At 42.2% G+C, this 144,179-nt stretch overlaps 2 protein-coding genes across 2 annotated transcripts; one reads left to right on the plus strand and one right to left on the minus strand.

The window, feature by feature from the left end:
* Positions 1–67,635: 67,635 nt before the first annotated feature.
* Rad21 (RAD21 cohesin complex component) lies at positions 67,636–94,991 on the minus strand. The gene is made up of 14 exons (XM_052160418.1): positions 94,777–94,991; positions 86,174–86,349; positions 82,016–82,145; positions 80,380–80,479; positions 78,260–78,366; positions 77,458–77,664; positions 76,860–76,985; positions 76,425–76,547; positions 74,539–74,762; positions 72,957–73,134; positions 72,376–72,524; positions 71,644–71,793; positions 70,104–70,187; positions 67,636–69,444 (listed from the first exon to the last, which is right to left on the minus strand). Exons 2-14 carry the CDS (start codon positions 86,315–86,317, stop codon positions 69,253–69,255), a joined length of 1,914 nt encoding a protein of 637 aa, XP_052016378.1. The 5' UTR covers positions 86,318–86,349; positions 94,777–94,991; the 3' UTR covers positions 67,636–69,252.
* A 39,525-nt stretch (positions 94,992–134,516) lies between these two features.
* LOC127668110 (heme transporter HRG1-like) lies at positions 134,517–134,933 on the plus strand (the record flags this gene model as incomplete). Its single annotated transcript, XM_052161536.1, has 1 exon — positions 134,517–134,933. A coding segment is annotated over one exon (417 nt), but the record flags the coding sequence as incomplete, so codon positions are not given.
* Between the last annotated feature and the right edge of the window lie 9,246 nt (positions 134,934–144,179).

Below are 144,179 nucleotides of genomic sequence, written 5' to 3' on the forward strand. Positions count from 1 at the left end.
GGAAAAACTCAGTGTGAATACTTGTTCTGTTCTTATAGATTAACAGCCTGTCTCATGGACTGCAGACAGAATCTTTTGCTTTTGTTATCATCCAAGCTTATCACTTACAAGAGAACCCGTGATTTTCCTGCAAGAGGACTCGGGTACTGTGGTCCCGAGAACACAGACGTCCCTGTGGTCCCGAGAACACAGACGTCCCTGTGCAGAGGAGCACGGCCCAGGATAGATTGATGGGGTAAAGCATACAGGAAGACAGTGGCTGGGCTGAGACCTCTTCCACGTTTTAACCAGCAGGAAACCATTGTGGAAAATACACTGAACTTATATGAATGTCGGATTACATTATATTTACAACTCTGAGGTGTGGTGGTGGTAGTGGTGGTGGCGCACGCCTGTAATCCCAGCACTCTAGGAGGCAGAGGCAGGTGGATTTCTGAGTTCAAGGCCAGCCTGGTCTACAGAGTGAGTTCCAGGAGAGCCAGGGCTACACAGAGAAACCCTGTCTCAGGGAAAAACAAAACAAAACAAAAAAACAAATAAACCCCCCCCCCAAAAATTATTTATATATATAAAAAAAGGGCCAGGCGTGGTGGCTCAGGCCTGTAATCCCAGTACTCTGGGAGGCAGAGGCAGGTGGATTTCTGAGTTCGAGGCCAGCCTGCTCTACAGAGTGAGTTCCAGTGAGTTCCAGGACAACCAGGGCTATACAAAGAAACCCTGTGGGGGGAGGAGGGAGAAGGGGGGAACCAAATCAAACAACTCTGAGGAATCTGGGTAGGAGATGGGCGTGGAAATGCAAATGTTCAATCTAGCTAGGACAGGTGTGAGATGACCAATCACATCATGAAATAAGAAGCAGTCACTATGGAAGCTGGGAGGATGGCTCAGCGGTTAAGAGCACCGACTGCTCTTCCAGAGGTCCTGAGTTCAATTCCTGGCAACCACATGGTGGCTCACAGCCATCTGTAATGAGATCTAATGCCCTCTTATGGTGTGTCTGAAGACAGCTGTAGTGTACTCATATACATAAAATAAATAAACAATTTTTTTTAAAAAAAACGAAGCAGTCACTGTGGGGTGGAAAGGGACCCTTTGACTTGGATATGGTACTGTGCCTTCTTTAGGAAAAGGTCTGAGGAAGACAATAGAATATTGGTGAAGATTCAAGTTTTTAAAATATTACGTATGGGCTCTATCAGTAGCTGGATCCAGACTCTTTATGTGATTTTTATCCACCTCGGTGTCTTTTAGTCCACACCCCAACATCTTGTTAGTTTGGGTCTCAGGAAGGGTTGCTGAATAAGCCAGAAAAATAGCCTGGCATTTCCAGGCCCAAGAGGCAAAAGTTTCGTGATGGTACACGCTGGCCAGGCCTTAGGGCCGATATACCACTGAGGCTGGGACCGTCGTAGCGCGGTGTGTGAATGCATCTTTATAAAGAAGCACGGTGGTGGGGCTGGGATGGTGATTCAGTTGGCCACACAAGCATGAGCACCCGAGTTTAATCGTCGCTACCTGTGAAAAAGTTGGGTGCCGCTGTGTTTGACCAGTGCTGCAAGGGCATTGGAGACAGGGAGACCCGGGAGCTTGTCGGCTACCCTGCCTAGCTTAATCAGTAAGCTCCGGTTCAGCAAGAGACCCTGTCTCTAAAAACAATGTGGAAATTGACTGAGAAAGACATCGATTACTGACCTCTCTCCTTCGTATGCATGTATACACACCTGTGTGCATTCCCTTACATATATTCCCCTCCCCCAAAACGCCTAAGAAGGGAGGCATTACCCTAAGGATGAAAGTAATTAGGCATGAAAAAAAATATACAACTTATTATGTTCAAACTTCTGGGAAAAGGTAGGGTTTGGGATCGGTATGATGATAGAGAATATGAGAATAAAGGAACAGTTTAGAATCCCAAAGTACTCTTGCATTTGGCGCCACCTGCTGGCCGATGTCTGTTGAGTCTGACTTGGAATTGGCATCTTTTCTTTTTCCTCAAAGCAAATACTAAACTAGACCAGGATAGTGAAAGGTGCAAAATGGTACGGTCTCAAGACAACTGGCACACACAGTGGTCCTTGTTCTGAGTCCTCTGTCTGATGGGGCTTGCGGGAATCTCCTGATTAGTTAGAGCTCACACTTTCTTGGCTGTCATTGGAGCGAGGTGCCAAGGTCATGACGATCTATCCTCTGCCTCGTCGCTGTTTGACATAGAAAAAAGGTCCTGTTTCTTATATTTTAGCTGATCCTCTCTTCCTCATCATCCCCAGGAGATATGGCATAAACCTTGCCCTCTTTTAAAGCGGGCACAAGACAGGATCCAAGGATCATAAGCATTGGATTGAAGGTGTCATGTATAGCTTATTGTTCTCTATATTACTTCTATAATTACAAAAAAATAGCAAAAATGGCAAAAATAAATATTCTCTGTCATTTATTCCTCTCTGTCTTGAAGAATCCCCTACACACCTTAAGTAATGCTCCCTGCGTCGCTCTGTGTAACTAGCCTGCGGCCATGTTGAGGGTAACGGCAGACCTGTTCTCTCAGCATTCCTTATTACAGGTGGTTCTTCTCAACTATTCATTCTATTTGAGCTAAAGGATCATTTCAATGACAGAGCCACAGCTTTAGCAAGGACGTTCCATTGAAGAGTTAGCCCACAGTTATTTGCAGATGCAGTCATTGATCACGATGCTTCGCTGGATAGTAACAACATTCATCTCTTTTCTTCCTGACAGCAATAAGCCTGAGAAACACCACCACATCAACGTGGATGTGAAGATGGAATGTATTTTCAGTAGTACTTTTAGCTTCTTAAAGCAAAAATTATTATTATTATTTTTTGGATTTTTTTTTTTTTTTTTTTTTTGGTTTTTTTGAGACAGGGTTTCTCTGTGTAGCCCTGGCTGTCCTGGAACTCACTCTGTAGACCAGGCTGACCTTGAATTCAGAAATCCACCTGCCTCTGCCTCCCAAGTGCTGGGATTACAGGTGTGCGCAAAAATAATTTTTTTAAAAAAATAGTAAGATAAATAAAAAATTCTGACATATATTTGGCATCAGAGCTAAAATTTAGTTTTGTAGCATTTTCCCAACAGTAGCTATGAGTTCTCAACTCGTGGGTCATGACTCCTACAGGGTCACACATTAGATATCCTGCATATCAGATACTTACATTACCACTCATAAGAGTAGCAAAGTTATAGTCATGAAGGAGCAACAGAATAAATTTTTTGTTTGGGGGGCTCACCACAGCATGAGGAAGTGTATTAAGGGGTCGCAGTGTTAAGAAGTTTGAGCACCACTGTGCAGAAGACCAGAACTGATAGGATATGTATACATTGCAAAGGGACTTATTAAACTGCCTTAAACTGGGCTTGGTCTGGTACTGTGTACATATGTGTAAATTATGAACCCCAAGATCTAGTTGTCCCCAGATAAACTAATTTCCACGTAGATCAGCCTTTGTTGTGTAAACCTTGCTCCTCAATTTAAAGTTATTGGTTAAATATCTATCTGTGCCTGCAGCCAGTTCCTGGGAGAATAGAGGGAGGTGGAGTTTTGGGCTGCAGGTAGCAGGTAGGTGGAGTAAAAATTATTTAAAATCCTGGCCCGGGGCTCCTTTCCCACCTTAGACCATTTATGTTCCCAAATGAAACACACACACGGCCTTTATATTCTTAAATTATGCCCTAGGCAGCATAGACGCTGGGCAGCTGCCCACCCTGCATGCTGTTAGAATCCACTTTCCTACTGATAACCCTGAGTTATGTTTCATTATTTACTGTGTTCCATCTGGGCTGCACCGACACGTCAGTTGCGCAGCCCTCTGGGCCACACTCTCTGGGTCCTTAATCCACAGAGGCTCTCCTTCTTCCTTTATCACATGGTGGCTTCCTCCTGCCTCTCCTCCTTCCTCCTCTCCCTCCTCTTCTTCCTCTTCCTCCTCTTCCTCCTCCTCTTCCTTGTGGTCCTATCCCTCTACACACAAAACCTCAACTCCACCTATGTCTCTTCTTCCCAGCTATTGTCTGTTGGCTTCTTTAATCACCAACCAGAATTAACTTGGGGGCAGGGTCCCAGGGACTACTACAGACTCCAGGTATTGGGGGCCAGCACTTAGCATTACAATAGACAGTCAAAGACAAAACCTCAACAGGTAGGGACTCTGGGGAGAGAGAGAAGGAGAAAGAAAAGGAGAATAGGAGGTCTCTATTAAGTGTGGTGAACCAGGGACATGTGACTGAGTGAAATGCCCTCTAAGGACAGACTGATGGAACTCACCCGACATCTGCAGTTTAGCAACAGTGCAGTGTAAGCTATGAGCCATTCATCCTCATGGCTAAGGTCTAGGAAGGAGCTACAACCCACTGCTGCTACCCAACAACTGAAAGTGTGGTGTGCTATGTATGACTAGCCTGAGGGAATACCAAAGATTCAAAGTCTAGCATTATGAAGATTTAAAAAAAAGATTTATTTATTATTATATCTAAATACACTGTGGCTGTCTTCAGACACACCAGAAAAGGGCATCAGATCTCCTTACAGGTGGTTGTGAGCCACCATGTGACTGCTGGGATTTGAACACAAGACCTTTGGAAGAGCAGTCAGAGCTCTTACCTGCTGAGCCATCTATCTCTCCAGCCCCGAAGATTTTTGTAAAAGAATAAGTCAAACCACTATAAATGAGGGTCAGGCTACATTTGGACCCTAACACTTCTCAGAGAAGCCCACACTGGATACACTGTAATGACTAATGTTATAATAGCTCTCACTCTCTCAAGTACCTTTTTCTTCATCTGTCCTATTTCTGTTCCTACACATCATTTCTTTCCACTGTGTTCTTTAATTATGTTCATATTAATCTTCTCTCCCCTTGTCCCACAAGAGTTGGGTGTCTTTGTACTTTGGCGTTCCCTGTATAGTAACTGCTCAATAAAAATACCGGTTGACTGACTGAAGACCAAACATCAGCCATCAGCCTGGGTTACCATGTGCTGACCTACTCTGAGCTGTGTAGAATATGCTCTCAGGAGCTGGGGAAAGATATTTGCATCTCTTTTCTGTTCCTGTTCAGTAACATCACATAGCAACGTGGAAAAAGCCAGCATGAGAGTATTTACACCACAGTAACAGTAAAACCCTACAAATCAGTTTGTTTTCAGGCAAGCGAATTACTATACATACAGATGTTAGCATATCACCATTACTCCTCAACCTTCCTAAAGCTGCGTCCCTCTAACATAGTTCCTCAAGGTATGCTGACCCCCCAACCATAAAATTATTTTATTTGCTGTTTTGTAACTGTAATTTGGCTAGTATTATAACTTGTAAAGACCTGTGTTTTCTGATGGTGAGGGTCTTAGAGAACCCTGTAAACGGTCATTTGAACACCGTCCCCCAAGGGGTCATGACCACAGGCCGAGAACCACGGCTACAGACTGTAACTGCTTGTGTTCTCACGTTAGTTATGTTACCCAAAAACTTGTTTGTAATGTCCCGCACATAAGACTGAAGGAAGCCTGTCCCCAGTTGGTTTTGACCAACAAATAAATTTACCATTGGCCAATACCTGGGCAGGGTGACAGAGACAAGACTTTTTAGGATTCTCAGGAAGGGATCGATGGAGGAAGGAGAAACGGGATTCCGCCTTGACAAGGGCGTAAGAGACAGACCACACCATAAAGATACAGAAGGGAGAGATAGGTAGGTACAGGGGGGAAGAGGCCCCCAAGAAGACTGCTGAAGGAAGACCCCAGACTCAAATAATATGCAAAAGCAAAGAACATTTTATTTTGCAGAAATTACTAGCATGCAAGGGTCTCCATCCACCAAAATGGAAACGCCAAGTGAACTTGCAGACTTAACTTTTAAAGCATGTTAGGGGAATTCCAGGGAGGAATGGGTGACCTGACTTATCGTGATTGGTTGGCACTATTTCCAGGGGTATGGGCGTCTTTGGGATTGTTCAATGCTTTGGGGGGATTTTGGGGGCTTACCGTTCCTGATTAACTATTCTTGGCTCCGGGTTGGCTCCGGCTATGTGGTGGGGCAGTTCTTGCTCCTGATTGCCCACCCTCGAGGTGTGGTTTTTTCCTGGAACTTGATTGGTTTTGGATCTGTCCCAGTATTAGGAAACAGAAACTTAGGACTAGTCTTTTTTTTTTTTAATTGATATATTTTTATATACATTTCAAATGATTTCCCCTTTTCTGGGTCCCCACTCCTGGCAAGTCCCATAAGCCCTCTTCCCTCCCCCTGTTCCTCCATCTACCCATTCCTGCTTCCCTGTTCTGGAATTCCCCTATACTCTTGCACTGAGTCTTTCCAGAACCAGGGGCCACTCCTCCATTTTTTTTTGGACATCATTTAATATGTGGATTATGTCTTGGGTATTCAAAGTTTCTAGGCTAATATCCACTTATCAGTGAGTGCATACCATGATTGATCTTTTGAGACTGGGTTACCTCACTTAGTATGATGTTCTCCAGCTCCATCCATTTGTCTAAGAATTTCATGAATTCATTTTTTCTAATGGCTGAATAGTACTCCATTGTGTAAATATACCACATTTTTTGTATCCATTCCTCCGTTGAAGGACACCTGGATTCTTTCCAGCTTCTGGCTACTACAAATAGGGCTGCTATGAACATAGTGGAGCATGTGTCCTTATTGCATGCTGAAGAATCCTCTGGGTATATGCCCAGGAGTGGTATAACCGGGTCCTCATGAAGTGTCATACCCAGTTTTCTGAGGAACCACCAGACTGATTTCTAAAGTGGTTACACCATCTTGCAATCCCACCAGCAGTGGAGGAGTGTTCCTCTTTCTCCACATCCTTGCGAATACCTGCTGTCTCCAGAGTTTTTGACCTTAGCCATTCTGACTGGTGTGAGGTGAAATCTCAGGGTTGTTTTGATTTGCATTTCCCTAATGATTAATGATGTTGAACATTTCTTAAGGTGTTTCTCAGCTCTCCGAAGTTCTTCATGTGAAAATTCTTTGTTTAGCTCCGTACCCCATTTTTAATGGGGTTATTTGGTTCTCTGGGTTCTACCTTCTTGAGTTCTTTGTATATATTAGATATTAGCGCAGAGCCAGGATATTCTACTTAGAGGGAACAGCCAAACAGCTAGTACAGAGGCTCTGAGTTAGGAGACAACAAAGTTTGTTTAATGGACTGCAGTGGTCAGAGGAGAGAAGTGGGAGGGAGGGGTGCAGGCTTTGGGTACAAGGGAGAGTAGTCTATGGGGGTGGGGTGGGGGTGGAGTAGGGACTCTGGGAAAAGGAAGAGGACATCATGAAATGGTACAAGGACAGTTTCACTCAGAATGAACTGAGTCACTGCAGGCAGAAACGTCAAGAGACATAGTCTAACTTAACTTTTAAAAGCATCACTTGCTATTTTATGCCCAGGACAGACTATAGCTGGCATAAAAGTGGATGACTCGAGGCTGGGTAGAAAGCTATGGCTGGCTGGTGGCCGTGGACAGTGTCTAGAGGCACCCTTATCCTAGGTGTACCCTCATGGCAGCACCAGCTTGGACCTGCTCACCAGTTAGCTGGAGAGTTTGTTATTTTTGTCATGTGTCCGTAAGAATGTTATAGAGCGGGTGGCTTGGAATTGAGGAAGTCTGGTGTGTTGCAGTTCTGGAGTCTAGAGGTCTAAAATCAGGATGTGGATGGGGTCATCCTTTGTGGGGTCATGCTGCCCTTTCCCAGCTTTGTGGTTAATCCCTGGGGTTCCTTTACTTACTGCAGCCACACTGCCATCTGGGTCTCTGCTGATCTCCGCTGGGGAGTTTTGTACTTTCCTCTTCTTGTGAGGACACTCTCCATCTTAGAGCAAACAGCACAGCTTGTTCCAATAGGCCCTCATCTCAACTGGCTGTACACGAAATGATCTTATTTCCAAATGTAGCCTGACCCTCATTTATAATGGCTTGACTTAGCCTTTTCATTTTATCTTCACAATGGCATGAGACCATTAAGCACCCAGCAGAAGCTGGACTTTGAATCTCGAGTCGTATATAGCACACCACACCCTCGGTTGTTGGGTGGCAGCAGTGGGTTGGAGCTCCTTCCTAGACCCTAGCAGTGAGGATGGATGGCTCATAGCCCACACTATACTGTGCTGCTAAACTGAAAATGTCTATGACTTAGGTATATTAAATGCATTTTCTTTGCTGCTTTTCCCCCTTCCTTTTATTTTTCTTTTCTCCTCCTCCTCTTCTTCTCCCTTTCCCTCTTCTCTTTCATCTCCCCCTCCTCCTCTTCTTCCTTTCTCCTCCTTTCCTTCATCTCTTCCTCCTTCTCCTCCCCTTTCTCCTCTTCTTCCTCCGCCTCCTGCTTCTTAGTTTTTCCAGACATGGTTTTTCTATATAACAGACCTTGGCTGTCCTGGAATTAGTTCTGTAGACCAGGCTGCCCTGGAACTCACGGAGCTCCCCCTGCCTTTGCCTCAGAAATTCCGGGACTAAAGGCGCTGTCCACCGTGTCCAACTTGTACATTTTTGATTAAGTGCATTTTTAATTTGTATTTATAGGACAAAAATCATGTCACACATCAAAGAATATCTATAATATCAGACTCTGAGGCTCTCGGGGAGAGGACTTTTACCATTTTAAGAGACACAATCCCTGGCCAGGCGTGGTGGCGTGAGCCTTTACTGCCAGCACATAGGAGGCACGTGTTAGGCAGATATCGGAGTTTGAGGCCAACCTGGTGTACAGAGTGAATATCAAGTGAGCTAGGACTACCTAAAGAAACCCCATCTTGAAAAACAAAAGAGAGAGAGATGTGGAGGAGGGGATCCAATCTGTAACAAGGTAGGAAATAAAGAGTGAAAATCTCAGTTACACAATCAGAGATGATTTAAGGAGGCCTCAGATGTAGTGAGTTCTTTTGGTATGGGGTGGAGTAGGAAAGGTCACGCTTTGCAAAGGACATAAAATCAGAGCCACATAGACAACTGGCTCATTGTTTTATAGCCAAAAGGGGAGCAGAACCTAAATTATTATAAATTTATGTCCTGGGTTCGGTCCTTAGCTCTGTCTAAAAAAAAAAAATTTATGTAAGTTACATCACAATAAGTCCAAGAGAAACCCTTATTAGAAAATCTAATCTACTCGGAACACAGAATTCTGCTTCCTGAGTGAGAACTTGAATAATTTACATCAATAGGAAGCTCTAAATATTCCTCTTCACACTTGTCAGAGACATTTATGTTTTCAAAATTCACCTTTGTACCAGATAGTTTAACACTGGTAGCTAGGGAGCTGGAGAGATGGCTCAGTGGTTAAGAGCACAGACTGCTCTTCCAGAGGTCCTGAGTTCAATTCCCAGCAACTATATGGTGGTTCTCAACCATCTGTAATGGGATCCGATGTCCTCTTCTGGTCTGTCTAAAGATAGTAGCAGTGTACTCATATAAAATAAATAAATAAAGACCAGTGTACTTGTATAAAATAAATAAATAAAACTGGTGGCTGGGGGCTTGGGGGTAATGGCTTTTTGGAAGTCCGTGAAAGCCTTCTGAACTGTAGAGAGGTAGAGCTGTCTCCATGGGCAGAGGTCTGATTAGATGCTTGCTCATTATGTAAATTAGTGCCTCACTATGACAATAATCCAAAAAGCTACTTAATGTTCTTTACTTTGAGTCATATTCAAGAAGTTCTGTCTTAGAGATTACTGAATGGTACAGACAGAAACCCTGTGAAGCGTTACAAATGAAGGGACAGTTCTGAAAGACACTGGGTGCTCTGATGACACGCAACAAAAAAGGCAGCACAGTCACAGCTTCCCTCGGAAGTTCAAGGGCTCCCGTGTTGACGTCACTCACCCACCGCGAGCTGTGCTGATGTCACTCACCCACTGCGAGCTGGCCGGTTGCTTTAGCTTTGCCTGCCCATGCAGAGCACCATGGTGTCTTTAGCCTCTGAGTTTACATCAGTGTGCAAAAACAAAAGTCCCTGCTTCTGTATTCATCATCTCTAGAAGCTGGGTTCGAGTCCTTGGAAGAGGCGCTCAGCTGCTCATCCTTGGTCTAACCAGATGCATCGTGGGGAAATGGTAATAGTTCTTCCAGGACAAACCCGATTGAGATCCTAGCTTCTATCACTTGCTCTTATGAGACATTGGATGACCACAGGGAGCAAAGACCTCGCTTTCAGTGGAGTCTAAAATGCAATGATGATAAGCAAAAGTGTGTGTGCATGTGTATGTGTGAGTGCATGTGTGAGTGTGTGTGTGTACATGTTTGTGCATATATGTGTGTGCATGTGTGTGCGTGTGTGCGCATGTGTGCGAATGTGTCTGTTCATGTGTATGCATGAATGTGCATGCATGTGCGTGCGTGTGGGTATGTGCATGTGTGTGTGTGCATGTGTGCATGTGTGTGCATGTGTGTGCATGTATGTGTGGGTTTCTCTGTAAATCTGCATGTGGTTTAAGCCTAGCTAGTCGCTAGGCTGGAAGGAGGGTGGCCAGACATCCTAAAACAGTGTCCTACCTTGGAGTCACTCTGAGCTATTCAAAAGGCCGTACATAAATCCTTTCAGCTTTAGTGATGCTAAAGGACCTCATCCCCCTTCAGACCTCAGCAGAAGCCAGGCTGTCTGCTGTTTTCACCTTTTGCCAGTAAGTAAGACTCTTCAGATATTTACCAGTGCTACCCAGGGCTGAGCAAGAGCTCTTGGTAGTGGGCTGAGTATAAGGGGCTGGGCTCCTGTCTCCAATCAAACTTTGGCCAATAAATTGATTGATACTCTATTAGATAACAGCAACAACTGGGATTAACCTTTTGAGAAGTATTTAAAATTTTATTTTAGACAGCGTCTCACTATAGATGGACTGAAGTCTCTATGTAGACCAGGCTAGCCTGGAACTCTAGTTCTGTACCCCAAATTCTGGGATTAAAGGTATGGCCCACTCTGCCCAGAAAACTTTTTTTGTGTGTGTATGTGTGTGTGAGTTAAATGTCACTCCACGACATGTGTATTATCTTATTTAATCCTCCAAGGAAAAGATCCTTGTTTTTTAGATGAGAAAACTTAACAAAAATCTCAAATAATCCTTTAATTATTTGATTATTTAAATAACCAAAGATTTAATTCTTCCTTTAATCTCATGATTCCTCAGCTAGTAAGTGATAATTCAAATCTGGACCTGGCGCCCATGGGACAGTTCCTAACATGCATATTCTTAAAGACCCTTCAGTATTCTCACTGTCCAAGGCTTCTCACTGCTCTTAGCATTTTTTTTTTTGCTGGGATGCAAATGGAAAGGTCCATAGAGATGCCCACTTTCCATTTTCATAGAATTGATTCATAGAAATCTATACTTGAAGTGAATAAGCAGGAGGGACTTTTACCCCAACAGGTCTGAACGGAGGATCTGTGAGAGTCACAGGCTCTTTGTCATCAGCAAACACCGCTCATCTTTTAGAAAATGACACAGCAGCTGGGGGTGGGGAGGGGGGGTGGCACACACCTGTAATCCCAGCACTCTGGGAGGCAGAGGCAGGCAGATTTCTGAGTTTGAGGCTAGCCTGGTCTACAGAGTGAGTTCTAGGACAGCCAAGGTTATACAGAGAAACCCTGTCTCGAAAAAACCAAATCCAAAAAACCACCACCACCACCACCACCACCACCACCAACAACAACAACAACAACAACAACAAAAGAAAATGACACAGCAAGCTTTTGAGTGCCCTGCTCAGTGTCCTACACATTTGTTTAGCTAAGAAGTGATGCTGAACGCTAAGCCAGCTATGCCAACGGCCTTTGTGATGGCCGGGGAGTCAGAACAGAAAGTGTTTGTGGTCTGTGAAAACCAGCTGCTCATTGGTAAAAGTAAACAGAAAGGACATCAGTGAGGGGTGTGGAGAAGGTGGGCTTAGGAGAAATTGTATAGATGTGCATAAAGGTCTCAGCTACAATCTCCTAAGTACAGCCTTTGAAAACACCTCCAGCTTCTATTTCATTAAGCAGCATTGACTGTGTCATCCAATGCCCTTGAATGCCGTAGAGGTATGTTCATTAAATTATACTAAGCTGGGCACAGTGGCATATGCCTTTAATCCCAGCACTTGGGAGGCAAAGGTGGGTAAATTTCTGTGAGTTTGAAGCTAGACTAGTCTGCACAGTGAGTTCCAGGACAGCTAGGGCTGTTACATAGAGAAACCCTGTCTCGACACCTGCCTCCCAACAGTAAATTATGCTATTGTCCCACAGCCATGATCTTATTCTGTGAATTCATGGTTTGTTAGAGATAAAAGGGTTTCTACGTTCTGTGCACTGCTGAAACCCTATTGCCCAAGCACTGATATTTGTAAAAGGCCAGATTAAAGGAAGAGTGTCCTTACTAGCAGCCTGAGAGAGAATCATCATGCCTGACTGTTCTGGAGAGCTTTCAGTGACCAGTGAGTGTCCTTGTTTTCTAGAATGAAGTTCCTGTAACATGTCTAAACTTCTTGTCATTAGAAGAGGAATCTGTGTCTCTGTGCCATGATTTTATGACTTGGTACTGACTCCAAGGTCAATTATTCTTGGTCAGTTTGCGAATTCACAAACTAAGCCTTTGGCTTTCTGTCTCTCTTTCTTTCTCACACATATCCATGGCAACCGATCTTACCAGTTTCTGTATCTAATGTCTTATCTACCATACAGTCAAATTGAATTTCATTTAAGAGGAGTTCGTCATTTCCCCCATAAAATGTTATCAGAAGTGAAATTTCTTCGGCTCACCATCAATTTACTAATAGATTTTAGTCTCGAAGATAGTAATCTTATTGTACACAGACCTGCGTGCTTTAGAAGCATATTATCATCCAAGTTATGATTTGAATTGATGTTGTCAGTAGAGAAGGTGACATTTCTGGTGACACTAACAGAATCAATTTCCAGACTTAGAGCTGGTGCAGATGTAAATCCCAGATGTTGGGATGATTATGGTTACAAGGGACAGAAAACTGGAGAAATTAAGCTTTATTGGGTCACAAAATGCAAAGTTCACACAGAGAGACTGCTTTGATCTCAGACAGATCCAGGTGTTTCGTTTCTTGGAAAGCATCCGTTACTATTGCTTCTAATTTCCCTGGTTTTCCATGTTCTTCATCTGTGACTTTATTGAGGCTTTAGTGTCAAGACCAAGGAAAGAGATTGACCCCGTGTTCTTCTGTCTCCCTTGCCCTAAAAGTCCTTAGAATATACAGTTCCTGCTCCTCAGGCATGGACTGATCCTCTGATTCTATAGCTGTGTCAAACACTCAATTATAACTGTGATAAAGAAGCGGATCCATCCAAGCCGCAGGGCACAGGACGGGTGAACGTGTTTCACCAGGGAAAACACTCTTTCCCTACTGTCCAAGGGATATGGAATAAGAGAAATGTGCCAGAAACAGATGGCCTCTGCATATTTCTGTGTATTCTAGTCAAATTAAAATTTTATCTGGATTATTTTATGTGTTCGTAATTAGCAGTGTTTCTATAAACTATGGAATAACTTGACACAAGCTCTTGGTATAATCAAGTAACCTTTCAGCAACACTGGAACCATTAGATCAGTGGTGGTTCTCCACCTGTGGGCCACGACCTCTCTGACAAACCTCTTTTCTCCAAAGATATCTGATTTATGGTTCATAACAATAACAAAATTAGTTATGAAGCAACAACAAAAACAATTTTGTGATTGAAGTCTCACCACAACGTGAGGAACTGCATCAAAGGGCCGCAGCAGTAAGAAGGTTGAAGGCCACTACATTAGACCATGCCTGCTATGGTCTGAATATTTAGGTCACCTTTGCTCCTAATTCATTTGCTGGAATCTATCACTAAGGTGCTGGTGATCATGGGGCTGCTAGGCGGTGATCAGATCATGAAGACAGAACATTAAATAAACAAGCAAACAAAACATCTTCCAGAGGGTGCTACCCACTTCTGTAAAGTGAGGATATAGCCAGAGGCACACAGATCAGCCAGCAGAGTCCTGAGCAGACATCAGGTTCGGTGGCTTCTTCAATTTGGACTTCTCAGCCCCCATAACTGTGAGAGATAACTTACTGTTGTTTATAAGTTTATAAGCTACCCAGTTTATGATGTTTTTTTATGGCAACACAAATGGACTAAAAGAATCTCCATCACCTAGATGAAGACTTTCACAGTTCATCTCCATCTACTGCTTACCACCCCAGTTTCCTTCATTTTCCTGGTTCTGCCCTCCAGGCATAATTAATAAGAAAGGAATATACTTTAGAGAAATGTCACGGTAAGTGTGTTTGCTTCTCCCGCTGGATCACAGCGCAGAGAACACTTAGTAACTCACTTTCTCTCGGGAAGGGGGTCATGAACTCCTACTCCTCACTGAGGAGCTCTGGATTGTTGATGGCTTCTGGAGAAGGGAGAGTCAGTTTTCTTTACTGGTTTCTTAGTGCCAGCCTAGGTCTGCTTTTCCCCTTGAATAGCCAGCCCGTGGCTGGACCAGAAGGAAGGAATGAAGCTTAGCCAGGCTGGAAGGTTAGATAGGAGCCCCATTTGGGGTGAGTCGGTGAGAAGCAGCCTTCTGAGATGGTTTTCAGAGAAACACTTCTCTTTATTGGGGGTGAACAAGGGCTGTGTAAACCTTGGGGAGTGGGAAGGGGTTTTTGAGGTGAGTATATATTATTGGCTGGTGCTGAAGTGCTGAGAATGTTTCATTTGCATGAACGGGAAAGAAGAAGTATAGTCCGCAATCTGGCCACCGGGTTACGTGATTATCCCAGGAGTAGTGGAGGTGGGGTTTGTAAGGCTACAGCGCAGGGACATGCAGGCTGAGAGCAAAGAGGAAGCAGTCCTACTCCTGCTGGTCTCAGAATGAGATTGTGGGGGGTTTGGACACACATTGACCTCACTCTTGCTTTGGATTGGCACCCCTGCTTGCACAGCTTTTCAGATTCACATCTTAGTTTGGATTTTATTGCTGTGAAGAGTCACCGTGACTATGCAACTCTTATCAAGGAAAACATTTCATTGGGGCTAGCTTACAGGTTCAGAGGATTAGTTAGTCCATCATGGTGAAACATCACAGCTTGCAGACAGACATGGTGTTGGAGAAGGAGCTGAGAGTTCTACATCTTGATCTACAGGCAACAGAAGGAGATTGTGCTTAAGAGATCTCAAAGTCTGTTCCCACGATGACACCCCTCCCCCAACAAGGCCATACTTCCTAATAGTGTCACTCCCTATGGACCAAGCACTTAAACACGAGTCTAAGAGGGCCATTTCTATTTAAACCACCACAAATGGTGCTCCTGGTAGGTCGACCATGCTCCAGTGGCTAGCCTCACACCAAGAGTATGAATTAAATATGTAGGTACCTGAGGCCTGAGGCCTGCAAAGCTTGTGACGCCATGCAAAGCAATGTATAGGTCTGTTGCCTAGGCAACGGCTGCCATTTACCCAGAATTCCATAGCCCACCTTTACCTGTAATTACGTCACCGCCAGTATATAACTGGGCAGCGCTCCTTTCCTCGCTCTCTTTTCTTTCTCTTCCCCCCTTCCTTCCCGCCGGCTACCCCTTCCCCTTCTTAAATAAAGCCCACGTGGAGCTATCTGGTCTAGCGTGTCTCATTGCGGTTCACGGTTCCACCACAGCCCAAGGCCCGGCGCCCGGGGTGCGCACGTGTGGGCCCGGTCAGCAGCGGCAGCCACAGAAATCAACGCAGAAACCAACAAAATAGACAGGCTATTTTTTTTTTAAAGGAAAACAAAATGTTGAGGGGATTGGGGAGGTAGAAGTGGATCTAGGAGGAGTTAAGGGTAGGAGTTGGGGTGAATATGATCAAAATACATTGTGTAAAATTCTCAAAGAATCAATAAAAATGCTTTAATACAAATTGCAAAAAAAACCCTCACCCCATAAACATGTATGCAAAAAATATTAAACAATAAAACCAAAAGTCTGTCCCTGCTCTTGACTATTGGAACTATTTACACAGCATAGAAAGTTTGGGTGGCAGGACTAGATATCGTTTGAAGTTCAACAGAATTATAATATCTCATAAAATGTAATACTATTAAATTATTATATAATATTATTATTAAATTATATAATATTAAAGTAACTCCAATTACACAGTGTATACCAAAGACTTGTTTTTTAGAAACATAATTTTGTGGTGTGATGGTAAAGGGGCTTGCTACCAAGTCCGATAATTTGTGTTCAGTTCCCAGTATTCTCTTGGTGGAAGAAGGAACTTACTCTTACAAGCTGTTTACCATTCTCAATACCCACACCTCTCTTGCATTCCCATGTTCTCTCCAAGACCCCACAAAAAATAGATACATGTGAAAAAAATTAATAAATTTCTAGCCGGCTGGTGGTGGCACATGCCTTTAATCCCAGCACTTAAGAAGCAGAGCCAGACTGATCTCTGAGTTTGAGGCCATCCTGGTCTACAGAGTGAGTTCCAGGACAGATAGCCAAGGCTACACAGAAAAACATTGTCTCAAACAAAACGAAACAAAAATAATAAATTTCAGCTTTAATATTCAAATACCTTGTATCTTACATCTTGCTACTTAAAAGACAGATTTTTGGATGGATTTTTATCCACAGATTTATCATTAAATCCTTCATTTTGTGAGGTTGTTTCAACAATGCTGCCACATAATGTTAAGTTTTATTTCCTTCAAAAATAAGAAATTTCCTATCTGAGCCAGCACGACATTTTTAGAGATGCCATATTTCCGCCCCTAGGGGGAGCTCCAGCCTCCTCTACGAATCGCCCTGTTGACTATTCTCTTGTAACTAACTATATGTTCAAGAGGAATTGAGAAGAATCTGCTAAGGGCAGATTTCTGAGTCTATTTCTCGATGTATGGATCTTCTTACCCATCAACCATCGCAAGATTTGTCCAAGGTTTCTGCTGTTTGGTATTATACCCACTAAAACAGTCTCTGGTTGGATTTCGCCGTCCATATTAAATGGATTTACGGTGTTACTTAAGTCCTTAGCAGGTGCCAGGTGTAGTAATGGAAGCTTGGAATAGAGCAGCAAGCAAGTGATAGAAGTTGCCTATTTCTTGACGTATACACGCTCGTGTGTTGTAGTAGCTCCGTACACTCTTGTGTGTTGTACTAGCTCCTCTTGGTCCATAGAAAGAAATCTTAAATACAAGTCCAACGTTAGTTAGCTTCCAGTTTCCTAGCGGTGGAAGGTGTTCTAAGTCTTTACCATTTTGGCAAGGATGGGTACTTAAATATTCATTGCCATTGTGGTTAGTTGGCATCCCCTATCTCCTGACTCTCATGCGCCCTGAACAAAGCTAATTGGCTAAAGGGGAGGGGGGGCATTTGTTCAGAAGAGCGCATCCTATGGGTTGGTGATATTGTGGTTTGATCTAAGCTTCATTTAGCAGAAGCCTTAATCGTCAACCTGGACCTACCAGATTCACTCCCCTTAGAGTCTTAACAGTGAAGTATTGCATCGGTTTGCCACAGCTGGTACACACCAGAGACTATGTGACTTAAATAATGAATGAAATTTTCTCACAGCTCCAAGGGTTGAAAGTTTGGCATCAGGATGTTAACAATGTTGGTTACTTCTGAAGCCTCTTCCCTTGGCTTGCAAAAGGCCATTATCTCCCCAGGTCTTCACTGTGTCTTCCCTCAGTATGTCTGTGCCCCAATTTTCTTTCATATGGACACCAGATTTGCACTCTTTATTTTTTATAAGGACTGTGTGTCGATTGAATCAACCCTTTAGAAACCCTATCTCCAAATACAACTACACTCGGAGGCACTGGGCTTAGGGCCTCAGCATATGAACTTGCAGAAGGCACAGTTCAGCTCATAGTAGATACAAGGAGAATGAGCCACTTGGTGATGGCAAGAAAAGTAGACACTACCCTATATGAGAGGGTGCCAAAAGAACTTTTAGGAGTTGAAAGTGATCAGGAATGAATGTATAAGCTATGCGTTAAACCCATATCAAACAGCATTCATTGAGTTAATACACATAAACTACTTGGTTTCCTGGCTTGGGCAAACATATTGGATATAACCACAAAACAACGATAGGAAGTGTAGACAAGAGGGAGATCAAACAGAGACACTGCTACAGACCAAAGAGTCAAATCATCATCTGACATAGTTAAAAAAACTCAACAGTAAGGAAACAAATCATTCAATTAAAAATGCAGAAAGTAGGCAGGAGAGATGGCTCAGCAATTAAGAGCACTGAGTGCTCTTCTAGAGGATCTAATTTCTCTTCCCAGCTCCCGCATGGTGACTCTCAACCTTGATTAATTCCAATTACAGAGGATCTGAAGCTCTCTTTGGGCAGCCTTAGGTACAAGGTACATCCACAGTGCATAAATACATGCAGACACAACATTTCCTAAACATAAGATAAGAAACCGGGGCAGTGGTGGCACACTCCTGTAATCCCAGCACTCTGGGAGGCAGAGGCAGGCAGATTTCTGAGTTCGAGGCCAGCCTGGTCTATAGAGTGAATTCCAGAACAGCCAGGGCTCTACAGAGAAACCCTGTATGGAAAAAACCAAAAAATCCAAAAAACAAAACACAAAAAACATAAGATAAGAAACAAAAATTTATGAACGGATAAAGGTTGTGAAATGACATTTATTCAGATGGCCAATTGGTAAATCACTAATCATTAGGTAAACGGAAATGAAGACAACCATAAGCTATCACCCCATAACGGTTAGAGTGCCTTTTATTTAAATGGTGAATGCTGGACCCACCAGCTGCTAGCAGAGGTGACTGCCTCTTACCTTGAGGACCTGAGCTCACCCTCCAGGCTTCACATGATGGAAGGAAATGTATGCTTGCTGTGTAACAGTTTTCTCCTAGATTGAAACATTTCATCTTGTAGGGAAGTTCCTTAAACCTTAAAATAACTTCAGGAAGTCCCTGAAATTGACCAAAGTTTGTTAGGCCCTCTCCATCTTGGAGGAATCAATATAGTCAGGCTGCAAAGAAGACTATGAGACAAGGTAGACTGCAAAGAAGACTCTGAAACCAGCTAAGCTGCCTGGAAGAGTTAGACAGACTGACTCCCTTGGAAAAGGGACTTTCCAACCTGTTGAGCTGCCTGCAGGCTGTGAAGTGTGCTCTGGCTTTTGTGAGCTGTCACCCATGCCGGTAGGATGAGGCTGCCTCTGAGTCATTTCTGTTGACGTAAGTCACCTTTCACCTATATTCCTGTAAGTAACCCAAAGAAACTCATTGCCTTGTCCAATTGGACTTTGGTGATGAAGGGACCCTAGTTAACCTGAGCGTGGAAAACATGGCTCCGGCAGGCCTTAACCTTCTCCCCCATTCCTTCTACCTTGTTAAATTGTTTGATTACATTCCAAAAGCTAGCCCCCATGGTCCATTCCCTTATTTGGCTACTTTCTCTCCTTGAGGCTGACTACCAAGGTGGAGCTATTAAAGTGTTGGAGACTGGCAATCAAAAGCCCCCTTTGACCTACGTAATTAACACGCCCAGTTAAAATTAAACACCTCATCTGCGCATGGGCCTTCTCCTTTTACCTTTATAAACTGCCATTTTTCTATGCACCATGCCTGTCTTTCTCTATCTGTAGGCAGTCCTTTGTCCTCCTCCAGGACAGATAACCCTGACCCCCTCCCTCATTCCCTTCCTCTTCTCCCTTGTCCTCTACCTCCTGTCTCTTATTCCCTGCTCTTTGTCCCCCTGGGGAAAATAAATCTCCTGTGTGCTGAGAACTTAGTCTTGGTGGTCCAATCACTTTAGGTAGCATCCGTACTTTGGCCTGTTGTGGACTCTGTGTCTGGGATGAGTAGACATGCTTATTGTATTTCTTCAGGAAAAAAAAAATCTTCTTACTACATCTCCTACAGATTAATTAATTAATTAATAATTAATTAATTAATGATAGATGGATGATAGATATATGATAGATACATGACTGATAGATGGATAGATGATAGATAGATAGATAGGATGTAAAAACCATGAATTCTAGCTGGGTGGTGGTAATCCTGTGTACTCTGGAAGGCAGACGCAGGCGGATTTCTGAGTTCGAGGCCAGCCTGGTCTACAGAGTGAGTTCCAGGACAGTCTGGGCTATACAGAGAAACCCTGTCTCAGAAAAAACAAAAAACTGAAATCCAAAAAACCAAAAACCAAAAACCAAAACCAAAACATGAATTCTAAGTGTTGACAAAAATGTAAAGAAAAGGGAAGGCAGCTATTTTGCAGTTGTATGGAAGGCTCTTTAAAAGCCACAGATAAGCCAGGCTGTGGTGGCCCACGCCTGTAATCCCAGCACTCTGGGAGGCAGAGGCAGGCAGATTTCTGAGTTCAAGGCCAGCCTGGTCTACAGAATTAGTTCCAGGACAGCCAGGGCTATACAGAAAAACCCTGTCTCAAAAAAATCAAATCCAACAAACAAACAAACAAACAAACAAAAAACCACAGATAGGGGACTGGAGAGATGTCTCAGCAGTTAAGAGTACTGATTACTTTCCTGGAGGTCCTGAGTTCAAATCCCAGCAACCACACGATGGATCACAACCATCTGTAATGAGATCAAATGCCCTCTTCTGGTCTGTCTGAAGATAGCTACAGGGTACTTACATATAATAAGTAAATAAATCTTAACAACAACAACAACAAAAATTGACAAACAGGAATAATACATGATATACTGTCCTCAGTTCTGGGTATAGCTAAAGAATCTAAAATCAGTATGTTTCCCTTATGGTGGTATCTGCAATCCCCTGTTTATTTTAATGTTAAACACAAAACAACAAGCTGTGGTGCACGCCTTTAATCCCAGCACTTGGGAGGCAGAGGCAGAAGGATCTCCATGAGTTCAAGATCAGCCTAGTTACACAGTGAGTTCAAGGCCAATCTGTTTTACAGAGCTAATTCAGGAAAGTGAGGGCAACCTTGTCTCAGAAAACCGAAGACAAAAAAAGAACAAGAAATAAAAAGAAAAGAAAAAAACAAACAAGCCAAAAACCTCAACAACAAAAAAACAAAAACCAAGATGCAGAACCAATTTAAATGCGCAACCATGACTGAACAGATGTGTTATATATACAAAGATGATATATAATATATGTGTGTATGTTTACGTGTGGAGTAATATATTTTATATTAGGAATATATAAAGTATATGTTATATCTGTATATATTATCTATACACACATATATGTACATATATGCTATATATATATGTGTGTGTGTGTGTGTGTGTGTGTGTGTGTGTGTGTGTGTGTATGTTCCAGCCCAGGAGTGTGTGCATGCCTTAGATGGTGGTCCTGCTATTTGTGTGACAACATGGATAGGCCTGGATGACATCATGCTAACTGAAATCAACCAGGCATTGGATGGTAACCATCATAATCTTATACATGGAGCCTCGACAAGGTAAGCATATAATTCAACAGTTTCCAGAGGCTAGAGGGGTGTGCTGTGGGTGGTGGTGTTGATCAAAGGAAACAGAATTTCAGCCAACAACAAGAATAGATTTTAAGGTTTATCACACAGTAGAGTGACTACCATCAATAAAAGTATATTATAATTTTAAAAAAATGACAGTGAATTTCAAGTGTCAAGTGTAAAATCATATATATTAATTAATTTGGTTCGGTTATTCTGTAAAGTAAACATTTACAAAAATATCGCCTTGTATCCTAGAAATGTCTAAAATTATGATTTCCCAATCAAAAAAATAATAGTAATATAAATGTTGTCACCTAAAATGAATTTTAAAAATAGCATAGAAGGCCATGGTGATCCACAATTTTTTTTTTTTTTTTTTGGTTTTTTGGATTTGTTTTTTTCGATACAGGGTTTCTCTGTATAGCCCTGGCTGTCCTGGAACTCACTCTGTAGACCAGGCTGGCCTCAAACTCAGAAATCCACCTGCCTCTGCCTCCCAGAGTGCTGGGATTACAGGTGTGCGCCACCACCATCTGACTATGATCCACACTTTTAATCCCAGCTTTTGGGAGACAGATACAAGCAGACTGCTGAGTTCCAGGCCAGCCTTATCTATATAGTGAGTTCCAGAATGGCCAGGTCTACACTGGTAATTCCTGTGTCAGAAAAACAAAAGACAACAACAACAATGACAACAACAACAAATCCAAAAAAAAAAAAAAAACCCTCAGTGTAGAAATTGAAAATACAATTGCAGCTGGGCAGTGGTGGCACACGCCTTTAATTCCAACCCTTGGGAGGCAGAGGCAGGCGGATTTCTAAATTCAAGGCCAGCCTGGTCTACAGAGTTGAGTTCCAGGACAGCCAGGGCTATACAGAGAAGCCCTGTCTCAGGGAAAAAAACCCAAAAACAAAGTAAAGAAAATACAATTGCTTTTATTTTTCCCTGAATCAGTGTGAAAATGGAGGGCCAGATGAGGTGTCTTTGCCCATGCTGAAGAATGTAGAGACAGAACTGTGGTTTGAATTCAGATCCCAGAATCAAAGCGGCTTTCAACACAAGAGGCCTGAGTGACAGCAGGAGTCAGTGTGGCTGCCGAGGATTAAAATATGAGGCTGCGGAGACAGCGTTTGTACCTTCAGGGTGGAGACTTACCATTCTTGGGTAGAATATCATTTTTGCATGTAGCCATAAGAAACTTATAATTACTTTTGGAAAATAGACCGAAGGGGAAAGGGAAGAGAGGGACATACACTCATATTTCTTGTGCTCTTGTGTGCTTTGGAAACTTGTCCTGAAGATATTTTTAAATTTGGGAATCTTAGCGTCAGCAGCACAGCACACATCCTCTTTCCCAGGGCATTATGTGACTGCTGATGCCCTCTTGGAGTCTGCTCAGATATGTGTGTCTGTATTAGTTTTCTGAACACCTACATGTATTGGGAGTCATTAATGAGTGAGAGACAGCCTCCCCTCGTGGTTTCTGTGATGCATTTGAATTGAGTGAATTTTATTACACTGAGATTAGTGCTCTGATAAAACTCCTACCGCCCATGAAGCCCTTTGTAGAATCTGCAGCATTTCCCTCCCTTGGTTTGGCAAGATTCTATAGATAGGTAAGTAAATGTATTTCCTCACAAATATTGTTTAAAAACCATTCTTCTCGGAAGCTTAGAGAAAACTGGATGGGGAGTAGACATTTGAAGCAGGTCTAAAGATAGTTTAATAATCACACACACACACACACACACACACCCCAAAGATGCACTCAGTCATATTTCTTACAAGGAAAATGGAGGAAATCTTTATTGGTTACTTTTTTGTTTTGTTTTGTTTCATTTTTTGAGACTGGGTTTCTCTGTGTAGCTCTGGCTGTCCTGGAACTCACTCTGTAGACCAGGCTGGCCTCGAACTCAGAAATCTGCCTGTCTCTGCCTCCCAAGTGCTGGGATTAAAGGCGTGCGCCGCCGCCGCCACCGCTGCCACCACCACCTGGCTTATACTGCTGCGATAAAGCATCATGATCAAGGTAAGGTATACAAGAAACACTTATTTGGAATTATGGTTTCAGAGGGTTAAGAGGTCATCATTGTGGGGGTGTGTGGGGGGAGAGACAGCAGCAGGAACAGCAAGGTGAGAGCTCCCGTCTTAACCCACAAGCCTGAAGCTGAGAGAGTGAACTGGCAATGGTGTGAGCCTTTTGAAATCAAGCCCAGGCCCCTGCCCCCTCCGCCCCTACCCTGCCCCTACCCTGCCCCCACCCCCAGTGACATACTACCTTCTGCAAGGCCACAGCTTCTAAACCTACCCTTCAACAGCACCACCTCTGTGAAACAAGTATTCACACATCTGAAGCAATGAGGGACATCTTCATCCAAAGCACCACACGAGAATTCATCTTTTTCTTTATTTCCCTTGAGACCAAGTCTGCATATTTATTTATTTATTTATTTAGCCCGGGTTGGCCTCAAGCTCGTGCTCTGCCTGTCTCCACAGAAGGCTGGAATTATGGGCCTGTATCATCAGGTTCCCTAGGAAGTGTCAGGGTTGGATTTCATACCCTATATCTTCAGTGTTTGTTTTTGTTTGTTTGTTTGTTTTTCTGAGACAGGGTTTCTCTGTGTAGCCCTGGCTGTCCTCGAACTCAGAAATCCGCCCGCCTCTGCATCCCAAGTGCTGGGATTACAGCGTGCACCACCACCGCCTCCCGGCTATCTTCAGTGGTTTGCTTTTCTAGGAGCCACCCGGCCTGCTTAATTTATGTCAGTGCTGGTGGAAAAGGCCTTGTGACATCTCGGAGGAGGTTCACAGAGTGAATGAATGACAATAGCACAATCTAAGGAGCACAAGTTAAATACAGGCTTGTTCCTCAAAGGAAAACTTGACGGGAGAGATCAGAGCCCAGGGCCCTGATTTCACCCCTCAGCAGTTAATTCAGCCATCCTTGGTACCTGGTTGCATTTCACCACCCACCAGGGAAGGGGATTAACACTTTCCCAGGTTACAGACTCTGTGTTTTCTCAGGATTGACTGTCCCTTCATGTTATTTTTCCAGGCCCTTACTTACAAAGGCACAAACCCAGAAAGAAACAAGAGCTGGATTTCTCACATTCTCACCCTTCCAGGCACAGACATCACACTAACAGGGAAGACTCTTCTGACACTGGCCAGGGTTTCTCCAATGTGGAGTCGTGGTGCTGCGTCAGCATCCCGGGAAGGCTTCGCCTGTTCGGCGAGCACTTTTCTGGGCCCCTCAAGACCTACTCAGCGCACACTTTTGTAGGGAAGCCTAGAGTGTGTATTTAATGTTTAGTTTTAAAGCTAGCCTGCAAAGCAATGGGTTCCACTGTAGTGTCATACGCCATTGTTATTTGTGTTCATTTGCTTCCTACCATTAACCTTTCCTGCTGTCACTCGCCCCTTGCTGGTCCCCGTTTTAACATCCAAATAATCTCCTCTTCTAATTGCATGTGACACATATCCCATTGCTCTATGTCATCTGTCCTTTCTCTTTATAGGGCACCTCCCTGTCGCCTGTTTCCATGGTGTGTGTGTGTGTGTGTGTGTTCGTGTTCGCGTGCGCGCGCGCTCGCACAAGCATGTATGTGATGAGTCTCACGCACTTTGGAATTTTCAAGCCTTTAAGAAAGACACAGGAAGTGAGACTCTTACCTCTCCCTTCTGTGGTTTCCAGTTATCTCAGGAGATGGCCTGCAGCATGCTAACCCCTCGCCTGGGGCTGCCCCTTACTTCAGACTCCTTACCTGACAACTCAATTGCGTAATTGTTGCTAAAGCTGTTGCAAATGATGTGACTGATTTCAGAGGCCTTGTGATCTAAAATTGATAGGTAGTCCTTGGCCTTTATAACTGGAAAGACTGAATTAAGGGGTTTGGGGTACTTCCTCTCGTCGACATGTATGTAGACTAGGGGAACGAGGAGAGGCCCCACAGAATCGACGAACTGCAGTCACTGCAACACCCCAGGACTTTAGAAAGACAAGATTAGGAACTCATTTTACTTTATTATCTTCAGTGCTGGGATGAATCTGGGGCCTTGGAATTCTAGACAAGACCTTACCACTGAGCTATAGCCACCAGCCCAGCCTGCCAGCTCTTCAGAGACAATATTTTTCTTCTTTAACTTTCTTGCCTTTTTTTGTTTTTTGGTTTATTTTTTATTTTTTATTTTTATTTATTTATTTATTTATTTATTTATTTATTTATTTATTTATTTATTGAGACAGGATTTCTCTGTGTAGTCCTGGCTGTCCTGGAACTCACTCTGTAGACCAGGCTGGCCTCGAACTCAGAAATCTGCCTGCCTCTGCCTCCCAAGTGCTAGGATTAAAGGCGTGCACCACCACCACCCGGCCTTTTTTTTTTTTTTCTTAATTTTTTTTCTATATTCTTTGTTTACATTCCAAATGATTCTCCCTTTCCCGGTTCCCCCCTCCCCATAAGTCCCATAAGCCCTCTTCCCTCCACCCATTCTCCAATCAACCCCCTCCTACTTCTCTGTCCTGGTAATGCCCTACAATGCTACATCACACATTTATGGCTAAATGAAACACAGTAAATAGTAAGCAGGGACTGGAGAAATAAAACACAACTCAGTTCCCCTCTGCAGAATTCTCAACATCACAAGCCAGGGTGAGGCTATCTTGATCTATGCGGCCAATAATCTACATTCCCGTACAGTCAGGGCTTTACCCTAAAGTCAGCTCACAACTAAGACTGAAAAACAGCAACGAAAGCCACAGAGGAGACCCGAGGCCAAGGTACACGGGCAGTGACTGGGTGCGCTTCAAGATGCGCAGTGAAAATGAATGTCAGAATATTATTCTAGTATGAACCCAAATACATGTACGGCTGTGCCTCTCACCCTTCCTAGTGCTCCCAATCCCAAGTACAGTTCCTCCTGTTACAGTGATCCCCTATCCATAACATTATTTTTGTTGCTACTTTGTAACAGCAGTTTTGCTACTGTTAGGAGCCATGAAATATCTGATATTCAAGATGCTCTTGGGTGATCCCTGTGAAAAGGTCATTCAATCCCAAAGGGGTCACAGCCCACAGACTGAGACGCACTGGTGGTATACAGGAACACAAGAGATGTGCTCATGCGTGTGTATTCCCGTACATACGGTCTGTAAATGCAGAAAGAGACGCTCACAAACTTGTTGACAATGGAGTATTTAAGAGAGGTGTACTTTGATTTTGATTTCTGTTTTGTTTTTGCTTTCTTGGTTTTTTTTTTTTACTTCATTTATTCCCTTCCTGAAATGTATTTTCCCCCAGACTGTATTAAAATGTGCATGTATGCAACTTATAAAAAGCACTTCAACATTTTAGAAGTGAAAGTCCAGAAAAGCCTAGCTGGTCTGAAAAGGAAGAGCTTGGTCTGTGTATATTTATGCAGTTATCCACAAATATTTCTCTCCCGGATGATGAATGAGGCACTGAAAATCAGGAGATACTGCCCCCTAGACCTTCAAAGAGACAGGTGACTAAAACCAGTCGAGAGCTGGGGGCAGCTCAGTTGTACAGCGCCCATCTGGCATGAATAAGAGCATGAGGTCAATAGCCTGCACAGAAAAGTAAACCATTAAATACAAACAAGCAAAACAAAGCAATTAAACCACACTTTGCTATGTACCATGACTGGGATATATATGCATATTGGGACTTGCATTTAAAACAGTGGTTCTCAACCTTCCTAATGCTGTGACCCTTTAATACAGTTCCTCATGTTGTGGTGACCCTCAAAACATAAAAGTATTTTCATCACTATTCATAACTGTAATTTTCATACTTTTAAGAATTATAATGTAAGCAGGGCAATGGTGGCACATTCCTTTAATCCCAGCATTCTGGAAGCAGAGGTGACAAATCTTTTTGAGTCCAAGGCCAACCTGGTCTACATAGTGAGTTCCAGGACAGCCAGGGCTATACAGAGAAACCCTGTCTCCAAACAACAACAACAAAAAGTCATCATGTAAATATTTAATATGTAGGATATCTGATATATATTTCCCAAATCGGTTTTGACCTACAGGTTGATAACCATTGATTTAGAGACACAGGCAATTTTTCTTAAGAAAAGTCATGTAATAAGTCCTGAAAAAAAATTCACAGGCCTTAGGAAGAGACTAGGAAGCCAGTTCTTAAGTAGACAGTAAGGTGATGACTCAGAGCCAAGTGAACTGATTTTCTTTCACCCTGATGGGAACACTAGACTAGGTTCCCTGGGGCCAAGCAGAAGTCATCAGTTGTCTGGTAGTTCTAGGGTAGAAGCCAGAGATGGGGAAACCAGCAACAGATTCTGTTTGCTCCCTTTCTGGGCCTCTTTCAAGCATGGGACAAGGTTGGTGGCTTGGGACACGCCTAAAGTCTTTTGATTTTGAGTGGCCCTTAAAACTCGCTGAGTTGACTGTCAATATAGAAACAATGGAAGGTGTACATATAAATTTGAAATAATTTGCCAGTTTTTGGAAAATACTTATGATCAGGCTCAATAATTGTCCAGTTCACACCGTCCGTGTTTGTTTCAGTAATTTATGCCATTTGTCCTGGTCCCTGTAGACACTTGAGTTCTGATCTCTGTTACAGTGGTTGTATCTTTTCTTGACTTTTTGTAGAGACCAGTGGGAAGACTAACAACTCTGTACTTGGGAGAGGAGTCAAGGAACTTCCACGGTTCTCCACTGATGCTTGATACCTGACCAGTAGGAATGGCCAAAGCCATCTTACTGCTCCAAACCAAGACAAACTCATTGAGTTTGACAGGACGGTTTTGGTTTTTTTTTTTTTTTTTTTTTTTTTTTGGTTTTTTTGGAGACAGGGTTTCTCTGTATAGCCTTGGCTGTCCTGGAACTCACTCTGTAGACCAGGCTGGCCTTGAACTCAGAAATCTGCCTGCCTCTGCCTCCCAGAGTGGCATTACAGGCGTGTGCCACCACCGCCATGCCTTGGCAGGACTTTTAAGCAATTCATGGCAATTAAAAAAAAAATCACCTCAGTGCCTATTCTTTCTCTACAAGTTTCCTTTGTATGTGAACTGCAAATTGGAAAGTGATGTGTTAGTCAATTTCTGGGCTGTATTGTAGTTTATCAATGTGTTTATCTACCTGAATACCAATGCCATATTTCTTGATAACTATATCTTTATAATAAGGTTTTGGAAAACAGATAGTGTGGGTTTTCAATTTTCCCCTCTTTCAAAGTTGATTTTACTGCTCTAAGTCTTTTTCTTTGCCTACAGTTTACAGAATCTACTCATAGGTTTCTTTTTTTTTCCTCTGTGACAGACTTTTTAAAAAGATTTATTTATTTATTTATTTATTTATTTATTTATTTATTTATTTATTATATTTAAGTAAGTACACTGTAGCTGTCTTCAGACACTCCAGAAGAGGGCATCAAATCTCATTACTGATGGTTGTGAGCCACCATGTGGTTTCTGGGAGTTGAACTCAGGACCTCTGGAAGAGCAGTTAGTGCCCTTAACCACTGAGCCATCTCTCCAGCCCTGCTCATAGGTTTTGACAAAAGTTCTGCTAAGGTCTTCAATGAAATCGTGTTGAAATGACAGGTGAAAGTGCAAATTTGACACCCAAGCAAGTTTGACCTGTACGTATCCCCTTTAGGAACTTAGCTTCAGAAATGGCAGGAAAACATCATTAATAGTGTCTAGTGGGTTTAATAAGTTTACCTTTGGGTCCCTGTTTGTAGCACCGGTAGTCCTTTGCGACACCAGTCAGGTCTGGCAGTGGCCAACAGCAAGAGTCTATCCTCCAGGGTTAAAGGGCTCATGTTCTCTGGTCATTCTGTGTTGCAATGGCCCTTGTCCAAAACTGGTATCTCACCGTAGTCAAGGGACTTTTATACATAACAGGTAAAAAGGTTTTTTCCCCATTAGGCAGAAGAAAGAAAATACCCATTAAAATCCAGCCAATCTGGGTTTCAAAAGACTCAAGTTTCCTCCTTCTGTCCCATCTTTTCGGGCTCTCGAGGATTTTTCTTTTTTCTTTCAGTTCAGAAAGAAATATATACCTTTATCATGGGTTGTATAAAACAAGATGAAAATGGCTATAAAAGAATGGTCCAGGAGCAACTGTCTTATTCTTTTACCTCCCATGGTTTATGCACTTCATCAAAACACAGTAAAAGTAATAAATAAATAAATAAATAAATAAATAAATAAATAAATAAGTAAGTAAAAATAAAAAAATAAATCCATTTCCCAAAGGTGCTGGATGCAAGAAGGAGAGGTAGGTGTGGTGGCTTGAATTAGATATGTTCCTCCAAGGCTCAGACTTTTAAACACTTGGTCCCGAGACTTGGTGCTGTGTTGGGAGACGCTTCAGTCTTGCTGGAGGAGGAACACAACTGAGGTGGATTTTAAGAATCCGTAGCCTAGCCGCTTTTGGTTTCCAGTTTTCTCCGTCTGCAGTGTGCGTCTGATCGAACACGTGACCTCTCAGCTCCTTGCCCTGTCTGCCTGCTGTCACGCTATCATTGCCCTTACCAAATTTTTCTCTGGAACCTTAAACCCAAATAAATGCTCCCTCCTAAAAGTTTCCTTGTTCCTAGTATTTTGTTATAGCAGTAGAAATATAACTAACACAGAGGGTAGACTGCAAAGGGAGAAACCCAAGTATTCAACTCCTTCCAGGCATAGGAGTTGCCGAGAACCCCGTGGTCCCCACAGACTCAGTGTAGTGGTGGAAATCTGCACCAGCTGTCAGAAAGATTCAGCCCTCCATGACAGTTCCAGCTCTCACAGAGAAGGAAGAATTCAGAGGGACCCATTGGCATCAGATCGACCGCCCCTGGTGAGGAAAGAGAGACAGGAGATGCTTCAGCCTTTGCCCTAACCTGCCCATCCTCCACCGCCCGCAGGCATCTTCAGTTAGAGATAGATAGATATACGGAAGTCTCTGTAGAGATGGAGTAGGTCACAGCTGACTGCAGAGACTGTCTTGAGGAAGAGGCTGTTCATGTCCTCTTCATGGTGTTGACAGAAAGCTGTTCATGAAAATGGTAATAGAGGGGTGCGATTCCCAGCATGCACGTGGCAGCTCACATCTGTATGTAATTCTAGCTCGAGGGGATCTGACATCTTCACACCAATGTACATAAAATAAAATTAAATAAATTATTGGGATGGGGGGACAGTAATAGACGAAACCAGGGAGAGGTGCGAGAAACAGCCCATTTTCTTTCTTTTTTTTTTTTAAAAATATTTTTATTTTCTATATTCTTTGTTTACATTCCAAATGATTTCCCCTTTCCCGGATCCCCCCTCCCCATATGTCCCATAAACCTTCTTCTCTCCATCCATTCTCCAATGACCTCCCTCCTTTTTTTCTCTGTCTTTATATTCCCCTCCAATGCTAGATCAATCCTTTCCAGGATCAGGACCCTCTCCATACTTCTTCATGGGAGTCATTTGTTATGTAATTTGTGCCTTGGGTATTCAGGGCTTCTGGGCTAATTAATATCCACTTATCAGAGATTGCATTCCATGTGTATTCTTTTGTGACTGGGTTACCTCACTTAGGATGATATTTTCCAGATCAAACCATTTGCCTAAAAATTTTGTGAATTCATTGTTTCTAATTGCTGAGTAGTATTCCATTGTGTAAATATACCACATTTTCTGTATCCATTCCTCCTTTGAGGGGCATCTGGGTTCTTTCCAGCTTCTGGCTATTATAAACAAGAACAGCCCATTTTCTAAGGTGTTGGCGATGAGAAAAGGGAAGGAGATAGAGATGGGACAGACACTGAGAGTGTAGGGCCGCCAGTGCTTCAAGGAGAACCAAGCTGGCTGCCCAAAGCCGACGCACTTAGCTTCTGATTTATCCACTAGGGAAACCTAGAGATTCTAAGTTTAAAAAGTCAGTGACCTTAAGTAAGGATGCAAGAGAATAAGCACTGGTAGGTTTTTAAGGAGGGAAATAACATGTTTTTTTTTTTTAATTTTTTTTTATTTGATATAATTTATTTACATTTCAAATGATTTTCCCTTTTCTAGCCCCCCACTCCCCGAAAGTCCCGTAAGCCCCCTTCTCTTCCCCTGTCCTCCCACCCACCCCTTCCCACTTCCCCGTTCTGGTTTTGCCGAATACTGCTTCACTGAGTCTTTCCAGAACAAGGGGCCACTCCTCCTTTCTTCTTGTATCTCATTTGATGTGTGGATTATGTTTTGGGTATTCCAGTTTTCTAGGTTAATATCCACTTATTAGTGAGTGCATACTATGATTCACCTTTTGAGTCTGGGTAGGTTTTTAAGGAGGGAAATAACATGGGTTTTTTTTAAGAGGGGAGGTTCTATGTAAGGTTTGGTTATCTGGAATTACTTTTTTCTGCTTTATAATGGAAGTTTCAAGGGACAAAAATGAAACAATTTGTTCTACTGGCCTTCTTCTAGATATGGCTATTGTGGAGCAAAACTACCTGAAGAGATATATCTTCAAAATCTGGGATAGCTAGCTATCTGGAGGGGTAGTATTAGGCTGTACAATTTATAGAGCCACTGGTGTGGAATAATATTAATAATGATGACTCTAATATTTATTTTTATATTTAAAAATACAAATTTACTATTATTATTATTATTCAGAGTAGCAGCAACTATTACATTTAGGATACTTGATGCATATAGGAAACCTCGCTCTGTTTTACAGCGTATATAAGTATTATAATAATCCCAATGTAGAGATACTTTATCTTCACTTTCTAAGTTACAGAACTGTCCAGATAAACATAATAACAAATTCCCAGTGCTTCTCAGCTTCTCAGATGAGGTTTAAAACCAGATCAATAAAACCTTAAATCCCAAATCCCAAATGCTTGCACAATGTGGCATGCTACAGGTGCCCCAGCCAGCCACACTAGCTGGGAAGACCTTAAAGGACCAGAGTTTAAGGTGTGTGGATATATCTACAGTGTGGACATAGGCCATGTAGATTCACCTAGAAACACAGGAAGTTTGCCTAGCATGTGCAGGACCCTGGATTTTATTCCCAACATTTTGGTTTCAATCCCAAACACTGAGAACAGAACAAAAAGTCAAGGAATGAGTTTTACCATCACCCACACTCAGCAGAGCGAGGGATTAGAGCTGGCGTCACAAGTGGGGCGACCTGACTTGACTCACTCCAGGGCAAGGGAAATGAGGGGCCTGGGATAGCCCTCTCATCATGAATTCATTTGAAGGTTCGGGCACTGCTGAGTTCTGCCCTTTGAAATCTTAAACTCAACTTAAACAGAGATTGACAAGTTGCCCTTAGATGAAATATCATGTTTGCACAAAGCCTGGGGGGAGAGCTGGCCAAGATGTCATATTGTTCTGCTTTAGCAAGTCCTTTGAAAATAGAATCAGGAGAGTTGAATTTTCATGATCTTGGGTAGGAGCTCTAAGGTTCTTTCAGCTGTTGAGGACAGGATCCAATTTAATCTAATTCAACAAACATTTATTAAATAGCTTGTGTAGGCCAGGTGCTGTTTTAGGCTAGGAAATCAAAGAAGATGAGACACAGTTCCTACCCTGCAGGAAATCGGCGTAACCATGGAGATGGATACAGTCATTACAGTGGGATGGAATAAATACAACCCAACCAATAGAGAAGATGTAGAAGCTGATGGGGAGCAGAGCCCCGGCATGGGGAGCAGAGCCCCGGCATGGGGCTGGCAACATCAGGCCTGGACTCATCAGGTTGTCCTCTGTGCAGGCTTTAGTCTGAAGACTTTTACTATGAGCCTGTACTGTTCCAGGCACGTGGCAATCACACTTCCTTTGTTATTGTTGTTTCTGGTGATTGATAGTATAATTCTAGGCCTCTGCTCTCAGATTAAATGGAGAGGAAAAGGGGAATTTCAGGTGGAGTTGTGGTTTGCTGACCCTCTGATGTGCTCTGGGACTTAGAGCTGTCACTCAGCCTTGGGTTGCCATACGGAACTGATCCTGTAAGGAGTCTTTCTTCAGTTATTTGCCAGACTTTAATAGGAGCAAACAAGAGGATTTTTCTGCAGAAAGATATGGCAGATAGAATCTACCCTTGAAGGACGTCACTTTTGTTGAAATTTGTGTTGAAATTATACAATACTATCATTATGTTCTACAGCCCCCCAAAACAATGTGTGAAGATATTGTTAATAACACACTGTATAGAAACCCATACTTCTTTACATTATTTTTTTCTTTAAAAACCTGTACTCCACAAAATTGGAAAATTTAAAAGAAATCGACAATTTTCTTGATACATACCACTTAACAAAGTTAAATCAAGATAAGGTGAGTTATTTGAATAGTCTAACAACCCCTAGTGAGACAGTGACGACTGATTAATAAAGTAGTAATTCAAAGTTTCTCAGCCAGCTGTCAGGATGACCAGTCGAGTGACCACCTCCGCTTGGATCCAGGGTCATGAGTTGGATCACCCCAACATCTACCCCATCTAAGAACTGCTGGTGCATATGAAGGGGCCAGACCTGCAGATCCAAAGCTGCAGGATCTCCGTGACACAGGGCAACAACGGGATATCTGAATGGTGTCTCAGTGAGGATGAAGTATTGATAATGTCACAGAAGCCAGAGGCCTTGAGCCAGACCAATGACTCACTCCAATGAACATTTGCAAGAAAAGCAGTTTGGGCAAAAGGGCAGACTGTGTAACACACAGTCACACCGAACTTTCCACAGTGAGGTTTTGTTTGTCTGCTTGTTTTCTGTTGGTAGGGAGGTAACAAGGGTTGGGAGTAGATATGAAGAGACAGGGAGATGGATAGGATTGGGGTCCACGATGTGAAATTCATAAAGAATCAATAAAAAGTTCAAAAAATGCCTCCCCTCAAACAACCCCTCCCCCTCCAAAAAAGGGCAAGATGGATTTAGCACAGAATTCTACCAGACTTTCAAAGAAGTATTAATGCTAATACTGCTCAAATTATCCCACAAACTAGAAACAGAAACATTTCCCAATTTGTCTTTCAAGGCCACAGTCATCCTGATAACTACACAAAGATTCAACAACAAAAAGGAACTAGAGACCAAGTTCCCTTATGAACACAGATACAAAAATTCTCAAACCAAATCAAAGAACACATCAAAAAGACTATCCACCAGGATCAAGTAGGCTTTATCTCAGAGAGGCAGGGACGGTTCAACATATCTGAGTCAATCTGCCATATAAACAACCTGAAGAGAAAGTGGGGGCACACGCCTTTAATCCCAGCACTTGGAAGGCAGGGGGCAGGCAGATTTCTGAGTTTGAGGCCAGTCTGGGTCTAGAGAGTGAGTTCCAGGACAGCCAGGGCTACACAGAGAAACCCTGTCTTGAAAAAAACCAAAAATAATAAATAAATAAAAATAATAAATAAATAAATAAATAAAAATTGAACAGAGGAAACTCAAATGGATAAGAAAGAAATTCTCAGCATCCTTAGTCATCAGGGACTTTCAAGGTATCCACGGCCTGGTTGTCTTCGTAAGCTCCAGGGGAAAGACCCGTGCATGTCCTTTTTACCTTCCAACAATCACCCTCACCCCTCGGATTGCAAGCAACTCCCATTTTTGAAGAATATCATTCTGATTTTGCTTCTGTCATTATACACCCTCCTCTGCCTCCTCCTGTCCCCTCTTTTATAAGAAGCAATGTGACTAATTGAGTCATCCCAGAAAATTCAAGATACTGTGTTTCAAGGCCCTCAATTATATATGTATAAAATCCCCACTGCTATACAATGTAACATTCACTGATTCTACAGTTAGAACATGTAAAATAATTGGAGGCTCATTATTGGTTTACAATGACTTCTATTGCTTTGGTATGTTGAGTTAATATGCTTCAAAATGGTCATATAATTGTGACCATTCATTGGTATTATGCATTTTCAATTTAACCTGTGCTATTTGCCCATCCCAATATGATCTTTGAAATGTTTTTTGCTGTACTACTCTAGGGCTATATCCTAATTTATGCAGTCATTGTATTATGTCTTGTTTGTGTCAGGAATCTTGATTGTAATTATAATTAATACAAATCCAATACTTGTCAGGGAAGCAAAGTGAGTTATTTGTGCCAGCAATTCAGTAAAGTGTTGAACATGCTTCATGGGTTCTGTGGGGGCTTTGAAAGCCATTAAAGCCAGGGATTTTAGAAGAATGCTTATACATACACACCTTTTTCATGTTTCCTGTATGAAGTGCTGCCACCTTACCCCCAATGTTGTGGGAGTAACATGACCACACACAAATTCTCTTTTTAACCAGACACATTTATACCATTAACAAGAAACAAAACCCAATACCTCAAAGGCCTGGATATTTTGATTTTAACATTTTTTTAAAATTAATTCTTCAAAAATTTCACACATTGTATTTTGATCATATTTACTCCCTTAAAGTAGAAATTTCTGGCTTCTTTGGAGACCTAGTTAGGTTATAATAAAGTTTTGCTGAAGCAGACATTGAAAGAATGTTTTTGCTGAAGCAGACACAGGTGAAAGATGTTTTGCTATAGCAAACACATGAAAGGATGCATGGTGTTTAGAAAGACTATAAATATGACCCCATAGACAGTGGGAGCTAGAGCCCTGGTTCTCTTTGCTCCACCTTGCTAGTCTTCGCTAACCACATACATGTGCTGGTTTGCCTTACTTTGTAGTACTGAGCTTCACCTCTGGTGACTTCATAGAGAGAAACTCACCGAAGAACTTCTCATGAGGTTCCTGAGGCTTCTTCCTGCTTCCTCTGACTCATTTTTTTTCTGGATTGAACTGCCATGGCTGACTCATGTGTGGTGTCTGCTGACTGGAGTAGACTACAGTTGCTGATTCATGTTTGGTGTTTGCTAGTGAACAGGACTGAGAATCACCTCAAGGTCCACTTTCCCAGTATCCTAGTAACTTTTCTTTTCCATTACTTCTGATGGGTGGTGGGCTAGAGGTTGAACCCTTAAAGTGTGGTGAAAAACATATGCCTTTACACCCCCTTTAACTCCCACCACATCTATTTCAGTTTTCTTACCCATCCAACTCTCTGCTTGTTTTGTTTTTAAAACGATATCATATAACATATAGAAGGGCCAGCGACAGGCCCAAAGTGGGATCCAGCTCAAGGAAAGGCCTCATGACCTGACACTATTACTAAAGGTATGGATCACCCACAGAAAGGGACCTATCTTGACTGTCCTCTGAAAGACCCAACAAACAGCGGAAAGAGTCCGATGCAGATATTTGTACTCAATCAATGGGCTGAGGAGCTAACCCCTGTGGTTGAATTAGGGAAAGGCTGGAAGAAGCTGATTGAGGAGGGTGACCCTGTAGGAAGACCAGCAGTTTCAAATAATCTGAATCCCAGATATCTCTCAAACACATGACCACCAACCAGGCAGCATACACCATTTGATATGAGGCCCCCAGCACATATCAGTTCTCCTTCTCTCAATATGTATCAGTTGCCAATATCTCGTTGGCTAGGAGTGGGAACTACATGATTTTAATTTCAGGGAATTCAATCACTGATATTAGTGATTAAGATCTTTAATACTCAGAGTTCAAACATGTGTGGACTGACAGTGTCATAAATACCACGAGGCATTGCTGAGATGTAATGAATCCCATTCACAGTAACTCTATCCAAGTGTGAGTTACGCACACCCTCAGAAGTGCTATTGGTTGTGGTCTTATTGGCCTCCTTTGATTCTTGTTGAGGTTGAAAGTGCCTGTGTTGACTGACTAGCAATCAAGGTTGATACAGTAAGGAGGACGGAGTCACAACAGTCCACTGAGAATGAACACACATAACTCCACAGGACTGAGAGCCACAATCCTCCTGACTATCAGCATCTCCATAGGATAGCCCCTCCCACTGTGGGTACCCAATACCTGAAACAGTGCTTTCCATAAGTTGTCTGAAGCACCTTGAAAACCTATGGCTTTGCCAAGGAAATGGGTTGGGCTCTATCCTGCTTGGCTGTTTCAGATAATTAGCTAATCTGTCCTCTCACATGTTTGTATGGAAATGCAGTGGGCCAACAAGGGTGAAGCCATCATGATGTGATGTCATTTTGTTGATGTCTGTGAAACTTTTTGCCTTCATACATAAGTCACCTGTGGGGACTTGCGGCTGGGGCTGGTCTGAGGTTCAACCTATTAAGAAGCATGTGGCTTTAGTACTGTTGCTAGCCAAGCGAATGTCCAACTCTGAGTAATATGCAGGAGGAAGAGCCAAGAGGATGTGCAGAGGGTAAGAATGACTTAAAAAAACCATCTTCCAAAATTGTGGATGGGTGGGCAGCAGAGCTTACAATGTAATAGACAGGAAAGAGAAGTATGGATTGTCTGTGCTTAGATCCAAATCTTAGATAGTATGTTGATCAGAAAAATGACTAGCTTCAAGCAATTCCAGAGAAAGAATAATGAGGCCATGGGCTTTCTAAACTCCTGTCTGAGAGAAGCATCGAATGACTGGAATTCACCCCCATCCCCTTAATTACCTTTCTTTCTTTTCTCTTTTTATATTTGGTGGTCTTGCTACATAGCCAAGACTGGCCTTGAACTCTTGACAATCCTCCTGTCTCAGCGTCCCTAGTGCTGGCATTACTGGCATGAGCTACCATACCTAGCTTCCCTGAAAGTCTGTGCTTTGTCTGTTAGCATTATATTTAGATTTACAGAATGGACACAGGTAGCCTACATCTTATTTCATATGTTTTTGTGGCTTATGCTATATACACATGCTCACACCTGCAGTAGAAGTAATAGCAAACCCAGAATGGGTAAGACATATACAAATGTATTCTCTGTACTTGATGATGGAGCTAGTCTTCCTAGAAAAAAATCAATTCTCAGAGAAAGAGGAATAAAACCAACAATAGTGTTGTGTGAAGAAAGAGAAAGGGCAGAGTGTAGACAGATGTGAACTGAGGACTCACAGCGTCAGCCAGAAGGCAGAGCAGCATCTCCGGCTAGCGAATGCAACGGAATCTGTTCTGTGGCTTACAAGAAGGATTTAGGAAGGAACAGCCACGGCCGGAGTGACTGGTTAAGAGCCTGTAATGCTCCTGCAGTACAGCTGAGTTTGGTTCCTAGCTTCTACGTTAAGCTGGTCATAGCAGCCTGTAACTCCACTCCCTGGGACCCAATGCCTCTTCTGGCCTTCATAGATGCCTGTACTCATGTACATCTCTCTCTCTCTCTCTCTCTCTCTCTCTCTCTCTCTCTCTCTCACACACACACACACACACACACATTTTAAAACATAAGATAAATCTTCTAAAAGGAGCTTCCCCGCATTAACAGGAAGGTCTTCAGAGGCTTTTCATGCAGAACAAGAATACATATTACCAGAGTTGGAAATAGGATCAGATTCAACCAGATTTTCAGAGAATAAATCCTGCCTCATTTTCTTTCTGATTCTACAGGGTTGGGGAAGAACTGCTAGGTGTCTTTCTGACCACAAGTGGGATGGGATGGTGAATGTAGAGGGGCTATTTGGAGGTAGTCATGAAATACACAGCCCATCTTTGCAGGCTTGTATCCTGTGGATGAATGTCAACAGCCTTGCTGTGGTGTTGGAATATAAATATAGTTTTATAAAGAAGAAGAAACTGACTGGGTGGTGGTGGCACACGCCTGTAATCCCAGCACTTGGGAGGCAGAGGCAGGCAGATTTCTGAGTTCAAGGCCAGCCTGGTCTACAGAGTGAGTTCCAGGACAGCCAGGACTACACAGAGAAACCCTGTCTTGGAAAAAAAAACAAACAAATAAAAACAAACAAACAAAAAGAAGAAGAAGAAGAAACTGAGGAAATGGCAGCTAGGTTATTATTTCTTACAATTCCAAGTAAATCTAGAAGTATTTTAATATAAGACATTTAAGTAAAATATTACACAATATAGCATTTTTCTTCATAACTGTTTTTGCATGCATTAATCTTTTCCATGACAAGCATCTTTATTGCCTGCCTCTCCATTCCACACTTAGATTATATTTGTTTACTTAATTATCTTTAATAAATAAGGTATCATTTACTGTGCTTTAGCTTCTTCATCTGCAAAATGGGAATAACAGCACATCTTTTTATGGGTGTGTTTGTATGTATGTATGACACACACATACACACACACACACATACACACACACACACACACACAATTAAACACAGTATTTAATTCTGTTTCCAAGTAACAGAGCCAGTGTGGGTCCTAAAAATGTTCCCATCCTTCCAAGCTGAGTTTCATAACTGTGTGGTTTCAGCAGTCTCACAGAATCTTATGCTTGGTTTAATGTGTTGTGGTTACCACCTTACAATTTGGATTGATTTTTCAACAGGAGGCTTTATATAAGGGTATTTGTGTATCCATGTATATGTGTAAGTACATACAGCATTATACTCATGTCTGTATATGTATACCTATTTTTACATTGACACAAAAATTACATAGCTGGCCCTACTCCCCAACCAAACCATCAAGCTAGAACCTGCCCCGAGTGAGCAAGAGTCGCCAGCCATTGTTTCCATTCTGTGGTGGAGGCTGGAGTCCCTTGTTCCTCTGCAGCAGAGGCTCCCTAGCCGCTCTTCCCTGAGCATTCAAGACGCTTTCCAAACCCACCAAAAGCACACTTATCCACAGATGGATACCTCTTCGGCTGTGTAAATACAGAAGGCTAGGGGTAGCCTGGAAAGGATACCCTCCAAGCCTGTGGGTTTGGTACTTTCGCCTTGCCATTGTTCATTAGGTAGAATGATTTTATGGACAAGATCAGCACTCTTCACAGCCACAGTAAAAATAATAAATCATGGGTCTTAAAGAAACAAAGGAGGTTCAAGAAGAAAAACAAGGGGAAAAAAAATCAACAAACGATTGCTTTAGTTGTATTTCCAAGTTGCCCAAACCACTAGGAAGGCTGAAGTGTGAGGAGAAACATTCCTGGGGTTTTACAGACAGCATGCGGAGGGCATTTCTCTGCCGGATGGCTGAGGATGCAGACGGGGAAATGATCCAGCAAAGAAATATTGTCCTTGGAGCCAAGAAGTGTGAGTCCTGTTTGTCCAGGTGCAGTGCTTAGGAGCAAATGTGTGCACTCAGCGGCTGTGCCAAGACAGCCAGGTGTGCCCCGCGTCACCTACTTAGCCTCTGGGAGGCTGGACCACTCATGGAGCTGAAAGGACCCAAGGAAGAGAGGTCTGCGCTGTGCCTGGCATGACAATAGGCATAAATCAAAGCTGAAGTCCCACAGGGCACAGGCATTCCACGAAGGCTTAGCAATGACGAAAGTAGAGCAAAAACTTACCTGGGTTTCAGCCTTGCAAGGCCTGTGACAGTTCGTACGTCAATCAACAAAAGGCTGTCCTAACCGTAACACTAAGAAGTGGCAATTCATGTTAATGTTGAATGAATTGTTAATGTATTGTTAAATGATTATTATCTTTATTATTATGAATACTCCGGACTCTTCTCTCCAGACACCTTTTCTTCATTCATACTGAACCTTGCTTGTTTCCACCAGGAGACAGTAGGACATATTGGCACCCAAAATGTGTCCTGCCACCCCTGGCTATGAGAACAAAGGTGTTATTTAAGATCTCTGGATCTCAGCACATTCCTGTAGAAATGGATTTGATAGTAGCTGTTTATTCTGATTGTTCTTCAAATATTTTTTTTAGCAATTTGGAGTGAGAAAGACAATTTAATAACATCATGCGATAAACTATATCCATACACTCGCATGGCACTGAAACAAACGATTTTATGAACCAGTATTTCCAATGACCACATTTGATACACTCATAAATCTCTTCTTCTTTCAATTCATTTTTATATAAGAAATACTGGTTGTGACCAACAAAAGTTGTTTCATAGCTGAATTTTTCAAAAACATTAAAAATTATAATATATTTAAGTGTTTAGCTCATAGTGCTCAGTAAATACGAATGCCCACCTTTCTTTCCTCTTGGACAGTTACAGTACCATTCACTACAGTTTGTGCTTTGGAACTCAATGACATTTACATGTGATGCTTATGTAAGTTTTACAATTCCATACTCTGAAAACATCTGACATGTTTATAGATTATTTGGTATGAACAGACAAGATTAGATACTTCTAAGCATTCATGATAGAATTCATATGATCCAAGATCATATTTAGTTTACAACAAATCAATAATCCAAGAAGTAAACATTTGTGCTTGTTTGGTATTTGTTTGTTTGTTGAGAAAGTTTTTTTTCTAAATAGCTTTGGCTGTCCTGGAACTCCCTATGTAATTGAGGGTGACTTTGAACTTCCAGATATCCATCTATGTCTGCCTCCTGAGTACTGGGATTAAAAGTGTGTGCTGCCACACCTGGCTAGATGTAAATATTTCAAAAAGTTTTTAAGGGCCATGCTGTGGTGGCACATGCTTTTAATCTCAGCACTCTGGAGACAAACAAGTGGATCACTGTGAGTTCAAGGCCAGCCTGGTCTTCAGAGTTCCAGGTCAGCACTAGCGCTATTACAGAAAAAGCCTGTCTCAAAAAAAAGAAAAACAAAAAACAAAAAACAAAAATATTTAAGGATCATATTTATATCCTCAACCCAGTCTATCAGTTGCAATAATGTTGGGGGAACTTTCAAAAGTAGCCAACGACATTCTGACCCTGGGTTAACCTATTGTGTCTCCAAGTGACATAAAGCTGAGAAGATGACACAAGTGGATAGATATAAAAACATGGTGAGTACTGTCTACCATTACCCCAGCTGCCTAATCCTGCCAACAGTACACATATAAAATCTCTGCTGTAAAAAAGAGTTTGACAATTTGTTTGAATTATTATATGTGAAATGCTTTAGAAAGCATTCTCAATGCAGACTTTATAATTACTGTTGGCTGTTTGGCAGGGTTTAGTGTGAACTGTAAGGTCTAAATGCTTTTTTCTTTTTTAACCTTAAACGGGCAACCTCAGGAAAGTGGACTGTTGGTCCATGCCTGTTCATTCCTGTTATCACCACAGCAGCTCCCTAATTTCTGTGCCTATCACATCGGGTTCTCTCTGCTAGCATTCTCTGCGGACTCTACCGAGATTCATCTCTTTCCAAACTTGTTTCTCTAAAAACTTGGAGTCTTTAGAACATGCTCCATAGTTTAATTGACTGTAGATTCCCCCCACTAGCACAGGGCCCAAGGGGTAGCTGTAGCAGTAGGCTCAAGTCCTCCCCCCATGGTGATGGTGGCAGCACAAGTTCCTTGCCACCTGCGTCAATGTTCTGGATTTCTGAATGAAAACCACATACACAGCCTTATATTTATATATTTATTATATTTAATATGCCCCAAGCAGCTCAATGGCAGGGCCTCTCCCAAACCTCCACATGGCTAACAGCTCCTCTCCAGGACTCTCTAGTTGATACTTACTAAAAGTGACATTCCATCTTGGTTGCCCTAGACACTTTGGGGGAGTTGGGGTGCCTGGGGCCACTCCTCCCCTGCTCTTGTATGATTGGGATGCTCTCTCTTCTGCAGCTCTCAAACCTGGACCTTATTCCTTTCCCAGCATGGGAATTCTAAATCCTCCTTCCTCTCCTGGATCCCTTGCCCTTGAATCCTAAAGTCCCACCTCTGTCTCCCTGCCCAGCCACTAGCCACTGGCAACTTTATTCACCGATCAAAGCCAACTGGAGGCAGGGACCATCATCATCTTATATGCAGAATCTGGAGCAATTTGGGGAACCTAATTAACATAATATAAATGTTAAACCCACCAAACCTACCACAAGATTCCCCTACAGGGCCCAATGGGGTAGAAACTCAGCCAACTTTGTTGAATGAAGAAATGAACACTGTTGACCGTGTTTGTCTGGGTTTGTGAGGCAGAGCTGGGTGTTAACTTAGCTTCTGAGTCCCTTCGCTGCTGTGTAAATGTTGCTTTTATTTCCTCGAGGAAGTGATGAGATGAGAACTGTTCCCAAGTTGTACCCAGGTGAAAACACGGCTTAGGCTGAGCCCAGCTTTTTTCCTTCTCTGTTCTAACGATCAGGCCTAGGCCTGGAAGCTGCTAGCCTCCAGACCATCTAATCTTCTGTAAGCTGGGACCCAGAAGGCTTCAGTTCCCAGCCTCTGTCTGCTAACCTAGGCCAAAAATGTCTCAGCCTATGTCTACTGCTGAAGAAGCTCGATGTTTCTGGCTCTTTCTGAACTCTGGCTGGCTGGTTCAACTCAGCTGTTCTGGCTCAAATTTCTCTCAGAGCTGACTGATTCAAATTGGCGTCTCAGCTTCCAATTGAACTGTTCTGTTTGGAAAGACTGTGTCTCAACTCCACAAACGGAACTGCTCTGCTCTGAATTGAGCTTAACTGCACCGAACTGCTCCAAACTGAACTCAACTTCTCTGAACAGAACTGAACTCAACTCAACTGAATTCCTCTGCACTGGACGGAGATGCCTCCCTCTCTGCTTCTCTTTCCTGTCTGTTCTTGTGAGCGTTGGGCATATTTCTGTCTCTGATTCATTCTGTCAAATCTTTCTCTGATTTGTCACTTTGTCTGCCCCTTGGTTATTGTTTGGTATTAAAGGTGTACTAAAGGCCGATATGTGTTTCAGCAGATGGATTAAAGGTGTATATTCCAGCCAGATCATATGTTTGGGCAGAGCAGCCTTGCTGCTGGATTAAAATTCCTCTACACCCGCTGCATTCCTTTTGCAAGGAAGATGGATTACTTTATTACAAAGGCAAAATAAAATGTCTTCTGCTCACCATTAAACCACAATAGGGTGTGGTAGTACACCAGGGGTCTGTTATCCCAGCCCTCTGGAGACAAGGTGAGGAGTATCACTTCAAGTTTGAGGCTAGCCTGGTCTTTATAGCAGGACCTTGTCTAAACACACAAAACAAAAACCCTTAAGAAGACAAAGTCTATAATCTGATATGCAATCTCAGATTCTTTGATGGGTTTCTGTAGTTTGGCCTCTGTTTGTCTTTTGAAACAAAACTTTTAAATGTGGTGTAAAGACATGAACCTGCAGTCCATCCCCTGAGAGGTGGAGCAGGCTTATTAGAAGTTCATGATTCTGCCACACAGCAAGTCTAAGGCCAGCCTGACTTGTATGAGATTCTGTCTAAAGCAAATAAAAAACCACAGCAGCCAAACAACTTTTTATAACTTCTAATCTGATCATAAAGGCTAAACACTAAAAAAAAAAAAAAATCTATGGAAGGCAGTAAAAGCAATCATAGTCTTACTCCATAGGGAAACATTGAAGGTATTTTTATGTACACATTTGCAGTATTATAATTATGTGTGTGTGTGAAAATATTACACACAGTTTTGTAGCTAGAATATTCACTTCAAAATATGTACCCGGGTCCTGGGAATTTATACACAGTTAATGAGATAGACATTTTCCCCCTGATGGTGTAGCCCTAGCAAGGTGCCAATGCCTGTACCCACACTCCTGTAACAAGGTCAGTGAAACTGACTGGGTTTACTCAAATGCACAATGACACACACACACACACACACAGAAAGAGAGACAGACAGAAAGAGAGACAGACAGAGACAGAGAAACAAAGACAGAGGAAAAAGGGAGTGAGGTAGAGGAGGGATAAAGGAAAAATGGAGAAAAACAGTAAATATAATCCAAGTACATGTGTATGTTTATAAAAATGTCATAATGAAAAAAATAAACAATAGTATTCAGTAAGCTGGGGAAGTACTTTATTGATAGAGTACTTTGCCTAGCATGTGTTGGCTTTTGTTTGCGGCAAGGGGAAAAGCCACAAAAATCTCTAAGTATCTCAAGATAAAATTGTTCTTATCAGGGCTGGAGAGATGGCTAGCAGTCAGTGGCTACTCTTCCAGAGGACCTAGGTTCAGTTCCCAGCACCTACATGATATCTCATAACCTTCTGTAACTCCAGCCCCAGGGATTCTGATGCCCTCTTTTGGCTAACGCAAGCTGTGCATGAATGTGATACAGACACGCAGGCTAAACAACTATACATAAATTAAAAAAAAAAAAAGAAAGAAAAAATGCTCTTAATCTTAAATACCCTTCAAAATCATCTTTATCTAGCCCAGGAATCTGCTACCAGGAAGTTCTCAAGAAAGCCACCCATCTTTTTCCAGGTTAATAATGCTCTTACCTAATTCAGAAGCACAGTGACTGTTGGACACACAAGGTCTTGAGCCACACCACTGGTGCTCCTTGGTACGGGTGGGACTGGAGGACATAGCTGTCTCCACAGCCAGTTTCTCCATGTTTAGTACTTATACAAAGGGCTGTTCCAGGAGGTGAAATTGCAGACACGCTTCCTAAAAGCCAGCCCTTCAATCTGGACACACTGCCTCATACTGAACTACCTGGTCTGCTGTGAAATCTGTATATAGTTCAGTGTACTCCCTTTCCTCAGCAGAGGTGTCCCAATGCCCACCTCCCAGGAAGGTGATAGGACAAACCTGAATGTTCCTCTGAGTGACCGTGGAAACATGTTCTTTAGAGACTCTCAAGTGTGGGGAAGTTTTTCTCTTTTCAGACCACACATTACGTTAGTGTTTCAAATTCCCTCTGATAAAGAGGACAGAATCAGTACCTTGCAGAAGCTTAACTCGCCAGAGTTTAGATTGGGATTCCGTATCAAAGTGCTTTTATTTACAATTGCAGCTCATGTGATTTGGAGACTTTTGGGTCCCTGGCAGTCTGGTTTGTTTTCTAATGTCATCTTTCAGCTACCCTTGATTTGCTTTTGATGAGCACATGCCTTCCAAACACCGCGGAAGCCGCAGGGTTGGGTTGTGTACCAGGATAGAAAATCCTGGAGACTTTCGTGGCTTATTCACTTATTTGTCTACACATTAATTCATTCAACACTGAACATTTATTTATGCCTGGCATTGGGATAGGTGTTGCACTACAGAGGTAAAGGCTACTGTCTTTGCCCCCAAGGAGCTCACATTCCTGTGGAGCTGGCAGACACCCAAGAAGCAATTATGTTACAGCATGGTAACACTCTTAACAGTCCTCCCAATATTCGCTAACTGTGTGCCAGGCTGTCTGGAGCTGAAGGTTGAATAGCATATTCACAGAACTAGACACTAAAAAAGTTTACATCCTAGTGTTAAGAGAATGTTACAGTTGGCTGCTATGGGAAGAGCTATGAAGGCATTTGAAGAGATATGCCTTTTCCAGGAGGAATCATAGAATTGAGGTAGGTCCTTTCAACGGAGGAAGAGTTTGCTGAATGAAGGCTACCAGTAGTAGAAGCTATAGAGAGAATGCTCCAAAAACCAATTACAATGCCAGGCATAAATAAATGTTTAGTCCGAGGAACTGTCTCCCAGTGCAAGTGAATGAAGACGAAAAGGTAAGTCCATAAAGCAGAATACTGGATTTCGTAAAGAGTGGAGACATCAACGTGCAGAAGCTAGGACTGTGCACGAGTTGAACTTGAAGAGAGTGGAGTGGAGGGGGAAACATGGATCTCCCTGGGAGAGGGAAATAGAATAGATTTTCTGCTGGACTTGGGGCAGGTAGAGATGAGAATGGAAGGGTCAGGTGGGGAGAGGAAAGAATGAGGGGAAAGAACTGAAATTGAGGAGCATATGGAAACCTAGTGCAGTGGAAACTCCCTAAATATATGAAGGTGTTCCTAATGAGGCCTTTAATCCCAGCACTTGGGAGGCAGAGACAAGCAGATTTCTGAGTTTGAGGCCAGGTTGGTCTACAGAGTGAGTTCCAGGACAGCCAGGGGTACACAGAGAAACCCTGTCTCGAAAAACAAACAAACAAAAACAATCAATTGAGCTATTAGCCAAGGCTGTCCCATGAAAATCCCCTAACAATCCAGGCTGGTGCTGAGACAATGGGTTTCTCTGCACAAGCTGACAGTTGGACCCCACTGCCGAGGACAACGCCAACTGTGTTCCTTAAAAAGGGAGAAATTGAGCTGGTACCCAAATGGAGCCTTTACCTTTACATTCTAGTGTCTTTGGTATGAATGTACTCTGAAAAGTACAGAAAGAGAAACATAAACACCAACCTACCCAGATAGCCACAAAATATCTACAATCTGTCCTGCCTGCATAAAGTGTTAGGGCAATGGTGATACAAACTCATGGAAGTAGCTCACTGTCTTAGTTATGGTTTCCATTGCTGTGAACAGACACCATGACCAAGGCAACTCTTAAAAGGACAATATGTAACTGGGGCTGGCTGACAGTTTCAGATGTTCAGTCCATTATTATCACCAAGGTGGAAGCATAGCAGTGTCCAGGTAGGCATGGTGGGGAAGGAGCTGAGAGTTCTACATCTTCATCTGAAGGCCACTAGGAGAAGATTGACTTCCAGACAGCTAGAAAGAAAGTCTCTCAAAGCCCACCCCTAGAGCAGCATACTTCCTCCAACAAGGTCACTCCTCCTAATAGTGCCCCTCCCTGGGCCAAGCGTATTCAAACCACCACACCCACCAATGTCTGATTTGACTTAAAGCCCACTCCCTGAGTCAGGACCGGTATGGGTCACTGCTTGGGTGAACAAGAACCAGAGACTGAACAGCCCAGAGAGCTATAGTAAAACGAATCGCTACTTGTACTGGCTAATTTTGTGTGTCAACTTGACACAGGCTGGAGTTATCACAAAGAAAGGAGCTTCAGTTGGGGAAGTGCCTCCGTGAGATCCAGCTGTGGGGCATTTTCTCAATTAGTGATCAAGTGGGGGAGGGCCCCTTGTGGGTGGTACCACCTTTGGGCTGGTGCTCTTGGGTTCTATGAGAGAGCAGGCTGAGCAAGCCAGGGGAAGCAAGCCAGTAAGAACCATCCCTCCATGGCCTCTGCATCAGCTCCTGCTTCCTGACCTGCTTGAGTTCCAGTCCTGACTTCCTTTAGTGATGAACTGCAACATGGAAGTGTAAGCTGAACAAACCCTTTTCTCCCCAACTTGCTTCTTGGTCATGATGTTTGTGCAGGAATGGAAACCCTGACTAAGACACTACTGGTTTGGAAAAAGAAAAAGGTTTGATATTCTGCTATATTTATAGATCAGCGCCTTATTTAGTCATCATCAGAAAAGCTTCCTCCTCTGTCAGATGTGAACAGATACAGGGGCCTACACCCAGACATGACATGGAGAGAGTGTTCTTAGAACACACAGCTCTAAATGGGATGCCCCATCAAATCCATTCCCTCGGAGCTCAGGGAAGTCCATGGAAGGGGAGGTGGAAAGAGTGAAAGAACCAGAGGGAAATGGAGAGCACCAGTACAAGGTCCTCTGAACCAACTGAACAAGGCTCATTCGGACTCACAGAGAAGATGGGAATCGGAAGGAAGCCTTTGAATGGATGAAATTCAGACTGGATTTACTTCCTGTGGTTGGCATCTTACCATGGGACTGTGTGTTGTTTGGTGTTTTGTGACTGTGACAAAATGCTGAAGAAAAAAACTAAAAGCAATATGGGTTTATTTTACCTTGTGGCTCTGAAAGTCGTATTCATGATCAGCAAGTGACCCTGGCCTGGGCTGGAGGTGAGGCGGCAGCACACGTGCATTACTTATTTCATTGCTGTGACCAAATACACTGAGAGTTCAAGGACGCAGTCTATCGCGGTGAAGCCCTGGTATCAGCAGCTTAGGCAGTTGGCCACATCGCATGTGCAGCAAGGAAGCAGAGGACAGTGAGTGCTGATACGCAGCTTGCGTTCTCTGTTATATTGGTCCAACAGTTAAAGTGAATCTTCCCATCCCAATGAACCCAACCTACATAGTTCCTCACAAACTCTGTAGTAACCAGACACTGGTCTCCAAGGTGATTCTAGATCCTGTAAACTTGACAATCAATTGAAAGTGTCACAGTGAGTGAGGGGTCGAGGAAGTCTCTATCCTCATGACAGCCAAGTAGCAGAGAGCAGACAGAAAGGAGCCAGGCCAAGGCATACTCTTCAAAGACAGACTCCCTTGTAACGCTCTTTTCCAATGTGTCCCCACCTTCTGTAGCCCTACCACTTCCCAATAGTCTATCCCAGTGTGGAACCCATCCGATGGACTAGATGATTACTTAGGCCAGACTCCCCATTATCTAACCCTCAAGGACACACCCTTAATATACTCACAAACTTCTAGGTTACACTATAAAGAAGTCATCACTGCCATGGGGCAGACAACAAGTTTGATGACTTACTCAAGTCCTCTTACGTAAAAAATACAGTGGTGATGTGGGACTGTGAAAGGCAGCCTGGTTCTGGTTGAGCTAAGGTTTAAAACCCCGGTGACCCCGTAGGGATATAATCTTGCAAGGATTTGGTGTAGTCATCTACAGCTGCTTAGTTTATGGTTGTAATTGTTATGATTACCTACACTGTATCTTCAGAAGATGGGGATCCTGGGGACGGGGATGGGTCAAGGAGACCAAAAAACAAACAAACAAAATAACACCCAGCCCCACAGAATGAACTAAGCAGGGCTGTAGTGGTGGGAATGGCACTATTTGGAGGCATGGCCTTGGAGCAGGTGTGTCACTGTGGGTGTGGGCTTTAAGAACCTCTTTCTAGCTGCCTGGAAGTCGGTATTTTCTTAGCAGCATCCAGATGAAGATGTAGAACTCTCAGCTCCTTGTGTACCATGCCTGTCAGGATGCTGCCATGCTCCCCACCTTGGTAATGGATTGAACCTCTGATTCTGTAAGCCAACCACAATTAAATGTTGTCTTTATAAGAGTTGCCTTGGTCATAGTGGCTGTTCACTGCTGTGTAAAACCCTAACTAAGAGAAGGGCCCGTAGAGGTTCACAGAGACTTCGGCAACAGTGATGGAGCCTGCCTGGATCTGAGCTAGGTCCTCTGCATACATGCTGTGGTTGTTTAGCAGTGGTGTGGGGAGGGTGCGGCGCTGAAGGACTTATAAGAGTGGGAATAAGGGTGTCTCTGAGCCTTTTGCCTGCTCATGAGACCCTTTTCCTTTTACTGGGTTGTTGTGGGTGATGGTGGTGGTGGTGGTTGCTCTTTTCTGAAGGAAAACAGAGGAGCAGTGGATCTAGGGGAAAGGGGAGGTGGGCAGCATTTGAAGGAGTAGGGGGGGGGAGGAGGCTGTGGTCAGGATGTGTTTTATGAGAGAACAATAAGGAAGGATGGGATTTGTGATGGTTTGTCAATGCTCAGCCCAGGGAGGGGCACTATTAGAAGGCATGGCCCTGTTGGAGTAGGTGTGTCACTGTGGGCGTGGACTTTAAGACCCTCATCCTAGCTGCCTGGAAGTCAGTATTCTGCTAGCCTTCAGATGAAGATGTAGAACTCTCAGCTCCTGTGCACCATACCTGCCTGTATGCTACCATGTTCCCACCTTGATGATAATGGACTGAACCTCTGAAGCTGTAAGCCAGCCCCACTTAAATGTTGTTCTTATAAGAGTTGCCTTGGGGCTGGAGAGATGGCTCAGTGGTTAAGAACACTGACTGTTCTTCCAAAGGTCCTGAATTCAAATCCCAGCAATCACATAAAGAAATCTGATGGCCTCTTCTGACATGTCTGAAGACAGCTACAGTGTACTTACATATAATAAATAAATAAATCTTAAAAAAAAAAAAGGGCTGGAGAGATGGCTCAGTGGTTAAGAGCACTAACTGCTCTTCCAGAGGTCCTGAGTTCAGTTCCCAGCAATCACATGGTGGTTCACAACTACCCATAATGAGATATGATGCCCTCTTCTGGTGCATCTGAAGACAGCTACAGTGTACCCATATACATTAAATAAATTAATTAATTTAAAATGAAATAGGAGTTGCCTTGGTCATGGTATCTGTTCACAGCAGTAAAACCCTAAGACAGGGCTCCTTGAATTCCATCATGACTTACTTAAGGCTTTTAAGAACCCATTTCTCCCCTAAGAGCTATTAGGGATTAATAGTTACTAAGAGAAAGGAATCCTTTCACTTCAGTGATGCAGCCCTTTACCTGTGTTCTGTAACTGCCCGCCGCAGTTACAGCAAATGGGTTACCGGGTTACCTGGAAGGGAAGCTGGGAATAGAACAGGGTTGCGAGAGAAATATGAAGCCAAGACAGAAGGTTTTCTGATCAAGGCTTAAAGTTTAATGGGGGTCTCCAAATATATAGGTGGGGAGACTCTTCCCCCAAAGGCTGGAAACTGTCAGCAGAGCCAGTTCAGGTTGCTCAGCAGGTGGCTAGTTCCTCTTGGAAACTGCAGGTCCTTGAAGAACAATGGGCTTCACCTTGGTCTGAGCGCTCCACCCTAGGTGGAGGGGATTATGGCCAACACAGGAGTTCCGGCTCGAAGGCTGGGAGAGGAACTTCACCATGGTCAATGTTCCTGCCAGGCGGCAAAGCACCCCAATAAGACTCTCTACAAAGTTCATGTAAGGAACCATAATTATCAATCACATTGAGTCAGGACACAAACAGAAGACATGAAAGTAAGACAGGGAATTGTTTGACGAAGGGTTCAGCAGAAGGAGACGTGGGATGGAGAGAGTAATGGGAGATTGAAGTGATGAAAATATATTCTGTATATATGAAATTGTCAATGAGTAATCAATGAACAAGTACATAAAATAATGGAGTATATTGGCATGAATTTTGTTGAGAATTTGTGCATGTGTGGTTAAAGGCATTTTTGGCAAGTGGGTTCTAGTTTTGTTAACATTTTTTCTCTATGAGTTTTTAATTTCTGTTTTTATCTTAACTGCCTCCTTTCCTACACTTATCAAGGTCCTGATACTAGGGTATTAAATAAAATTTAATACACTAAAGACATTGATAGACTTCTGCTCTTCAGTGCAATGAACATCTATGTGCGTGTTTAGATGAATTTCGTATGGTTTTGGACCCCTAATTTTTTTTTTTTTTTGAGGCAGGGTTTCTCTGTATAGCCCTGGCTGTCCTGGAACTCGCTCTGTAGACCAGGCTGGCCTCGAACTCAGAAATTCACCTGCCTCTGACTCCCAGAGTGCTTGAATTACAGGTGTGCGCCACCATCGTCCGGCTGGACCCCTAATTTTTTATTATGCATCCGAACTGAATGTGATATAGGACTTCATTATTACGTTTTCATACATGTATATAGTATAGTTTGGTTATATTCATCCCCTAGTATAATTTTGTTCCTTTCTTCTCCCATCTGTCCCTTTTGTCTTTCTGTCTTCTCTATTTTCAGGTCTTTGTGTGTGTTTCTTAGAAAACATGGGTAAGGACTTATTTAGATTAGCATGGTCTACTTCTCTGGTGGCTAGCTAAAGAAAATGTCCCCTTTCCCCAGCAACCATGAACTACTTCTTGATCCTCGGGGAAGGGTGTGGCCTAATGAGGTCCCCCTGTTATAAACCCTCAGGCAGGCATAGGACTTAAGGAGTCCTTTCCCTCTAAATTCCTATATTGCAATGGTTTGTATTTTCATTTTCACCCACTGAAATTGATCTGTAATTTCCCTTTTGACTTATTTGTTAAGCCATAGCTTATTTAAAATCTGTTATTTTGGATCTGAAGTTTTCTAGTTGATTTCTAGTTTAGTTCCTTGGTGATCACAGATTGTGGAGTTGATTGACTTCTAATCTTTAATTTTTTTTTTTTTGACTCTTGCCTTTTGGTACAGGATATGGTAAGTTTTGGTAAGAGTTCTATACATGTTTATAGAGAAGTGCAAGTGCATTTTGCTTTTGTTGCTGGTAGAGTTCTATAAATGTCATGTAGGTCAATTTGATTGACAGTTTTGTTTAAGTTGGACATATCCTTAGTGATTTTCTGTCTCCATTTTCCTCACAGTTTTTATAAAAGAGATGAGGAAACTACACAACCTAATTATGGGTTTGCCAGTTTTACTTTGTGATCTATTGAGTTTATTTCATGAATAACAAAATTCTGGCATTAGGGATATAAATATTTAAGCTCTTATATTGTTGTCATAAATTGACCCTTTTGTGATCATGAGAAGCAATTTCCCTTGTAATAGTTTTTTGTTTTCAAGTCTCTGTGTGATATGAATATAGTCACTCCAGTTTTCTTTGGGTTATTATTTGCATAGTCTACCCATTTCTATTTCTTTACGGTTAATCTTTTGCATTATTATAGTGAAAAATGGACTTGCAAGATATTTGACTTGCTGTGTTTCTGATGAAAATAAAGCAACTGTTTTCATCTTGGTTCTCTTCTGCATAACAGATCTTTGTTCTTTGGTTCCTCTTTACTGGTGTCTTTAAACAATAGACTGTACTGTATAATTCATCATGTTTATTGTATTGGGAGCCTTTTGTTGTTCTTTGTGGCTTTCAGCATATTTGAGAAAGTTTTTTCCATCAATTTCACATTTTTTTTCTGTCCCCCTTTTGTTCAGGGACAAACAGTCCCTCGGTGTTCAGTTTTATTTATTAAGCTGCCTGAATTTTTCCAGAGAGCTGATTGTCTGTCCAACTTATGTGAGTGGCTTTCTCACATGTTTCTTTTGGACAGTTCTAATGGCACATCTATAGCTTACATTTACTTTTACAACAGTGTCTCAGAGTCTATTGATATTACTCATTTTTTTCATTTCAACCATTGTATTTTCTACTTTTTTTTGTTTTTTGTTTTTTTTTTTGTTTGTTTTTTTTTTTTTTGTTTTGTTTTTTGGATTTGGTTTTTGTCAAGACAGGGTTTCTCTGTGTAGCCCTGACTGTCCTGGAACTTACTCTGTAGACCAGGCTGGCCATGAACTCATAAATCCACCTGCCTCTGCCTCCCGAGTGCTGGGATTAAAGGCATGCGCCACCACTGCCGGCTCTGTTTGTCCATAATTCTGCTATGAGTATCATCCTGACTCATTGTGTCTTATATTTTCCTTCTTTTAAACAACCGTGGAAGCTTTGGATCTGCTTCTGTGAATTGAACTATGTTGGATGCTAAATAATTCCATATTTCTGTGTTCTCAAGCTTGACCGCCTGTTTTCCTTTCTTCCTTCCTCCCTCCCGTCTTTCCTCCTCTTCCCCTCTCCTCTCTGCTCCCTCAGTGCTAGGATGGTAGGTGTGTAGCACCTGTTTCTTGGAGTTGTGATTTGAATAAAAAATAGCCCCCATAGGCTTATAGTGACACAATTTGGAGGTATGGCTTTATTGGACTAGATGTGTCCTTGTTGGAGGAAGTATGTCACTGTGGGGGAGGGAGGGGGAGAGTGGCAGCAGTGGGAGGTGGTGGGGGGGGGAGGTTTTCAGAACTCAAGCCAGGCTGAGTCACTCTCTCTTCTTGCTGTCTGCCCATCTAGATATATAAAGTTCTCAGGTACCTCTCCAGTACCATGACTGCCTCTGTACCGCCACACTTCTCGCCATGACGGTAATGAACTAAACCTCCTTAATCTAAACCTGCTGCAATTACATTTTGTTTTAAAATAAGAGTTGCATGCTCAGCCGGGCAGTGGTAGCGCACGCCTTTAATCCCAGCACTTGGGAGGCAGAGGCAGGCAGATTTCTGAGTTCGAGGCCAGCCTGGTTTACAGAGTAAGTTCCAGGACAGCCAGGGCTACACAGAGAAACCCTGTCCCGAAAAAACAACAACAAAAAAGGCCAAAAAAAATCTTTTTCTTGTCCTCACTACTGAGGCAATAATCTCTTGGTCTTTATTTAACCCCCATTCATTATTAGACTTGGCACTGTGAAAGATGGACACAAACTCTTTCCATCTCTGCGCAGCCTCTTGGTGCAGAGCCACAGCTTCCTCTGTGTGGTTCTTTCCCAGGCTATCATACTTCCCATGCGTATGACACTCAGCATTCAGGGGCAGAGTCAAGGTAGTCTGGCCATTGTTCAAATGCCACAGTTCTTTCTCTACAGTGTCCCGTTATTGAAGATGACGCTAAATTTTAGTCACTTTGACTCTGTAGACGTCCCGGTTCCACCTAACCTAATCTGTCAAGCTGTCAGAAGCCACGAAGGCTTCCCAGCTCTGTGCTGCTACCTGGGGACTTTCTCCAGTCGGTGAGCTGAGTTTGGATCTAGCTTGCTGCCTCAGGGGAACGACCCCCAGGAAAGGCCACACAGAGATGCTTCAACTATCAGCACCCGAAACCACTGCACCACGTATTTCCTCTTCTTTTGGTTTGATGTCGAGTAAATCTGCACCACGTCCTGTACTTTGTTTTAGAAGGGACCACCTCAGCCGGGCAGTGGGAGCACATGCCTTTAATACCAGCACTTGGGAGGCAGAGGATTTCTGAGTTCCAGGCCAGCCTGGTCTACATAGTGAGTTCCAGGACAGCTAGGGCTGTACAAAAAAAGGGGGGGGGGGCATCTCTTAGAGATGTTTTAATTTGTTTTTAAAAACTATTTGAGTGTAACTGGCAATATATTTAAATGGTGTTTTCATGTATTAGACTTTCCTGTATTCTTTATCAGATAGTTAGACCTTTTCTTTTCCACCTCTAAATATTCTTTATTTGCTATAAAAAAATGGCTCCCCCCCCCCTTTTTTTTTTTTTGGTTTTTTGGATTTGTTTTTTTTTCCAGACAGGGTTTCTCTGTATAGCCCTGGCTGTCCTGGAACTCACTCTGTAGACCAGGCTGGTCTTGAACTCAGAAATCTGCCTGCCTCTGACTCCCAGAGTGCTGGGATTACAGGTGTGTGTCACCACTGCCCCACTGGCTTCCTTTTTTTTTTTTTTTTTTTTTTTTTTTTTAAATAAATCCTTTCTTGTCTCTAATGTCTTCACTTTGCTTAGAATTGCCACTAATCCCAGAGCTGTTGGGGGAAAACAGTAAGAATGCCCAGCGTGAAGTTTCTTAATAGTTTGTTAAATGCTGTATTGTGTGTTTAGACAGGGGCCATTTGTTTACAAATGTTTTGACCACATTTTAAGCTTCCCAGGTTGAGGGATGAGAGGAGCCACATTATTTAAGACCTTTACCGATGGATTATTTGGGGTGGGTCAGGGAGACAAATGAATTAGTTTCTATCCAATTTAGGACAGAGTTCCATTTGAAGTCAGACTCTCAGGGGGATCTCCACACGCGAAAGCAAAGGAATGTCACCATTATTAACCATTATCATTGGAAAGCAGCACTCCCCGTCAGTACCCACACAGGCGGCCAACCATCAGAGTGTCAGTGGGAGAGCCAGTGGCCTCGACACCTAGAAGAAAGCACACACAACTCTCCCTCTAGGTACTGAAAGGAAGCCGGTGTACAGATTCTGCTGTTCGGTATTCATAATCGCATTAAAAATTATGGCTGAGATTAACGTTGTGCCAGATCTTGCTATTTAAATTCATTAATAAGAAGAATTAGTCTTTAGAATAAATGTGTTTAAAATAGTCGATTAGCTATACTTCAACAGCATTAATCATCTTTGTCGTGTACCTTTTAACTTTGAACAAGCATGGTTTTGGGACTCAGTCTTTTCAACGGCTAAAGTGATAAAATAGACTTGCGGTTGGAGGCATCTTAAGAGACTCGGTAGCCGTAAAACACTTCCTGGTTTTTTCACTTCTAGCTCCACCGCAGCTGGATGACCCGGGGCGTAACCTGACTCCGAGAATCTGACCTTCTGTACACATTTCAGCCCCACTGAACGGCAGGAATCTTGCAGTTCTGAGTTCATAGCTCCCATCAGGAGCGGCGCTCAGTAGATTTGAGGGCAGATAGGTCTCCGCAAGGCTTCACTGCCTGCAGGCCAAAATAGCTTTCCTTTCCTGAGGAGACCAGGCCAAGATGACTTCCCACACAGGGGAGATGGCTTCCCATCTGATGTTCCAGGTTGGGGCTACTTTCATTTAGTCAGCACCACCCAACCTCTGGGTTGGAACTCACTACATTCAGGGCCCCAGGGCTGTATCATCTCCCTGGCTCCTGCCTCTGCCCTCCCAGTCCCCTTCTTATCCACACTCCCTCCAAGGTGATGAAGCCAGCGGACAGCTAGGCTCCAGCGTCCTGGCCTTGCCAACCCCTGCTGGGACAAGCTATCAGTTTTCCCTCTTGACAAAACAGAAGGATACAAAATCAAATCCAAAGCAAAGGTCACTTGGAGTTGAAGTCTCTGATCTTGTCATTCTTTGATTCCAATACTCTCTGACCCAGAACTCTTTCTTTAAGATAAATCCAATGATAAACCTTTTTTTTTTCTGTTTGTGTCAGCTGAGAAATTTTTTGCTGCACATGTTGCTATTCTTTGGTTTAACCTAGCAAGAAGAACCAGCATTTTATGGTTTCCAAAGTGCTTTCTTGTAATTACTTAATTGTGAACATGATAGTGGAACACCAGGTTTTCTTGTTCCTATCTGACATATAAGAATATCTGATGGCCAGGAAGACAGCTCAGTGCGTGAAGGGGCACAATGACAGTTAGGTTTCATTCTCAACTTGGTGTGACTTAAGAGTTGATGGGGAAGAGAGGCTCAGTGAGGAGGTGACTGGATTGGATTGGCATGCGGGCTTGTCTATGGGGACTGCCTTAATGAAATCAATTGATGTGAGAAGATCCTGCCCACTGTGGGTGGCACATTCCTTAGGTAGGGTTGTTCTGGAATTAGATAAAAGTATATAAAAGTCCTGCTGTGCAGCAAGCAAACAAACAAACAAGAATTTATACATTTGTTTCTCTCTGCTCTTGATTATAGATGTGATATGACGAGCTGTTTGAAGTTCCTATCCTGACTTTCCTCCAGTGACTGACTGTAATCGGGAATTTTAAGCCAAATCAACCATTCATTTCCTAAGTTTTACACACTCACACTAAATGAATAGATTTTTTTTCAAAAGCTTCTTAGCTCCAGATAGTTTTGAGACATAAATTGAGAGTCTGGTATGCCTACTTCCAGAGGCAATGTTAGTTCTACTGCCTTCAGCTACAGGATGAGGTGAATGTATTAATTCCCTGAAGACACCTCAAACTAGTACTCACTTAATTTTTGTGTGTTCTGCTTATAAGGTTCATCCCCTTCAGATAAAAATCACATGATTTCAGTATATTTGAAAATTTCAGGCTGTGGTGATAACTCAGTCAGTAAAATACTTACAGTACTAGGGAGGAAGAGATAGGGGAAACCCTGGGGCTCACTGGCCAGCCAGTCTGGCTTGCTGGACAAATTCCAAGACAATGACAGGCACTGTCTCAAAGAAAATAAGGTGGACATTACTTAAGGAATGACACATAAAGTGTGCTCACGTGTGTATACACACACACACACACACACTATGATATATAAACAGATATTTAGAAGGATATTTGGTACTGAGTCAGTTTAGTAAAGTAATAAGTTGCTACCTTGTACATTATGACCTCTCTAGGCATAGGCTCTTGATGAAGCTCACAGTACCAATATGGGTCCTGAGTCCACTTAGAGGATGGCAGGTTACCCTTATAACCATTGTGCTACAGTTACATAGACGGGGACCTCTTTGCTGGACCAGTTGGTTTTATAATTTGTAGCATTCACAGACGGGTAAGACGACCGATACCCTTTCTCTCCCAGTTGTCTTCTTCGCAGCTTCCAGCACTTTGAAAGCTAACCACCAGGGAAGAATTTTCCAGCTCAGTTCCAGCTTGCCTTCTGTCTAGCAACCGAGGTGTGGGATATCTTCAGCAATGGGGTCTTATCCTTCAGAACTGACAGACCTTGTGTTTGCTTCTAGCTTGATTTTCTTGGAACTGTAAAAATCTGAGTTTGTAATTCCTCATAATATCACTTATTCCCAAACCTCCATAATAATCATTTTGGACGGTTTGGGAATGCGTAGGTTTCTAATCTCTGCTGTAACTCTAGTCACTGAGACTTCTTAGAAGTGCTCATTTGTCACTGGTCATTTGAAAACATCCCTCACTTATTCAGATTACTAAGCCCCTGGTTGGGTGATTGTGGATCATCGTTTAGGATATCCTCTTAGGGGATCAACCTCTGCTTCCCAGTGAGCCTCCTTCAACAACCCTTTGTGAGGAAACCAAAGCATGCCAGAAGTTGCCTGTTGCTGAGAACCAGTCAGGTGGAAAGAACCCTTTTAGAATTTATGTGTGGCATCTCATGAATTCACCGCGTTGGCCCTTTGAAGTAAGGAAGGGTGGCTCCTGGAGATGATAACGGTGCTGATTCATATTCCCTAACAAATTCATAAAAGTGTATCTTGCTTCATACTGAAAAGAGTCAGTGCAATGCTTTGAATGTGTGCTCCAGAATCCATGAGTGGGAAAGGCCCAGGGGTGAAATCTAAAAGAAGTGATGGTTAATGTCATTGTCATCTTGGCTACATTTAGAATCGTTGGGAGATGCAACTCTTGATTGATGTTTGAGGACATCTCCAAAGAGATTGAAGTGAGGGAAAACAAAATAAAACAAAACAAAACAACAACAAACCTACCCTGAAGGTGGGTGGGAGCCATCTCATGGATTGGGGCTTTCAAACGTGAAAGGTACAAAGAAGTCAGAGGGAGTATCAACTCTGACCACTCTGCTTGCTGACTGTGGATGCAGTGCAACCAGCAGCCTGGCGCTCCTGTTAGCATGCTTTTCTGCCATGATAGACTGTTTCTCAAACCACAAACTGAAACAATCCATCCCTTCCCTAGTGGCATTTCCCACAACAAGAGGAAAGGTAGCCAGTGCAGGAAGTACTGCTGCTAATGAGAAGTGGACCCATGGATGGATCTGTCTGCTCTGAAAGAGCTTACCTTTCGGAGTTTGCCCCCTGTGTCTTTGCCATCTAAGGACACAGACGTCTTCTCTTCTAGAGGACGCAGCAACAAGGTGCCATCTTGGAACCAGAGGCGGAACTTGCCCGTGTCTCCATCTTGGATTTCGCAGCAACCAGAAATATGGGAAATAAAAATCAGCCCTTTGTAAATTCCCCAGCTTCTGGTATTCTGACAGCAGCCCAAAGTGGAGGAAGACGGGGCCCTGACAATCGTTTGCATGGGAACTGCTACTCACACCCGAGTTTCTCCTCCTGAAGAAAGCGCAGGGAGAGATGGGCGGCGAAAGCCAGGGCTTGAAAGAGGCTTAGAACATCGAAGATTTTGTTTTCCCAAGTCAGATTTAATGTCAGAGAACCTTCTCGTTTCCTCTGAAAACTGCATTTTCAAAAACAAGATCTTGAGGACCAGATCCATATCTTACAGTGTCAGATTTTTGTGGGACCATGAGAGGCAGTCTGCGGTCTGGTTGAGCCAGGCTTACTCCAGAGACCCAGTAGGATATTCTACAAGGGACAGAACCAGTGAGCCACACTCCCAGAAACTCAGGCTCCTGACACCAACTCCATACTCCTGACTCCTCAACTCCATAATCCTGTAGCCATCAGTCACAAGGTGGGCCAGGCCCCTAGTGTTCTGTCTGGACTCCACCCCCACAGTTACCTGGCAACAGCCAGGTAACCCAGCCCACTATAAAAGGGAATGCCAGGTCCCTCTTAACTCTTTTTCTTTTTCTCTCTTGCTTAGGCTCTTTTTCTCGTTCCCACCCCCCCACCCCCCGCCCCGTTCCCTCTCTCCATTCTTTCCCCCTCTTTCCATGTGGTCATGGCCAGCTCTCACCTCTATCTTTTCTTTCTTTCTTTCCTTCTCTATCTCTTTTTCTTTTCCTACTTCTCTATAATAAAGCTTTGAAACCATGGGCTGTCTCTTCTTATCAAAATCCTCTGTGTGGGTGCAATGGAACAGGTCCCAGCATCTCCAGCCGCCAGAAAGGACCCAGGATTTCCCCATCTGGCAAGCCTTCCTCTACAGGTACACAGGGGCTGTGCCTGAACAGCCCTGCATTCTGGGCAAGGACCTGCCTCCCCCCACCCCCGCCCCAACAGCAGGGCAGCCTCCCATCCATAGGTACTCGGGAGCCCACCGTCCCTTTACGGGTACGCAGGCCCCACTCGTTTTCCCTACAGATTTTAGTTCTTGAGGATGGCCTAGGCAGGGTGATTGTATCATGAGTCGGCGGACCACAGACAATACTTCCACATACCACAGGGACATGCTAGGCTAAGAGGACCAGAAAATAGGCAAGAGGAACCTACAGGCAATATCATTACATTTTTTTGAGCATTAATCTTGGACTATATTTGTGTGTGTGTGTGTGTGTGTGTGTGTGTGTGTGTGTGTGTGTGTAAGGTAACTGTCAGAGGATGACTTGCAGAAGTCAGTTCTCTCCTTCTTTCATGCAGGTTCTAGGGGAAGAACTCAGACTCCTCAGGCTTGTTCAGCACATGTCCTTTACACACTGAACTATCTCACCAGCCCCAAGTTACTACGGACTGCAAGATCTTGCTGTACTTCCTTGGTTGACCTTAAATTTCTGTCCTCCGACTTTAGCCTCCCAAGTTTTGGGTCTACAGAGAGGCACTTACATTGGAGCTGCATTTCAAAGAATTTTCACAGGCATCAAGGGCTATACGTGAAATACATAGTATCTGAATGCTGGCTCAAAGAAGTCCAGAAGCATGACCAGAGAGTCTCAACTTATATCTGGTCAGGGATTGTTGTCAACCAGCAAAGTCTTGCTTGTCCGCGATCCCTTTATTTCTCAATCGTATGCTCTATGGATGTGGGCGAAGTTCCTGAAAATGGTTGCGTACAGTGCATGCATTTTATTTGTTCTTCGGAGTTTAAAACAGTTTCAAGTAGAAAGAAAAGTGCTGTTTGAAAACAAAAACCTGGGTGGTCCTAGCTAGTAATAAAGGTTAGATGACCGAGATACTGCAAGACACACACACACACACATATATATATATATATATATATATATATATATATATATATATATATATTGCAGAGAAAAACATTGCTTGAAGGTGACGTTAGAACACAAGACAGGTAGCTGAAAAGGAATTCAGTTGACAAGACACAGGGGCCAGAATGCCGCAGTATAATTATTCTAGATTTCACTTTACAAGATGATCCTCTGAGCAAACTTCATAAAAGACAGCTTGGATGTGTGGATAAGCCTATATTAGCTTAATGGATTTTTGATGGAATACCAAAATTTGGGAGCAACCGGGCTGTGCTTTAATCAAGAAGTAATTCTCCCTACAACCCATTTTTCATTTTAATGTGCAGTGCAGTGGCTTGCTCATCACACTTTACTTTTTCCTTCTTCGTGATCATCTTGAATGTATTTTTTTTTTTTTCCAAAGAGCATCTGCTGACAGCTCCCGGAGGCCTGGCGCTGAGCTCTTATTCCTGTGAGCAAGCGGTTCAGGTGATCTTGTTCTCAGAGTTCTGCCATCTTTCTCACGATTTCATCTACTTTCTCAGCTGCCAACAGGCCCCCATTTATCTGTCTGCTTCCTCTCATGCCAAGTCGTTCTGAGAGGTCATTTTTCATCTTGTCAGCTTTCTTATCCCAATGGCCCATTCATTTTCCTCAGCCTTGTCCCTTTCTTCTTTGCTTTCCTCTCATGACAGTATGGGTTGAGGGAAGTTTTAAAGTGTTCAAGTTGACAGCAGAAGATCATGATTGGACTAGAATGCAAAGATGAGTTGATTTAACAGCGATGGTAGGCTTTCAAATCAATCATGGCTCTTGATTGTGAACGGTAGAAACTCAAGTTACCTTAAGGAAGGGGGAATTTATTGAAAGGCTTGTTGGAAAATAATTGTAGGGTGTCTTGGAGTTTCTATGGCTGGATTGAAACAAGGTGGCCAAAAGCAGCTTGGAGAGGAAAGGGTTTATTTGACTTATACTTCCATATTACAGTTTATTACCAAAGAAAATCAGAGCAGGAACTCAAACTGGGCGGGAATATGGAGGCAGACACTGATGTAGCGGCTATGGAGGGACGCTGCTTGCTGGCTTGCTGCTTGTGACTTGCTAGGTTTGCTTTCTTACAAAGCCCAAGGCCACCAGCCTAGGGATGTCCACACCCACCATGGGTTGGGGGTTGGGACCTTGACCATGGTCCACACATATTATGTAATGTCTGGAGAATACCACAAAGTTTTACAAAGAAGAGAGATATCCCTAGGCCACCCCAGATCCCTCACTAAGGTAGCTTCCCCAGCGCTGATGTAATTATGTATTATTTAAAAATGTTGTACCCCTGAGAGAGGCACGAGCCTGCTCTTGGTCTGTCCATTAATAAACTCAAAGCTTTAATTGGTTTAATCAGCATGGTTGTCAATAACTACCGCACATGGATCTTTTCGGCCTGCCTTTTGGACTGTCCACCCACCCTGTTTTATTCTGTAAGCAGGGTGTCTTAGTGTCCTAGCTTTGTTTCAGATTTACATCTTCCAGAAGACAGCATCTCTCAAGCTTGCTTATAAATTACTGCCAGGGAAGACAGCTGATTGGTTTTACCGGTCATAGGCACCTGACTCTGAGTTATTAACCAGCTTCAAGAGTTGGTTAATAACTCAGTTGGAGTGGAAAGGGAAAAGATGTGGCACCATGCCTCACATCGTATTGTAACCACGTCCTGGAGAATGGGGGATATCTCCACAGGAAAGATGATAGGGGAAAGAATGACACAAGGCTGTGGCAGAATGCACTCTCTCTTTTTAAAAGTTTTCTGGGGCTGGAGAGATGACTCAGTGGTTAAGAGCACGATGGCCGCTCTTCCAGAGGTCCTGAGATCAGTGCTCAACCACCACATGGTGGCTCGTAGCCACCTTTAATGTGTTCCAATGCTCTCTTCTGGTGTGTCTGAAGACAGCTACAGTGTACTCACATACATAAAATACATCTTTTTTTTAAAAAAAAATCTTTAAAACAATTATTTTCGCATAAGACCGTGCAGGAAGATGTCTCTTCTCTTGGTGGTATCCTGAATTATGATGTAAAGACTACTTTGAGTAGAATTATAGTACAGTATATATATTATATTATATTGTATATTATATATATATATTGTATATTATATATATTATAGAATTATAGTATAGAAATTTCCCAGTTTTTGTTTAGAACTGCCAGAGTTCTTCTTAAATGTCTACAGTTATCTTCTAGGAATCCTCACTACAGAAATGTTTTCCTGTCATATTGACTACGAACTTGAAGATTCTATTTCCTTTGGCCATTGAAACAGTAACAAACATAATGCAAGGTAGACTCTTCACAGTCCTTTCACGCCTTGGTTGACCGTAAGGAACACGTGGTGAGGAAGTGTCTGTCATTGTTGAAAACAACCATTTTTTTTTTCAATAACCATAGATACATGAATGTCCTTTGTCTTAGTTCATTCTGTTCTCTCCCGCATGTTGGCTTTGGGTCCTTATACTTAGGCGTCCACATCAACCCCACTCCTCCCCATGTCCACACCCTTTTTTGGAAGACCCTTCCCTCCTTCTTATGTTCGGTTCACAGCCTGTGAAAATGAAGCTATGCTCTTTCTTCAAAGTCCTATTGAAATTCTACTCAGAGCCTCGAGTGATGGTGATCATTTGCTCCCAGCACCTAGCACAGCACCCTCTACTCCGCAAATGTCTACTTGAAATATTTCCCCTTTCTCCACTGATTTCATCCTTTAGGGAATATTTTGGAGCAGAACTGTGGCAGAATTTCAGGGTGTCTGTGGGAAGCTGCTTCTTTTTTTTCTCCACCTTCTACCTGCCTCTCCTCAGTCCCCAAGAGAATCGAAACCCCACCTACCTTTCTTCTGCACAGTTCACATCTTTAATCAACCAATAGTTTGAAACTAAGGAGCAAGGTCACTTAACCTTACTTTACAGCCCAGAGGTCAACCAGGGCCAGTATTTAGCATTACAATACATAGCAACAGACCTCACCTCCACAAAAGCTGACTCACTGTGCCTATCAAAATTGTAAAGTGGGGAGGGTCTGTTTTGTCCAAACACACTGGACTCCAGTCTCCCTTGAAGAGTTGTTCTACCATTCCCATCTGTCCACTGGCATCCTGACTCACTTTCATAGCACTTAGAGCACTGTCAGCAGCTGGGACAAATCAGAAAGGGCATGAAAATCCCTTTGACCATATGTCTTCTGGAAATAACACGGTACCAGTTGCTCATCTTGGCAAGTCACATTGCAGACTTAAATTGTACGAGAATTCCCACACAGTCGTTGTGGGCCAAATGACAATGCTTTAGTCCCTGAGCATCACTAGGAGCTGATCGAAGGACATGCTCCCGGCTAGAGCGCCTGCCAGTTGGCCAGGCACTTGACACGACAATCTCAAGGCACTGCCTGCCTCATTTGAGTGCTTGGTACAGCTCTGGACCAACTCTTAGCACTCTAAGACCCACTGCCTTCCACATGCTTACCAACACGTGGAATCCCTGTGCTGTTTGGCTTTGGAGATTTGAGTAGTGATTTCCTCTTTAGGTTTAAAGTCTTCTAGGTGGGGAATGTTTGTACTGTAGTTAAGAGGATCACGGAGTGTGTGTGTATGTGTGTGTCTAATATCAAAGAAAATACTCGATATGCTGAATCTAAGGGTGCATCTGCTTGGAACTAGCACTCTGAGGGATCATGGCAGCAGGAGGGCCCAGAGTTTCAGTAATGGATCATACTCAAATCCCATTTTTAATTTCCTGAGGAACCCATACCAATTGCGCAGTGGCTTGACCTAGGCATTTCTACCACCCATATGAAGGAAGGTGTTGTGAAGTGTCCCCCAAGGCTGTATTTTAAACACTTTGCTTGCTTGGTGAGGTTTTGGGTGGCTGTAGGGACTGTCTGGTGGACGCTTACTTTTTCCTTCAGCCTTCTCTTGTCCTGGAACTCACTCTGTAGACCAAGCTGGTCTTGAACTTGGGAAATCAGTCTGCCTCTGCCACCTCCTTAGTGCTGCGATTAAAGGTGTGTGCCACCACTACCTGGCTTCAAGAGTCTTTTGAGAGAGGAGATATTACCATTTGATCCTTAAGTATGGAATGGTCAACCTGCCTTTGGGTTAAGATTTTATCACAGGTTGACTACTGAAGGCCCAATCCCGAGAGTTTGGGATATTTAACATATATTCAGCATTACATAGTCAAACTTAGCAGAAGGCTCGAAAAGACCTAACAACTGCTTCAAGTATTGCCAGTTATGTCATTTGTTACTTGTTTTCTGGGAGCCTAAAGAGCAGTCAACCACAAAGCCTGACCTAGTCTAGCACAGGGTGTGGATCAGCACAATTTCCCTTGAGGAATCCCCTCAGCTGATTCTGAAAGGTAAGCAGCATTTACTGCCTACCCTGCAGACAGCGAAGGCAATATGCTCAAAGGAGGGATTCCCAGTAGACAGAGATACCTTTAGTCTCTCCAGTCCCCATAACACTCCACCATTATCAGTCCTGAAAACGGCCTATTCCTTGTTTTAAATATTTTCACAAAATTTAACATTTATTGAATACCTAGTTTTAGACACTCCCCTATTCTTTATGTCATGTGATTTCCAAGACTTCAAGACCAAATTGTATTATCGAGGAAACCAAGACCCAAGAGCACACTCATGCTAAAAAGCAGAGTGGAGTTTCAGATCCTGGTCCATTTTAACAGCAAATATCAAGTCTCTTTCTAGTTGGCACTTGCTCAGATTCAGGTATCAGTGGCACGGTGCCAGGGATTACTGGCAGTTTACTGCCAAAGTGCTTTGGGAAGCATCGTTATCACTGCAAGCTGTGGCCGCGGACTCACAGCTTTAACGCTCCTTCCATCCATCCATCCAGTTATCACCGACTAGGAAGCAGGAAGCCAGAGAACACTTTGCAGGGAGTAGGCCATCTATCTAGCTGGTCTGTCCTCAGGCTCTCTGGACGAGTGACAGAAATGGCGGCAGTGTGAGGTATGACCGCACAAAACCTGAGTTGGAGCAGCTTTTGCTCCACCTATGAATATTCCCTTTACACATCCAGCCATACTGGTCTTTCTTTACCTGTCCCTAGGTCCCCCTTCTGTAACACTTGACCCATTTACCAACCACCCCCTTCCCTGGTCTAAATCTTCAAATCTTTTATTGCTCAGAAATTCACCTTCTGGAAGAGGTCTATTCTGATGACCCTGCACGGACACTGCAGCCAAGCTACTACCTGGACCTATGGCTTCAGCTTACTGTGACTGGTCTCCCTGTCAGAACATAAGCTCTAAGAGAGCACACATTTGTGTATGTATGGACTCCAAGCACTCAGCCTAGGTTTAGAATTATCTTAAGATAGTATAGCCTTTCAATACAAGCTGTCAGACAATGGTCACTATTATCCATGTAACTACTGAACTTAAAAAAATCATTTAATTAGCATGAAATATTCCTAGGTAAAGCAAATGAAATATTTGATCATGTTAACTTTTTCAGTCAACATTTCTCTTGTGATATAGCACCAACTGAGTATATTCCAAAATGTACAGCTTGAAACACAACTTTTATTAGAAAAGTTATACATAACATAGCATTGACTATTTTCAAGAACAATATTAAACCCAATAAGCGACAAAAACCGGACTAACAAAATGTGTAACAAGAAACTAATGACCTTTCTATAATCAAACATTCAATTATCTACAGTGTCTTTTTACAAAGGGGATATCCATGGTTTACAGGCACGTTGTATTGAAAAGAAAACTGCAAGAGCAATTTTATACAATTACCATTCTCGAGAAACTGAATCATTAAAATAGTAATTACGAGTTCACAAATTTAAAATATTTCACATAATTTTAAATTACCGGGTATACATGGAAGTTTTAGTTTTAAAAGTGATTTCCCCCCCATAAAAGTGCCAACACTTAAGCTAGAACTTTCAACATAATTTTGTCCTACAAAGTGAACACATGTTTTGATATTTATATAGTCACATAATTTCTGGTGCTATCTGGTCTGTTAATAATAAAGCCTTTATTAGGATGTTTTTCTCCATTTAAATTATAGGAAACTGATACAGGATTATAGTTGCAAGGTTATTAAAAATAAGTATCAAATACAGGAGTGTGCAGCATTGGAAAAAGATGAGTACTAACATTTATAATAAATATCAGAGAAGCCATTAGTTTTTACAGCACTGTTTGCTTAAAGGAAGTCAATCTGGTGTAGTTTCTCATTGGTTTGCCCTTCAGCAGGCAGAATTTCTATTTTCATGATCTCATTACTCAAGCAAAAATCCAAACACCTTTGAGAAAGTGACCTGCAGCCTGCGGAGTCACCTCACTGTGGATGTCCGATCAGTGTGACCTGCAGCCTGAGGAGTCACCCACTGTGGACGTTCAGTGTGAACTGCAGCCTGCGGAGTCAGTCACTCAACTGTGGACGTCCGATCAGGGTGAGGTGCAGGCTGCCGAGTCACCCCACTGTGGATGTCCGATCAGTGAGCTGCAGCCTGCAGAGTCACCCACCCCACTGTGGACGTCCGATCAGGGTGAGCTGCACTAAGACTCACTCACGGAATGATTTCAGAACACAGCAGTGGAAGGTCGGTCAGCACAAACTCAAATTCTCGTCATTATGGACTTACTTTAAAACATGATCAAGGAGACAAGTACGATGCTTCACACACTATCCCTAGGTACAGTGGTTAACCAGACTGTTGGTTTCACTGATGGGAAGACATTTTCTCTTCCTGTCAAGGGACTCAAACCACAGTTCTTAAAGTGTCAGGCATTTTCCTAGGCAGGTTTTCCTTTTCAACATAGTAATGGAAAACTAACATAAAAATGGTGACTTTTGACTGTTACTCCATATTCTTACACGCACCAATATTGCACACATCTGTTCTGAACTGTTAAAAGTCTTCTGGGTTCTTGGGGTACTGTCTTCTCCAGGAATACAAACCCAACCCAAATATGCAGTTTCCCTTAAAATATGGTTGACAAAATTAGAAACACTGGGGGAAAAATGAAGAAAGAAAAGGCAAAGATTTTGTACAAACAAAAATCTAAAAACTTTCTTAAAGGGTTTTGGTGCCCTACACACGGGGGCAATCGGATGTACTAGTGAGTTAACACTAGCTCTAATGTGTCTAGCTCCTCAGATAATATGGAACCTTGGCCCAGGTGTTGCAATGATGTCACTGTACGGCTCTTCCTGTGTGAGCTCGATGGCTTGCTGCTTTTTAAGAACCAAAAAGCTGTAGAATTTTGCTGCTGCCTGCTTTCGGTTTGTGTTTCGACATAGCTCAAGCAAACTGATAGACTCTGCTCCAGTTTTAGCAAGAGCTCGCTGAAAGAAAACAAAACAAAGCAGATGAATTCAAGTAATTCACACAATATAGTAGTAGCTAGATGATGCAGTTTTGGCACTGGTAAAAGTGAGCTCCACTGGGCTGGAGCCGAGACTGGACATTCATGAAGTTATGCAAGTGGTTACCATGCTAGTCATTAAAGTAAAAGGACACAGCATATTACCTAAAGGCATAAAAAGTCCAAAAATAAGTGAAGTTGCTACAATATAGATGTGAGATAGCAAAAACACTCAGTAGATTTTAAAGTGAAAACAAAACCAAAATCAAATTTATCCCTGGTAACACCCCATGCCCTGAGCGAGTATTGTCCATCCTTCATTTGAAGGACTGGATCTGGAGCCCTGAGCTGAGGTTGATGACGCCCGGCCCTCTGTGACTTGGCACGTTACCTTTGCTAATCAAACAAGAAAGAACTGCACACAGGCCTGCTCTGAATCAGCGCCACGGGTCTGTTTCTTAGGATAACCACGGCTACATACACTAGATGCTCTAGGTTTACCCCTGGCTTAACACTTCATGTATGTAATTAAGATACTTTAACACAATGTAGCCCTGGAGGAATTTCCACAAAGGCGAGCTTCAGGGTTCTGAGAGGACTTGCTTTCCGGGAAGGACTTTGTGGACTCTGCTGCCATACCTGAAGACCATGAAGCATCTGCTGAGTCCTTTTGTTCCATCTCCTTTCCTCTTGATCCTGATCACCCCCTGAAGCATCTTCATCCTGAATAAATGGTCAACAGAATTGAGAAAATGTCCTGCTGAGATACCTACTTCCCTATATCCAGAAACCTTGATTAACAGTCAGACTCAGCAACAGAAACCTGCCATCCTGCTTTTGCACAATCACTTGCCATCTGCTATGAGCTTCGATCACAAACAATAGCTCTTATAAGCAAACACGTGCCTATAACGTCTCTGCCACGATCTATAAGTCATAGAACATGGATTGCTGCAGGTCACCTAGTTAAGAGCATGTGCCAGGACTCAAACCACATTAAGTACATGTTTCTTTCAATTACATAGAGCCGTAAATAAAACAGCAAAGCACAGTGATGGGCAACCCTGGACGATGCCAACTGACCAGTACCCAAGAGCCTGCATTCTCTGAGCAACTCAAGATTAGTAATTTGTTAATTATTAACATATGCTTTATCTTACCCTAACTGTCCAAATGGTTTTTTGAGCTCTAAGGTGGCAGGGCCGGGGCTGCCATGCTGCCCAGACACTGCATTACGCAGCGCTCTAAGAAAGCTAGCGGTCAGTAGCTGCACCTGCCGCAGCAGTACTGAAAATCTGAGATAACAGCACAATCAAACAATTGGGAAACTCAATTGTAGCTGAAAATTGTGTACTATTACAGGAAAGGAATATATCTACCTTCTGTCACTGATATGAAGATTACTAGAAACAAATGGCTATTAGTAAATTGTATTCAACATATAAACTACAGGTTTGAGAAATTTTAACAATTTCATTTAGTTATCTGGAAAAACTTTTAAAGGCAAATGCTTAAGTAGATACATATATGATAAAAACATCAAATGAGAAGCTACACTACCTGGATGATCTAGAAATAAGGAAGATAAAAACTTTAGAAAGGCCCTTAACATAGCTCAGGGAGAAAAGGGAAGCAGTCTAAAACATCTCCATTCTGTAAAAAGTAACAATGCTCCCAGCTCCACCCACACAAGCCGGGTCTTACTCTGGTTTAATTAAAACAAAACCAAACCTCAGAAAAATGGTGTATTTCTGGCTGTTTGCTTTCTAGGCCACAGGCAGGTTAGACCAGAGGCTGGCTTTAATGGCAGTAAGAATCAGCCCCTGACCACAGATGATAAAAGGCAATTTACAAGTCTAGCAACAGCCTCTAAGGGCAGTGCCATCCTTCCTCTGAGGGAAATTTGGAATTACAACAGCACAAAAGTTGACGATTTACTACACTAAGAATTTAGTTTAATTTATCCTTTTAAATGTTTTATTTATTTTTAATAATTTATTCATCTTATATCCCGATCACAGCCCCCCCGCCCCCAATACCAACCCACCCTGCACATCAAGTCACCGCAGGACCACCTTTCACTGCCTGATGCCCAACACTGGCTTAGCGCAAATATGAAAACTCAAATGAGCCTGGCATGGGAATTCTTACTCACTTAAGATCTTTACAGTTTTCTTACCTCCTCCTCCTCTTCCTCTTCCTTCTCCTTCTCTTTTTCCTTTTCTTTTTCCGGTAGAAGCTCTAACTCCGGGATCAGCTGACAGATATTTGGAGGCTCTTCCGGTGGAAGCTCTACTGGCGGTATTTCCATTTGCTCTACCTGCTGAGGCTTAAACAATAAAAGAACAAAGTTCAAGATGCAGGTTTTAATGGCAGCGTCTCTAAAATGCAGGGTCAGATCAACTACTTTAAAGTCAGTACAATAACTTGCTGTCCATCCCACGCTCTTTCAGAAAGACCTCTGCACTCATTCAGCAGCAGGTAACACGGAAAGACACTGTTTCCTGGGTCCGTCTGGACTCTTCGAGTTTAAGGTACATTAAAAGTCTTTAAGAGTACCACGAGAGCAGCAATACCGTTCCTGCCTGTGACCGTCCAGGAAAAAGAGCTTTATTGACAAGTCCTGAGACAGGAACCTCGTGCTACCAAAGGCCTGCTTTCCCTTCACAGTAATTTATTCCACAGACTTAAAACTAGAAGCCCTAATGTGTTGGCTTCACAAAGAGCCAAGAGGTCTCTGCTGAGTGCATTAGCATCTTTTCCCATATGTGACAAAAAGACTGGGCTCCTAAATCCTGATGTCATTCTTCCAGATCCACTTCCGGATCTAAACCAAGAGACTCCTAAAAGGCCTCTTGCAACTAACTGCATGACCATCTATTTCTCTTTCAATCTTGTTCTTTTCACTTACAGGTATCGCAGGCTCTGGGTCTATTTGCCCGGCTTTTCGCTTAACTCCTTGAGGGGGTGGTGGTGGCATGGCTGACTCTTCTATGTTTGTTCTGCTGGTCTCCATCACTGAGTCCTGAAGGCGGCTTGGCTCTTCTATAATGGGCTCATCTGCAATTACCACGAGAAAGGAATTTGGTTTTCAAAAGTATTTTGGAACAATCTGCTTCTAAAATTGGTGTATCAAGACCTAGATATAGTTACTTTCCCTAATGAAGAAAGCCAGTAAAGTACACAGATGATTCAGTTTATAACACTGCAAGTACAGAGGTTGGGGAGAAGCATTGAAAGTGGTTCGCTCCCCAATCCTATGCAGACACCCTTTTAATTATTAATTCAGTCATCGAGTCCTACAGCTTTCTGAAGACGAGTTTCCAATCCAGCAAGGTGAGGAGATTCATGCATCTCCACGCCTCCAAACCAAACACGCCCCTCCCCAAACACGCCCCTCCATCCTAGGTGAGCCCTGCTGCAGACAGCACATGGTAAGTCTAAGACATCTCAAACCTCAGCTGGGAACCGAACCCTCCCAGAGGAACTAACCAATGACATCTCGCTGTGGCTGTGGCTGTTGCGGCTGCGGCTGCTGCTGCTGCTCCTCTCTGGGAACCTCTGGATTCTCAAACTCTTTGAGGAATTCATCCAGATTGTCTGCCTCGCCCCCTTTCCTTCTTTTCCTAAGGTCTTCTGGTACAAGTGGAGTAAGGCAGCGTGTAAAGAGCTATCAAACACAAGCAGAGCGTCAACGGTACAGCCATAGGACAGAAGGCTCACTCGCATCTGTGCTGTTCTCACTACGGAAGGCTTAATACAGTTCGCAATCAGAAAGCAGCACGTGCACACTTAGCGCTTCTAATTCACATTCTCACATTTGTTTTAAAAAACAAGTGTTCAAATTATAATTGCAGCCATTTCAGAAAGTGGAAAATGGTATCTATTAGGCTTCAAGGTTTCTAATTTATTTGGCTGCAGTTATTTTCATTGATAAACTGAGCACCCAACTTGTCACAGTGCTCAATAGCTTACATCATGCTTGTCTTCACAAGGTTTAACTACTATGTGAAATCTTATACAACACCACACAACATTCTTACTTATTTTTTGTTTTTGTTTTTTTTGGATTTGGTTTTTTTGAGACAGGGTTTCTCTGTATAGCCCTGGCTGTCCTTGAACTCAGAAATCCACCTGCCTCTGCCTCCTAAGTGCTGGGATTAAAGGCGTGTGCTACCACTGCCCGGCACCATTCTTACTTATTAACAAGCATGTAAAGTACATGATTATATCACAGAAGAGTATCTCATATTTTAAATTATAAACAGATACATTTGCAAAAGTAGTTTTCCTCAAATTTACAATTTTTGCCTAGAAAAAATTGAATCTATTGAAACAAAGACCAATTTTAGATTATTAGCCTACATTCATATAAATAGGGTTTATTCTGACATTTTAATACAGGCACATGAGCTAGTCCTTCTACATCACGTCTCTCTTTTCTGTGGCCAAGTGTAGTTAAGTTTAAGGACACATACACGAGGATTATTTATACAAAAACAGGCACATGACCAGTGGTTGCACCACTCTTAAAACATCCTTCCAAACATAAACATTTCTATGGGGCAGTTTTCAAGACTATTTGACAGTGTTCCCATTAAAGAACAGCTACCATAACCTCGCTGCTTATGAGTGCTGTAGAGAAAAAAACAGCTGTTCTCTTCAGAAATCTAACAGCATCATTTCCAACAGCAGGTGCCACATACTTGTTTCACTCAGAGGTACTCAGAGGAGCTAAACACCGCTAATTAGTATGTGTTTGGGGTGTGGAGGAGCACTTCCACAGAGCCAGGCCTCTCCCACAAGAGCGGCAGAGCTGACTGCAGAATGGAAGCCAGTGAGCAATTAGGACTGCAGAGCTGTGCGCTACCCCCACGATGGTGGTCTACCAGGAAAACATATCCCCTCAGTACCGAGCAAGGCTGCAGGCAGCATGCAGCGATTTAAGGTAGAAAAGAACCACATGTCTTAAAACAAACAAACAACAAAAAACATTCTAAGCAAAAGTTTTAGAAAACACTATTTCTAGAAGACAAAATGCACACAAAAAAATAATTTCTGCCAAGTGCACCACCTTCAGTAGTCGGTTATTCCATAGCGGCTGTGCTGGTAAGGAGAATAGCTTCTCCACTCCTCCCGTCTCTTTCCACATCATTAGCTTCTTGGTAGGCGGAGCCAGGTCCAGAGTTGTGACAATATCAGAATAATCACTAAGTTGGGCTCTAATTGTCTTACTGTCCAATTCTTTGACACTGTCAACAATCAGCTTCCTCTTCCTCTTGGCTTTTGTTTCTTTGACTAGAACAGAAGAATACAATATCACTTTCCTGAGGGGCCAGCCTGGACCACCTTCCTCATCTTGGGCTGGTGTTACCTTCTGCCTTTCCAGACACAGAGCACAGGAGCAAGCCCCCCGTGAAGACAGATAAACCGATGTTTTCCAAGCATTATATACAACAGATATTCAGCAGAAGTTCACTGAATGCATTAAGTCCACAGATTTTTATTATAAAATAGGCAAATAATCCAAGGCTCAACACCTTGAGGTCCACATGGCTTTATTCAGTAAACACAGCACACCTGTCAGACTCAGGTTCTGACATTCTTTTAGAATCACGTATATTTGCCTTTTAATTAGATCTTTGCTTTTTGAGAATATAACTGTACCATTTTCCCCCTCGCCCTTCCCATGTGCTTTCCTTTCCTCTCTCTCCCTTTAAGTTCATAGCTTCTTTTTCTTTGTCACTGCACGTGTGTGCTGTGTATTAATGCAAGTACTCGTAACCTGTTCAGTCTACATAATGGTGCTTCTATATACACATGTTTTCAGGCCTGACCATCTGTTAGTGACTGGCCAAGTTCTGACTTTCTTTTTGAGACAGGCAGGGTACTTGATACGTAGAGCAGTCTACCCACAATGCAGAGATCTGGCTGCTTCTGCCTCCCCGGCGCTAGGATTAAAGGCATGTGTCAGCATGCCTGGCTAGTTCTAACATTTTAAACTATGACTAAGACAGAAACTAACTTCTAGACTAACAAAAGGAAAAAAATTTATTTTGTTTGAATCAGGCTGACTGTTTATAAAAAGAGCTGTAAAATAGTGTGTCTCAAGTCAACTAAGTAGCCTAGAAATGGCCCCAGGACTACGGCGCTTACTGCACTAGTCGTGATTCATGAGTAACAGCTATACAGAGGTGCTGGATCAAGGGGAAACAGCTCAGGGTCATTCAGGGTCTGGCAATACGTCCTGACACACCTCGCCTGTTTGCTTCTCGTTCATAGCACTTTGGAATGACAGTGCAATGCCTGCATCTGCAGAGGCTTCTGTGACTGGTTCAATCTCACTCTGTCACACACTAGCCCAAGTTTCATAAAAAAGGTTAGAAACATGAACTAATGGGTCTGTCTCCATAACTGCCCTCCACCTGCAGTGTCTGCCTTCCTTCCCTTCTCCTAAAGTGAGTTATCATTCTTACTGACCAGAATGCCCTCCACAGAAAACTGTGTCATCACATTCTTCCTAAAAATACATTTAAAAAAAAAAAAAGAAAAAGAAAAAAGGTAGTGTGAATGTGTGTGTGTAGGGGCACATGTGCAGGCCAGAGGACATCATGGGGGCATTGGTTCTCCTTTTTCACCACGTGGGGCCCTGGGATTGAAGGACTTCAGATCCCCAGGCCTGCTGGGAAACATCTTTACCCACTGAGCCATCTGGCTGACTCCAAGATTACTGTTGTTAGTATGTGTGGACTCCCAAAGACTAAATCACAGTTAGGGAAAACCTGTCCTGTAATTTTACACCTTGCAGCTCCCTGTATAAGTCTTCCACCAGACATCAAATTATAATGTTCAGAGCGGAAGACTGTTACAGATGTGTGCACAAGGCACTGGTCTTCAACAGCGGAGAAAGAAAGCACCGAGGACCTTACGGCCTACACACTGTGGAATCTATCTGCTCACCAGTTATGTCAATGGGCTCCAATGCAAAAGCTTCCTCCTCGTTTGGGACGAGTGTTGTCTGATCAGTCATTGTTGGCATCGGTTCAACAGGATCCACGGAGTCAGGGCTATCAGGCCCACCCACTGTAAAAGCAACATGGTTGGAACAGGCTTAGCTACAGCATGCAAACTCTGAGTGGACAAAGAAATCCCTTTCAGCCTGTGAAACAAGCCCAAGGGTTTGAAGAAAAGTACTGATGTATGTATTTGGCAGCAGCCCCTGCAGAGCTCCGCTCCAATGAACCAATGAGGAAGAGCACAGATAACCAACACGGCAACCACAAGCACCGGCCAGCAGTCAAGGGCGCTTCGTTCCCAGGAGGGAGCTCCGTGCCACCACCTGCTTTGTCACTGCTGCACCAGCAACCCCAAGAATCCCAGAACATAAGTGCTCACGTGAGCCATTGTCATCTTCATCCAGATCGTCATGTGCAGGCTGCTCTGGCAACATGACCCCTGCCTCAGACAAGGCAGGGGGATCGTCAAAGATGCCACCATCATTATTACTTATAAGTTTGTCATCTGAAATAGAAAACGTAACAGTTAAAATCTTAAAAAGCAAAAAAAAAAAAAAGCTATGATCACATTACCTAATTCATCCAGGGAGAAACAGGTTTAAGGGGATTGATTAAATATATCTCCTTATAGAAGGGTGTGGTAATACACACCTTTAATGCCAGCACTTGGGAAACAGAGGCAAGTGGACCTCTGTGAGACCGAGGCCAGCTTTGTCTATAAAGTGAGTCCCTGTCTTGATTCTTCACCCCAAAATCTACTTATTAGATACCGAACAAACATGGCAGCTTCAACAACTAGTGAAATTCAGACCTCCGATAAAAGCCACGTACACAAAGCTAAAGGTTTTTGGCTAGTTTTCTAGAAAGCTTTGGTGAGACAACGGATCCCCCCTTCATGCACACTGTCTAGGCAGGACTCTGCTCTCGACTGGTGACTATTCTGAACCAAAGTTAAGAAACAAAGCACAACAACCCACCTAATATACCGCCATCATTTCCTTCTCCAAAATTATCATCTTTGTACTGGTCTTCATACTCTAAATGATTGATCTTTTCATTCAGGTTGCTGGTGCTCTGCTCGGGCTCTAGGAGGAGGTTGGAAGCGCTGGTGCTCACTAACATGTCGTCATCCTCAAAAGCACTGCCTTCTCTCATTATTTCACGGTCGTCCATTCCGAAGTCACCTGAACACAGTAAGTATGTCATTAGCTGTGAAAAGTCAGAAATGCTAGTTACAATAGTTGATGTTTTAGTGTAATTATGATGCTGCATTGCTTCCTGAAACCGTATTTGCTGGCAGATATTAAAATATGTGATGTAAACTTTGTACCTCTGGAGAATGCCCAACAAAAATCAGGTTGCGTACGGTAAACTAAGCACACACAATTAACAGTCACAGACGTCCACTTGGATAGAAAGTGCTGCTATGTATCAACAAATGCGACTCAGTGCCAAGTTGACCACTTAAGGTTTTGAATAATGTTTACAGTATACAGCCAAGCTCCACAATGGCTAGTTCAGAAGCACCCGATACTACAGAGCCTGGACATCGCACACACACACCTTCAGATAACAGGCTCTCTCTGTGCAGTGGGCAGGAGGGTCAGGAACCCCAACTCTGGTACAGTAACTGAAAAGATGTCTGACATACAATAGCACTAATCAGACACAAAGTTTTTCTGTCGGCAGGAAATAAATGTTAACCCTAGATTCGTTGTAATTCCTGGCAATATAACAACATAATTAAAACATAATTAGCAACTAGAAATTTGCTTTTACCGAAATCATTTTCCTGTAGGATACTGATGTTTCCGACTTCTTCTCTCATGGTTATCTCTTCTACTCTGCTCTGGTTCAGGCTGAACTGCTGGGCGACGTCAATGTCACTTTCAAAGAAATGGAAACACATCAAGTTTCACAAAGTACCCCAATTTCCTCTAGATACCCCTTTGAGGAATTTAATATTTTATTACGTATTAATATTAAAAATTAATGTAATTCAAGTTTAATTTGTATTTAGAAATTTAAAGTCATTAATGACAGGAAAGAAAATACCATACATTCAAACCACTACCTAAGGTAATTTGGTAAAGAATTAGAGGTTATGAACTAGGAGAAACTCACGGGAGCTGTAAGTATGTAAGTATGTATGTATGAACTCTTAACATTCCCTAGTGTTTCTGAAACTTGATCATCTACCAACCATGACCTCTCATATAATCTGAAAGCATATAATGTAAAATAAACACCGATGAGAACACCAATGGCAAATGCAGAAACAATGAGCAATGGATGGAAAGAGTCGCAGAGCTAGAGTTCTGAAGACTGGCATTTATTGGACAGATCAGCCAAATGCAGTCTGCAGACTTCATATAGCCTTCAACCAAAAAGAAAAAAAGCTAAAATGTACAGAAATCAGCTGGGACATTTAAATGCTGACTGGATATATTACGAGTCACTAGCATTTCTTGTGATGGATGGTGGTGGTGAATCCCTTTAATCCCAGCACTCAGGAGGCAGAGACAGTTGAGTTTGAGGCCAGTCTGGTCTACATGGTGAGTTCCAGGACAGCCTGAGCTAACAAGTGAGACTTGAAAAACCAAAACAGAAATGCCAAGCCAAACAAATTGTAGCATTTTGGGTGTTTAAGAAATTCCTTGTCTGTAAAGGCACAAGCTTCACAGATAAAAACATCACTCATGATTAGCATAAGATGGGAAGATGGGTTTAAAAAGCTGATATCAGATGAGTAGAAACCGCTAGAGGAATAGACAGGAGGTCCATAATGTTATTTTTTGAGGGGTGGGGAAGCTGGCAGCTAGCACCAAGTCACAACTAACACAATATAAAAATTGGGAAACAACAATCAACCTCCTAGGCCTCACAGATTTTTTTCAAAATCAAGGAAATTTGTTGTGAAATACATAGGGAATTCAGTGTAGATGGCTGGTATTGGAACACAGTCCAAGAACGAAGTAGTATTGAGATTTCTTGTAAGAAAACTCCAAGTAAACAAGACAAGAGCATTGTTTTGACCCTAATTTCTTCAAGCACAGAATTATTCTTGGACTGTGTTTCTGTGCTCCTTTCAGACATAGCAGACAGGAATTTCAGCTGTTGTTATTCATGTGCCTATGGAAAAGTATGTTTTTGCCACATACAGCCTGTGCTTGTAATTGAACTTTTTTTGAAGACAAGGTTTCTCTGTGTAACAGCCCTAGCTGTCCCCGAACCCACAGAGATCTGCCTGCCTCTGCATCCCAGTGTTGGGATTAAAGGCTTACATTACTACACTCAGCCAGGTGACTCTTAACCCTCGGAGTATAAACTGTTGGACACTCTCACAACTGACAACTAGAGGCAAACAGACTGGCTGTCAACTGCGCTTGCTACCCAACGACTTGGTAAGGTATTCTCACACCTGCCATCACATCCTAACAGCAGATTTAATGACTGGAGAAGGAAGGAGGAACATACAATACTTCTCTGCCAAAGCAATCATCTCCATTAATTTTTCCCTCTTAAATGTGTGCTTTAAACAATGACACTTTTGTATTCTTTATAGGGTAATGTAAGTCATCATCTATATTTATTTTATATAAAGAATGTATCTATACAAGTCTTCAGATACATGAGCCTTGCCTAAGTCCATCAGTAGTCTCAAATTGTAGTTGTTAGAAGTTGATACCCACATGATTTTCTCAGAGAAAAACATTTCCTAAATTGTACACCTAATTATTAACATACTCCTAAATCAAAGTAAATGGGTTTCAGATGGCTGGTACCTTAGTATCAAACACTCTGATGGAAACAAAACTGGAGGTGAGAGATGCAATCTAAACAGCCTAAAGATGAGGGATGAGGAGAGAGGAAGGGAGGAGAGATATAGACAGACATACTCTAAGTCTGGCAGTGGCTGGTCAAAATCGTGAAATTCCTCAGGTAAAGTAATGGCATTATAAGCTGCTTCCCGGTTTTCCTCAGGTAGATCGACAACACCTGGAAAAGAGAGGGGAAGTTGAAGGGCTAGCTGAGTAGATAGATTACATGTGGGTCAGACGCACCACAAGCAAAGTATCCAGATATTAGGCAGGAAGTGCATCTTTGCTGTCATGTTAGCCTGAGCCACGGCACTGAATATGCTATAAGCTAAGTTTTTAAAACAGCGTGCCAACAAAAAACACTCAGTCTTCTACTTCTTATCATGAGATCTATCAGGGGTAGTATCAATGGTTACAAAGAAGAACAATAAATAGAAATTTTCTTATTCTACTGTGTTTTCTTGGGAGCAGTGTGGAAGCAGAGATTCAGGTCAGGGGACTTTTTCCAACTGCTCGATACCTTTCTCAACACAGGGTCTCATTGCATTTGAAACTCAACACTTAAGCAGGCCAGGCTGTAGCCCTGGGGATTGTTTCTTCTTCCCCAGCACTGGGATTACAGATGCCACTGAACCCCGTTTTTTTGTCATTTTCTTAGAATGTGAAGGATTCATGCCCTTCATGCTTACAGAACCAAAGTATAACTGAGTCATTTCCCTAGGATAGGAGTTGGTTATTTTAGGAAAAGTATCACAAAATTTTAGCTATGTTCAAAATTTTCTATGATAAAAGTATTTAAAAATAACATGACAAGTATTAAGGACAAAAGATTACTGTCTATTTTGTATGCTATATGCAATAAATACATTTTATTATACAAAAATAAGACAGTTACTGTCATGTATTAAAATAGAAGTATTAGAATATATCATCAACACAGACCATTATATAAAAGTACCCCCCCATACACCCAGTTATTATTATTGTTGTTGTTGTGGTTGAGACAGGATCTTCTCCCTCAGCGTGTATCTCACAGATTCTGCAAGCCTAGGTGGTCACAGAGCCCCTGGGATGAGCCATCTCCTCCTCCCTCCCATCAGGACTGCAGGCAGAGGCCACTGTCCCCAACCTTTCCCATGGGCACTGGAGACTGTCCCCAGGCCCTCCTTGCTTGCCTCCAAGCACCCTGCTGACTCGGCTGCCTGCAGCCCATATTCTGATCACTTACAACAGCAACATTCTATCTGTTAAAATTGTAGAGTGAGTTCAGATGAATACTACAGATACTATTTACTTTGGTTGGTAGAATCCAATTCTAGAACCAAATCTTACCTCAAGCAAAACAGTAAAAATGACATGACAAAGACTATTAAATAAAATGTCTCAGGATTAAAAGTGCATGTGATTTTAAAAGTATGTTAAGACTGTTCAGGAAAAATAGCCAGTTCCCCATCCAGTTGCGTTTTCTGAGTCACCTTTTATATATATAATTCATCACATATGAACAGATTTCAGCATTTCTGCTCTGATGGCTCAGGTGCTGTAAGTTGCTGAGACCAGGTAAACCCCTAGTCTAAGAATGGACAGCGTTCCCTACAAAGGGTTCCTTGTGCTGCTATGAAAATAAAACACACCTGTCTAGAACACGCAATTAGCAGTTTCCAACGTGGTATAGGAAGCCTCACAGGTTAAAAAACAAAGAAAGGCACAATACCTGGCCGAAAAGCCATCTTTATTTTAATAAATGCTTCATTACAGTCTGCGAGGAGGTACTTGGCTTTCCTGTGATAGATGCGGACCACTCCCAGGAGAAGGTGCCCTGACGTCCGCAGTGCCATCTTCACCTGGGTAAGACATTAAATTCACCATCTTTAGACATTAGAGGGAAGTGTACTGTAAAGTGCATGTCCTGTGCTGTTTATAAGGACCTTTTGCTTTTTTTTTTGATTTTCTGGGTGATTTAAAATAGGTTAATAAATATTTTCACCTTAGCATTCACTAACCATCAGTTCTGCGAGGACTCCCCCTAGCAGACTGAACAACAGTAATTTGTAAATTCACTTAAACATAAAGGTAGCTATGAAGCAGAAAGCAAATCTTCCCATGGATTTTACCATCAGCACACCAAGATTTATGATTTTGTTTCAGAAGCAAACACTCCTGGCCTTAAAAAAAGATTATTTCAGACCTGTCTGATAAACTTGTCATTGACCAAAACACATACACGTCAGTCAACTGAGAAAGAAGGGTGGGGTTTGCGAGCGAATTTCTGAGAAAGACTTTCAAAATAGCAGAATGCCTTTGTCCTTCCTTCTCCCTTCCTGCTGCGGACACAGGCGTGATGGCGAGGACTGGAAAGAACAGGAGTGGACGAGCAGAGCACTCAGGCTTTGGGTCATCTCTGAGCTCCTGACCAATTAGATCTGTCCTGGAATGTCCCTTTACCACTTTTCCTTTTGTTACTGTTCATTACTTTCTATTACTAGATCAGAAGACACAACAATGACCTAAACAGACACAGTATTAATGACTGAAACAGAAAATTTCAAAACTTTCCTGGCTACAAGAAAAAAATTCAAATAAAAAACATGAACTCAAAAGAGTTCCCCAGATAGTTCTTCAAATCATACGATAAACTCAAGGTACCTAAATTCTATGGTAAAAATATACTTGTTAAAAGATATACTTAAAACTAAGTTCATTGTATGTGCACGCTGCATCTGTCTAGGACCCCTCTGCAATCTAGTTTCTGTATTTATCGTCATCTTATGTGATTTAAAACAAAATTAACAAATTTGCTACTGTAAATTTTTAGACTTCTCAAATGATAACAAATCTCATCAAATCCAGGACACAGAAAGAACGAAGCATCTCTTCTGTGCCTACAATGAGCAACTTCCAAATGTAGTGCTGGTACTAGTTTGGTTCAGAGTGGGTAAAATGAGGTAAGCCAGGCTCCAAGCAATAAGGAGGCCACAGGACAAAGGGCGTGGTCTGGCTCCTCTACCAGGAGGAGCTGGGAAAGTTCCCAGGAGCTCCCAGGTAAGGTAGGACAACCTTAACCTCAACCAATAATAAAAGCTGATAAAGACCCACAATGATTTAAAAATGTTAAGTCAGTAATTTGTATGGCCCACCAGTTATCTTTAATGTCAAACTGTCTATATCTGTTACCACACTCTCATCTCCCAGACTTTCTACAGTGTACAAAGTACTCTATACACACTATAACAAGTATCCTTAAAGCCAAACGAGATTTATAGATATTAAAGAAAATGCTCACATGCACACCCCCCCACACACCTACACCCCCCCAAACTTCTGCTTTCCCATATGATAGGCCCAGCTGTGAAAACGAGTGCACAGAAAGCTTACTCTAGGCCTTGCATGTGCAGACAGTAAGCCCGGAAAAGAGACATATAGGTCCACAAGCACATGTGTATATCACAGTGCATCATATTTCTAGAGGACTGAATTTTAAATAATTTTCAGAGCTCTAGCACCAATGCCTGCTGCAGCAAGCACATTTCAGAGCATCTTTCGTAGGTAAGTAAAGGTAGGTACTTCCGTACACTCTCTGCTCCGTCCGCGGGAGTGGCCCACTGTCAGTATCACCCGGCATACTGATACATTTAAAACTGATAGGTTGGTTATATAGCAATATATGGTGACCCAAAGCCCATTCATTTGGTTTTAAAGTGCTTCTGAGCTTAGAAGGATTTAATCACGGCGCCATGCACTCGCCTTCAGTTCCGCAGCACAGCTCTACTGCCCGAGGTCAAGCCTGTGCTCTGCCCAAGCCTACTTCCTTCTGAGCCCAACCCCTCATGTTTTCACTAGCTTTACAGCCGTGTCTTTCCAAGAGTCCCGCAGTCAGAAGCCTGCAGCAGGAAGCCTTTGCCCAGCAGTGCCATGCACAGCCCAGTTTTTCTCAACACACCCACTGAGATCTCTGAAACGCTCTGTATGTTGTGACAAGTCTGAGTGAAGCTGCTATGAACCTCTCTGTTCTTAAATATAGACATTAGGTTTTCAACTACTGGGTAAGTATCAAGGAAGAAGACTTAGACTACCGCCAGGAGTGGTGGCGCACCTCTAATCCCAGCACTCGGGAGGCAGAGGCAGGTGGATTTCTGAGTTCAAGGCCAGCCTGGTCTACAGAGTGAGTTCCAGGACAGCCAGGACTATACAGAGAAACCCTGTCTAGAAAAACCAAACCAAAACAAAAAAAAAGAAAAGACTACCCTTTAAGAAAACATTCATTTTTAACTGTAAGTCCAAATATGCATGTATAATGTTTGTGTGTACATGTCTATAGGATTACAGAACAATGCTGGGGCTCGGAATTTGCCCACCACCGTTTTGCTTTTTCTTTCTAATTACATCTAAATATAGTGGGCACATTTGTGTTTGCCAGAGGATAACTTGCAGGAGTAGGTTATCTCCTTCTACCTTATGGGTCCCAGAGACTCAACTCACGTGGCTAGGTTCACCTTAAGCAAACACCTTAGCTGGAGAGCTGTTGGGGCTCTCCACATTTGTCTGTCTCTCTCTAGGTCTTTCTTTAAAGGCAAACCAGGGCTCTCTCTCCTAATTTACAACTGTGCTGTGAACTCCAGCGGAGCCAGCCTAGAGCCTCTGCCCAGCAGGGGAAGGGGCGGCGGTAGGCAGGAGGAGTTTCCTTTTCCAACTCCCTCCTGGCCACAGGATCTGAGCCACCTCATTCTGCTTTACTGAGTTCTAGGGACCTGCAATCAGGCCATTAGGCTTACACTTCAACCACTCTTGCTCCCTAAGTCATCGCCCGGGCCCGAAAAGACTACCTTTCCCCAACGGTATCATTTTGCTGCCATCTCTTCAATGACTGTATTACCCAGGAACGGAATTAAGAGTTCAGAAAGTGCCAGGCGGTGGTGGTGCATGTCTTTAATCCCAGCACTTCGGAGATAGAGGCAGGCGGATTTCTGAGTTTGAGGCTAGCCTGTTCTACAGAGTGAGTTCCAGGACAGCCAGGGCTATATAGAAGCACCCCCTCCCCCAAAATCCCAAAACAAAAACCAAACCCATAAGAATTAAAAGTTAGAAATAATGTAAACTATCTCAATAGAGAAGGCATAGGACAGTCACATTCAACCCAAGCAATGACTTATAGGTTTATAATTCCAGACTTAAAGTCTTATACTGATCTTATGAATGACCTCACCTCAGCTGAGGTCTGCTTCAGATCCTCTAAGTTCTGCAGATAAGGGGCTCTGGTGACAAGCAATATTAAATGAGCTATAGTTTCTAAACATAGTCGATTACCAGGCCATATAACTTACTCTTATGTAGACAATAAAACTAATACTGTGAACAACATATACACCTGAAATGTCTTAGCGGAAAAGCAAATGCTATGAAGGCTCTGGTGATATGGCTACTGACAGATTTCATCTGTAGTCTTCATGTTGCTACAAACTTCAAATGGGACCCTTCAATGCCAGCAAGGTCCCTGAGCTACCTAGAATCTTAAAACCAACCACATGTCTACAGAGCACATGAAACCGTAACCCCACACCCCTCGCCTAAAAACAGATGTTTCCTCACAACTTTTAAGGACAAGCCTCTGCTCATGTTCATTACCTTCCAGATCCCTCACTCTTCTACAGGAACTATCAACTCTCTATACATCAATAACAATGTGGGCCAGGCTAGGGACTGTAAAGAGTATTTGTCAATCAGTCTATACATTATGATCATTATTATGTTGAATGGTAAAAAACTAAAATAATGAAGGAAAACTGGAGAATCTCCGTACAGGCGTCTCTGCTTCTCTGTTTTACAAGTTCCCTTTCACACAAGAGCAGATAGCAGTAACCAGCAGCAGACCTACCTTTGGCGAGATGATGCTCTCCACACTGCTCTCTAGGTTACACTCAAACACGTGGGCTTTGGTTAGCTTCTTATCCCAGTGGGCCGCCAGCCAAATTTTGGCCAGAGGCCCTCGTTTACTGAGGACAAAATGTGCGTAGAACATTTTTTCTTATTTTCTATGAAATAAGAAGAAACCTGAGGAGAGAAAAAAATTTATTAGTTTCATGTGAGGACTGAAATATTTATTAAGATATAGAAACCGTAAAAACACTAGTTTCCTACACTGATAATGAGAATGTAAGAGCCTGGAAGCACAGCAAGCATTTTCAACAATCCTATTATGTCAGTATGAGGACAAGGCCCACTGCCAAGTATTAAGACAGGGAAAAAAGAGATGGTCAAACTGCTCTTATGAACTGCTATGGTAAAGATGGTCATCAAAAGTCTCTCATTCTAAATCCAACCAAGCATTAAATCCTATTTCTAATGTAATTACTGGTGGCAGACACAATTCTGCTCATCGACTAGTAAATACATGGAAAGAAATGTTTAAGCCTTGCACGTATGGGGCCTTGGGCTTAATCCCTAGTATCAGAAAAGAAAAACTGCCAGGTGTAAGACAGTCACTGTGCAGGCAACAGCACGGCTGCTGGGGGAGCCGCCCGTCTGCCAAGCGGAACTGAGGAGGTGGACGGTCCACTGGATGGCTGGAAGCCGTCAGACCTAACTCTTCCTTACATTTTAAGACTAACAGTTTTGTTTTATGTTATTTAATTCCCCACTTCACAGAAGATGTTAAGCTCCCCCACCTTGTTAAATAAATTTGTGCCCTTTTCTGAAATACCAGAGGCCTACTTTTAAGAAATGAAAAGCACGTAGGGAAGTGGTGGAACACGCCTGTAATCCCAGCACTTGGGAGGCAGAGGCAGGCGGATTTCTGAGTTCAAGGCCAGCCTGAGCTACAGAGTGAATTCCAGGACAGCCAGGACTACACAGAGAAACCCTGTCTCGAGAAAAAAAAAAAAAAAAAAAAAAAACCAAAACAAAAAATAAACCCATAAAGAAATAAAACATACACCTTTAATAGAACATGAGTAGTTTTGGCCTTTTAACTGATTTAATAGTGATATCCTGTAAGCTAAGACGGTGTGCACGAGACATCCGACTGTTTTCCCAGACAACTGACTCACCTACCGCTGCCCCCTATGCCTAAGCTTTGGCAAATAAAACTATACATTTCATTTTGATATTTTCATATAAATACATTGACAATAAAGTTACACCGAAGGGGCTTTCTTTCGATATAATACAATGTTGCTGAAATTCACTCAACTTGCTATTTATTAATAATAGAACATTCCCTTATTGCTGAGGAACATTATGAGAGGAAAGAAGCTACAGTCTACTTAGCCGTTCACCCACTGGAAAACATTCAGTTACTTATTAAGTTTGGGCTACGCTGATAAAGCTAATGTACATACAGTGTGCTCGCTTACTGAGCCCGCTTTTCTCAACAGCGAAAGTTCTAAAGTGCAGCTGCTAGGCAGTACAGTAAGATTACATATGGCTTTAAGGATATTTTAACACAATGAGCAAAACAGTGTTTTAAGAACCATAGGTAAGATTATTCTAAAATTAACAGGAAGCAGCAAAGCAGACAGAAAAGCTAAGATGACTTCAAAAATAAACAGTAAAACAGAACAAGCCCCTTCAGCCTTAACCTCACAGGGCTGTCCGTCCACCAAGGTACTGGCAGAAAGATACACATAGGGATCACTGCAACCAAGCAAAGAACTCAGACACCCATGTACCTCCAAACTGGCTTTTTCAGAGATGCAGAAACAAGTAAAGACAGACTGATAGATAAATCCTGCAACACACTGGATTGGAGAGATTGAATGAGTCAACAGATCAAAGCAGAACAGAAACAAAATGCAAAACCAATAAAGTGAAATTCGAATCTCACAAGCTACACACAAATAATTGTTAAAAGAAAAATCAAATTACGTTTATCTGAACCCCAGACTGGTGCCACTGTGCAATCGGCACGCAGCTAGCCCGCCCTCTAAACGAGAGGAGCTCTGCATCTGTCCCACAGTCAGCAGACCTCAGAAAGAGAGTAGACCTCAGAAAGTTGTAGTTTTAAATCATTCCGTCTGGCCATTTTGCGTTAACCCCAATCAACTGCATAGGAAGCAAATTAAATCTGAATAAAAATCTCTCTAAAAAATGAGGCCATAGCCTTAAATGTAAACTAGAGCATTTCTAGACAAAAGGTACCTATATATGGGCTATGTGATTTTTTAGGAACAAAACCACACTGTCCATAATGGACTCTGTAAACTGGCTTTCATTAGATAAAAACAGTTTGCTATAGGAACGACTGCCGAGAACTCAAACTGAAAAGTTAAAAACCCCAGTATCTAGCTAGAACTTCATCTTGGATATGTAAGGAACTGTAAAGGCTAGTAAGTAAAAAAGGGAAAATCCAATAAGAAAACAAAGAAAAAGTTCACAGCAAAGACATCCCCATGAGAAATAAAAACATAAAAAGGTATCTGGTATCAGTAAGCCACTAAGAAAATGTACCCTTATCACAACGGGTTTAAAGTTTAAAAAAAAAAAAAAAAAAGCAACATCGAATGCTGGAGAATATGTAAACGTTTTTAAAAACAGTAACTAATTTCCTATTTTCAAATGAAAGGGAATAGTAAATTTTAAAATGAAAATTTGCTTATATTTTAACTAACAACATACCCATTCTTTCTATTGATGAAAAGAAACTTTGTTTTAAATGTATCATAGCCAGAAAATTTCATGTATGCCAAAGATATTTGTGGTAAAAAAAAAAAAATTGCAGGTAACTGCACAGAACTAGCGAAGATCACATTGTGCGAGCTAACGCAGTAAGACAAACACTGAATGTTTTCTCTCATGTGTCTTACTAAGAGTAACTGCTGAACTCAGTACAGTAATAAAGGAAGAGGCGGCAATAGAGGGAAAGAGTGGGATGGACGTGATCTGAGGGGGAAATGGAAAAATGGGGGATAATTAGGGAGGCAGGGACATAATACAAAAGGGTGTCTGCAAGTCATAAGGAATCATTATTATCTACCTAAAATTACATATAACACGTAAGTTGAGGTAAAAGCATACATATATTCTTTACATAAAAATCTCCCATTTGGACTGATAATGCTTCCTCCAAGAGCCAAAGATTGCCTAACCAAAACTCAACTCAGGCATGAAAAGCCCCTTTCTTTTGACTAGTTGTCAGGGTTGTCCAAGAGACTCCCTCAAACATTACGACTACTGTGCTGCCCTTGGCTGCCCTGGTAAATAGTGAGTTCTAAATGGCATTGCTAGGGACACCAGAGGACCCGAAGGGAAGCAACAGAGCTACACTGCCTCTGAACTACCATGATGACCAGCGTGGAGCAGTAACTCTAAGGGTACAGGAGTGCCGTGCAAATCTTGATGGTGACCACAGCTCTCCAGCTGGGCTTAAGATATGCTCTGTAAGAGGGAAATCAAGCCTGGTACTGGAAACCCAGCCAGTCCTGGAGCTAGTGAAGTTGTGGATCTTGGGGGAGAACCTACAACTGTCATTTTACTAAACCAGCACAATTCTTAACTAGTCTAAGTAATTATCCTTAGACCCACAGAAAAATACAGTTCTCAACCCTCATTAAAAGAAACTTCTCTTCGCAACAAACCATTTACAGAAAGGCACAGACTTCAGAATCCAGAATAGTGGGATCCAGTCCTAAACGACACACCTAGACACAACTCTGATCTATACCCAAGGCCCAGGGGTCATGGAGGAAAAGTGGTGGGAAGATTTTAAGAGCCAGGGGAATGAAAGGTTTACGACTGATTGGACTGTGTCTACTAGAAATGTCAGAGAAACCACACCCATGAAGTCTCTTCAAGAAGCTGCCAAAACCTGATCAGAACAAGAACACCAACAGACATGCGACACAGAGGAGAAGCCCGCTCACCAGGCCTCAGCCCTGGACAAGAACGAGAGGCAACCAAGGAATTCTGAGAGCTGGAGAAACAGTCTTTCCCAAGGAAAAGTACGCCAACTGGTCAGGCCTGAAAACATACATACAAGTAACACACATACTTACAAGTAACACACAGACTGAACAGGTTTTATTTTTATATTAAAGAACACACACACACACACGTACACACACACACACACGCTCATATAAAACAAAGAAAAAGAGGCCATGAGTTTGAAGGAGAACATGGGGTACAAGGGAAGGCTTGGAGGGATGGAAAGAGAAGGGATAAATGATATACTATCTATGGGGCAGGAGTGTGATACAGGACAGACACAGTCAGCAGCTGGTTTGCGTTCCAATACTTAGTAACAAAGGATGCTGAAATTTGTATTTTCTGAGCCTAATGTTTCAAGTGTGTCATTAATTTACAGTAAAAACTTCTCAAAGGAAAACAAGAAACCAAGCTTCATCAACTCCTTATTATACTGTAACCTTTCTATCAAATACCACATTGAGAACTAATGAATATTGTATCACAAAATAATGTTAAATGTTCTGTGATGTACAAAGTAATACTTCATGAGTTATGTTTGCCACTTAGTATTTTATAGAACAATATGCTTACCATAATCAGGGAGAGTCTTTCAGTTGCAATCCAGGGATTTCAAGCATTACAAAGTCTGTTACCGTAAAACCTCAACTAACCTTAGTGTTATAAACAAACCTAGAGAACTTAGCAGTCCTACAAGAAAATCCCCAAACACTCTGTTCCAAATAAGAGAAAAACTTGCTACAATAATGCTGGCTATATAAGTTACTAAATATGTGCTTATTAGGAAACTAGGATATACTAACTAATCTCTTAATTAAAAAAATGTAAAAAATTCTAGAGAGTCCAGAACTGAAAAACTACTAATATGTTTCAACAGGTGTCAGTAGTTTATGGCAAGGCTCAGCTGCTGGTCAGAGGGCTGTGCCTAAAGCATTCCAGCTATGCAGAGGCAGCCTCCGGAATAGACTTTGGCCTGGGGTGGGAGATGGTAAGTAAAACAAGAGTACTAAAATTAATCTGGGAAACAATTAGTAACAGGAGAGCACCCTACCAAGAAGTCAGAGCAGCTTTAAGTAGTCACTCAGTTAGAGCCTGTATCCGAATAAAGGAAAAAACACAAGCATCATTACCTCCTTCCCTCAGTAAATCTAAACTTTAAAGCATGGCTGTTGTCATCTGCAGAGATTTTGGAGATTCTAACTTCTGTTGAGCCCTTGCAAAAGACCTTTGCATTTGAAACCAAAGCAGAGCCTGTCATGATTTTGAACCAACTTTTTCTATTTTTCTAATGCAGCAAGCAACTCAACTGATGATGGTATTTTCTCACTAATGAAAAAATAAAGCACTTTCTTTTTATAGCAAGGAAAGAAAGAAAGAAAGTCAAAGTAAAGCTCCTGTTTCTGCTCTAAAGTCTGTCTTCACCAGCATTTCACTCACCCATTAGGAACGTGACTGAATAAACCAGTCTACCCTCTCTCAAGGGCAAGCTGGCAAGGCCTTGGGAAAATTTCACACATTCATGCTTTCTGGACAGAAACTACACTTTCAGTAATCAATATTAAAGATATATTGGAATGTGTTGGGGGGGGGGAGAGAGAGAGAGAGAGAGAGAGAGAGAGAACTAAGTACATATAAAATATTTTGCCTAATTTCCTAAATACTAGCCCATTTTACATAAGAATAAAGAGTATACACATAACAGTATTTCTTAAGAGCTCGATGGAAGTGTAGTTTTTGTTGCTTTGACAACATAGAATAGCAGGGGTGGGGGTGGAGTCTTTGTGACTTAATGGGTGTATATACAGTTGCCACTTCAAATGTAAAGGTTCCATATTCTTAGATTCAGCCAACTGAAAAATGGAATATTTTTAAAAAAGTATGTCAATAGTGAACATGCACACTTTTTATCCTTTTTACTAGTCCCTAAACAATATGGTATATTAGGGAATTTAAATATGTCCACATTTTTTTTCTCTTGGTATGGAGGGAGCTGTAATCCCAGGGGCCCAGGGTGCCCCGGAGCCAATTTCTTACAGACACCAAAGCACTACAGCCCCTCTCAAATTTTACACGAACACACGCATATCTCAGAGCTGTTGCAGGCTTCGTCCTAGACCATTTCTACTGTGTCAAAGGAGGTTTTCGCCTGCCAGTATTGTTTTAGGATATTAACTGTACAACAGCTCTGTGTCTAAGAAAACTAGGTGCACACTTTAAGTAAGCAGTATTTTACTAACCAAATTACCCAATCGTGATCTGAATGTTGGGAAAAAAAAGGCATCTATCTATAGGCTGGTTGGGTAAAGGGTTCTTACAAACCTCCCACTGGTTTAACAAACAAAAGTTTCCATAGTAAATATGAAAGGCAACAAAAGATGTTATGATAGCATTTTAAAAATCTGTAGTTGGTTAAGTCCCCCCATGGGGAGCTAAGAAAATGTGGTGGAGTCATCTGCACATACTTAGGGGCATTTGCATAAGTATCTGTGAGGTACTTAAGAATCTGGTGACCTTCCCTCTGGGAAAGTGGCCCTTCACTTTTGCATTATTTTGCGTATAAGTCAATATTTAAAAAACAAAACTTAGGCATACCAATCCAAAATTGAAACTAACACACTAAATGTCAAGACATAACCTGATTAACTATCTATCAAGTTGGCATAATATTCAACTGTGATCTCTATGATTTTCTAACAGGAAAAGTACACAACCTAAAGGTTAGGTTGCTAACTATGGAAAACATCAACACCTAACTCAAATAAAAAAAGAGCTGCCTGCTAGTGACCTGGAAGGTTAAAAAAGAGAGAAAGGACAAAAAGTATGTTTAGCTTGCATATTACTGCTCAAGTCTCCTTTGGTTCTAACATTGGCAGTGAGGTTTATTTCAAATTTAGCTCCTTTACTTAGTTATTTGTAGTGGTCAAGAAGTCATTTCATGTCTGAAGTTTCACCTGGGCTTGGTGTCTGTCATCCTAAGATTCCTGAGTGTGAGGCAGGAGGATCTTCAAGGCCAGCCTGGGGTACATAATCAGACTTCCCCAACTTTCCTAACAGCACTATCAACTACAAAGTGAATATAATATTCATTAGGGATAATGACAATAAAATGGAACAGCACATGTAGTCCCAAAAGTAAGATTCAAAAAGAAGTCTCAAAAAAAAAACCAACTTGCTCAGAATGACCACACCTTTAAGACAGGATGAAAAACAAAATATATTTCTCAAGAATTAGTTTTCCCAACTACCCAAGTATAAAATAATATTTCTCAGAATCTGCATGCTTTGCTAAGTCTGAAAAGAAATTCCCAACTTGCTTGTGCATAATACAAAAAGCACCGAGTCCACTCCTTAAACACCTCTGTAACTTTGGTTATACAAACTCTAAAATAATTCAAACACTGGACAAGGTACACACCCTCACCAATACCTTTTCAAAGAAAGTTGCTTCCAACCTTAAAGCCATTTACAACTTAAGAAAGCGACTTTAGTCTGTTTCAAAATTCTGCAGCCTTTTAGTTCTCTGGCATTTGATTTTTAATAGGATTTTGTACCCCTGTGGGGGGGGGGTGCTGGGCGACAATGCTCTTCCTACAGTTCAAGGAGAGCAAATATTAACTTTCTTTTGTAAAGAGAAGCTGAGATACAGAAGCCACTTCCATAAACCATTCAAACATCAACGCGTTTGGGGACGCTTAACACAGCTTAACAAATCAGAGAGCACGAAGAAATCGTCCACAGCGTTTCCCTCTTAAATTTGAAGAAGGCCGCTCGGTCCAGTTTAACACCTCGACAGTGTCACCTTACACTATCCTGGCAGAGCATTCTCAAAGCCTTCCTCTGCAACGAAAAAGGCACCCAGCCTCGGAACGTCTCTACTACACTCGATCCTTAACCATTAAAAGAAAATAAAAAGTTTAGAAAAGTTAAGGGGAATACCAGTTACACTCATGTTCTTGGAAGCAATGCTACTCGGGTCTTGTTTTAAACAGCCTGTCCAATTTCTGAGATTCCCAACATACAAAAGTATGTATTATAGAGAAATCGGGCTGAGGGCGACATCAGTACAGGCTGGCGAGTCCCGGGACCCCACACCCGGTGCACGGCGACCGCCCGCCCAGGAGCCTCCCTGACGCCTCCCGCCCCGAGTCCCGCGTCTTTGCAGACAGCCATTTTCCCCCGAGGGGGCGGCCAGGTCCGAGAGCGGACTCGTTCAAACCTCCCTCCTCTCCCCGTAGCCCCGGGTTCACGCTGTCCGACCTCGGCGCAGCGGAGGGGCTTTTGTGGGCCGTGGAATGCAGCGGAACCATTAGTAAGTCAGCAGGCGCGGAGCACGGCCCGGGCAGCGAGGACCCCAGGCGAGGGCGGACCCGGGACACAGCGGCCCGGGCGCGCGAGGTAGCTGGGCGCCGCCCGGGAGCTGGCAGCACGCGGGGCGCGGCGCCGGTCGCCTCTCACCGCAAGTCCGGGCCGCGGAGCCCGCGCCCCGATCGCAGCACGGCGGGGAAGAGCACGGGGGAGGGAGCTGGAGCCCGAGACGAGATCAGCCGGGTCGCTTACCTGTTATCTCTGCGGGGAGCTGGGAGGGCTGGGTGGCCCGGGGAGGGGGAAAAGGGTCGGGGGAGGGGGCGGGGAAAGGGGGAGCCCTTGTGCGGTGTAGCCTCGGAGTTGCTCCCGCCACCGCCACGGCCGCCGCCTCCTTTCCGATTCACTCAAACAAACAAGATGGCTGCCGTTACGGCGCGGGTCTTCCGGCCGCCCAAATCCTTGGTTCAAATCGGCAGGATGTTTACGGTCAAAAAGGTACTTGTGCGCCTGCGCAACCCGCCGGAGCCGCAGAAGGGGCGGCGCAGGCGCGCTGACCACTTCCTTGTCTTTGACCCATCCGCCTATTGGCGATGGAGCAGGCGCAAAGGTTCTCCGAAGAGGTTTTCGGAGCTTCAGAGTTGACAAATACAACGCATGCGCAGTACATTGTAAATAGTTGGGTTTAACGTGAACTGGAGTTAAAGCAGTTCTTTGCTGTTGGCCAGTTTTCTTTGCGTCCGGCAAAAAAAAAAAAAAAAAAAAAAAAAAAAAAAAAAAAAAAAAAAAAAAAAAGGTGAATTAATGATCTTGTAGAGCGAAGAAGGGAACAAAAATCTTAAGCTAGCAGCTGGAAAAGTAAGGATTTTTTTTTTTTTTAATCTTAAGCAAAACATGCTAGCGAGGCTCTGGGAGAAATTTTTTGAGAGTAGATTCCATTTACACGCAGTTCCTAAACTAACTAATTCCCATTCATGGAATCTCATATAGGTTCTTCAAAGTTCCCTTTAACAATATTTGATTTTCTAGCCATGGTGGTAGAGGCCTTTAATCCAGCACTTCGAAGGCAGAGACAGGAACATCTCTGAGTTCAAGGCCAGCCTGGTCACAGACCGAGTTCCAGGACAGCCTAGGCTACACAGAGAAATCATGTCTCAAACCAAAACCAACCAACCAAACAAACAAAAACCCCAAAACCAAAAACCAATCTTCAACATTTGATTATTTTGAACAGATACTTCTTGTGGCTCATGTCATCTCATCAACACACTCGTTTCCTTGTTCTGAAATGCCAAGAAAATTTACTGCGGGACTTAGCTTCTGATAGTACCATCTGTATTTGTAAACAACTGCTGAACGGACGTGTGTTAACTTTAGGCAGTTAGTTTAACAAACCATTGACAGGACAGATTCAACTGACAGATTTCACTTCTTTTCATTGGAAAATCTTTTTTTTTTCTTTTCTGGCTATCAGAAATGACTTGTATGATTTGACGTAATATCTGTCTGAGAAACTGGATGTGGTCATTTTTTAAGTCTCTTTATAAAGCAGCTCTACTCTGCTTGTCTGTCTCATAACACAACACATTTGTGAGAGGAAAACAGTAGGAGGATGCTAAAACACATAGCAGCAGATTTTGCTTTAGAATTGCACGCAGTTTTGAGGAGTTGTGCCTCTGAATTCATCAACTTTTGAAATAGGATTATATATGTCAAAAACACTATAGTAAGTAGGCACCTTAGAGTAGGAGGATTGACAAAAAAATTGTTAGTAATATCGCAATGTTTGTGTTTTATCATAACTTTAAAGCTTTTAGATTAAATGGAAAAAAAGGTATAAAACATTTGTTTAATTAGGAAAACTCCCCAAGTGAGATGCCCTTAAGGTTTTGGACTAAGCAGAAGAAAATGGACTTAAAGTGACTGATAAAACACTAATAATGATTCTGATGAATTTTGATGAGAAAAGAAATGCTTAAGGATAAAATATGTAGTTAAAGGTCATAATCAGGCATAGATATACAGAAGCAAAGGAATTGGGGGCAACAATATTTGAAATACCAATATATATGAATTAAATGAATGATAATGTCCCTGTGTGTGCGTTTTACATTTAAGTTTAATTCATAGTTACACCCACCTCATAGGAAAGGAAAGATTTGATTCAACTCCGAGAACAGGACTTCACAGACCAAGGCTGGGTGTAGGATCTGCCCAGGCATGTGGTTGAATCACCAAATCAAAGTCATCTGGGTTCAGGAGTGGGCCTAGAAAGGATGGAGAGTGCATATGTTGATCTGAGGTTATGAAGGCCCGAAGAGACCAGGGGAAAGCCCAGAGGCAGAATCTGGATTAGATCACTAAGACTTTTGTCCAAAATTTTTATCATACTAACATTTCAATACCAAGAACATTTGAGTTACTTCCCTGGGAATATTTGACAGTGACCATTTTGATAACAGACATTAGGGAAATGAGAGCCTAAAAAGGCAGATTTTTTTTTTTTTTGATGAAGTTCAGCATCCACTCTCAGTGTGAGGACGTCTCCCATGCAGATAACAGACATTTAATAAAATAAGATTAACAGTTTTTTCCTGGTTGTGTTATTGTTTTAGTTTGATATATATTGTTTCAACCAGCAAAATTCCTTAGAAAAACTATTGACAAATGGGCAAATAAAGCTGAGGTGAAGCTCTTAAAATAATGTAACAAAGACCTTCTGATGCTAAAAATTTGCAAATTAAAAAAATGTATTAAATTACTACCAGTTGACGAAAGGCGACCACCAAATGGTACTTTCACTGCCAAAAAAAAAAAAAAAAATGAATGTGTGTGATAAAGGGCATAAGGAAAGCTGCTAAGGTTGATAAAGAAGAAAAATGGAGTATCAGATAAACTCTAAGGCTGCATGGGGGTCAAGAACAACAACTGGTTCTTGTCCCTTGATAGGAATAAAATTAATTATTGCAACATCTGTGTTATTTATAAATTATTATGTTCCAAAAAACATATTAAACAGTTGGTATAAAGATTTGCCCTGTTTTATAACTTAACTTTTTTTCCTGAAAAAAAAAAGTGTGCTTATCATCTTTGTCTCTAGTATACTTGTGCAGGGTACCTGACAGTCATGGGTTTCTAATTTTATTTGGTTTACTACTTGTTATATTATTTCAACTGCAGAGAGTTTAAGTAGGCCTGAGGATATGTTTTATAAACAGTTTCCAGATAACTACAAGTCTTCTGCTTTCTAGATCCTATTTTTTGAAGGCAGAGTTTGGAATTATGTAGGCCTGAGATTTGATTACAATCTTCCATTAGAAGCTGCTGGTTTTTGAGTTGCTCAGCCTCTCTGTGGTTAAGTTTTATTTATAAAGTCAGGCAAATTTTATCCATCTGGTTGGTGCTATGATGCTTATTACATGTGATTATATATATAAAGTACTTATCAGAACATTTGGCACATTGAAGTCAATAAATTATAATTATTAGTATTATCATGATGGCTCATAGTAGATGTGGGTATCCGTTCACATCCTTATTCTCCTCAACATTTACTGACTCTTCTTCTCTATTGATCTTTTATCCATATTGAATTATGTAGTAAATCTGAGAATTGACTCCCAATCTCTTTGCCTTTAGTTTGGCACATGTCAGTTACCTAATAGATTATATTCTACAATTGTCCATGCAAGTATAAATGAGTCCATATTTATGGAGTTGAGTTGGGTGCATGGCATGCCTTTAATTCTGGCACTCAGGAGGCAGGGGCAGGCGGATCTCTGAGTTGAAGAGCAACCTGGTTTACAACGCAAGTCCCAGGAGAGTCAGGGCTACACAGAGAAACCAAACCTATGGTGTTGAGATTGAGGACTGAATCAGGAATCCTGTTCATGCTATGCAGTTGTCACATTGAAACAAAGCCCAGCTAGAATATATTTTAGCCAAGGTTGTGTAGAGACAACCTAAGGTTTTTTGCTCTTGTTTTTTAGAAGGGAGCAGGCTGCTCTTGTCTTTCTTCTTTCTTGCTTCTTGAGACACAGGTTCAATGATTACTCAGACAGTGGACTTGAACAATGAAGGTAAATGTTGAAGTAAGAATAGAGAAGCTTGGAGATGGAAAACTGGATGTCTGCTTGTAAAAGAATGCAAATAGATCCATATTTATCACCGCACACAAAACTCAAGGGCAAGTGGATCAAAGACCACAATGTAAAACTGGATACACTAAGTCTAATAGAACAAAAATGAGGGTACTCTTGAACCTAGTGGTACAGGCAACAACTTCCTGAACAGGATACCAATGGCTCAGGCTCTAAGATCGACAATTGATAAATGGGACCTCATGAAACTAAAAAACTTCTGTAAGGCAAAGGATAACATCACAAGACAAAATGGCAGCCTACAGATTGGGAAAGGATCTTCACCAAACCTACAGCCAACAAAAGGCTAATATCCAAAATGTATAAAGATTTCAAGAAATAGACACCAACAATCCAAATAACCCAATTAAAAAAATGGCATACAGAACTAAACAGAATTCTCAATAGAGGAATCTTGAATGGCTGTGAAGCAGTTAAAGAAAATGTCAAATATCCTTAATCATCAGGGAATTGCAAAATGACCCTGAGATTCTATCTGAATGGCTAAAATAAAATACTCAAGTGACAGCACATGCTGGTGAGGATGTGGAGAGAGGAAGACTCCTCCACTGCTGGTGGGAGTGCAAACTTATGAAACCACTTTGAAAATCAACTTGTTGGTTTCTCAGAAAACTGGGCATAGTTCTACCTCAAGACCCAGCTATACCACTCCTGGGCACTGTACCACCACTGAACCACAGGGACACTCGCTCAACTATGTTCATAGCAGCATTATTTATAACACCTAGAAACTGGAAACAACCTAGATGTCCTTTAACTGAAGACTTTTCAGTGATTAAAAACAAAACAAGCTGGGCGGTGGTAGCGCACGCCTATAATCCCAGCACTCTGGGAGGCAGAGGCAGGGGCAGGCAGGTTTCTGAGTTCGAGGCCAGCCTGGTATACAGAGTGAGTTCCAGGACAGCCAGGGCAATACAGAGAAACCCTGTCTCGGGGGGGGGGGGGGGGAACAAAACAAAAAAAGCCACAAAAAACAAAAATCATGAATTTTTCATGGAACTTGAAAATATCATCCTGAGCGAGGGAACTCAGAGCCAGAAAGACATGTGTGGTATATGTTCACTTATAAGTGGACATTAGGCATAAAATACAGGACAACCATGTTACAATCCACAGACCCAAAGAAACGGGCAATAAGGAGGTCCCAGAGGAGGATATTTGGATGAATCTTACTCAGGCAAATAAAATGGTCATTAGAGGTGAATGGAGAGAAGGAACTGACTGGGTAGGAAAGGTGGTGAGGAGAGGAACAGGTATGGCAATCAGGTGTGGGGGAAGTGGGGTGAGAGACAGCTGGGGGTGAGAATTGAAAGGGGGCATTCTCATGACTAGCTAGAAGCATGGGCTGGGAGAGGATATGGGGGTGACCTAGCTGAGATTCCTACTGGAGGGGGGCTATATAGAGACTGAAGTGGCCACCGACAAATGCACAGGGATAAAGATGGTGCAGAGACAGAGGGAACAGCCCACCAATGACTGCCCCAAGCTGAGACACATTCCATCTGAGAGCCAGCTCCTGACACTGTTAATGATACTCTGCTATGCTTGCAGACAGGAACCTGGCAGAACTGTCTCCTGAGAGGCTTCATCCAGAAGATAGAGGAAGATGCAGAGACCCACAGCCAAACATCAGGCTGAGAGCTGAGCCTAAGATGTCTTGTGGTAGAGTAGGGGATAGAATTGCACAAGTCAGAGGGGTCAAGGACAGCACAAGAAGACCCACAGTGTCAACTAACCTGGGACCATGGAAGCTCACAGAGCCTCAGACACGAACCAGGGAGCATGCAGGAGCTGAGCCTAGACCAGCCACACATTTGTACCTAATGAGCAGCTTGGTCTTCATGTGGGTGCCCTAACAAGTGGGTGGGAGCTGTCTGTGGCTCTGTTCCCTGCCACTGGACTCCCTTTTCCCTGCTTGACTCCCTGGTTGGGCCTCAGAGGGAGAGGATGTGCTGAGTCCCGCTGGAAGTGGGTGCCCAGGGTGGGGTGGTACTCAAGGGGAGTGGTAGGTTTTGTAAGGATGGGACTGGGAAGAGAGGAGGGCAGGGCCTGTGATCAGCTGTAAAGTGAATAAAAAAAAGAAAAAGAAAAAAAAGCCCTGCATTCACTTCCTGTCAACTGGTTCCTTGCTTCTCCTCTTTAGTAATGGCTGACTTTATCCTGTTTATAATATTCAAGCAGAAAGCTCTTGGATTAAAGGTCTGTTAAAGGCCGAGCCACATCACAACTAAACACGTCTTATTTTCCCCAGTAAATCATACAATCTTAGGGTTCACAGTGTCATCAAATATCCTGCAACAGTGAAATGATGTGATTAGATTGTTTGGGTTCTCAGCTAGAGAAGCTTCAGCATCTTGAAGGTCAGCCTGTTTATTAAGTACAGCTGAACAGGGGGCGGGGATCATTGCATGCAGCTGAGCAAGGAGGCAGAGAGGTTGTATACAGTGAAGAGGCAGCTTCTGTCAATCTTAAGAAGCAGTCTCTGTAGGAGAGCAATCTCCACACTGAAAACATCTAGGCCAGTGGTTCTGAACCTTCCCAGTGCTGTGACTCTTTAATACAGTTCCTCAGGTTGTGGTGACCCTTGACTATACAAATATCTTGGTTGCTACTTCATTACTATAATTTGGCTACTGTTATGAATTGTGGTGTAAATATTTTTGAAGATAGATGTTTGCCAGAGGGATAGTGACTCATGAGTTGAAGATCACGGATCTGTGGAGAGACAGTACAATGGACATTTTTTAATGCATACTGTCCATGTTCACAGTTGGACCCAGGGAGGGCTTTTTCCTCCCTCCAAGCTTCAGCTGAGTAAGACGTTGCCAGTCCTGTGAGGCTGAAGCATTGGGGTCCTTATTCACATCAGCAACACTCATGGATCTAGGACTTCACTCACTTCCTGTATGCAGATATTCTGTACTCCTCATTTGAAATTAACTAAGTTCATTTATGTTAAGATGTTAGTTCAACCAAAAATAGAATATTAAGTAGTAGAATAAAATAATTCACTCTAAATCATCTGGAACCATCCAATTCCATGAGATGCTTAGCTCTGATATATGACAACAATTCAGGATAGGATTTATCATTTACACATCTTTTTTTGTTTGTTTTTTTGGATTTAGTTTTTTCGAGACAGGGTTTCTCTGTATAGCTCTGGCTGTCCTGGAACTCACTCTGTTGACCAGGCTGGCCTCGAACTCAGAAATCCACCTGCTTCTGCCTCCCAGAGTGCTGGGATTATAGGCGTGCTCCACCACTGCCCGGCTATATACATCTTTCTATTAGTATATATTAAGGATCTTTGTCTATTGTTTCAATATCAGAAGACAACCTGTGGTTGAATCTAATTGATGTTTGAAGAAATATATCGGTTAAGACATGCTTTCCCGTGGTTTATAATGTTGTCTGAGTGCCATTGTTCATTCATTTATTGGCAAATGAGTGTTAGTGGATAATGTTGCTTGGGTTATTAGGAACTAAAACATTCAATGACAGTCTTCGTTTGTTCATCCTGAGGTGAACTTGGACACCTTCTACACTTTCATAGTCATACATTGATTCTTGAAGCATCTTTTAATAATTACCATAAAATGGCACCATATTTGATTTTTAAGCATCTTTCTATCCATTCCATTTTTCCATATCTATTTATAATGTAACTTCCAGAATGAATTGATGTTTACTATGTCCAGTTTCTCTTCTATAGCCTTTTTGTGGTTAATTACTTGTAATAATCCATCACATTGGTTATATACAATTGGGTAATTTAATGTCATTTAGTATACTTACAAAGTCGGTTAACAGTCACCACTGTCTAGTTTCAGGTTAATTTTATTATTTCCAAAGGTATCCCTTAACCCTGCTTAGCAAATCTGTCCTCATATCTCATTTCTGAAACCTCTAGAAATTAGCTGAGATTTGTCTCTTCTGTGGATTCAGGTGGTATTGTTTAGATAAAAAACATTTTTTTTATTAATGACCTTTCAAATTGTGTGAAAAATACAAGACAGAAAACAACTTAAAAGAGAAAAGACTTACTTTTGTTCATCGTTTCAGAGATTTAAGCCAACAGCTGCTTGGTTCTAGGCTCACGGGTAAGACATCATAATAGAGGGTGTGTCTGCCCTAGGGCAGCTGTTTACATCATGAGAGAAAGAGTCAGAGAATGATGAAATAGTCAGTATTATTTTCAAGGCCCTTTCATCAGTGACCTAGTTCCCCCAGCTAGGCTCTGCCACCTAAAGATTTCATGGGTTTTCAGAATGGCAGCACCAGCTGGAGAGCAAGCATATAAAATGTGAGCTTGTGGGTCATTCCAGATTCTGACTGGAACAACTTCTCAGAGGCTTATGTGTTGAAGGTTTGGTTCCCAAAGAAGTGCTAGTCCCTGAGACCCTTGGAAGATGTTTGGGTCATGATTGTTGACCTTATTTATGAATTAATGCATTAATGTATTCATAGCTTAATACATTATTTAAATGTATTAAATACATTTAAAAGCAAGTCTTTCTCTTCTTCTCTCCCTCCTAGTCAATGTAAGGCAGCTTACTCCTATACGTTTCTTCTATCATGCTATAGGCCTAAATGCAGCCAGCCTAGGTGATCATGGATTAAACTCTGAAAGAATGAGCCAAAATACAACCACCACCACCACCACCACCATCACCATCACCATCACACCATCACCTTTCCTTCTTTAATTTGTTTTCTTAGGTACTCTGTCATAGAAACACATCATATAAAAATGATCATGCAGTATGTTGCTTTTTACACCCTGGTTCTTCCAATTAGCACAGCTTTCTAGTTTCATCCACTTTAAAGCATGGGTCTGCATTTGATTTTGTTTCAAGGCCAAACTATACAGAACTAGCACATTTTATCTGTTTGTTAGCTGGTCATGGAGGTGTGTTCACTTTCTGGTGAATATGCAGTGTTGCTATGACCACTTGTATGCAAGTTTTTGTTTGACTATTTGTTTCATCAACATTTGTTATTTTTACTATATTCATGTGAGTAGATAGAATTATCTCACTGTGGTTTTTAATTGTTATTTCTGTAGTTATCAAATGACATTGGATTTTTCCTGCTTATGTTCATTTGTGTACCTTCTAAAGAAACAATGTCTCTTCAGTTGTCTATTTTAAAGATATTACTTATTTTTATTTTATATGTAAATGTCTCTGTATACATACCACATGCGATTGCCTGAAGAGGACAAAAGAGAGCTTTGGATTCTCTGGAATGGAATTCACATCCCCTGGGAAAGCAGAAAGTACTTTTAATCTAGCCTCTTTTGCTCATATTAAACCGGGATTTAAAAAACTGCTGAGTTGTATTAGTTTTTAACAAATTCTGGAAGCAAACTTCCTCCCTCCCTCCCTCCCTCTCTGTCTCTCTCCAGCTCCTTTCTCTGTTTTGGGTTTTTTTTTTTTTTTTTTTTTTAGACAGAGTTTCTCTGTGTAGCCCTACACCAGGTTGGCCTTGAACTCACATAGACATCCACCTGCCTCTACCTCCCAAGTCCTGGGATTAAAGGCATGAGCCACTACTAGCCATCTTTGGAAACTAAACTCATCAGATTAATTTTTGGATATTCTTGAGAAACAAGAATACAAAGCTTAACAATCCCAAATCTTCTGATACTCATTTGTGTAAACTGAAATTACGTTAGAGGGCTGGAGAGATGGCTCAGTGGTTAAGAGCACTGACTGCTTTTCCAAAGGTCCTGAGTTCAAATTCCAGCAACCACATGGTGGCTCACAACCATTGGTAATGAGATCTGATACCCTCTTCTGGTGTGTCTGAAGACAGCTACAGTATACTTACATATAATAAATAAATAAATCTTTAAAAAAATAACAAAAAAGGAAATTATGTTAAAATGTAGTTTGTCTAGGGGTTCACTGCTCATAGAACTAAACAATTTCAAACAGTAAGTTATAGAAAATCATTTAGCTTATTACTCAAGCATTTTTCTAAGTATTAAACATCGAGGGTTTAGTGTTTTTGTTTTTTGACAAGTTTTCTATATAGCCATACTGACCTTAATTCACAGCAATCCTCTTACTCCAGCCTTCTGCGTGCTGGGATTACAGTCATGTGCCACCTTCCTGACTAAAAGATTGTTTCATTTATACTTTTACTATCATTCATTTCTATGGTTCTGGAGTTTGAATGTGGACAAGGGCTCTGACACTGAATTATAAGCCCATCAAACATTACCAACAAATAGTTCTAGATGTTTAATCTAATTGTTGGGCTAACATTTGAAATTTTACCACAAAATCCCATTTACAAAACTGTTAGTTGACTTAAGGTCAGTATTATTGACAAATGGGACCTCATAAAATTACAAAGTTTCTGTAAGGCAAAGGACACCATCAAAAGGGCAAATCGGCAACCAACAGATTGGGAAAAGATCTTCACCAACATCTTCATTATCAGATAGAGGGCTAATATCCAATATATATAAAGAACTCAAGAAGTTAGACTCCAGAAAACCAAATAACCCCATTAAAAAATGGAGTACAGAGTTAAACAAAGAATTTTCACCTGAAGAACTTCGGATGGCGGAGAAGCATCTTAAAAAATGCTCAATTTCATTAGTCATTAGGGAAATGCAAATCAAAACAACCCTGAGATTTCACCTTACACCAGTCAGAATGGCTAAGATTAAAAATTCAGGAGACAGCAAATGTTGGCAAGGATGTGGAGAAAGAGCAAGACTTCTCCACTGCTGGTGGGGTTGCAAATTGGTACAACCACTCTGGAAATCAGTCTGGCGGTTCCTCAGAAAACTGGGCACCTCACTTCCAGAAGATCCTGCTATACCACTCCTGGGCATATACCCAGAAGATTCCCCAGCATGTAATAAAGATACATGTTCCACTATGTTCATAGCAGCCCTATTTATAATTGCCAGAAGCTGGAAAGAACCCAGATATCCCTCAACAGAAGAGTGGATGCAAAAAATGTGCTATATATATACAATGGAGTATACAATGGAGTACTATTCAGCTATTAGAAACAATGAATTCATGAAATTCTTAGACAAATGGATGGAGCTGGAGAACATCATACTAAGTGAAGTAACCCAGACTCAAAAGATGAATCATGGTATGCACTCACTATTAAATGGGTGTTAACCTAGAAAACTGGAATACCCAAAGCATAATCCACACATCAAATGAGGTACAAGAAGAATGGAGGAGTGGCCCCTTGTTCTGGAAAGACTCAGTGAAGCAGTATAGGGCAAAACCAGACTAGGGAAATGGGAAGGGTTGGGTGGGAAAACAGGGGGAGGGATGGGGGCTGATGGGACTTTCGGCGAGTAGGGGTCCAGAAAAGGGGAAATCATTTAAAATGTAAATAAAAAATATATCGAATAAAAAAAAAAAGAAATTCAATGTTCTCAAGTCTCCTGATTCTTGGACCTTTTCCATACTACATCTGGTTAAATTAAATGCAGTAGGTGACCAAGCCTAGCATATTAAGCTTTCATGTCCAACATTACAATCTCTGCTACAAACAATTCATTTCAGAACTTAATCCGCTCCTGCATGTACCCAAAATGAAAGTACTAATTGCAAAATTCCTACGAACTACCTAGAGATGACGCACCACTCTGGGTGGGGTTAGGAGGCAGAAGTCTCCCGCTATCAGAATATATTGCTTCAGGCAAGGTCTTGCTGGGTAGCCTGGAATGTTGTAGTGCTAGGATTTCAGGAATGCACTACCACACTGTGCTTTTCAAATGAAAGCTCCTAAGAACTCTGAAAGCTCCTAAGGGCACTGAAGCAGCAACCACAGGCCCTGCACAAGTCTGTACAAGGTACTCTGAATATATTCTGTGACTTCCAGTTTAGCATTTTTTCTTTTTTTTCTTTATTGATACATATTTTTTATTTACATTTCTTTTTTTATTCGATATAATTTATCTACATTTCAAATGATTTCCCCTTTTCTAGACCCCCACTCTCCAAAAGTCCCGTAAGCCCCCTTCTCTTCCCCTGTCCTCCCACCCACCCCTTCCCACTTCCCCGTTCTGGTTTTGCCGAATACTGCTTCACTGAGTCTTTCCAGAACCAGGGACCACTCCTCCTTTCTTCTTGTACCTCATTTGATGTGTGGATTATGTTTTGGGTATTCCAGTTTAGCATTTTTTATAGGACACCTATGTGTGTGAATGTCTGAGTCTCTGATTCTTGTACCTTTTCTTGGGCTCTTTTCCTTCTGTTGGTTTGCTTTGTCTGACTTCAGTGTGATGGTTTTGTTTGATTATTTGTTTTGTTTTTATTCTTAGAAGTCTGCTCTTTTCTAAAGAGAGACAGAAAGGGCGTGGATCCGATTGGGAGGGGCTGTTGGGAGGAACTGGGAGAAGTAGAGGGGAAACTGTAATCAGGATACATTGCATGAGAAAATATTTTCAATAAAAGGGACAGAAAGAATTGCAATGAATGGATAATTAGCTAAACATAGATAACCAAATATTCTAGTTAGAATTTCTTTTTTTTTTTGTTTTTTTTTTGTTTTGTTTTGTTTTTGTTTTTTCCGAGACAGGGTTTCTCTGTGTAGCCCTGGCTGTCCTGGAACTCACTCTGTAGACCAGGCTGGCCTTGAACTCAGAAATCCACCTGCCTTTGCCTCCCAAGTGCTAGGATTAAAGGTGTGTGCCAACACTGCCCGGCTCTAGTTAGAATTTTTATTGCTGCAGTGAAACACCTTAGTTAAAAAAGCAAGTTGTGGAGGAAAGGGTTGGTTTATTTGGCTTACACTTCCACATTGCTGTTCATCACTAAAGGAAGTCAGGACATGAACTCAAACAGGGCAAGAACCTGGAGGCGGCAGCTGATGCAGATGTCTATGGTTTGTGATAGGTTGAGATAAATCTAGCCAGCAGACTTCTGAACAATCAGTAATGACTTGGTAATAAGAAGGGATTGATCATTAAGTAAAGACAGTGCCTCAGAGTACAAGAACAGCAGACATGGGGAACACATGTTTACAATAGCTGTGCCTACATAGCCATGGTAGAAGGAAAATAGCAACCTTGAGGTTGACAGCCTGGCAACAGTGTAGAGTATGGTTTACTTAATAAACTACAGATAAAAGGTGCTACAGATAAAACAAAACAGAAATGGGCACCAGTGAAGGAGCTGGGACTCTGCCCCCTGGTATATGGGTATAACTCACAGGAATGGTTCCCTTGACGGTGTTCAGGAGCCTGTGCAGTGAAGCTAGCAAAACTAGCAAGAACACCAATACTCCTGGAAGTTCTGCTGTTCGTAGAAGAGAGTCACCTCAGAAAAGCCACACAGGGAAGTCAGCCTCTTCCTCTTTGCCACATCTCTCCCCCACCCTCTGCTGAGAAGGGAAATGTGTATTGGCACCTGATGACAAAGGGGATGTGTATTATTACATCAGACTCTTCCATCACAAAGCAAGATCAAGGCAGATTAGGAACTTGCCAGCAATAATCAGACAACTGGCAAAGACGGTCTTAATATTTGAAGGAATAATAATAATAATAGTAATAACAATAAACAACTCATCAGGACACATTTCAGAGATGGTTAAGTGGTTATTTGTGTAACTCAGCACAGTAGTGTTATTTCTCTGTGTACAAAAGTTTAACCATGTCTGACCCAGGTAGTCAGTACTAATGAAATGCTAGTTGTGTTGAGTTTATCTGAAGGTGTGTACCCAAATAGCTCCTCAAATAGGAAGCAGTCATTTGGAGAACATCTTCAAACAATGCACATGGCAGGTCTTATACAGGCAAGTATGAACTGCTGCTACATGTCCAAGATGAATGTTCTATCAAGTCAAAAATTGCAGTTGTCAGCAAGCCCGGTGTCCCTGCTCCCAACTGTCCCCCCACCCCCGAGTGGGGGAGGATCCTGAAGGGAAAGATCTTTCAAATCATGTTTGGCTCTTTCTGAGGGCCTTGAAAAAAGTAGAAACTCTTCCCTTTAGGTATATCTGAGTTAAGGTATTTTTGGTTGCAAGGAATAAATGACAAATAGCATAGTTTCAGAAATAAGGATCAAGATATCTAATAATCTCATGCAACAAGCCTTCTGGAGGAGGCTCATTAATAATTTCAAAGTCTCACATGCCCTCACATCTTTCAGATCTGTCATCCTTACAGTACTGGCTTTTTGCTTCATGGGTGGAAGATTGGATTCCTTATTTTAGGCACCACTTTACAAGTTAGACAAGAAAAAGAAAGCAAAACTGTGTTCCACATCTGCATTCAGTAGATACTAGGCGTCAAGCTATTTAACAATATTTTTTAGATCATCGAATGTACAGACTGTGTCAGGCTATATGATTTAACTATTAGTGTAGAAATATATAATCTTGGCTCTCCTGCAAGCTCTATGGATCCAAATATGAGGCGCTTGAGACTCCATTTCCACCTCACTGTATGTCTCTTTCTGTGCATACAGAGAAGGGTTGGTCTTCAAGCCCACCCACCTACCAAAATTCTTCTTCCCCACCCTGCTTGGTATACACTCTAGAATTATCCTATTTACTATATGTATATGGTGTATTTGTGGGGTAACATTTTATGTAGCAGTCTTTTGTGCTATAAAAATCCTGTTAAAATATAATATCTATTGGTAGAGTAAAGATTTATTCTTTTTCAGCTTGTGCCCCAGACTAATGAAACATCAAATGATGTGAAGCTGCCCTTTAAAGGCGCATTTTCTGTGCTACTAGTCTGGTTTCTGTTTGATGTGAGCAATTAAATGTTGGCTGAATGAAAAAGAATTGTTTAGTAAGGATTAGTTTCTTGTTGTCCAACTTGTGTCTTGGCTGGGGTTACTCATGCCTTCTACGCTGTGTTGGACCAATATTTTGAGAATGGAAAAATTATTTAAGTAGAAAATTTCAGTGTGGTTGCAAAAATTCAGTGAAAATGAACTAACCTAGTGTTATTTGATAATTTTATATTACCAACTTTCTAATATAACTAGAATATAGTTTCTTTATCCATCGTCTAGCTCCTCTGACTTTTTAAGGTTTATAAAGTAGAATTTTCTTTAGCTTCTTTAGATGGGGAAATTGCCTTTGAGTTGTTTATATATAAAGTTATTTAAATAATGGAGATTTTGTTTTTGCCTATAACTTTTCTTTTTTTTTGAGATGATGTTTTCTTGAAAAAAATATTTTCAGTTTCAAAGGCTGAAAACAAATCCACAAGAACTCAACTAAACTCAGGAAGAGTTTAGCTTCCTAAACAGACAGCGCAGAAGACAGGACGCGGCAGTCACATCCACAGCTTCTGATTGTCCCAAATCACACGAGTCATCAACTGAGTACTCGAAAAAGGAAAACAAGCCATTTCCAGCTAAAAGATATGAGCATAATGTGTACCATAAACTCACAGTGGCTGTTTTAGAACCAAGCGTGTTTGTGACTTAATTTGAATTTCTCAATGCAATATTTCTCAAAAATTCCTTAAACGTCAGAGATGATCTATTATGTACAAAACATGACTGTTGAGAAACACCATTTCCTTGCCTTCTGGGAGGAACCTTAGGAAACATCAGCGGCAGGTGCAAAGTATTCCAGAGAGAGGCCTGGCTATAAAGAACATATTTATTCATCACTTCCAAATTTCCCTGCTTCTGAGGGCTTAAAAAGGAATTTCTTGAGCTGAGAAAATTAAAAACAAAACAAGCAACTATTCTACAGTGCTAGAAGAGGACTAGAAATGATCTGGGATATTGTGAAATCTAGACTTGAAATTCATTCTCATTTCCTTATACACAGCTTCTAATATCCTTGGTTTCTTCAGAGTAAGGAGCATTTTGTTTCATGCTGTAATGGAGTGACTTGTAGGTGGAAGCCATTAGGTAGTGGTTTCAAGAGTAAAGAATGGTCCAATTTTTTAGTTCTACCTCTTAGTCCTTGGAATGGAAAGAGAGACAGCAGGTTAAATTGGACACCAGGGCCAGTCAACTTGCCTTTGAAATGAAACCTCCACAAACACTCAAAATGCACAGAGATCAAAAGGATGGCTGAACATGTGGAGGACTGCAACCCAGAAACTCCAAGAGCCGCATCTTTTTTCTTGTGGTCATTCACCCATCTCTTGGTAATATTTTAGAATTTGGGGATCATAGAAAGTTGAATTTCATATGTCATTATCATTGAATGTTTTCCATGCTCAATGTTCTTGTAAATATACATTGCTGTATTTGTCAAGGCTCAGTTGTAGACACAATCAGAAACATTTGGACGATCTAAGAAGAAGCTCGTTGTTCATGAGACTCACTGGAGCAGGTTGTCTCCTGGATAAAGCCTTAGTGTATCAATTGTGAATGTGTCCACCAAAGTAAGGTCTGTGCTCCTTCTGCAACCTTCAGAAAGTGGGACTCAGGAGGCAACTGTTTCAGAGTCTTGATTCCAGCACCCCACTGCTGTAAGTGTGTAATAGAGTAAGAAGTCATCACCATTGGTGTAGACTCCTTCTAGGTCACACTCCATTTCCTGAATCTACTCTGGTGAAACAGATGTCACCAGCATCCCACTTTTTATTTGTTAATTACTGAAGCACATGTCTCCTGAATACTCACTAAAACAAATGATGACAGTATTTTTGAAGGGGATGAGAGCAATGCAGGAAGGTTGTCTAAGCAATGGGAAGTAGGGAATGTAGAATGTATCAAGATGACCTTGCTAAGCCAGTGATGCCTATGTGAAGACTTGTAAAAGCTAAGAACTTAAGAGCAGGGCCCTACAGCAAGAGCACAGCATGCAAAGACTCTGAGACAACTTGTATGGAATGACAAAGTGATGGTACTCAAATGGCTAGCACCAATGAGTTCTCTGCTAAATATTTGTACTCATTCCAAAGAAGAAACTTTTAAAGTAATCCCTTGCTTTGTTTGCTATACAAAATGTTTGAATTATGATAACCAACAATTTTTGTAACAGTCCTACTAATATATGCTTCTTGAAAGACAAAGAGAAATCTAATAGTGTGGCTGGAGAGATGGCTCAGCGGTTAAGAGCACTGACTGCTTTTCTGAAGGTCCTGAGTTCAAATCTCAGCAACCACATGGTTGCTCACAACCATAATGAGATCTGATGCCCTCTTCTGGGGTGTCTGAAGACAGCTATAGTGTACTCACATATAATAAATAAAATAAATCTTACAAAAAAAAGAAATCTAATAGTGCTATATTTGAAGCTACTATGCTGTAAAATAATATTCCTGCTACTAAAAATACTATTATCTGTGTTAGTGTGTTTGCTTTTCTTTTTTAAAAGGTGAGCATACAAATTAAAAATGCATATGTCTGATTTCTGAATGGAGTGTCTGTTTTAAAAGTAATATTTTTAAAATTAATTTTTGAGAATTTCATACAACACATTTTGAATACATTCACCCCAAATCCTTCCCATTACCACCTTCTTCACCTTCTCACCACATTTCTTCCCTTTCCTTCTGCATGTACATTTGGCACTCCATCACACAAACTTGGAACCTATTTCTCCCCTTCCCTTGTGTCTTAGGGTTTCATGGCTGTGAAGAGACACCATGACCAAAGCAACTCTTATAAGGACAACATTTAATTGGGGCTGGCTTACAGTTGCAGAGGTTCAGTTCAGTATCATCATGGTGGGAAGCATGGCAGCATCCAGGCAGACATAGTGCTGGAGGAGCCAAGAGTTCTATATCTTGATCCAAAGGCAGCAGTAGGAGACTCTTCTTCAGACAACTAGGAGGAGGGTCTCTTCCACACTGGTTGAAGCTTGAACATAGGACCTCAAAGTCCACCCCCACAGTGACCCATTTCCTCCAACAAATCCATACCTATTCTAACAAGGCCCCACCCAATAGTGCCACTCCCTGTGAGCCAAGCAAGCATTCAAACACATGAGTCTATGGGGCCAAACCAATTCAGACTTATACCCAGCATCTGAGCTGGCAAAAAGTTCAGCAGAAGTAACATCCTGCAACTTCCAAAGAAGAGCATAACAAACATTTCAGGGTCCTATAAGGCCTCTAGGAGTGTGTTTAAAGAAAGACCAAGTACAATGAGATTGCTGTGATGCAAGGAAATGCTAGGCATCCATAAGGAGAAGGAGTGATGTCACTGAAGAGATCATCTTGGACCAAACAGTTCTAGTGCTGTTGTATGGACAAGAGTCAGGAACACTGAGGCAAAGCCTCTCACTCATCTTCAGCCATCTGGGAAACCTCAGATAAAGTCCCAGGTTTTGTGAAGTACTTAGAAGCCTTTCCTCCAACAAAATTTCCCATACAAAGAAATAGGAGAGAAACGGATTAATTTATCAATGCAGCTATGTTGAAGAACAGTTTATTATGTAACAATATGTCCATAATGGATAATGGACCAATTTACATTGCAGAAATCAGGAAAAATTTAAATATTACCGTTCACTTTACCAACAGTAACAATGATGATCATAATAATGGTAATGAGAGTAGTGAACTCTTGGAGATAGTAGATAATCTTGGAGATCTATGGCTCTTTTGCTGCTAAATTCACTGTTTTATATGTCTGAGTCTCACAGATATACTTGGACATTTTCATACAGTTGTTGAAATCATCCTACCAAAATTTATTTCCTCCCACTGCCTTTTACTAACTAACATGCTTGAAGTTCTTGCATAGAAGGTCAAGAATAATGGACTTTCATGATAAATTCAATAAGAGACCACTGATATGGTTTGAGATATGATCATTTTGGCTTCTGGGGGAGCAATACCTTGTAGTGGCCTAATGGATTTTCAGTAATGGTCTTTCCCCTACAGGGGGAACAAGTTGAAATGCAGTAAAGGAGAAGAGTTTACCAACTCAACACAGGTGGGTACGTATTGCAAAGCTTTACTTACCATAATTTGGTAGATGGGGTTTTCCTCTATTTTTTAATTCATATAGTTCCAGAAAAAGCATCATGGGTTGTCCCATATAGTGGGCATGGCCTGGTCTATTATGTAAAATTTTAATTTCCCTACTATCAGACTAAGAGATAACATCAACTACAATTTTATATGGAGGAAAACAATTGAGGATACAATGCTTTTGGATTTACTAACAGCACACCTTTACTAGTTGTGGGGAAGGGATGAGCCTAGGAAACCTATTCCTGGGCTCTTGCATTGTTGGATGCTCACCAACAGATGTGATTATAAAGCCTTACCTTACCACAGAAAAATAAGGTGACACTGTCTCCATTCCCAGATGAAATTAGGAGGGAGAAGCTGGTTGAGACTTCATTTTTTTGGGAGTGAGGTGGCTGGAGTCTCTGTTCCTCATGCCACTATACTGTTCTCATCTGCTATACAACAAAAGGCCAGGATTTATAGCCTTCAGGAGATCCTTTCAAGCTACGACCTTCTTAGAAAATGAAACTGATCGTTTCTCTTGTCTGGTTCATGGGCATGTGAATTAATTTGTATTCGATTTTGCATTTTTCTACCTGCTAACTACATTTACACAGTTCTGCATGCCAGACATTTATCTAAGTACTGTCTTCAGACTAATTCATTTACTTATCAAGAAAACCATCTGAGTTAATTTTTTGATTCAACTATTTGAATGCAGGCACTGATAATACAAAAATGGGGAGTTATGGCTGGTATCAACCCCCAGTTTGGAAATCAAAGGTTCCTAATGATGTCCTGTTTCTCAGGAAGCAAATAACTTGGTCCTTGTGAACCAAGGTGTCAGAATAATAAATACAAACAAGAAAACTGACAACACCGAAGTTTTGTAAGTTATCCAAGATCATCATCAGGGAAACCCTGAAGGGCTAAGAATGTGGCGTAGAATGTGTAAAACACTTGGATTTAAACACCATTGAGGGACCCTAAAGGGTTTTCCAGTCACACACCCTCCTTATAGCTTCCCTCTCCTGCCTGGAGTCAGGGCTATGCTAAGTTCTCTATTCACAGGAACATTCTTGAGTAAAAAATTCTCAGAAGGTACTGAATGATAGTTACTTGACCCTCTGGAAAGTCCCAGGTAGAGTTCAAATGTGTGTCATGCTTGCTAGCCAATAGATTTAAAGGTCAGTATGCTTAACCAATAAGTCGGAACTGTAACTTTTCTGATGTAACCCATGCCCCTAAAAAGTATAAAACCTGCTTGTAATAGCCATTCAGGGTTTGCCTTCTTACTAACACGCCTTGAGGGATTAATTGAAGGTCAACCCCCTATGTGTTAGAAAATAAACTTCTTGCTTTTGCTCTGATCTGCATCTCGGTAGTGAGGGGTATCTTGAAGTAAGTACCACTGACTGAGGGTCAGGGTCTTACACTTTGGCAGCTTGTCCAGGATTTGAGCACACTCCCCCCTGCCCCCATAGCGACCATTGACTAGACTGATTGGAGGGAAAAAGACTGAGTTCAGCAATAGGCACCAACTTACAAGTGTTTGTCAGTGTTTGTCTCATTGTCTTTTGCTTCCACTTTTGGCTCGAAAGCATGGCATCGGCTGGAAAACCTCTGGTCTGGTGCAGTCAATTTGGTGGGCAGATGTGACTTAATGCTATAACTGTGGGGAGTCTAGAGGACACTTCAGGAACCCGGGAAGGAGTCAAGAGGACTCAGTTCCTTTTGGAAAGGGCAAGACAGTATCGGCAGGAGCCAAGTCTTGCTGTAACCTGGTTTCTGCACCCATAGAAGGGGTGAATTGTCTGCAATTGTGCCTGTGGCAGGGGCAAACTCTCTGTGTGTTGATTGTCTTTCTCTGTGTTTGTTGGTGTTGGTTATCTCATTCTGTGTTCTCAGACTTGGACTGACAACGTTTTTGGACAATGGACAGACTGAATCTATCCTGTAAACATCCTAGTTAACCACTAGAGGAGAAAGCTTGTCAGTAGTAGTAAATACGGGAAAGTCACTCTCTGCTTCTCTGAATGTCCCACCTTCAGAGTAGGGTGGACAACCATAGGGACCTTCTGATCACTTGAGGTGATCAAAGCAGTAGAGGAAAGAGTCTAGTACAGGATCCTTGGAGCACTCAGACCAAGTGCCCTATATAGTTAGCTTGAAGGATCCAGTGGAGGACCCCTCTCCCCCATGGACGAAAGCCTTTCGTTCCCCAAGACTCACTTCTCAGGTTCTGCCCATCAGGAAAAAAGAAACATGGGAGGAGGGATCTGGACCTTAGAAGAAGTTGATCCTCCACTGGAGGATCTTCAACATCGAATTTGTTACTCCAAGACCCTCCTCTTCCATATCCACCTACCCTTGCCCCCATGGCCCCATGCACTGGCTCCAGGATCCTCAGCCCATACAGACCCAGGGCCATTGTAAAGGGGGCTTTACTGGAGGGAGGAATAGGAGGAGACCCAATTTCCCGGTTCTGCCATGGGGACCCAAAATCCGAAAGCCACCTCCCCTGATATCACGGTGGCTTTCCCACTGAGGGCATATGAGCCTCTAGAGAAGGGCAATCAGGCTACGCCCTTCTCTTCTGTTGACTTGTACAACTGGAAGGCCCAACACCCACTCCCCTTTCAGTTAACCCCAAAGGGCCAATTAATCTCTTTGAGACTGTTTTATTTACTCATCAGCCTACCTGGGATAGTATTCAACAACTCATGAGAGTGCTCTGTATGACCAAAGAATGGGAGAGAATAATTCAGGAAGCCAGAAAGAATGCCCCTTCAGTGTGCTCTCCCCCAAGCCTGCCTTCCTTCCTTCCTTCCTTCCTTCCTTCCTTCCTTCCTTCCTTCCTTCCTTCCTTCCTTCCTTCCTTCTTCCTTCCTTCTTCCTCTTTCTTTCTTTCTTCCTTCCTTTCTTTCTTTCTATATTCTTTGTTTACATTCCAAATGTTTTCCCCTTTCCCAGTTCCCCCCTCCCCATATGTCCCATAAGCCCTCTTCTCTCCACCCATTCCCCAATCACCTCCCTCCCATTTCTCTGTCCTGGTACTCCCCTACCTACAATGGTGGATCAAGCCTTTCCAGGACCAGGGCCCTCTCCTTCCTTCTTCTTGGGAATCATTTGATATGCTAATTGTGTCTTGAGTATTCAGAGCTTCTGGCTAATTAATATCTACTTATCAGTGATTGCATTCCATGGGTATTCTTTTGTGATTGGGTTACCTCATTTAGGATGATATTTTCCAGTTCCAACCATTTACCTAAAAATTTCATGAATTCATTGTTTTTAATTGTTGAGTAGTATTTCATTGTGTAAATATACCACATTTTTCTGTATTCATTCCTCCATTGAGGGACATCTGGGTTCTTTCCAGCTTCTGGCTATTATAAATAAGGCTGCTATGAACATAGTGGAGCATGTGTTTTTATTGCATGCCGGGGAATCCTCTGGGTATATGCCCAGGAGAGGTATTGCAGGGTCCTCCGGAAGTGTCATGCCCAGTTTTCTGAGGAACTACCAGACTGATTTCCAGAGTGGTTGTACCATCTTGAAATCCCACCAGCAGTGGAAGAGTGTTCTTCTTTCTCTACATCCTCGCCAACACCTGCTGTCTCCTGAGTTTTTAACCTTAGCCATTCTGACTGGTATGAGGTGAAATCTCAGGGTTGTTTTGATTTGCATTTCCCTAATGACTAATGATGTTGAACATTTCTTAAGGTCCTTCTCAGCCATCTGAATTTCTTCAGGTGAAAATTCTTTGTTTAGCTCTGTACCCCACTTTTTTTTTTCAGCATTCTTTTTTTTCTTTTTTCTTTTTTTTATTCGATATAATTTATTTACATTTCAAATGATTTCCCTTTTCTAGCCCCCCCACTCCCCGAAAGTCCCGTAAGCCCCCTTCTCTTCCCCTGTCCTCCCACCCACCCCTTCCCACTTCCCCGTTCTGGTTTTGCCGAATACTGTTTCACTGAGTCTTTCCAGAACCAGGGGCCACTCCTCCTTTCTTCTTGTACCTCATTTGATGTGTGGATTATGTTTTGGGTATTCCAGTTTTCTAGGTTAATATCCACTTATTAGTGAGTGCATACCATGATTCACCTTTTGAGTCTGGGTTACCTCACTTAGTATGATATTCTCTAGCTCCATCCATTTGCCTAAGAATTTCATGAATTCATTGTTTCTAATGGCTGAATAGTACTCCATTGTGTAGATATACCACATTTTTTGCATCCACTCTTCTGTTGAGGGATACCTGGGTTCTTTCCAGCATCTGGCAATTATAAATAGGGCTGCTATGAACATAGTAGAACATGTATCCTTATTACATGGTGGGGAGTCTTCTGGGTATATGCCCAGGAGTTGTACCCCACTTTTTAATAGGGTTATTTGGTTCTATGGGGTCTAACTTCTTGAGTTCTTTGTACATATTGGATATTAGTCCTCTGTCGGATGTAGGGTTGGTGAAGATCTTTTCCCAATTTGTTGGTTGCCTTGTCCTTTTGATGGTGTCCTTTGCTTAACAGAAACTTTGTAATTTTATGAGGTCCCATTTGTCAATTCTTGATCTTAGAGCATAACCTATTGGTGTTCTGTTCAGGAACTTTTCCCCTGTGCCATGTACTCAAGGGTCTTCCCCAGTTTCTTTTCTATTAGTTTCAGTGTGTCTGGTTTTATGTGGAGGTCCTTGATCCACTTGGAGTTGAGCTTAGTACAAGGAGATAAGAATGGATCAATTCACATTCTTCTGCATGATGACAAAGTATCACTATTTGCAGATGATATGATAGTCTACTTAAGTGACCCAAAAAACTCCACCAGAGAACTCCTACAGTTGATAAACAACTTCAGCAATGTGGCCGGGTATAAAATCAACTCAAGCAAATCAGTAGCCTTCCTATACTCACAGGATAAGCAGGCTGAAAAAGAAGTTAGGGAAATGACACCCCTTCACAATAGCCACAAACAATATAAAGTATTTTGGTATGACTCTAACCAAACAAATGAAAGATCTGTATGACAAGAACTTCAGGTCTCTGAAGAAGGAAATCGAAGAAGACCTCAGAAAATGGAAAAATCTTCCATGCTTGTGGATTGGCAGGATTAATATAGTAAAAAGTGAATGGCTATCTTGCCAAAAGCAATATACAGATTCAATACAATCGCCATCAAAATCCCAACTCAGTTCTTTATAGAGTTAGAAAGAGCAATTCTCAAATTTGTCTGGAATAACAAAAAACCCAGGATAGCTAAACCTATTCTCAACAGTAAAAGAACTTCTGGGGGAATCAGTATCCCGGACCTCAAACATTACTACAGAGCATTAGTGATAAAAACTGCATGGTATTGGTACAGTGGCAGACAGGTGGGTCAATGGAATAGGACTGAAGACCCAGAAATGAACCCGCACACCTAAGGTCACTTGATCTTCGACAAAGGAGCTGAAAACATTCAGTGGAAAAAAAGAACCTTTTCAACAAAAGGTGACCTTCAATTGGAGGTCATCATGCAGAAGAATGGGAGTTTCAGAATTCTGCTAGCCACTGCTTCCCACCTAGGGTGGAGCACTCAGACCAAGGTGAAGCCCATTGTTCTCCAAGGACACTTGTTGCCTCCTGAAGCCAGCTTCCTGTGGAGCAAGCAGAACCAGCTCTGCAGACCTGTTTCCAGCCTTTGGGGGGAAGGGTCTTCTCCTGCCTATATATATTTGGAGACTTTCATTTAACTTTGAGCCTTGAACAGGAAATTCATCTTGGCTCCATGTTTCTCTTGCCACTCTGTTCCTATCCCCAGCTTTCCTTCCAGGGAACCCTGTAACCCGTTTGAATGTAGCCGTGGGCGGCTACACCTCAGACATGGGAGCACCATCTGTTGACCAGGTTTCCCCTGACAAGACCTGACTGGAACTTTAATATGGCAGAAGGTAAGGGCACCTGAAGGTCTATTGCCAGGCTCCATTGGCAGGTCTCAAGGGGGTTGCACGACTACCCACAAATTTGACTAAGGTATGTGAGGTTAAACAGGGATCAGATGCGCCCTTCTAGAGCAACTTATGGAGACATTCTGTCAGTATACACCCTATGACCCCAGCAGCAAGGAGCACAAAGCTACTGTGACAATGGCTTTAATAAACCAGGTTAGTAGAGATATCAGGGAAAAGCTTCAGAGGCTAGAGTGACTACAGGAGAAGTTGGTGAGGGATTTAGTGCAGGTTTCTGAGAAAGTCTACCATAACAGGGAGACAGAGGAGGAGAAGGAGCAGAGAAAGAGAAAGGAAGAAGATGGAAGGGAGATGGGAAAAAAAGTGACAGGGAAGAAATTTACAGAGTACCTTGGCTACAGTAGTTAGCGAAAGCAGAGAAGATAGACTCCAATCAAAGAGAGACAGAAAAATCCCTTGAAAAGGACCAGTGCGTATATTGCAAGGGGAGGGGCCACTGGGCTGGAGAGTGCCCTAACAAATGGAAGCTGGGGGCAGGAAATCCCAGGTCTTGGGAAAAGCGCCCCCCCCCCCCCCCAATGGCAAAGGTGTTAGCCCTGGGGGAAGATAGTGACTACAGAGGATGGATTCAGATCCTGTCCCAGAACCCAGGGTAACTGGGAGTGGTGGGGAAACCCACTCAATTCTTGGTGGACACAGGCGCTCAACACTTGGTCCTCCTCCAAGCCGATGACCCCATTCCCAAGAAAAAATCTTGGTTCTAAGGAGCCACTGGCACCAAAATGTATTCATGGACTACCCTAAGAACAGTGGACTTAGGGATGGGCCGGGCATCCCATTCATTTATGGTCATCCCAGACTGTCGCTACTCTTTGTTTGGGCGAGACTTACTGTGCAAGATGGGGACCCAGACACATTTCCTGCCTGACAGGCCACAAATAACTGGCCCAAATGGAGAGCCCATGGGTGGAGGAAAGCCCTCTCTGACTGACCACTGTTGGGAGCCGAGGCTACCTGCATTACAGATGGGAGCAGTTTTCTCCATGCTAGTCAGAGACGAGTGGGTGCCTCCACGGTGGACAGCACAAATGTCATCTGGGCAGAACCTCTTCCCCACAGCACATCGGTACAGAAAGTAGAGTTAATTGCCCTCATCAAGGCCTTGGAACTTGGGACCAGTAAAAAAACTAACATCTATACTGATCGCAGGTATGCCTTTGCCACAGCCCAGGTCCATGGTGCTATATACCGAGAAAGAGGACTGCTCACATCAGAGGGTAAAGAAAAATCAAACAGGAAATCTTGTATCTCTAGGATGCCCTGATGAAGCCAGCAACTGCAAGTATTATTCATTGCCCAGGACATCAGAAGGGAAGAGACTCAGTGGCCCGAGGCAATAACCAGGCATATCAAGTCGCTCAAAAAGTGGCTATGCAGGAGCCCATCCAGGTTATGGGCCTGCAAGAGACACCAGCTGGGAAATGGGACTGGCTTCCACTAGAATATACTGAAGAAGAAAAGACTCAGATTGCTAGCCACCCTACCGACTACTACCTAGAGAAAGAAGGACAGTGGCACACACAAGAAGGAAAAAACTATACTGCCCAGAAAACAAGCTGAGGACTCACTTGACCAAATGCATAGATGGACCCATTTAGGGGATAAGGAGCTCATCCAAGAAGTCAAGGGATGTAAAGTATATATAATGGACCTCAGGTTTTGGGCCAGAGAGATAGAACAGTGTAAGGTATTCGAGCAAGTGAATGTTTATGCAGTCAAGAGTAAACAGGGCAAAACACCTAGGGGAGAACAGCCTGGAGTATATTGGGAGGTCGATTTTACAGAAGTTAAGCCAGGGAAAATATGGTTACAAATACCTCCTAGTGTTTGTAGATACTTTCTCTGGATGGGTTGAGACTTCCCCCACTAGCACATATACATTTCACACACTTGGAACTCTACCTTTTAATTAGTGAACTGATATTGGTAATTGTTGCTAATTACAATTTAGATAATCACTTTTATATTTGAACATTTGCTTTATGAAATACTTCTTTGTGTAGTAAGTAAAAGTAGACATTGACTTTCATTCAAGAAAGAAGTGAAAGAAAATACTACATACAATATGTATTATAAAATTTTGTTTATTCTGAAGTGGACACTATCTTATCTCAGTTTTCAGAAGGAAAAATCTGAGAATTTGGAAGGCTTGGGTATAATAGGTTAGTAACTGTGTACGACCCTGACCCAAGGATGGTACTTGCTTTGAGATGCCCCTCGAGTGAGACACTGAGATGCAGATCGGTGAAAAAGTGTAAGACCTGAAAAAACCGAGGGCACCCCAGCACCCCACGTCTCAGAAGGCGACACCCAAATCACTCACAAGAAATGGTCTTGATGCAATAAGCAAGAGGATTTTTATTCCAGAGCTCTGGGGTCCACAGCCATACATCACGCAGGGGTAGAGGACTGTGGGAACCTGAGCAACTGAAGTCAGGGGTATTTAAAGGGGAAAGATCACAAAGCAAGGGGTGGAGGACAAATCATGCACGGGACAGGAAGTACAGAATGAGCAAGTCAGGCAATAGTTTGTGCCTTAAGGAAGGTTAGAGATTATCTGGAGCAAACATCCTTGGGGCATTGTATGGTTAAACATTGGGCCAGTCATCAGATGTGTCAAGAATGTAGTGAGCTAGTTCCTGGAACAGGGTCAGCTATCTTTAGGATAATCTTGAGGGCAATGGTCTCAAGCTGAGGGCAGAAAGGCAAGTTACTCAGTGACTCAGGGCTAGGACTAATTGCTGGGGTCTAAAAATATTGAGTTGGGGTCTCTCATTCCCCACACCTTCTAGTACAGGGTTCTAATCTTAGAACTCCTTGGCCTCTAGATCTGATTTTATATATTCGGGACTATCTTGTTTTATCTTCTGATATTGTTCGTGAAGCATAAGAATCTGCACAGCACTTATACATTCCCTAATAAAAAGTATTAACCAGTTAATCATGCAGGTTCCAATTGTAAGCAAAAGGAGTAAAATTACTAAGGGTCTCATCAAAGCAGAAAGCAGGGTGGTCAAGAATACAAGATAAGGGCCTTTCCACCGAGTCTCAAGATTGTCTGCGTGGTGGAGTCTAATGTAGATCCGAATCTCCAACTTGGAAACAATGTGGGACTTGCAAGTCTCCTTCTCCTGAGTAGGCCTCCCGTAGCTGCTTCCATGCTTGCTGTCTCACCCATCGAGCGCCCTGAGCCTAGAGAACAAAGACCTGAAGAGCACAAAGGGTAGGAGAGCTATCCAATCATTAGCACCAGACTCTGTGGTCAATTTGGTGAGGGTTTTTTTTCATCAGGGTTTCAGCAACTGTTCCTGAAGCCTCCTTATACAGATCCAGTCACCTGTCTGGAAGCAGTGAGGAGTCTCTGGCATGCCTGGAGTGTTGAAGGCAGACAGTTTGAGCCAAATCTCATGTAGTGGGACACCTCCTGGATGGGCCCAGTGGACACCAAAGGAGTATGGGTATCAAAGGCAGGGGCTGTTCAGAACAAGGGGAGAGGCACCACCCAGCCTGAGCCAGTCTCCAAGGTCAATTTAGTTAAGGTCTCTCATAGGGTTTTGTTTGTTTTCTCTATCTGTCTTGAGCCCTGGGGACAATACATCCCATAATGTTTCCAATTAGTCCCCAGTATTTCTGTCAATTTCTGACTTACCTTAGAAACAAAAAACAGAACCATTGTCTGATCCAATTACCTTGGGCACTCTGAAACTTAGGAAAATTTCTTCTAACCCTGGCAGCTGTTTCCTGCTTCAACCCATCTAGAGAAAGTATCTACAAATGCCAGAAGGAATTCGTAACCATATTCTTCTGCCTTAACTTTTCTAAACTTTTTAAATATACTCTAGGCTGTTCTCTTCTAGGTCTTTTGCCCTATTTACTCTTTGCTGCATAAGTATTTACTTGCTGGCATATCTTACACTGTTCTATTATCTCTCTACGCCTAAAACCTGAGTCATAAATATATAAGTTTTGTCCCTTAACTGCCAGGACAAGATTTTTAATCCCCTAAGTGAGTCCATCTGTGCATTTGGCCTAGTGAGTCTTTGGCTTACTTTCTGGGGAGTATAATTCTCCCTTGTTGTGTGCACTTTCTCTTGGTAATAGTTGGTAGGGTGGCTAGCAACCTCAGTCCTTTTTGTTTTCTTCAGCATATTTTAAGTGAGGCTGTTTCTTAATTTTGTCCCATTTCCCTGTGGGTGTCTCTTGCAGACCCATAATCAGTGTAGGCTCCTGCATTATCCATTCCTGGAGCCACTTGCTCTGCCTGGTTATTGCCCATTGAGTCTTTCCCCTTTTGACATCCTGGGCAGTGAATAATACTCGCTGTTGCTGGCTTCATTAGGACATCTAAGAGGTGCAAGATTTCCTGTTGGTTTCCTCTGATATGAGCAGTCCTTTTGGCATATATCCCTGTGGCCGTGGACTGTGGCAAAGACATACCTGTTATCCATGTGGCTGTTGATTTTCTTGCTGGCTCCAAGTTCCAAAGTCTTGGTAAGGGCAATTAGCTCCACTTTTTGCGTTGACGTGCCAGGGGGTAAGGATTCATCTGCCCGGATGACATTTGTGCCATCTACCATAGCAGCACCGCTTGTCTCTGACCTTCATGGAGGAAACTGATCCTGTCTGTAGCAACTTTTCAGCAGGGGTCAGCCTCTGTTTTGGGGACAGTTATCTGCAGCCCATTGGGCAGGAAGTATATCTGGCCCCCCATTTTGGAGAGTATGCCTTGCTCCAACAGAGGGTGGGGACAGTCTGAGGTGACCCTGAATGAATGGGCTACCCATCTCATCCCTAGGTCCACTGTTCTTCAGGTAGTCCATGAATACATTTTGGGTGCCAGTGGCTTCTTGGACCCAAGATCTTTTCTTGGAAACAGTGCCATTGGTTGGAAGACCGAGTGTTGAGCCCCTGTGTCCACCAAAAACTGAGTGGGTTTCTCTTTCACTCCCATAGTTATCTTGAGTTGGGGAAGGTGGTCAGAAACCCCATCTCCCCTAGTCATTGTCTTCACCCAGGGCTAACACCTGGGTTTGGCATTTGGGGGCACTTTTCCCAAGACCTGGGAATTCCTGCTCCCGGCTCCTGTTTCTTAGGGCACACTCTGGCTCAGTGGCCTCTCTCCTTACAGTGTGCACACTGGTCCTTTTCTGTTTCTCTTTTCTGCTTTTTCTATTATAGCCAGGATTCTCTGTAGCTTCCTTCTCTGTCGTTTTTTTTTCTTTTTTTTCTCCGTTTCTTCTCCTCCTCTGTCTCCCCGTCTCAGCAAACTACACTAAATCTCTCTATAGACTTTCTCAACAACCTACACTAAATGCTTTTACAGACCTTCTCAGCAACCTGCACCAAACCCTCTAGCCTCTGAAGCCTTTTCCTGATATCTACTAGTCCCGTCTATGAAAGCATTTGTCATAGTAGCTTTATATTTCTTGCCCCTGGAGTCATAGCGTGTGTATTGGCAGAATGCCTCTATGATCTGCTCTAGAAAAGCTGCAGGTGACTCATCTGGTCCCTGCTTAACCTTACATACCTTGGTCAAATTTGTGGGCTGGCATGCCCTTGAGACCTGCCAATGGAGTCTGGTGTTGGTCCTTCAGGTGCCTCTTACCTTTTATCTGAGGGGGTATTCTTTTTAGCTTCCTGTATTACAAATAAAAGTCTCAAAGAGATTAATTAGTGTGTTGGGAAATATACCCTTAGTGAGAGAGCTACCGTGGTATCAGGATAGGTGGTCTCAGGTCTCCTCATGCTCCACTCCTGTGGTCTTCTTTAAATATAAACTGAGCGTACTATTAGCCATTTTTTTTTTATTTTTTTTATTCGATATAATTTATTTACATTTCAAATGATTTCCCTTTTCTAGCCCCCCCATTCCCCGAAAGTCCCGTAAGCCCCCTTCTCTTCCCCTGTCCTCCCACCCACCCCTTCCCACTTCCCCGTTCTGGTTTTGCCGAATACTGTTTCACTGAGTCTTTCCAGAACCAGGGGCCACTCCTCCTTTCTTCTTGTACATTTGATGTGTGGATTATGTTTTGGGTATTCCAGTTTTCTAGGTTAATATCCACTTATTAGTGAGTGCATACCATGATTCACCTTTTGAGTCTGGGTTACCTCACTTAGTATGATATTCTCTAGCTCCATCCATTTGCCTAAGAATTTCATGAATTCATTGTTTCTAATGGCTGAATAGTACTCCATTGTGTAGATATACCACATTTTTTGCATCCACTCTTCTGTTGAGGGATACCTGGGTTCTTTCCAGCATCTGGCAATTATAAATAGGGCTGCTATGAACATAGTAGAACATGTATCCTTATTACATGGTGGGGAGTCTTCTGGGTATATGCCCAGGAGTGGTATAGCAGGATCTTCTGGAAGTGAGGTGCCCAGTTTTCTGAGGAACCGCCAGACTGATTTCCAGAGTGGTTGTACCAATTTGCAACCCCACCAGCAGTGAAGGAGTGTTCCTCTTTCTCCACACCCTCTCCAACACCTGCTGTCTCCTGAATTTTTAATCTTAGCCATTCTGACTGGTGTAAGATGAAATCTTAGGGTTGTTTTGATTTGCATTTCCCTAATGACTAATGAAGTTGAGCATTTTTTAAGATGCTTCTCCGCCATCCGAAGTTCTTCAGGTGAGAATTCTTTGTTTAACTCTGTACCCCATTTTTTAATAGGGTTGTTTGGTTTTCTGGAGTCTAACTTCTTGAGTTCTTTATATATATTGGATATTAGCCCTCTATCTGATGTAGGATTGGTGAAGATCTTTTCCCAATTTGTTGGTTGCCGATTTGTCCTCTTGATGGTGTCCTTTGCCTTACAGAAACTTTGTAATTTTATGAGGTCCCATTTGTCAATTCTTGCTCTTAGAGCATACGCTATTGGTGTTCTGTTCAGAAACTTTCTCCCTGTACCGATGTCCTCAAGGGTCTTCCCCAGTTTCTTTTCTATTAGCTTCAGAGTGTCTGGCTTTATGTGGAGGTCCTTGATCCATTTGGATTTGAGCTTAGTACAAGGAGACAAGGATGGATCAATTCACATTCTTCTGCATGCTGACCTCCAGTTGAACCAGCACCATTTGTTGAAAAGGCTATCTTTTTTTCCATTGGATGTTTTCAGCCTCTTTGTCGAGGATCAAGTGGCCATAGGTGTGTGGGTTCATTTCTGGATCTTCAATCCTGTTCCATTGATCCTCCTGCCTGTCACTGTACCAATACCATGCAGTTTTTAACACTATTGCTCTGTAGTATTGCTTGAGGTCAGGGATACTGATTCCCCCAGATTTTCTTTTGTTGCTGAGAATAGTTTTAGCTATCCTGGGTTTTTTGTTGTTCCAGATGAATTTGATAATTGCTCTTTCTAACTCTGTGAAGAATTGAGTTGGGATTTTGATGGGTATTGCATTGAATCTGTACAGTGCTTTAGGCAAAATGGCCATTTTAACTATATTGATTCTACCGATCCATGAGCATGGGAGATTTTCCCATTTTTTGAGGTCTTCTTCCATTTCCTTCTTCAGAGTCTTGAAGTTCTTGTCATACAGATCTTTCACATGTTTGGTAAGAGTCACCCCAAGATACTTTATACTGTTTGTGGCTATTGTGAAGGGGGTCATTTCCCTAATTTCTTTCTCAGCCTGCTTATCCTTTGAGTATAGGAAGGCCACTGATTTGCTTGAGTTGATTTTATAACCTGCCACTTTGCTGAAGTTGTTTATCAGCTGTAGGAGCTCTCTAGTGGAGTTCTTTGGGTCACTTAGGTAGACGATCATGTCGTCTGCAAATAATGATAGTTTGACTTCTTCCTTTCCAATTTGTATCCCTTTGACCTCCTTATGTTGTCGAATTGCCTGAGCTAGTACCTCAAGTACAATATTGAAAAGATAAGGAGAAAGGGGACAGCCTTGTCTGGTCCCTGATTTCAGTGGGATTGCTTCAAGTTTCTCTCCATTTAGTTTGATGCTGTATTAGCCATTTTTAAATTATAAACTATGAGATAGACAGAACACCTAGTTTATCATCCTTGTCAATTAAACAGAACCTTTTCATCTGCATTATCTTAAAAGACTGTCAGAATTAGCACTTCAGAATTAACATTGTAGCTGGGCAGTGGTGGCGCACGCCTGTAATCCCAGCACTCTGGGAGGCAGAGGCAGGCAGATTTCTGAGTTCGAGGCCAGCCTGGTCTGCAGAGTGAGTTCCAGGACAGCCAGGGCTACACAGAGAAACCCTGTCTCAAAAAAAAAAAAAAAAAGAATTAACATTGTAAGAATTGATTCATGTCTTGGCTTTAAATTTTATGTCACCTGAAAATCATTTATTTAAATCTGTATCAGCTTTCTCAAGATTAAACAGCTTGGGCTGTCTATGAGACTAACAGTCTTCAACCCCATCAGAAATCTAAGAGTGACCAATATTAACTGAAAATATATAGAAAAGCTTACTGAGACTACTACAGCTTCTGAGACTTAAACATCATATCCCATGGATTTTTGATGTTTTGAAAACCAACTATCTATGTAAAGTAATGTGGACTGTTGTATGTTAAACTATCTTTAGCTATTTCTGATTAAAACCTAGAAAACACCCTAGCAACAAACTCAGAGTCTTACATTTCTATTTGACCCTAAATCCACAGGCTTAAACCTCTCAGATCTGTAATAATAACAGCAAAGAACTGGGTGTAAATCCTGTACTTTCAAATTTTTAGTGTTTATACCAATGAAAACCTTGATTTTGTATCAAAACAAAATCTGTATCAAATAAGAACTTATGCCTTGAACTTAGTAACAATTATATTTTTATCAAATGAAATTATGTCTATATAATTAATTTTATTTTCTCCCCATTTTAAATTTGACCATTTCTATATTCTCTAGAAAAACAATTTCTTCAAGCTGAATATGGGTGTTGAGATATGAAGGGGAGTGGTATTTTCTGTAATATAAATCTCAAACCAAGATTTTAGTATCACAAAGACAGATTTTTTTTACTTAATATTTTAGAATTTAGTCTTCTGGAGGTCTCCCTTATTTTGACCTCTCTCCCAGAGGAACAATATAACCACAAAGTTTATCACATCGATCATAATAATTTAAATAATTTAAAACAAAAGAAATAAACCATCTGTACTAACTTAAACCCAGAATTCTTGCACCTGCCACATTGAGTGTCTTGTCAAGACTTATTTTCCCAATCAGGGGGCGTCAGAGCCCAAGTATTTTTGTCTCTCCTTTTGTTCTACGTTGGCACACTTGAGTCACGTGACCTGATTTTGGCACCACAGAGAAAGAGTTGCCTTTCAGTTGGTCTAAAGTCCAAACAATATCATCTAAGTCCAAGAACACAGAACACTATACAAAACAACACCACATAGACAGCCTGACCCTGCCCCTGTCAGGCCTCTAGATGCAAGAACACAGAGCAAGGAAAATCACACAATTTGCCCCTAGAGGGGCCCAGTTTCAGACACCAGGTGCCCCTGTACACACTGCAGGAACCAGTTAAACTAGATTCAGCAAAACAGACAGAAAACGAACTGTGGTACCTGTTCAGTGGTCAAACTGTAGACAAAGACACACAAGAAAAAGACTGACAAGTATTCATCTCCACTGAGACAGACAGAACCAGATCAGAAAACCAGACAGCTGGGAGGGTGTATAAGTTCTCCAGTTCAGTAGAACTACTGTGTCCTCTCCGACTCCCAGATGAGAATCTTCTAGGCATCCCTGGAGTTCCCCCAAACATCCTGGGATGCCTCCCAGGGCAGCAGCCTGTGGTCCTGTGAGCATGTCTTCTAACTGCGGTCCTCTGGTCTTCATGGACTGAGAGAACAGCTGCCCACCAAAAGATTCAGATTCAGAAACCAGTGCAGGACAGACACTCAGGACACTAAGGGCAAAGACACCGGCTGGCACACACACATTCCAGTGGGGGATCCCTTTACCTCCAAGTCGGTTCTTGGATGTGAAGGATAGTCACACTTCCCAGCCAACACACCAAAATGTAAGACCCGGAAAAAACTGTGGGCATCCCAGCGCCCCACGCCTCAGAAGGCGACACCCAAATCACTCACAAGAAATAGTCTTGATGCAATAAGCAAGAGGATTTTTATTCCAGAGCTCTGGGGTCCACAGCCATACACCGCACAGGGGTAGAGGACTGTGGGACTCTGAGCAACTGAAGTCAGGGGTATTTAAAGGGGAAAAGTCACAAGTCAAGGGGTGGAGGACAAATCATGCACAGGATGGGAAGTACAGAATAAACAAGTCAGGCAATAGTTTATGCCTCAAGGAAGGTTAGAGATTATCTGGAGCAAACATCCTTGGGGCATTGTATAGTTAAACATTGGGCCAGTCATCAGATGTGTCAAGAATGTAGTGAGCTAGTTCCTGGAACAGGGTCAGCTATCTTTAGGATAATCTTGAGGGCAAAGGTCTTAAGCTGAGGGTGGAAAGGCAAGTTACTCAGTGACTCTGTGCTAGGCTAATTGCTGTGGTCTAAAAATAATGAGTTGGGGTCTCTCAAAAGCAAGAAGTTTATTTTCTAGCACCTAGGGTTTGACCTTCAACAAGCCCCTCAATGGCTATTACAAGCAGTTTTTGTACTTTTTTTAGGGGCACAGGTTACATCAGTGAGGTTACAGTTCAAACTAAACTGGAAGACTCACTCCTAGACTTGAAGTGTATCTGCACATATTCCTACCTTGGCATTGAAGATTTGATTTTACTGGTGGCTTTTGCTGGATCCTACAGATCTTTCTAATACTCATAAATTCTTTTGGGAATAACCACCTCTTTGCTTTAAGCTCACAGATTAGCATTTCACAACCTATGGGTTGCAACGTATTTGGGGTTAAATGAAATCTTTGCAGGGGTTACATGACCTCTTCACATGGGAGTACATCTCAGGTATCCTGCACATGAAATATTTACATTATGATTCATGAAAGTAGCAAAATTATAGTTATGAAGTAGCAACAAAAATAATTTTATGGTTGGGGTTCACTATAACATGAGGAATTATATTAAAGGGCCACAGCTTTAAGAAGGTGGAGAAACACTGCTCTAGATGGATTCCAAAGAAAGTATGTCCTGTCGATTGTACAGTCCTGGCCCTTTTAAAGTGGTTTTACAACACATCCAGGGCTGCATTTATTACTTTGATGACTTGCTCAAATATACATTATTGAGCCGCAGTAGTTGACCAAGCCAGCTCAGTCAGTCAGTCAGCTCTTTCCAGGGAGAGAGCAAGAATTAAAAAGAAAAAAAATAATTTAGACAACACTGTAGCATGACCTCTGAGGCTGAAGCAGGTTTATTTTTTCCCAGTCTGCTTTTATACCATTTTAAGTACTTGTAAATAATAAGGTCACTTCTAGGTTAAGGAACAAATAAGACAATAAACACAAGTCAAGGAACAAGCAAGGCAATAAACAAACTCCCAACATCTCTGTTTCTAAGGGCTTATCAGGATGACCAAGATATCTGAGCCTACTTCCCTTTCCTAGCCCAAAGTCAATTTTTTGCCTGAAGCCTACATCTTTGTTTTAGCCCAAAGTCAGATTCCTGCCTGAGCTTACTTCCATGTCCTGGCATTAATGTCAACTTCCTGTCAAGTTTTTCTGAAGTGTCCCCAGAAGTTCTCCACGAGTAGTTCACTTCCTGAAATACAGTACAGTATGAGGACTCTCTGGTTCTTAATGTAGATGGGAAGGGTGTAGGCAGTAAGTCCCCAGGTTTCTATCAAGATAGATTATTAGTGTCTGCATTCATGTAGCTGAATCCATTACACTCCAGGAGATTTTTTTCAAATTTTCTTCATCTCAGAAGTCAAAAGTTTCCAAGTGGGAAACCAAATTGACTTTCATGTAATTTTCTCAGTTCATTTATGCCAAGGGAACTTGTACTATGTGAAGTTTTCTGAGTGTAGCTCAGAGGCAAATGATTCCTTCACTTTAAATACCAGGAAACATTTGAGAATTAGTTCTTATCTGCTAATAGTTCACAGAACTACATTTTTTTAGAGTAGCTCTAATTTCAGGGTAAGTGATAGTTCTCTTCTCCACTAGAGAAAACCCTTTGCTGCTGGTCTGTATTTGGTCTTGACGAAGGTTGCAGTTTGCTCATTGATTTAATTACGTGATACTCATCCCGTTTTACTTTAATTTGTCTTTATAGGACCCACTAAATGCATTTTAACAAGGAGATGATTCAGATAAGGATGATTGACTCCTATCACTGACAGTTGATCTAGTTATTAACCTGGCAAGCTGACAGAACCCCACTTTTCAAGAGCACTCTCATCAGGTGGCAGAAATACAGACACCATGCCCATAGATCTATTGCCCTTTAGAAACAACTTCACCTTCACACTGAATGGTAAATATGAAATTCTCTATTAAGAACTTTCCATAATAAACAGTTTGCTGAACATTTTCTGTTGAGAATTTATTCGCTGAGGGGTTGCAAGCCCAAACATGCATCCCCAACACTCAAAGCTTATCTCATTTATTTTAAATAGAGAGATATTTTGTAGATAGTATTCTAACTTGTCCACAAGAAAGCTCATCCAGTTTTTTTCCTCATCCTAAAACTGTAATAGTGTCATTGGAGGCACAAACACAGCAAGAAAAAAGGCACTTACTAAATAGTAACTGGATTTAAGGGCTGTGTTGAGTTCATATTTTTTTCTGTAGTATTCTACATCTAACTTATACTAAACTTACCTATTAAAATCCCTCTAACCAAAAGAACATACTCTGTGCTAGTAAATCACATCTTTTTGTGTCTGTTTAACTGTTACTTCCATTTATCTTTAGTTAACATATTATTTGTAGATATTTGGGTCATGGCTTCTTAGTTTTGAGTTCTTCCATCATGCCATTTGAACTTTTTGGCTATGTTCAAATCCTTAGCAATAAATAAGGATAAATAAATAAATGTCAAGGGTAGAAACAAAGGTAATTAAATTGATTCTGCCTATGGTGTATGCACACCAGCACACACACACACACACACACACACACACACACATACACCCCTGTTCATGCGTCATGCGTGTTTAACTCCAGCATTAACATAGCTTTCTAACTTAAAGAGGTTAGCTCAATGCCAATGGATTAATTTGTAACTGAAAATATGACCACTGTAACTAACACTAGTATTGTGTTTCTGCTTTCCAAAATATCTGCCCGGAACTCCAATTTAGTAGCCAAAACCTAGCTTGCTGAGAACTATACTGTACAACAAGGCCAAGATTCCAATTCTTTTATATCATCCCATACAGAGTCCTAGAAAAGTCTCAGTTTATCAGTGGAGCGTGTTTCAAATGCAGACCAGCATTATTTCATTTAGAATTTTAATTTTTCCCTTAAGGACTTGTTATCATTAATCATTGTTCCACAGTTTCAATCGATTCTTACTATTTGTTAAGAAACGTTTTGTTCAGACTGGCGAGATGGCTCTGTGGGTTAAATAAAGTATTAGCCATACATCCTGTTGCCCTCAGCTGGATTCCTGGACCTACACAGTGGAAAGAAGAACTGTCTCGCGCCAGTTGGCTTCTGATAGCATGTACCATAGCATGCATGGTACATGGAGACTATTTGCACACACATGTAGATAAATGCAGTAAAATTTTGGCTAAGAAATATTACTTTCTATGTGCTGACAAAAATGAGCGAGCAAGCCTTTTCCTCTTTTAATGAAGTACCCTTAGCATCCACAAATATTTGAATTGGAATTCAATGATTAAATTCTCGCAATTGCCACAAAAACTTGTTTGAGCTGCAATTTGGTTAAAACAAACTACTTTTAAAAGAAAACAAGGTAGAAAATGGTGGCTGTATTAATACCAATAACTTTTTAAAGATTTATTTATTTTGTGTATGTGAGTACACTGTTGCTGTCTTCAGACACACCATAAGAGGGCATTGGATTCCAATCCAGTTGGTTGTGAGCTACCATGTGGTTGCTGGGAATTGAACTCAATATCCGGAAGAGCAGTCAGTGCTCTTAACTGCTGAGCCATCGCTCCAGACCCCCAAACTAATAATCAGCCTAAACAAAATCATTGAATGAAAGCCAGCGTACAAAATCATTACAAGTCTTCCTTGAACTTCAGTCTCTCTGAAGGTAACCTTGCTCTTGTCTGCTTCATCCCCAAGGGACACTGACATAGTTCTAAAGTGGCATTTGTCACCTCTGCTGGCACTATTTACTTACTTCAGTTGTCTTCTATAGTAGAATCCTTATGAGAGTCTGGATGGATAGTATTGAGATAATGAAAAAAGAAAAAATATATACAGAATCATGAGCAGAGTTCTAAAGAAAGACTGAGAATTATATTCGTGGTTGCTGAGGGTACTTCACTGAAAAAAGAAAAAGACTTGTTTGCTCATTTTTGTCAACATATAGAAAACAGAATTTCTGCCTGGCGGTGGTGGCGCACGCCTGTAATCCCAGCACTCCGGAGGCAGAGGCAGGTGGATTTCTGAGTTTGAGGCCAGCCTGGTCTACAGAGTGAGTTCCAGGACAGCCAGGGCTACACAGAGAAACCCTGTCTCAAACAAACAAACAAAAATTTCTAACAGAATTTCTTAGCTAAAATTTTATTGCATTTATCTACACATGTGCATATAGTCTACATGTATTACGCCCGCTAAGTGTGGAGCCCAGAAGCCATCTTGCAAGACACAGTTCTTCCTTCCAGTGTATAGGTCCGGGAGTCCAGCTGAGGGCAACAGGATTAATGGTCAATACCTTAACCCGCAGAGCCATCTTGCCAGTCTGAACAAAATGTTTCTTAACAATTAGTGAGAGTCAATTGAAATTGTAGATCCCTGGAATAAGTCCTAAACTCATCAAACCTCGATAGAAAGTACATATGTATTTTATGAAGACGTCTTATTTCTTGGGGCACCAGCTCGGACCCTGCACTTGTGACTCCTCCACTGCCCCGTGGTCCTGACCTGGCTGCAGCTCAGCCTCTGTGCCGCCCACTCCGGTTTCAGCTTGGTGGCCGGCTTCTCCATCCTTGTTGTCTGTATGGTCTACCGACAACCAGGGAATGAGGCGACGGGGCGTCTCGCAGGTGTCCTGGCCCTGTGGGTCTTGTTGATGGACATGCAGGATTACTGGAGGACCTGGCTGAGAGGGCTGCGTGGCTTCTTCTTTGTGGGTGCTTTCTTCTCCGTGGTCTCCGTTTCTGCCTTCTGCACTTTCCTGACGTTGGCCATAACTGAGCACCAGAGTCTCAAGGACCCCAACAGCTATCACCTCTCCTGTATCTGGAGCTTCGTTTCCTTTAAGTGGGTCTCCCTACTCAGTCTGTACGCCCATCACTACCGGTTCGACATCAGCACCCTCAGTGATTTCTTTTTTTTTTTTTTAATTAATTATTTTTTATTGAGTATCTTCTTCATTTACATTGCCAATGGCAAAACCTCTTCCCCTCCCCAAAGATTCCCTACCCCTCTTCCCACCCCCTGTCTCCATGTATATGCCCCTCTACCCGACACACTCCTACCTCGCCCCCCTTCCCTGTCCATTTCCCTTTGTTGTGGCCTCTATTGAGCCTTTACCTGACCAAGGACCACTCCTCCCACTGATGCCCAACAAGGCCTTCCTCTGCCATATTTTTGGCTGGAACCATGTGTACCCCTTGGTTGATGGTTCAGTCCCTGGGAGTCTTGGGGTGTCTGGGTGTTCGAAGTCATTGCTCTTTCCATGGGGCTATAACCCCCTTCAGCTCCTCCAAACCAGCCTCCAGATCCTCCGTTGGGGAACCCAAGCCCAGTCCAATAGTTGGTTGCTAGTTTCTGCCTCTGTATCTGTAAGGCTCTGGCAGGGTCCCTCATCCTCAGTGATTTCTAACCCAGGGAATGAGGTCGCTATAGCCTGGGGGCTCTTCGGGATCTGGACTCAGCTTCTGAGTCATCAAGGGAGCTTGTCCTGACCTCTGGTGACTCCAGAACCATGGCGTAGTATACGGGCCAGTTCAGTTTTCCAGAAATCTGTCTGGTCCCCTTTTGGGGAAGACATGGAGCTGTTAAAGGAGTATTGCTAATATGCCTGCTAGCCCAGCTAGAGGGAAGCTGAGATGTTTCAAATGGATCTATTTTCTTAGCACTCTGAGCGATCTTTGTAAGTAGGGCCATGACAATGAATTCAAAGGGTAGGACTGGAACTATGGCTTGTGGCAGGGGCTGGGACAGGCTTCCTGGCTACCCCAGATGTCATTGAAGCTGTGTGTGGGGGCATCAAAGGTCTGATCAAGGGAGGAGTCTTCAGTACAGATCTTCATCCTAGCTTCCCCATCCTGTTGTCCTCAAGGGTCGGGGAGCCAAATTCATTGGTCCTTAGGGAAGTGACTATTGGCTCTGTCCCTAAGCAGTATAGTTGGACAGAATCCAGTGTCCGTCCCTCCTACCTTCCCATCCAGAGTTTGTTTCCCATGAGGGTGCTAGGGCCAGCCATGTGTTCCCGTGTGTTGCACATGCACACCTGACCACGTACACCAGAGTGTGACTCCTAGGATGAGGCTAGACTTGAGGACCACAGGAAACACACACCTGAACCTAGAAGGGTTTTGGGATTGGGGGCAACCTGGTGGGGGCATGTGGTAGCGCCCCATCCGTACTCAGTCTCCAGCCCTGTCCCTCACTGTACAAGCCCACCGTGACCGTGAGGACCTTCTCCCCACACCGTACCCTAACTTTGACCTTTCACTTTCTCTCTCTTGAAGGAACTCTTCTGAGTGGACATGGGCCCAAGGCCTTACCTAAGCAGAGAGGGAGGGCAGGGGCTGCTACATGTATCCTTCTTTAGTAGGCTGCCATTTTGCACATCTGCTTTTCCCTCTGGGCACTGGCCCTAGCTCTGCCTTACCTGTGTAAGCACTTAAGCAGAAATACAGCGGCCATTTTAACCAGAAAAAAAAGTAAAATTTCTTACCAGAGAGATCCTGAGTAACATTAGAAAACAGGCATCAGTTCTTTTTTTTTTCTTTCATTTTTTTATTTATTCGATATATTTTTATTTACATTTCAAATGATTTCCCCTTTTCTGGCTCCCCACTCCCCGAAAGTCCCATAAGCTCTCTTCCCTCCCCCTCTTCCCCCATCCACCCCTTCCCACTTCCCTGTTCTGGTATTCCCCTATACTGCTGCACTGAGTCCTTCTAAACCAGCTTTTGAGAAACCTTTTCTGTCAGAAGTAATGAAGTTTTAGGGCTATAAACAATCCAGATTTAAAAAATATATTTTACTTCAGTCTTGTTAAGGACTCAAATGTAGCTCCCTGTTCTTGATATCACTTCTGTGTGTGTGTGTGTGTGTGTTTGTGTGTGTGTGTGTGTATGTATGTGTGTGTGTGTATACGCTCCACTCTGTTAGATACAGGATGTGAAAAACTGCACCCTGAAGCAATGTGATCATTGGTGATAAAGTGGTGTTATGAAAGTGTGTTGAGACAAAACAAGACGCAATGCGAGTGTTAACAAGGTTCTGTTTCAGGCCAGTAAGAGCAAGTCCTAGACCAGGATGATGTAACACGTTGTCTGCCAGTGAAATCAGTTTTGCCTCAACCAGATCATACAAAAGAAAGAGATTAATAAGGAGAGTTACATAATACAACCATGTCTTAATTAGCTGAATCTGGTTTGCTTTGGAAACAGATCTCTTTTTTTATTCTTTGGAATATGCATTCTGTTGAAATACATTTTATGTAATTTAAATAATTTTAATACCTTATTTTATGGGAGATCTTGATTTGTGCCAAGACTTTTCAGGAATGCAGACAGGAGAGTTTGACAGGAGGTTATAATCTAAACCAATAAGAATTTTTGACAGTATTTATTGTTAGTATGACACCCAAGAGTAGATGCGATGAGTGCTCCTGACAGATCTTTGGAAGTCTTCACACAGTAGGAGAGCCCGCCTGCTGCTGTGTGGATCAGATGTGGTTAGAACAGTTTGGCTTTCTGTCTGGATTATTTTCTTCTTAGATGACATGTTAAGTGATAAGAATATTTCGCTTGGCTTGATAGCTATGTGCTTCTATTGCAAATTAACATGTGGCTCTTAGTTTATCAAAACAAGAGACACAAGCTATGGGCCATTACATCACAGCATTAGATAGTGGCTCAGAGCGACTTTCTCCACTACCACATCTCTCTGTGTATTTGACATAAAAGCAGATTAATGAACTATGGTCTTTCTTCAAATACCAGTGCTGCGGATAGGCTTTATCTTAGAGTTTTAAAATCATCACCAGATTTGGAACATTTCTGCTTGAAAAGAAAAGCTATTAGCTAAGGATATTTTCACATGTTATTTTAGTTATTAAGTACATCCTAACAGATATTTATGATTCTTGGAATATGAAACGAGACTTTGTCTTTGTAACAAGTGCTTACAATTATAAAACTGGCAGCAATAATTTTTTTTTAATTAAGAGACATTGTAGTGGCATGCTTAATCGTAACAAGGATCAGACAGTATTATTAAGGATCAGGTGAATACATGATTAAAATTTATCTCGATTCGCTTCCTAAAAATTATTCTTGGTATATTTCATTTCTCTGGTGGTTTTATTATAATATTCTATGAATATCATTTAGCTAGGTAGGCTGTTTCATTAATAAAAAAATAAATTCTACTAACCCAGGGCAGGACATAATAAAGCTACCTGTGAGTTTTAACATATCTGGGAATAAATGGCAAAATTAATCTAAAAAGATGCCAATAATAAAATTAAATTATACGCGCTAAAGAAAAATGTGAGAATCCAATTAAAAAGAATTCCATTCTAAATCTGGGACAAAGTGGATGAGCAGGGTTGAGTTTCAAATGAAGAGAGATTTGAGGTCAAAACCATAACTAAAGTTTATGGGACGCTAACACATCTTCATTTATATCCACCCTAGCTCCGAACCGCAGCTAACGCGCCTGTATTTTATGATGAATACTCGTCAGAATGACAAGAGAAGGCATGGAGAACCACTGCGAAGCCGTGGAATGTCACCTAGGTGAGTTAAAGAAGACAAGTCGGGTGGACAGGAGGGACCAAGTCGCTTTTAAACAGTAGCTTATTCATAAAAGCCCACTGATAAAATATGTGAGGTCATAGGAGAGGAGAGCTGTAATGAAGAGGAAATCACAGGAGCTAGGGTTGAGGGGAACAACTCAGGCTGGATGTCAAATGATGTGGAAGTAAGCAAGCCTTCAGATCTTTAGAGCTATGGTTCCTAGCTCCAGCTTCTGCCTTGGCCAGCTACTTAACCATTGCGAAGTTCATTTTTCCTAACACTGAAGGGAACGTTAATAGCTCGAGCGGTGCTGAAGGCTATTGGCACGTGATGCACACGGAGCGCTCAGCACAGTACTTGGCATAAACAGGTTCAGTACGTGATCAAGATCTTGTTGAAGAGCGAGCGGTTGGAGAACGAGTGCTGAGCCACGAGTGGATCGAGGTGGTCTGGATCGTGATGGTACCTCTAGGATCCAGAGGAGGGCTGGGACGATTTAGGGGAGATGGTAAAAACAGCTTGTGATGACAATCTAGCGCCAGAAATGGTAAAAATAAGTTTTTAAGGCTACTTGCCCTGCTAGCCAGGCGGGGCCAGGGAGGGGGAAGGACACAAAGTACTGTGTTTCTTTGGACAGCAGGGGGCTCCCGGGCACTGGAAAGCAGTAAGCACAAGAGTTTATTATTTTCTGTCTTGTGCCCAGCTAATGGCTACTCCTTGTGAGTGAGCTAGCACTTATCTGGTGCTACCGTTCAAAAGAAGTCATGTATCTTTATAATCACATTGAATGATTTTTGCTATGAGGTAGATGAAGTCCTTGGCATACACTATAGAGTGTATCACAGTACTCATGCATGGTACTTACTGTCCATCTATCCATTCCAGAAGGACATTACAGGATGCTTTTAGCCCCCATGGAAGAAGGGTGCTTGTATCAGAAAGTCAGATTAAAGGCAATACATTAATATAGAAAAGAGGCAAGTGTGGGGAGCTGTAGATCTAAAGGATGGAGTAGGGAACAGAGGGGGCTGTGCCCCATCTGGGGACTTAACCGTACTCGTTAGAAGAGGGCAAGGAAGAAGGGTCCTCAATTTATATGATCTGTAAATGGAGATGCAAAATGTCCAAGAAGTGTTCTGGGTGGGGCAAATGCTATTTGTAGAAGTGTAACAATGGACAAAGAGAGGACTACAAGGAGGGAGAGTGTCTCGTGGAGACTCAAAGTCCAAGTGAGGAAAGAGATCTGGTATCTCCTACTCCTTGCTGTAAGGGCCACAGGTCACTACATTGCTGATTCTTCAGTTGATGCAGATGGTGTTTCTACCATCACACTTTAAAGTTACTAATCATTTCCCCTTTCAAAGAATCACTTCTCAGAAGTCACATTTTGTTTGCTTTCTGATTTTAGTTTACTGCTGTCTGGACAGTTTCTTTAACTTAGTAGAGTTATTTGAAAGCAGATGTCTTTGTTGACTTACCTGTAAGTAGACTGCACACGGAGATCTCATTTTCACCATCTCTGTTCATATCTATTACTTACTTGCCCTAAGGAATGTGAACAAACTTGTAGCCAAAGAAAATTAATCATCAACCATCCATCTAGGTCCTGGCAAAAACTTTAGAGCAGCAGTTCTCAACCTTCCCCATGCTGTGGCCCTTTAATACAGTGCCTCATGTTCTGGTGGCCCCCAACTGAAAAATTATTTTGTTATTACGTCATAACTGTAATTTTGCTACTGTTATTGTCTTAGTCAGGGTTTCTATTCCTTCACAAACATCATGACCAAGAAGCAAGTTGGGGAGGAAAGGGTTTATTCTGCTTACACTTCCACAGAGCTGTTCATCACCAAAGGAAGTCAGGACTGGAACTTTAGCATTTCAGGAAGCAGGAACTTTCCATACATGTCTGCAACCCCAGTGCTGAAGAAGGTGGAGACAGTAGGGTTGCAGGGATTTGTCTTGGCTATCACTGCAGCTCCAGGTTCAGTGAGAGACCCTGTCTCAAGAGGTTAATACGGAGAGTGATAGAATGGTGTACCTGGCCGTGTCTCTGGCCTCTCATGCACTGGTATACATGTGTGCATACACCACCTATACATATATACACCTATACATTTATATACCACCTATACATATATAGCCCCATACCTCACGAGTATAAAAAATCAAATAAAATAAATCTTTCCAAACAAGCAAAGCCTATGTGTTTCTAATAAATTTCATTTCTGTTTGTTCCTGGGCATTTCTAGGTTACCTTGCAGTTAAATGTAACCAGAATTTTTCCTTACTAGAAACTTACTCTTGTATTTTAAGCATCTAATGTTAAAATTAGGAAGAGATGACAGCTTTCAGTGTATAATCCTTTATTTAGATATGTATAGCTTGAATTCACTTTTCTACCAGAATAAGCCCTATAAACCTATAAATACATAGGCTTATAGTACATAAACTAAGATGTGCTTTTATTTCTATTCAGAACTTTAAGAATACACCAGCTCCTGGCTTTGCTCAGCCTCTTACAAAGTAACCAACTAGGAGTTTGCTACAAACATTCCTGCACAGACTTGGTATAACTGGAACTTCATTCAAAATCAACCCATAGAAACCTGGCAGCGACTGTGTTTTGTTCAAATGATAGAACCATGCTATTCTTGCTATGAGTATAACCAAAGGCTCAAACAGCTTCTTGTATTTACCAATAACTCACAAGGGATACCTTTTGGTCATTTTCTACCAAGCTCATAGCATTTTGAGTTAGTTTTTTGACATGGTGAACTTCTGCTTTTGCTTGTTTGTCCATGCCTGGAGGAATGAACGAATCAGTGCAAAGCAGCCATGCAGTGCACTCCAAGTTTCTGAATCACTGCTGTTGAAAGGACGCGAATTTGGGATCCATTCAAGAGGCAAGAAAAAAAATTCAGGTTAAGGAGTTGGAAAACGTTTGTATTTTACATTTGTACATAATATTTAACGAACCTACAAAAAAAAAAAAACAAGAGAAGATTGAAACAAAATAACCTAAACTTGTAGATTAGGTTTTAACTAGGTGTACTGACAGATCACTGTATGCCATTCTTGTAAAATTGTCTTGTGTGCTACTGAAGCAAAACCCTGTCCAGAGAAATCCCAAGTGGTTTAAGTAAATGGGCTCTGCTTGAGTTCACATTCTTTATAATAATAATAACAACAACAACAACAATAACAATAACAATAGTTATTATTATTACCGTGGCCCTTGGGCTCAAATCCAGTACCCTGTTCATGCAAGATAAGAATTTTACCCCAAAGCTGTATAATACTAGCCTCTACTTCTATTTTAAATTTCTTCTTACTTTTTAAAATTAAAATGTTAAATTACATTGTATTTATTTGTGTGTTTGTTGTGTATGTATGTAGGCATGTATAGGCCACAGCTCACGTGTACAGGTGAGAAGACAACTTTGGAGAGAGTCAGCTCTCTCCTTTCACCTTGTGGGTCCTAGAGACTGAACTAACGTTCGGACGTTTAGTGAGTTGTCTTGCAGACCCTATTTTCTTTATTTTAATAGCACAAGGGGCACAGCACATAGTTGATGTTACAGACTGAGAGAATGAAGAGGCCTCCAGCTTACAGATACATGGTTCCTGCCGGCTGGTGCGTTAGTGGCCTGTGAGTTATGGTCACAACCAACCACTTTCTTATTGGACCCGAGTGCTGTTCCACAGGAGGAATTTCATGTCTGACCATGCAAATCCAGTCAGGACGTGGAGGGCCATAGGTTCTAGGGGCTGGGGAACCTACTGTTTTGCTAAATGGCCATTTTGTCCGACAGCTTTTCTAAATAGTTATGCGCCTGTGTATTCGCACTGCTCTCGACCTTGGCCGGAGAAGCTTCCTTTTGCAGTGAGTATTCGTTTAGAGAACCGTAACTGCTCAAAAATCTGAGAAAAAGGGACTGTGAGTGCTTACAGACTCACAGGAAGTGGGCATCAGTCTTCTCCCATCTAAGCCTCAGGGAACAGGGAGCAGAAAGAGTGTAAGAACTGAGGATTGGGAGCAGTTACGAGATGCTGTCTTCTGTACATGACATACTGTTGCACACACCGATTTATAACAGCTGTGGTTACCTGAGTGAGACAGGCCCAAGATCAACATCAGTCAACACTCCAGCACTGCCGTCGGAGGCGCTCCTGAAGCCCCAGTCTTACCGGAAGAAGAGCTATTGATCATTGATGGCTTTCCATTGTGTCAGGAATAAATTAGGTGCTGCTACTAGACCTTAAAGAAAACATTTTGCTAAATTATTAGACGTTGTATTCTTCTCATACGTTAAGAATCGAGCAATTCTAGGAAGATATAATAATTCCTTGGTTCTTTTTTTCCACAGGCTGATTTTAGTGGTCTTATGCGGAGTGTGGCATCTAGCTTCAAAGTGACATCATGGTCCTAGAGTGACTGTTAGGGATCCAAAAATTAAATCTTCATTCCATGCCTAAGGAAGTGGAAAACATGGAGTGAGAGTCACTGGTCAGTGAAGTTCACCTCTTAAAAAGAAGACTTTTTACACATTACAACCTCTACATCACTATTTCTACTTACGCCTCACTAGCTGTATAGTAATACATAGGTATTCCTGTCTGTGGGAAAGGAAGAGGAATGTATTATCTTAGCAAAGCATATGAACACAACTAATAATAATTTTGTTGACAAGAGATGAGAGAACAGAGAGTGAGTGGGTGTCTGGCGATCTTTACCAAATTTATGGGCATATATGGTATTGTTTATACTTTTACTCTTACAAAATAGTGTTGTAAGAATACACTTATTTTTTTCCTACAATATTTGTTTTGTTGTTGTTGTTTTGTCTTGTATTTTTTCAAGACAAGCTTGCCTTGTGTAGTCTGTAGCTCTGTAGGCCAGTCTGGCCTCATGGCTGGTCCTTGCCTCTGGCTCTCAAGTGCTGGGATTAGAAGCATGTGGCAGAACTGCCTGGTCTTTGCCATGTTTTAGCATAACACTTTCAATAGATTCTCTGGGAATTTTGCATCACGCACTGCAATCACACTCATTTCCAACTCCTTCCACATTTGCTCCCGACTCTTGTGACCTCCTCATCAAAGAAGTAAAAATAAAAATAAAAATATGTAAAAAAGTAAAACCAAGTCCAATTGGTGTTGTCTCATTGGAACATGAGAAACTCTCAGTGGCCCGCCCCTCAAGTAGAACTAGCCCTTCCTTTTCTGCTCCCCTGCGGTAGCCATCATTTGTGGAGCGCTTCACTTCAGCATCCCCTTCATGTTTTTGTTTTAAATTTTTTATTAATTATTCCTTTCATTTACATCTCAAATGATATCCCCCTTCCTGGTTACCCCTCCACAACCTCCCCATCCCATCCGCCTTCCCCCGCCTCCCATCCCCCTTCCCCCGCCGCCGTTTTCCTCTATGAGGGTGCTCCTCCACCCATCCACCCACTCCTGCCCCACTGATCCAGCATCCCCCCACCCCCCTACACTTAAGAGTTCTCTTTGATGGCTTCCGGTCTAGGCAGTTCCTTTTGTCCGGAAAGGTTATGGCAATGGGTTGTCACAGAAGCTGGCTGTGTCCCTTTCAC

This window comes from Apodemus sylvaticus, chromosome 17 (assembly GCF_947179515.1).
Source record: "Apodemus sylvaticus chromosome 17, mApoSyl1.1, whole genome shotgun sequence".
Classification (NCBI taxonomy): domain Eukaryota; kingdom Metazoa; phylum Chordata; class Mammalia; order Rodentia; family Muridae; genus Apodemus; species Apodemus sylvaticus.

Excerpts from the sequence above, each read along its gene's own strand:
- Rad21 (XM_052160418.1), bottom strand. The coding sequence starts at position 86,317 with ATGTTCTACGCACATTTTGTCCTCAGTAAACGAGGGCCTCTGGCCAAA. Across the intron at positions 78,367-80,379 it reads CAGCCACTGCCAGACTTAGA|TGACATTGACGTCGCCCAGC; the intron begins GTATGTCTGTCT and ends TTTCTTTGAAAG. Across the intron at positions 73,135-74,538 it reads GGAATAACCGACTACTGAAG|CTCTTTACACGCTGCCTTAC; the intron begins GTGGTGCACTTG and ends TGTGTTTGATAG.